At 38.3% G+C, this 137,104-nt stretch overlaps 20 protein-coding genes and 3 pseudogenes across 24 annotated transcripts; 13 read left to right on the top strand and 10 right to left on the bottom strand.

The window, feature by feature from the left end:
* Window positions 1-5,601: 5,601 nt before the first annotated feature.
* LOC126582583 (uncharacterized) lies at window positions 5,602-7,328 on the bottom strand (annotated as a pseudogene).
* A 9,424-nt stretch (window positions 7,329-16,752) lies between these two features.
* LOC126582581 (protein MICRORCHIDIA 4-like) lies at window positions 16,753-18,948 on the top strand. Its single transcript, XM_050246728.1, has one exon. It carries the CDS (start codon window positions 16,753-16,755, stop codon window positions 18,946-18,948), a length of 2,196 nt encoding a protein of 731 aa, XP_050102685.1.
* A 221-nt stretch (window positions 18,949-19,169) lies between these two features.
* On the bottom strand, window positions 19,170-20,553 carry LOC126582980 (uncharacterized). Its single transcript, XM_050247269.1, has one exon. It carries the CDS (start codon window positions 20,504-20,506, stop codon window positions 19,349-19,351), a length of 1,158 nt encoding a protein of 385 aa, XP_050103226.1. The 5' UTR covers window positions 20,507-20,553; the 3' UTR covers window positions 19,170-19,348.
* A 1,106-nt stretch (window positions 20,554-21,659) lies between these two features.
* Window positions 21,660-23,801, bottom strand: LOC126582982 (UMP-CMP kinase 3-like; annotated as a pseudogene).
* A 566-nt stretch (window positions 23,802-24,367) lies between these two features.
* On the top strand, window positions 24,368-27,172 carry LOC126582972 (pentatricopeptide repeat-containing protein At3g02330, mitochondrial-like; annotated as a pseudogene).
* Window positions 27,173-27,309: 137 nt separating this feature from the next.
* Window positions 27,310-40,550, top strand: LOC126582970 (uncharacterized). The gene is made up of 17 exons (XM_050247258.1): window positions 27,310-27,636; window positions 28,195-28,313; window positions 28,509-28,554; window positions 28,697-28,769; window positions 28,860-28,917; window positions 29,561-29,656; window positions 30,098-30,215; window positions 30,286-30,552; window positions 31,412-31,513; window positions 31,694-32,051; window positions 32,132-32,245; window positions 32,786-33,414; window positions 33,544-33,740; window positions 33,860-34,082; window positions 34,651-34,770; window positions 35,390-36,163; window positions 37,160-40,550. The coding sequence occupies exons 1-17, from the start codon at window positions 27,541-27,543 to the stop codon at window positions 40,226-40,228; spliced, it is 6,459 nt and encodes a 2,152-aa protein (XP_050103215.1). The 5' UTR covers window positions 27,310-27,540; the 3' UTR covers window positions 40,229-40,550.
* An 8,975-nt stretch (window positions 40,551-49,525) lies between these two features.
* Window positions 49,526-53,043, bottom strand: LOC126582976 (amino acid transporter AVT6A-like). The gene is made up of 5 exons (XM_050247264.1): window positions 51,837-53,043; window positions 51,519-51,671; window positions 50,862-51,065; window positions 50,122-50,587; window positions 49,526-49,930 (listed from the first exon to the last, which is right to left on the bottom strand). The coding sequence occupies exons 1-5, from the start codon at window positions 52,261-52,263 to the stop codon at window positions 49,795-49,797; spliced, it is 1,386 nt and encodes a 461-aa protein (XP_050103221.1). The 5' UTR covers window positions 52,264-53,043; the 3' UTR covers window positions 49,526-49,794.
* Window positions 53,044-56,817: 3,774 nt separating this feature from the next.
* LOC126582974 (WPP domain-interacting tail-anchored protein 1-like) lies at window positions 56,818-61,029 on the top strand. Its single transcript, XM_050247262.1, has 5 exons — window positions 56,818-56,920; window positions 57,843-58,441; window positions 58,663-59,801; window positions 60,020-60,196; window positions 60,451-61,029. Exons 2-5 carry the CDS (start codon window positions 57,877-57,879, stop codon window positions 60,649-60,651), a joined length of 2,082 nt encoding a protein of 693 aa, XP_050103219.1. The 5' UTR covers window positions 56,818-56,920; window positions 57,843-57,876; the 3' UTR covers window positions 60,652-61,029.
* A 1,474-nt stretch (window positions 61,030-62,503) lies between these two features.
* On the top strand, window positions 62,504-65,593 carry LOC126582977 (amino acid transporter AVT6A-like). Of its 3 annotated transcripts, none has more exons than XM_050247267.1 (6): window positions 62,504-62,661; window positions 63,002-63,496; window positions 63,781-63,933; window positions 64,031-64,234; window positions 64,628-65,093; window positions 65,371-65,593. In XM_050247267.1, the coding sequence occupies exons 2-6, from the start codon at window positions 63,091-63,093 to the stop codon at window positions 65,486-65,488; spliced, it is 1,347 nt and encodes a 448-aa protein (XP_050103224.1). In that variant the 5' UTR covers window positions 62,504-62,661; window positions 63,002-63,090; the 3' UTR covers window positions 65,489-65,593. The 3 variants fall into 3 exon arrangements, with proteins under 3 accessions (XP_050103224.1, XP_050103223.1, XP_050103222.1); XM_050247266.1 differs by lacking the exon at window positions 62,504-62,661 and adding an exon at window positions 62,691-62,845; XM_050247265.1 differs by lacking the exon at window positions 62,504-62,661 and adding an exon at window positions 62,699-62,897.
* A 154-nt stretch (window positions 65,594-65,747) lies between these two features.
* On the top strand, window positions 65,748-66,819 carry LOC126582984 (biogenesis of lysosome-related organelles complex 1 subunit 2-like). Its single transcript, XM_050247273.1, has one exon. The coding sequence runs from the start codon at window positions 66,266-66,268 to the stop codon at window positions 66,632-66,634; it is 369 nt and encodes a 122-aa protein (XP_050103230.1). The 5' UTR covers window positions 65,748-66,265; the 3' UTR covers window positions 66,635-66,819.
* Window positions 66,820-67,336: 517 nt separating this feature from the next.
* On the bottom strand, window positions 67,337-69,890 carry LOC126582975 (pentatricopeptide repeat-containing protein At3g29290). Its single transcript, XM_050247263.1, has 2 exons — window positions 67,995-69,890; window positions 67,337-67,711 (listed from the first exon to the last, which is right to left on the bottom strand). Exons 1-2 carry the CDS (start codon window positions 69,558-69,560, stop codon window positions 67,487-67,489), a joined length of 1,791 nt encoding a protein of 596 aa, XP_050103220.1. The 5' UTR covers window positions 69,561-69,890; the 3' UTR covers window positions 67,337-67,486.
* A 411-nt stretch (window positions 69,891-70,301) lies between these two features.
* On the top strand, window positions 70,302-75,889 carry LOC126582973 (uncharacterized). The gene is made up of 12 exons (XM_050247261.1): window positions 70,302-70,751; window positions 71,286-71,371; window positions 71,527-71,606; window positions 71,811-71,866; window positions 72,122-72,170; window positions 72,349-72,495; window positions 72,674-72,769; window positions 73,616-73,729; window positions 73,884-74,014; window positions 74,225-74,463; window positions 74,555-75,340; window positions 75,496-75,889. The coding sequence occupies exons 1-12, from the start codon at window positions 70,387-70,389 to the stop codon at window positions 75,543-75,545; spliced, it is 2,199 nt and encodes a 732-aa protein (XP_050103218.1). The 5' UTR covers window positions 70,302-70,386; the 3' UTR covers window positions 75,546-75,889.
* A 414-nt stretch (window positions 75,890-76,303) lies between these two features.
* LOC126582971 (DNA-directed RNA polymerase 2, chloroplastic/mitochondrial-like) lies at window positions 76,304-83,501 on the bottom strand. The gene is made up of 19 exons (XM_050247259.1): window positions 82,299-83,501; window positions 81,702-81,911; window positions 81,475-81,608; window positions 81,322-81,391; window positions 80,932-80,990; window positions 80,422-80,539; window positions 80,178-80,291; window positions 79,737-79,868; window positions 79,241-79,657; window positions 78,970-79,020; window positions 78,746-78,816; window positions 78,503-78,587; window positions 78,121-78,273; window positions 77,918-77,992; window positions 77,741-77,830; window positions 77,581-77,628; window positions 77,331-77,445; window positions 77,130-77,233; window positions 76,304-76,982 (listed from the first exon to the last, which is right to left on the bottom strand). Exons 1-19 carry the CDS (start codon window positions 83,217-83,219, stop codon window positions 76,872-76,874), a joined length of 3,078 nt encoding a protein of 1,025 aa, XP_050103216.1. The 5' UTR covers window positions 83,220-83,501; the 3' UTR covers window positions 76,304-76,871.
* Window positions 83,502-84,285: 784 nt separating this feature from the next.
* LOC126582981 (uncharacterized) lies at window positions 84,286-87,087 on the bottom strand. Its single transcript, XM_050247270.1, has 6 exons — window positions 86,517-87,087; window positions 86,329-86,365; window positions 85,754-85,990; window positions 85,602-85,649; window positions 84,762-85,207; window positions 84,286-84,636 (listed from the first exon to the last, which is right to left on the bottom strand). The coding sequence occupies exons 1-6, from the start codon at window positions 86,816-86,818 to the stop codon at window positions 84,564-84,566; spliced, it is 1,143 nt and encodes a 380-aa protein (XP_050103227.1). The 5' UTR covers window positions 86,819-87,087; the 3' UTR covers window positions 84,286-84,563.
* A 7,266-nt stretch (window positions 87,088-94,353) lies between these two features.
* On the top strand, window positions 94,354-96,625 carry LOC126582978 (F-box/kelch-repeat protein At5g15710-like). The gene has a single exon (XM_050247268.1). The coding sequence runs from the start codon at window positions 94,863-94,865 to the stop codon at window positions 96,177-96,179; it is 1,317 nt and encodes a 438-aa protein (XP_050103225.1). The 5' UTR covers window positions 94,354-94,862; the 3' UTR covers window positions 96,180-96,625.
* A 3,117-nt stretch (window positions 96,626-99,742) lies between these two features.
* LOC126582983 (uncharacterized) lies at window positions 99,743-101,996 on the top strand. Its single transcript, XM_050247272.1, has 5 exons — window positions 99,743-100,021; window positions 100,141-100,193; window positions 100,391-100,544; window positions 101,133-101,197; window positions 101,394-101,996. The coding sequence occupies exons 1-5, from the start codon at window positions 99,934-99,936 to the stop codon at window positions 101,679-101,681; spliced, it is 648 nt and encodes a 215-aa protein (XP_050103229.1). The 5' UTR covers window positions 99,743-99,933; the 3' UTR covers window positions 101,682-101,996.
* Window positions 101,997-103,004: 1,008 nt separating this feature from the next.
* On the top strand, window positions 103,005-104,613 carry LOC126582969 (uncharacterized). The gene is made up of 4 exons (XM_050247257.1): window positions 103,005-103,196; window positions 103,296-103,342; window positions 103,569-103,725; window positions 104,168-104,613. Exons 1-4 carry the CDS (start codon window positions 103,115-103,117, stop codon window positions 104,353-104,355), a joined length of 474 nt encoding a protein of 157 aa, XP_050103214.1. The 5' UTR covers window positions 103,005-103,114; the 3' UTR covers window positions 104,356-104,613.
* Window positions 104,614-104,681: 68 nt separating this feature from the next.
* Window positions 104,682-106,403, bottom strand: LOC126582968 (GDSL esterase/lipase 7-like). Its single transcript, XM_050247256.1, has 5 exons — window positions 106,131-106,403; window positions 105,899-106,023; window positions 105,429-105,677; window positions 105,075-105,327; window positions 104,682-104,988 (listed from the first exon to the last, which is right to left on the bottom strand). Exons 1-5 carry the CDS (start codon window positions 106,387-106,389, stop codon window positions 104,774-104,776), a joined length of 1,101 nt encoding a protein of 366 aa, XP_050103213.1. The 5' UTR covers window positions 106,390-106,403; the 3' UTR covers window positions 104,682-104,773.
* Window positions 106,404-110,388: 3,985 nt separating this feature from the next.
* On the top strand, window positions 110,389-113,879 carry LOC126582967 (calcium/calmodulin-regulated receptor-like kinase 2). The gene is made up of 8 exons (XM_050247255.1): window positions 110,389-110,730; window positions 111,453-111,843; window positions 112,035-112,188; window positions 112,460-112,586; window positions 112,807-112,892; window positions 112,974-113,045; window positions 113,159-113,362; window positions 113,453-113,879. The coding sequence occupies exons 2-8, from the start codon at window positions 111,518-111,520 to the stop codon at window positions 113,753-113,755; spliced, it is 1,272 nt and encodes a 423-aa protein (XP_050103212.1). The 5' UTR covers window positions 110,389-110,730; window positions 111,453-111,517; the 3' UTR covers window positions 113,756-113,879.
* Window positions 113,865-117,010, bottom strand: LOC126582966 (phosphatidylinositol 4-kinase gamma 7-like). Of its 2 annotated transcripts, none has more exons than XM_050247251.1 (2): window positions 116,801-117,010; window positions 113,865-116,285 (listed from the first exon to the last, which is right to left on the bottom strand). In XM_050247251.1, exon 2 carries the CDS (start codon window positions 116,039-116,041, stop codon window positions 114,125-114,127), a length of 1,917 nt encoding a protein of 638 aa, XP_050103208.1. In that variant the 5' UTR covers window positions 116,042-116,285; window positions 116,801-117,010; the 3' UTR covers window positions 113,865-114,124. The 2 variants fall into 2 exon arrangements, with proteins under 2 accessions (XP_050103208.1, XP_050103209.1); XM_050247252.1 differs by having other exon boundaries at window positions 113,865-116,005.
* Window positions 117,011-118,526: 1,516 nt separating this feature from the next.
* On the top strand, window positions 118,527-122,812 carry LOC126582965 (O-fucosyltransferase 27-like). Its single transcript, XM_050247250.1, has 10 exons — window positions 118,527-118,900; window positions 119,324-119,408; window positions 119,917-119,987; window positions 120,079-120,167; window positions 120,255-120,498; window positions 120,616-120,728; window positions 120,846-120,936; window positions 121,042-121,170; window positions 121,378-121,928; window positions 122,043-122,812. Exons 1-10 carry the CDS (start codon window positions 118,700-118,702, stop codon window positions 122,527-122,529), a joined length of 2,061 nt encoding a protein of 686 aa, XP_050103207.1. The 5' UTR covers window positions 118,527-118,699; the 3' UTR covers window positions 122,530-122,812.
* A 4,941-nt stretch (window positions 122,813-127,753) lies between these two features.
* Window positions 127,754-131,840, top strand: LOC126582964 (transcription factor BIM2-like). Its single transcript, XM_050247249.1, has 8 exons — window positions 127,754-127,951; window positions 128,034-128,107; window positions 128,254-128,350; window positions 128,917-128,986; window positions 129,090-129,185; window positions 130,320-130,690; window positions 131,275-131,404; window positions 131,520-131,840. Exons 2-8 carry the CDS (start codon window positions 128,044-128,046, stop codon window positions 131,628-131,630), a joined length of 939 nt encoding a protein of 312 aa, XP_050103206.1. The 5' UTR covers window positions 127,754-127,951; window positions 128,034-128,043; the 3' UTR covers window positions 131,631-131,840.
* A 1,149-nt stretch (window positions 131,841-132,989) lies between these two features.
* On the bottom strand, window positions 132,990-136,826 carry LOC126582963 (rhamnogalacturonan I rhamnosyltransferase 1-like). Of its 2 annotated transcripts, XM_050247248.1 has the most exons (9): window positions 136,481-136,826; window positions 135,755-136,382; window positions 135,402-135,469; window positions 135,020-135,105; window positions 134,756-134,909; window positions 134,375-134,664; window positions 134,080-134,284; window positions 133,832-133,989; window positions 132,990-133,680 (listed from the first exon to the last, which is right to left on the bottom strand). In XM_050247248.1, the coding sequence occupies exons 2-9, from the start codon at window positions 136,053-136,055 to the stop codon at window positions 133,428-133,430; spliced, it is 1,515 nt and encodes a 504-aa protein (XP_050103205.1). In that variant the 5' UTR covers window positions 136,056-136,382; window positions 136,481-136,826; the 3' UTR covers window positions 132,990-133,427. The 2 variants fall into 2 exon arrangements, with proteins under 2 accessions (XP_050103205.1, XP_050103204.1); XM_050247247.1 differs by having other exon boundaries at window positions 135,755-136,826.
* Window positions 136,827-137,104: the final 278 nt, after the last annotated feature.

Below are 137,104 nucleotides of genomic sequence, written 5' to 3'. Positions count from 1 at the left end.
ACTCCTTAGGAATGTCTGTGTGTGTGTAATAAAGGAGAAGTACTTCACTGACCCTGGGTTGTATGTCCCCCTTCTCCATGTAACGCTGATCACGGAACATAGTCAACGTCACGCGAGAATATGGAGCCGAACATACACCTGGGTATGCAAGTTTCTCTGGTGGTATAGGGTTGGTTCGGAATTTGCTGGTGAAAAGAACGAGTGTTCTCAATTCTACGCAGCTAGCTTTAGCTTTAGTAAACCTGTTTAAATGGTCAACTATTTTCCAACATGCCTATATGGGTTGTTGTTTATCTACTACGCTGGCCAATTGTTCAGTCAAGCAGGCCAGAAAATGCAGCAAACTTTTAACTATAAGCATGCTTGGTTTTGGTTGTAATTCAACAGATAGCTTACAACTATCCGTTTCACCAATTTTGGTAGTGCATGGCGCATGCATGTTTGAATTCTGCTTTCAAGTACTAAAACATGCATGAACAATTGTTCCTAACAAACTTCTTAAGTTTAGGAGTATAATAAGAGAGATTTCCTCGACCACGGTTCAGTTCTCTCATCTCCATATCTCTCTTCACGTACCCATGTTAAGTAAATTATTGACCCATACTTAGCAACGTGTATGTATGCACTCAAATTGAAGGAATACACCCCAAAAGAAACTTCAACCTCAATTTTGAACGCATACTTAGCAATGTATGTCAAATAAATTGAAGGAATACACCCCAAAAGAAACTTTCAACCTCAATTTTGAATGGCACTTTTCCTTCAAACCAAACGTGAGTGAAAGTGAGATTGAATCTGAAGATAGAACTCCTTTTTTCCCCTCACTCAACTTACATATCTTATCTACCTCTCAAAATCATTCTCCATATCTCTTCATTTGTTTCTATTTTATCCTCGAACTTTGTTGGACAATCACTACAATCCAAGGCTCCAATGGCATTTTGGGAAAATAAAATGTCTCAGTCTGGGACATTTGCCCTACAATGACGGTCTGGTTATGCACGGAAGGGCACTTGATTTAACACCTGCCCTTTTCGTACCAAACGACACTCCAAAAGATATCCGAAATTTATTTTAAAAAAGGAAACCCTAAAATTTTAACAACAAACAATGATAGATAGACATGAACAAAGGCAAAGACTAAAGTAGGCAGACGACAAAACGCGAGTGCACGTTAGATGTCACACGTGGGCCTGGCAAACGTTAATAAAGAGAGATTTTTCAGTGTGCTAGAAACACGATTTGCTATTCTAAATGTTATAATACAAGTAGTTGGATACTTGTAAAATAAATTTCAATTACTTATATTATGACACTTAGTATACCAAATCGTGTTTCTGATATATGAAAAAATTTCTCATTTACAAGCGCACATGGATGCTTAGTGCTCCACCTCCTAGCCCAATTGCTTGGCTTGTCAAACTCTCTCTCTAGCTAGGTGGTCTAGCTAGGGTTTCTGTAGTGCCTAGGATTCTCTAAATTTGGAGAAAAAATTTAGTGTGCAGGAACACAACCTAGTATACTAAGTGTCATAATACAATTGATTATCAAGTTTTCTTTTTAAACTTTCTTTTTAAGTTTCTAACTAATTATATTGTTATACTTAGTGTACCGGGTAATGTTCCCAGCACACTGAAAATCTCTCCTAAGTTTGCTGGCTTTTTCAGGCTCCTCCACCAATCAAGAGGGGTTTGCAAGTTTTTGGGCATTGTCCTTAGATGCCCAGATGACAATGTGCACCCCACTATCATTGCAGTTTTTGTTTTTGTTAAAAATGGTGATGGCATGGTGATGAAGTGGCTAGCTAGGGTAGGGCGTGTAGGCTTCATCCAACCAGGCCATTCATGACGGTGGTTGGCTGGTGGATTTGCTTTGTTTTTCAACCCTTCTCAAATCATTCGTACGGATGCATTATAATCCTTAATCAAGTTATAACTTCATATATATTTGTTGGTTTATTTCCTCCCAGTTTAACCTTCTAGAGTGTACGTAGTATCAAGAGTCTTGGTTTGCAAGAAGTTATACGTTTGAAACTTATAATTTGTTGGGTTGCAAGTATATATTAGGAAGAAGTGTATTTGAAGGCTACCTGAACTTATATGATTCTCTCACAGTTTCTTTCTAGGGATACACTTGTGAGTCTGGGAAAGAAGGTTTTAGGCACTCACAGTTATTCCAATTCAAAATTATGTTAATTTTCTTGTGATGTGTGTTCTTAAATTCAAGTTTTGTTGTTTTGAATGAAACTATGAAAATGCAAACATGAATTTAGTCAAGTTGGCTTGTATTCCCTTCTCTACACTTAAGTTCGAATATAGAATATCCCTTATATTAAAAAGACTATGAAATTAGTTTTATCTTACAATAACATTTTCCAATTCAAAATCATGTCTTTATCTTATATTTATATATGTTTGCTGAATTTCATTTGCTAAGTCTTTTGCATGATTAGTGAAAAAGGTTGAATTAATTTATCCTGTTAAATTGTTGTTAGCTATAATTCGTTGATGTAAGTCGAAAAAAAAATCCATACCAATAAAATGTGTTGGTGCTAAAACTCAGACAGAGTTTGGACATGATGTTTAACACGTATTTGCTCCGAGTTACTTTTGGTCTCAATGTCAAGAGATGGCTCAAGAGAAAGAGAGAATAGACATGACACTATTGGTAGTTGCCAACATACAATATTTGTATTCGAGTGTGTGAAGCTTGTGCGTTAATCTAACTTTTTAACCAAATGATTGTGCACCGAGTGAGACATTAATTCGGCTAAGTTCTTTTATGTGCCTCGAGTGAATGAGGACTTAAAATTCAGTGTAACTTCGTATATGCTTGCCTAAAAAGTAAATGAAACTAAAATAGAAACTAAAAAGATAATTAAAATGTAATCATTTCACGATGGAGTCAAGATTAAAAACATTCACAAAAATAAAATCTAGACTAGTCTTACTTTAATTTTCAAAACTTCACGGTGAGGCAAACGTAAAAATAAATAGATTGAACGATGATTTAAGTACGACTGGATGAGGATAAGTAGCGTGGTACCGATCTTTCCCTATTCCAATTTATTTATTTTATTTGGGTAACCACTATTAAATTCAAATATCTTTAAAATTAGGTTTTAAATCGTTGATTACAAATGTTTAAATATGAATCATAATAGATTTTGCACGGAAAAATATATTTTGAAGAACTTGAATATGCTGGTAAGAGAAATAAAAGAAAATTTAAAAAGTATAAAAATAAAATAACAAAAAAACTAAAATGAAAAAAAAATCGAAAAGGGGCAATCGGTATGATGATAGCGACTAATTTGTGGTTTACTCACTACCTTGACAACGATAGTTCTCTGGAAAAGCGGTAGTGAAGTACCGATCGTATCATTTTCTATTTTTTTTTTTCCATTGAATTTTTTTTTTCTTCCTACCTTACTTTATTTAGATTCAATTACCTTTAGATTTATATTTATATTTATATCCTTGTTTTTTATTGTTCTAACATGGATTATAAGAAAATACATTTTGTACAACATGAAGATGATAGTTTGGTGTTAAAGTCGTTGATGAATGAAAGAGCTTCGGTCTTTATGGCACCCTCTAGAAAGGGCGAGTCATAAGGGAAAAAAAAAATTTGACCAAAAAAAAAAACATAGCAGTTGATAAATGTCCCACTTTCGACAATAATGTTTCGTCCGGCCAACCATGGTTGACCCCTGAGATTAAAACTAAACTGTACCCATATTGACAGCGGCCTATAAATGCCCACCCCTAGCACGAATGCTTTGTGCAAGTAACAATGGTCCACTCGTGGGATTAAAACTAACCCTTACCCCTTATAATGCCCTTCCCTCAATACTAATGGTTCGTTTGAGCAACAATGGTTGATTCGTGCGATTAAAAATGAACCATACTCCATATTGATAGCGGCTTATATATGTTCCACCCCTAACACTAACGCTTCGTGCGGGCAACAATGGTTGACCCGTGTGTCGAGCCCACCTCGTTTTGCATGTCGTATTTTTGGTTCATCTAGCCGCCTCAGTTCCCGTGTAAATCATGCCTCGTTTTGCATGCCTCATTTTCCATGCGTCGAGCCCTCTCTACAATTAAACAAAACCTTGACTAACTCTTCAATCAACCCAACTGCTTTTTAGCACAAACCCAATTGTTCTTCAACAAAACTCTCTTGTTAGCTTTTCAACTACAATCTCAAAGCCTTCATTCGAAGCAAACGTACTGCTTACGATCCTTGAGATACTAAACTTTTTACAGCTGAACTACCCCGTGGTATGATTCGGTTGATGTCCATTTTCAACCACCATGATTTTCTTTTTGAGGTGCATGTTTTATACTAAATCCAATCTGACACTAGTGATCATAGGTGGACTTCTCTAGCATTATGTTGTCGTTTATGGGATGAATCTTGCTAGAGTTTTACTACTTTCTTTACATTTCCAGTCAATTTTCATTTCAAGTTATGTAGCTCGGCCTATCAGCTTGACGAATGTCATGAGTTTGAAGGTCTATGGTTGTATTATATAGGCAGTGGAGAATGAGCAACCTTGATCATATCGTTGAGCTGGAACAGAAGTAGATCGGTCATTTGGCGCTGATAGTAACTGTAATTCATGGTAGGTGACATTCAACTGTGTCTTGAGGCGGTTAGCACGATCGTCGGTAGTGACTTCATCATGTCGGATGACACATACATATGTATTTAAAAGGACGTGATATTTCTGATCTTTGGTCGTCTGCGTGGCAAACACACTTCGAAGGAATTTCTGTCTCAAGCCTCAGATAAATTAGAGCTAAGTGAGATGGTCGTCCAAATTTTGGTGTGGGCTTTGAAGTTTTGGGCCTGTGTTGTGCAACCTTTGTGTAAATAAAATGAATAAACTCTATAACAAGCCTTATTTTTATTCATGGCCCAAACAAAAATGAACTGTATAGAAATGAGAAGAAAGGGAACATTCTTCTCTACATAAATCTAATTAATAATCTTTTGTGAGAACAAAATGTGTAATTCGTACCACGTCACATTCTTTGACACACCCCGACCCTGATATTCCCCGAATACCAGGATAGACACGTGCTGGCCGACACCCGAGGGTGACGAAAACCATTAATTGATTACAAGAGTAATGATTAGGAGAAAATATTCATGAATAAACATTAGAATATAGAAGTAATAAACAAAGTTTAAGGAAGTGTCTAGAGTGCACAGAACACCATCTAAATCAAGATTCACAAAAAGGAAAGATCATTACAAGATATCACACAAGTGAGTGGTATATTTGCTACTGGTAAGGGAATGCCTCGTACGTCGTGTCGTAGTCCTCGTTTCTAAGACCTAAATGGGAGCGCAAAATAAAGGTGAGTGGACCAAGTTCATAAATATAATAATAATAAAACAGTTACCAATGTACTAACCCCCATAGTTTATATATAATGAAAACTACTAGTATAATAAGTGATGGATTTAATAAAATTCCTAGCATGCCCAAAAATATCTCAAAAGTCATATTGCGGAATAACATCGTAGAAATCAAAACAGTATACGTCTCATAGATCGTCTAGTAAACGTGGTGTGCTGCTAGAAAGATCACTGAATAAATATAACTCCCGACCCTATGCCAGCACCATGGTCTCTGCGCCTGTAGCCAGAGATTACCAACTCCCGGCCCAATGCATGCTCCGTGTCCCTCAGCCCGTAGCTAGGGATTATTTCTCCCGGCCTATCTGCCAACACCAAATCCTCGCCCCAGGCGGCATAGTATCCACTAGATACGCACAAATAGTTACGCCTCTCATAAATAACCACTTCATAGTATAAAGTCATACATCTTCTATACTATAAAGAGGGGTTTCTAAAACATGTTCTAGCATCCTATTGTCATCTATCAGATAGTCTACTAGTTCATGGTTTTGATAGAAAATAATATATTTTAAAATATAGCTCAATATAGGCTAACAAATAAATTCCTCACCAAAACGTGACGATAAACCACATATTTCATAAACATGCTTAACATAAAATCAAATCATAAACTCATAAGGCATGCATTTTCATTTATGCAATTAAACTGGGAAATTATGCAAATTTTAGAAAGGGGTCCACTCATAGATACTCCTTAGCAGTAGAGTTGTGCGGATAAGGATTAAGAATTTCCTCACTAGCAACTTCACCTAAGCACAAAAATGTAATAAATAAATAAAAAGAATTTTCTAAAGGATTTGGGCTTGAACTAAATAAAATAAGGGATTTGGGTTGAATGGGTTTTAGAATCCTAAGGTTTTTGGGTTAAAAGGGTTTTAGGGTGAAGAAGAGTGGTTTGGGCCCACACTCACACACACACGCCAGCCCACATACACACACCTACACAACACATACATACACACCCACACGTGCATAACACACGCATACACACCACACATGCACGGACACACACACACACACACACACACACACACACACACACAAAACACACACACGCACTACATATCACACACACCACACAACCCACACACGCACACACAGCCCAAAACACACACATGGGGCCCATGCAGGGCACGGCCCACATCACACACATGCACAATAGTCCACACACAAGCTGACCGGGCTTTAAGCCCTTTCATTTAAAACTAGCCCAAGGCCCTTTGAGTATTTGGGTTTTAAAAACTTAAAACTAGAAATAAAAATGATACGGGCCAGGGTATTGGGTTGGTCCAAAACGAGCTAAGGCCCGTGGTATTCTAAACGACCTGAAAGGCTTGGTGTTGCTGGAGAAGAACGTTGGAGCTACTACAACTCTGGTCGACGCAAACAGGGGTTTTAGACCCTGATCTAACTACCAAAATGAAGAGCAAGATGAGGGGAAGAGATTGCTACCCTCGAATAGTCGTGACACGGTCGGAGGTGACTGGAAATTCCCTCGAAACTCATGGGTTCGCCGGAAAAATAGGTGAGCTTCCCCCGCGCCGTTCCCGTCTTTAAAACCTTGGAAAAACAATGTAAATCTCATCACACAACGTCCAACATCATCAATGACGATTTAAAAAGGGATCCAACCTTACCTAACTGGAGAAATAGGAAAAATCCCGCCGGAGAGTTTCTCTGGGTTCCTCCGTGTCCCGCAGCAATGAAAGAGAGGAGACACGATAGGGTAATGATGGTGAAGGTGTTGTAGGTACCGGGTTGGTAATGGGTGTGGGCTCACGGGAGGATAAGAGAGAGATATTAGAGTGAGTACAGAGAGAGATGAAAAAGAGAGGTCTCGGGGTTGGGGGGACAGAAAGAGAGAAAGGAAGAGAGCTGGGGTGCTGCCACATGGCAGCTTGGGGATAGAAAATCCCACTTTAGATCCGAATTGAGTGAAAACAACGGGACTAAATTGATAAATTATCAAAGTTTTGGGGAACAACGAAATTATATATATAATCGGGGGTTGGGGTGTTACATTCTTATCCCAAGAGCATACGCATTATATGCCTCATCTCCCACAAAAAAATTTTAGTTGTGACGGGAACACGGATGGTACATCACGTGTTTTTATGTAAGTAGTGGAAAATTTTAATTTTTAAGTTATTAATCTTTTAACTGATAGGAGCATATTTATGCGACTTAGTTAGCTTGTTTTCTTGCATTTACTTAGCTAGTTTCTACTTATTATAGTATTTTAAGCTATTTTCGTGTGTTTGTAGGTTCTAATGGCAAAGTTGGCCAGAAAGTGCATTTTGATGCAGTTTTGGGCTGAAATAGATTGCATGCATATGGAGCAAGTTGGATGGACGTTTTTGGTGCTTAAATGAGGCTAGGAATGTGCTACAAATCTGGAGACATTATTTCAAGACTTGGAAGATAAGGAATCAGCAAGAAAGAAGGAACATTATCCAAACCTTATCCAAACTGTAACTAACTTAATCTTATCTTATCCTATCTTAATCTTTTCCTAACTTAATTCCTGTTGCAAGGGGGAGTTAATTTCTTATTTAAATCACCTAGAAACCTTTCTAGAAGGTCTTATCTGTTACTACATTGGTGCTGCATGTTTTTAGGCCTTGTTCTTCTAGAAATCAGCCACATAACATTGTTTCTAGAATTCCCTACAAAAGTGGCGCCCCAAACCCTTCTAGAAACCCTAAAATCTGCACAAACCCTAGTTCTTTTCCCCCTTGGATTGAGGCCCAAGCCTTTGCCGAAAATCCTAAGCCTTTTCCCATCAGAATTTGTCAAAACCCTAGGCTATAAATATGTGTTTTCAGCCATAATTTCGCACCACCACCCCCCATACAATTCTACACCCCTTTCAGCCGCAAAAACACCACCCACCACACCATAATTCGTTCTACACCACCACCCATTCAGAAATCCATATTTTGCCTCAGATGAGAGAGGACAAGACCTTGCCGTGGCTTCCATTGGAGAAGGAGGAGTGTGCCACAAGCCTACCTGCATCCTTTGGAGTTTCTAAAGTTCTTTCTTCCCTTGTTTTGTTTCCATGTTTATTTCAGGTTGCTTTTCAATTGTTTTGAATATGTGTAACTAATTTTCTTATTAGTTAGATGTGAATTCGAAGTCATGGACATATGTTTGATATGAATTGATTACCTTCAGTTTTTGTCTCGTAAAACATGAATGTGGTTTACTTATCTGATTGATTGAGAACTTATTTATGTATGTTGATTAGGGGTGCACACTTAATTTGCATGTATGAATCTGATGCTAAAATATAAGGAAGTTTCACCTAATCGTTATGAACTTATATTTACAAGTAGTGGAGGTTGCTAGTCACAATCACGTTAGGTAAATCCATTGCAGGAGTATCATGCAGTTCATAGTTACGAATGCCATGTCAATACTTATGATTTTCATAGAACTTAATGATCTTTGATTGTATCTCTATCATGTTGTTCATATAAGGAACTTGAGAAGAATAATTTGGTTGCCGATGCGTATTCCATCCAATTCAATGAACTTAGGAAAATCTGAAAGTTAATTTGTGCTTTTCACGATTAATTTGGGGCATTGTCGTTCATGGTTTGAAGAAACAATACTGGAAATCAATTTATGTTGCATATGTTTCATGTGTGAAGAAGAATCCTCTAGCTAGCTTTTCACCATTCAATTCACCTAATTTCGTGCCTTAGTTTGATTTAATTTTGCAATCTGTTCAATTTAATTAATTTCGTTCAATTCAATCCCCCCTTTACTTAGGTGTGTTAGATTAGTTTAAAAAGTGTTTCAATCTGTCCAATTGAGTGTTTTGAGTCTTATTAGTCTTAAATTCGTTCAAATGACTCCTTAAAGTCAGTTTTGAGTCTAATTGTTAGTATTGTGTTGTTTTGAGTCTTTTTAGTGTGTTTTGAGTTAGTTGAGTCATAATCTGTTTTAATTCAGTCTTTTGAGTCAAGTTAAGTTTTATTTTCGTCCAAATCACTTGTTAGGTCTAGAATTGAGTCTCTTTGATTGTTTGTTGCTGTTTTAAGTCATTTAAGTCAGTTTTGAATTTATAGTCTAGTTTAGTGTTTTTGAGTCTTATTTGCATTGATTAACAGCCCTAGTTAATCCTTGGTTTAGAACGATCCCTACTTACTTAATACTACAATTACATGTTTAATAGGGTTTAATTTGTGTGTCAAGTTAATTTTTACATCATTAACACACATATCTCACCATTTATATAAAGACACATGGTGTACCACCTTATATGACGGTTACACTAAAAAATCTCTCATCTTCCACAGCTAAATCCTACTATTTCTATATCATGAGGTCATTAGATCTCAAGAGATTGGTTAATACAGGATAAGCCCATCATGAGCTGATCACACCCTCTTAATAATTTCTTCTATTTCAGTTCCACTTTCTACTTATGCAATTAAACTAATCTCATTTCTCAGACAAGTTAATTAGTCCATCAAATAATATTTGTTTAATGCTTGACACAAGATTTGCCATCTCTGGTGCAATGTATGTATTCATTTACTTAATTCTGGGTGGTGCATTTTGAGTAAGACTGACTCACAGTTGACAGGTACATTTACTTGCGTACTTGTAATAATAAAGTATTATTTAAAGTTTTCAGGTTTAATTTTAGGAAAAATTAATAAAAATGACTTGAAAACTTTAAATTTTAACGATAAGGACAAAATAAATAGTAAAATGAATGGTACCAGAATTGACTTTTTGGTGTAACAATGTCGTTTTTCGTTAAAGTGAACAGTACCGGAAGCTTTTCATTAAAGTTTCCTTTATTTTAAGCAAAGTGATTAGTTTAAACTTGGGTGCTGAATTACCTGCTCGTCATCAATATTGTTTGTTTTCACTGATAATTGTTGGTTGATTCTGCTACTAATTCATTATATGGTAGTCTTGTAGTAAAAATGTCTTGGATTATCCAACCACTGCTTGTATTCATAAAAGGTACACGACTGCTGCTCTATTTTTTATATGGTATTTGGTGGCGATCTGATTATAAATTTAATTAATACAATGAGTAGTGCTTAAACACTGCGTTTTTTGGTTTAATTACTTTAATTATGCACTGCCTAAAGTATTTGGTGTTTTAAACTAATCAAGGTTCTGAGTTTGTTTATAATTTCTTGATGCATGTCCTTCTAGCTAGGCTTGGCTTATAACATATGAAAATAGGGTTTACAAGCAATATTGGCAGATAAGAGGATCTTGGATGTCAGGGTAAACGATCCGAATTACAAGACCTACGTGAAATTAGGGTTTCCAATATTAGTTAAGAATCATTGTGCTGCTAGCTAGCCTGCCCTCTGAATTGTCTGTTACTTCACATTGATAAAACACTATATATCGCCATTGTCGCCAAATTTTCATAATCCATTGATCCTTGACCAAAATTTCTTATCAAATTACAAATACAATATTATGGGAAAACAAAATGATGGCCATATCTAGCAGAAAAGAGAGGGCAAGATTGGTTTTGGTTGTATTCTTTGAAAAATCCAAAACTGCTTGCATATGCTTTCATAATTAAGCCATTTGGAAAGGGTTGTGGACTAATCAATTGGTCTTCGTTTATAGTTTTTAAGATTTAAGATGGTTAAACACGACATCCTTGCTGCTAGGTGCTGCCAATGGCAACAAGAGACATTGATTGGTGGGCTAATTGAGAGGGCTAGCAACAGAAAATGGTAACAAAAAATGACCAAGAAGGCAAATTATAACGAATAAGTAAAAAACCCCTGAAGAAAACAAAAGCAAGAGGCAGGCACAAATATTGCTACCTGCAATATTATCTCCTTGTTACATCAATTTCAAAGCAAAAATGATTGAAGTAATAATTCCAAAGTCCCCACTCATTAGAGAAAAAAATTCGGCTCGATCTAAATCAGAATGTGGCCTTTAACTAATTTGTGTAGAATTTTTGAACCAAGGCCACTCCCAAAGGCCGCATAATATGATAATATTGTAAAAGTTTTTTCTAGAGGGACTCAGTGCTCTTTCTGTCTCTATGGACACTACAAGAGCCATAAGGGTTTTAGCCCCCCCATTTGTGAAAATGACTGGTTTATTTGTTTCTTGCATTTCTCTTTTCGTTATGTGTTTTGACGATGACGCTTTAGGTTAATGCATAATTTTTTTATTTTTTTATTTTTGTCGAAAAGTTAATGCATAGTTCAAACAGGTACATTTGGAAGTGGGGTGAATTTTTTACCATTCTTTTATATGGACGTTTTGGAAGGGGAGATGATCAATACTATTAATTGATGTTGATGATAGTGATGGTGGCGACAGTGACGTTTTTGATATCCTCGGGGTGATGAATATGGTCATCAGAGGTCCTGCCGACTCAGATCTGCTTCTTTTGGTGGCGGCAACACCTCTCATGGTGCCAGAAATTTGGAAGACGCCAGAAGAGAGTAGATAATGTACAGATATGATCAGTCATGCGTATATAGGAAGAGCTTCATCTAGGGTTTCACTTAGAAGCAAAGTCTTTCGGTAAATAAAAATAGAAATTAACGGACGAGGAATAGCTACCTTCTGCCAGTACCTTTTCCTTCTTACATTCCCTATTCATCATTTGATATTTGTATTCGACTTGCACGACAAACTAAACACTTAGTAAATGGAGAAGGTAGCTAGCATTTCTCTTTACTAAAAACTTGGTCAATGGATAAGATCATCTTTTTAAACCAAAAATTACAGTTATATTGTACCACAAAAAACAAAAGACAAACAAACAGATCGTTATATTGATCAACATACGAAGTTATATATATTGCATAGATACAGTGACCCACCGCCTTGAGGGAGTTGTGGAGGAAGGATTTCAATCACTACATCGTCTCGTAGATCACTAGTTCTTGATGATGACGGTGATGCTGGTGATCTTTTTTATTCTTTTGAGTTTTGAATATGCTGGTGAACTTGTTGGATCAATCTACATAATTCTTTTATCCATGATGAACGACTTGCCGAAGAAACATTAGCAGCTTGTCAAACTTTGTTATACAGTGACCATGAAATTTCAATTAACGATTAAGAAATTTTCATAGGTAAATAAGTTGAATATCAGAGTACGCGATAACCAATACTACAAATTAATATGAATATTATTAAACAAACGAAAATATTGAAATGGCTACAAAAACCCTAAGGGTGCGTTTGTTGCACCGGACTATCTCGGACTGGATTAGCTTCAGGGACTAAGCTGGACTGGCTTAGACTAGACTAAGCTGGACTGATTTAGTGAAGCGTTTGGTGCAGTGTCGGACTAAAAAGAAGGATAATAACAAACTACAATATTTTATATTTTTTAATTCATATCTAATAATATTATATTAATTAATTCTATCTTTTTTTCTTCTAATAATACTCTCCCTCTCTCTGGAAGCCTCCATCATTTTCTTCCTCATTCTCTCCGTCCCACACTCTCCGTCCCTCTCCTCTTTTTTCTGATTAATTGCCAAAACTGATTAATTGCCAAAAAAATTCTGCAAAATGAAGAATCGAGCTTCGTTTTTCTGGTTTTTGTTCATGGGATCGTCGGGCTTGTCCACCAGAGGAGGAGAAAAACGAAGAGGAAGACTTGGTGGAGGACAAATCGAAGAGGAAGACCCGGTGGACAAACGAGAAAAAACGAAGCTCGATTCTTCATTTTGCAGAATTCGGAGGTTGTGGACTCCGAATCTGGGGTTGGATTCTGTCTTCTCTGCTGCTGTTTTTTTGTTTGGATTCTGTCTTCTTTGTTAAATTTGTCTCTGTTTGTGGGCTGTCGAAGGTTGTGGACTCCGAATCTGGGGTTGGATGTTTTGGATTTTTTAATGTGCGAGGCAGTGAGGAAGAAGGAAATGAGAGCGGCGATTTACGAGGACGCGGCGGTTGTCCTGGGATGGTCCGGTGAGGTTGTCGAGCAGGGTGAGCAGTCGAGTAAAGCGCTGAGGAGTCGAGCAGAGCAACGATCTTAGCAATCCGGTGGTATTTGGGGGGTCTCGCTAAGACTACCTAGCGAGCCCCGTAGTCCACACGAGTCCCCTTTAGTCCCACTTAACTTAGTCCCAACACCTATCAAACATGGGATTGTAGTCCAGTCCAGTCCAGTCCAGTCCCTCCTAAGGAGGTGAAACAAACGCCCCCTAAGAGGCTACATTATCACTAACTTATTTCTCAAACTAAATTACAAAACAATATTTATAAAGAACTAAACCTAAGAAACCCTATCTTGGATAGGCTATGCCCAATTCCTAAACTAACAAGGAAAACCCAAATACTAATATAAACATAAATACTACTATTTTCCAACACTCCCCGTCAAACTCATGGCGGTATACGACATGGGTTTGCAAATAAGCAGATGCGAATTAGCTCCGTTAGGCGGACTGGCAGGTATGCAAACTTGACTTGACTTGACTAGCGAACTGGTGAGTGTTGAGAATATGAAAAAAAACCCGTCACTAAATGAACGAGATTTCCATTTCTCAATTGTATGTTGGTAGCAACAAACAGCGAGAACCAAAAAGTTACTATCACTCGAGTAGTCACAAATCCAAGCACTCGAGTGACGGTCACAAAACAATTCCAAACAGGACAATCAACAATTCATGTGGGCCTAAAACAAACGTAAACCATTTTTTTTTCTTTTGCCCGTGTGGGCCTCAAAAACTCCAAACAATTTTTTTCTTTTTCGTCCTTTTTTTTTCTCTCCTTTTTTCTTTCTTTTTCTTTTTTCTTTCTTTTTCTTTTTTTCTTTCCTTTTTCTCTTTTCTGCTGGGCGAACAAGTGCAACATTGTACTTTTTAAACAACTAAATAGCAGTGACTTAAGCAAATGATTTTTTTTCCTTGACAAGCAATAAAACACGCGAGCTCCAGAGTGTAAAGGCGAGGCAGCAAGCGATGTGGGTTTACAACAGGTGGTGGTCAGACAACGGCGGGGTTGTAGGAGAGACTTGGTGGCGTGGTGACGATGCAGCAGAAGGTTCAGGCAGGCAGTGAGGTGTGGGTACGATGCGGGTTTGGTTTATGGTGCAGCGGCGTGCGAGTCAGAAACAACGGCAGTGATCCATGGCGAAGATGAACTCGATCCGAGTTTGTGGTTCTTGGGTCTGGGCTTCGTCAAAACTAGTGGCGAGTCGTGGTCGAGCCGCATCAGTGGTGGATGGTTCTGCAGATCGGCGCGCGTGGATGGTGATGCGGGTATGAGCGGAATCGATCTGGTGTGGCGGTGGTCTCGAACTGGGGTTCAGGTTCAGCACGGTGTGCCTCGACCCTCCCAAACAAACAAATTCAGCCTCTTTTTTTTAACAAACCCTAACTGAAACAAAACTGATACTGAACAGACAAACAAATCGATATCAACCCCGAAACAGATTAATTCCCAAAGGATTTAATCTGCTTTGATATCAAGTTGAATATCAGAATGCGCGATAACCAATACTACAAACTAATAGGAATATTATCCTTATTATTAAACATACAAAAATGCCGAAACGGCTACAATGTAACTAACTTATTTCTCAAACTAAATTACAAACAATAATTATAGAGAACTAAATTTAAGAAACCCTAATTCGGATAGGTTAGGCCCAATTCCTAAATTATCAAAGAAAATTCAAATACTAAAATAAACATAAATACTAATATTTTCTAACAAAATATATATTATCTGACGGACAAAGTGGATGGATAACTACTACAAAAGTGACCAATATTACTAATCAAGTGTGATAACGTTTAGCTTGTCGACGTGCGATACACATTAATTGATGAAATAACAAACAAAACTAGAAACTTCAGTATGAAAAATCAATGTCCTTCGAGATATATCAATTTATTATATCTTCAAGAAAGAATGAAGGAACCACGAGCTAGTGGCTCAGTGGTAAATGACGGATTACGAGGCTTTCTTAAATTAAAAACTAAAAACTGGAGGTTTCGAGTTCGAAACCAGCTACTGGTCTGGAAGCCAGACTTATGACCGGAGTGAGGCTGAAATGCCTCTGTGAGTCTTCCGAGCTCCCAGAAAAGGTAGCACCTATACATAGGAGAGTTTTATATAGGGTTTTACCCAAACCTAGATTCCTTATTTGTAATTGAAGTGACTCTTGATGGTCAAATGGACAAGGTCTTCATATGAAAGATTGCTTGCCAAAGCGTTCAAGTACTGGCTTAGATCTTCAAAAAGATTGCTCACCAAAGCGAATTACACTACATTCACAATGTTTAATTTCGTCGATGATGATCAATGGATCCAAGACGATGAGAATGTTCTGAAGATGATCACTAATGCCACCAGGGCCTCCATTCATCCAATTATCAATTGGCTTTTCTCTCAGAGTGGAAACTCATGAGCCTTTCGAAAAACGGAGTCAGTGGCGCTTGGAGGACGATGATATTCTAGTAAGGAATTCCTCTGATTTGTGGTTTACCAGGGTACGGATTATCGTCGTTTGCCTATCACTTTGGAGGGATAAAAAGCGCTTAATGAACTAAGAATCAGAGATGAGAGTACACCAACGATTGGAAACGCACTTGCACTGAAAAATAAATTTAGGGTTCGGACCAGTACAACGTCATGAAGATCATCAAAATTGATAATGTTATTCATCAATTTTGATAACCTTGTGTTTTTATGAGGATTTTTTTTTTTTTTTTAAATCTTTGTATGTTGATGGATTCCATTGTAGCCCTTTTTTGTTGCAGACTTGACCTACAAAACCGAAATCGAAGTAAATATTTACTTCCTCGCTTGTTACGTAACTTACGTGCCGTGCCCTTCATTGATTTTTTTTAGTTTTTTATTTTCTAATTGCCACCCAAAAATTAATTATTTCCATTAAATAAATCCCGATTAATTAGGAGTGATATCTTTGGTAACACAAATATTTCTCCTATAAATTACCACATGATTGATCTTTGCATTCCTATTTCCAGTAGGATTCGGGTGCTTTCAAATTTGTAGCAGGATTAAAATTGCTTAATTTCCTTTTCGTTTTAGGATTAATTGGTAATTTGCTTAATATCCTATTTCAGCTAGGATTAGGATTTCTTTCAAATTTCTATTAGGATTAGGCCTTTCCTGTTTGTTTCGGGATATGTCCTTGTGTATAAAATTATAAATACACAGATCTTGGACTTGGTGGATCATCACATTGGTGAGTGAACAAATTTTCTAGCATAATTCCACGATATAAGATTTTTGTGCGAAGCCCTTTTTTAGGTTTACTTTCCTCTACAATTTTCTAAATCCCTACCAGTTGATTAGCCTGTATCATCCAGCATGTCACAAGAGGGCGAAGTTTTGGGAGGTTCTTCGAAGAAGCGGAAGCTGGGCGGGGCGGGATCAGGCCCGGTTCTCAGTCCTCAGCCGCTGAGGCAGGTGAGAGCCCGGCAGAGCTGTAAGCAGTTTTGGAAGGCTGGGGATTATGAAGGAGCTCCTTGTAGCGATGATCATACTTCTGCTGCTGGTGGGATCGACCACGTTAGGGTTCATCCCAGATTTCTGCATTCCAATGCCACAAGTCACAAGTGGGCTCTCGGCGCTTTTGCCGAGCTTTTAGACAATGCACTGGATGAGGTTTGCAGTGGTGCTACTTACGTCAACGTCGACGTGCTTGAAAACAAGAAAGATGGAAGCAGAATGTTGCTGATCCAAGATGATGGCGGTGGTATGGATCCGAGCAAGATGCGACACTGCATGTCGTTGGGGTATTCGGTGAAAAGCAAAATTAGAGACACCATAGGACAGTATGGAAACGGTTTTAAGACGAGTACTATGAGGCTAGGAGCAGATGTGATCGTGTTTTCGCGCTGCGAAGGAATAGATGGAAAAAGTGATACGCGGAGCATCGGATTGCTGTCTTACACCTTCTTGAAGAGCACTGGAAAGGAAGACATTGTCGTTCCCATGCTTGATTATGAGAGAAGAGGAGGAGCTTGGAGCAAAATGTTTCGATCCTCCGAAAGAGACTGGAAGAAAAATGTCGAGACAATCGTTCAGTGGTCGCCATTTTCTAGCGAAGAAGAGCTGCATCGTCAGTTCTTAACGATCAAGAACCATGGCACCCAAATAATCATTTACAACCTTTGGGAGGACGACGAAGATCAGTTGGAGCTTGACTTTGACACCGACCCTAATGATATTCAACTCAGAGGTGTCAATCGGGACGAGAAGAATATACAAATGGCTCAAGATTATCCCAACTCGCGGGTTTTCTTGACGTACCAGCACTCGTTGAGGAGCTATGCATCGATTCTCTATTTGCGGCTTCCTTCTAACTTTCGGATCATCCTTCGTGGGAAGGAAGTTGAGCACCACAACATAGTGAATGATATGATGATGTCCCAGCAAGTCACGTATCGGCCAACCGGGGCTGACGGGAACCAAACAAGCGCAAATGTGATGGCTACTGTCACCATCGGGTTTGTAAAGGACGCAGAATCTCATATCGACGTTCAAGGGTTCAATGTTTATCACAAGAATCGACTGATTAAGCCGTTTTGGAGGCTGTGGAATGCTGCAGGAAGCGACGGCAGGGGTGTTATGGGTGTTTTAGAAGCTAATTTTGTTGAACCAGCTCATGATAAGCAGGGGTTTGAGCGTACAACGGTTCTTTCGAGACTCGAGAAACGATTGATACATATGCAAAAGGATTACTGGGGTTCTAACTGCCACAAAATCGGGTACGCTCGGCGACGTAATAAGAAGATCATTAACGACTCTGCAAATCTTAAAGAGACTAGTCCTGATCCTCCATCTACCACGCCATGCAGCAAGAAGAGACCATTTTCGGGTCCTGATTCACCCGCACTTCAGGGTGTTCGTTCAAGAGCTTCTGAAAGGATCACCAACGATAGAGTCCAAACCCCCAAGCAATCTGGGACACTAGGATCATCAAGGTCTTATGAACCATCAGCACCACCTTCGCCCGCCAATGTTCCATCATCATTACCGCCTTCGCCCGCCAATGTTACCGATGCAGATGCAGACATGCATGTTTCCATGTCTGATGTGGGTGGCCGCCGTCATGAGGGATTTGCAGCTAAAGAAGACTCTGGGAAAGATCGCCCGACTCAGTTATCTTCACGTACAAAAGATACTGAACAATCACAGCACAATTGTTCACCAAGTAGCCCAGGAGCCAGTTCACCACACGTTCATGATGTCAATGCTGAGCGTTCCCGCTTGGTGCGTGGTCAAGTTGTAGGGGTGCAGCAACTGAAAACAGCATATATCCAACTGAAGAAAATATTGGAGAAGAAAGATCAGAGGTGCAAGTCACTTGAAACTCAGCTCCTAGCGGCACAACAAAAAATTACAGAACTGAACAATGAAGAAGACACCATAATTGGCATATTCTCTGAGGAGAGGGAGCGTCGAGACAAGGAGGAGAAGAGTTTGAGAGAGAAGCTGAAGAATGCAACAGATACCATACAACAATTGCAAGAGCAACTCGAAGCAATCAAGTCCGCCTAAGTCTAGCCTTGTGTTCACTACTTCTTTAGTTAGGACTTGGCGGCGAAATGTATGTAGTTTAATCTGAAATCCAGTAATAGTACTTTATCGTAGATCTCATGTATTCGTTTTTCGCAATTTGACAAATTTCAATCTCTAATAAGAATACTTCTTCAAAGTTCAAACTAATTTTCATTAACCCTCTTGCAAGGTTGGTGCTTAAACACTACTAAAAACTCAAGTAACATGAAACGCAAAGCCATTTATTACACTGAGATACTCCACCAAATTAACAAAAGCCATACGATGTTCAAAACCATTACAAGCTTCATTTCATCATCGGATATAAGACTGCCCGAAAAACGCATATTTACAATTTTTACATTTAGCAAAGCAAGATTATATATATCTGTATAGCATCTTAGACAAACTGTTCAAACCCAAACTCAAACCTGACCTGTGAATCCCCTGGCTCGCCTTGAGCAGCGCTTTCACACTTGTTCCTTTCGTAATCTGGATCATCCGTGGGAAGCTCATACCGACAAACAGGGCATGTATTCCGAATGCCCAACCACGGCACGATGCAGTCCTGATGGTAGTAATGGCAACAGGGCAAGCTCCTGACTTTATCCTCCACCAAGATGTTGTCTTTACAAACAGCACAAACCGCTTCTTCCTTCTTCAATTGTTCCACTGTAAACTCAACAGATGGAAGATCCTCAACCACGCTTAAAGCCGCCGGAGGACTACCTTTCATGGCATTGGCATTCTCCACGAACTGCCCGAAAATCGTGTTGATGTACTCTGCAGTCTCCAAGTCAAGATCGTCATCATCGGCGAACCTCCGAAAATTGTTGACCGTCAAAAGAATTTCCCACTCCAGGCTTCGTGCCGCTCCTTCCGGAACCTCTTCTTCTTCAGTGGAAAACCCAGAGGTCACCGATAGTTCTTCCACTCCGCCGTTGACCGGATTAATCTCGATCGATTCGGAACCTTCAAGCATATTCCTCTGCTCCATCAAGAAAAGATTATCCCAAATTGACTGGATACCCGAATCGGTGATCCGATTACTTTCTATGTCATCGATAGTACCGGAATCCGAATCCGATTCAGATTCCAGCCCAACAATCCGAAGCCCACCAGCTCCCGATAGGCTTATAAACTCCCCCAATTCAGAACCCAATCGCTGAGAATTTGACCCAAACCCTAAATTCGACTCCGTCTCGTCGCCATCCTCAAGACCCCCAATTTCCAATTCGGCCGCAACCGGATCCGACCGCGAACCCGAATCGATGACGCCATCGGTCTTGGGCGGCTGCTCGGAGCTGCGGCGGTCGAAGAGATCGGTGACGAAGCAGCTGACGTCATGGTCCGAATCGGATGCGACGTCGGTGAACCAGTCGCAATCGGAGGAGCTCCGGGGATCGAGAGGATCGGCGGCGAAGGGGTTGCAGTTTTGGTTGGCGCACCAGTGGGTGAGGGGATCGAGGAGGGGGGTTGGGTGGGATTGCGGGTCGTCGGGTTCGTTTTGTGGTTGCGGCTCGCGGGGTAGGTGAGAGGTGGCGGAAAGCTCAGACATTGTTTACGAAAAATAATACTGCAAAAAATTAAGAGGAAAATTTTCGGTTGGTGGCGCCTTCGGTTTATATACTGCGGGGTTTTTTTCCCTCGTTATTTATTTATTTTTTATTTTAAGGGTCTTATCCAAAAAGAAAAGTAAGCACAAAAATTAATAAAGAAAAATTGAGGTCAAGACGGAAGTCATCCTATAAATGTTGTATTTATGCTGGTTCGGCGCGAATCATAGTATTCATTCTTATGCGAATTGGAATGAAAAATAAGAGATTTTTTTTTTTCAAAATAGTTTAGTCCATAATTCTCTATCTCCAGTAGGTATTAGTGCGGATGAGATGACGGTGTATTACTGAAGAATAGGCAAAAAAAGAAAGTATTTTATGTAAAAAGTACGTTTATCATGTATGAAACACATTTCTGTTTAGTTTACAACTTTATATAATAAAAGTTCTTAATTTCTCGTATCTACAGTTGAGAACTAAATATTTCTTTTTAATCAACACAAACATTTGAGCATAGAACCTTTTTCAACTTCAAGAAAAAAAAACACTAAACATCATAACTTACAAACTTACACATTAATTATTTCCAAGCATATAAATACACTTTCTACTACTTCGCAAACAGGGACGGATCTAGAATTCAAAACTACGAGAAATTTTTCTATGTGACTGGAATACACACCTCAGCAAAACAGGCGGTGTTCCCCACTAATAACCTGTTGACACTTGTATTCTTATAACATAAATACAATTAATTTAAAAAATAAAATTAAACCGACTCCCCGTGTTTCGAGTTTCCAAATCGCCTCCCACACCCTTCTCCTCCCATGCCTCCCCCATTGGCCAACTCTTTGCCGGAGACGTGCATCGTCCACCCCACCCCACCCCCACTCATCCCTCCCTTCCCCACACGTTTCTCTCTCCCTTTCTTTTTCATCTCAATATTTTGTCATCCTTCTTGTGCTCTTTTTGAGATGGACACAAGAGATGCTGAAAGACAAAACTTAAATAGAAGGTCGGAGACGGCAAATCAAGGTCGATGGATTCTGATAATGTGGGGAAGAACGAGAGAGAAGGGGAGAAAGAAAAAGAGGAAGAGAGAATATATGGAATGTCGTCGATGGAACCACAGAGTGGCGATGGAGGTGGGTGGTTTCTGAAGAGTGGATGGTCGGCGTGGAAGGGTAGTTGGAGAGTTTTCTGACTTATTTCTCTTTGAACTGTAGGGGTATGTTAGGAATTTTGTTTATTAATGCTTATCATAAATATCAAAACGTGGCAATCTTTTTATTTCAATAATAAAATAGGCACGTGTTAAAGTTGTATTAATTGGGAACTCCAAGTAAGCTAATGTGCCCGTCATCTGAAAAAATTTCTCCAAAACAACATCCTATATATGCATAAAGTGTCCTAATTCTCGAGATTTGAGAGCATCCAATTCAAATAGCTTAATTTCATACCTAAGAACAAAGGAATACGTTCTCCTTAAAAACTAGGGCATGCTTTCCTCGCGCTTCTCTTCGAGCTCATAGAATGCTTCCTTGACCACCTCAAATACTTCTTCAGGAGGCCTTTCAGCATCAATCTAGGCAGAATCAAAGAAGAAGAAAACAACTAACATACTAATTACAGATAAGCTCCAACACAAACAGTTCATTAAACTATACGGTAAGACTAGCTATATGTCGACGAGCAGAAGCCCTTGAGGAGATGGTTACCTTTCGAACCTTTCCCTTGGCGCTGTAATAATTGACTACAGGAACGGTGCATTCGAAATAAACTTGATGACGCTTCTGAATCGTACCAATGTTATCATCAACTCCTCCCTTCGAAGACCGCAAAGAATACGCATGAGAAAGAGTTCCACAAGTTTACAGACATCGACAATCTGTAAACTAAAGAAACAAGTTAAGAACTACACAATTTGCTCACCTGGTTTCTGTTTAAAAGACCTCGTCATTTCTCCTTCTGAACAGTAGAGAAACAATACAAAATCCGGCTTGAATTTCATCTGCATGAACATAAATTTGGTTCTTCATGAATATATTAAAATCTAAGAAACACTACTACGTTTAAAGAACATTGGTACTTTTAACGAAAACTACAACCCTACAATTCTTTCAGCTGCAGCTATATTTTCTTCATTCCGCGGGAAGCCATCAACAAGAAACTTCTTGTTTCGGCTCCTTTGCATTGCCTGTTGCAGAAGTTTGACAACCAAATCGGAAGGAACCAGTCGTCTTTCCTTCTTAAAGTCCTTGATCATCTTACTGTAGAGAGAAATTTGCAACAAATATAAGATGTGAGAATATGTGGCTTAATAGGTTTTGAAAAAAATGGTTGCTAGATTTCCATCATACAAGAATTGTGACATTTTACTTGTGAAAGAAAGACTTTTTTGAATGAATCAAATACCTGTATTCAGATCCAGCCTCAGCTTCTGCTTCAAGAAGATCACCAGCATTCAGATGGCAAAACCCAAAGTGTGAAACAATCTTAGCACATTGCGTACTCTTTCCGCTACCTGGACCACCTGTAAAACATGGTTTTAATTAAAACCATGAAATTGTGTAACAAGTAGCGACTGTTTGATAGTCATTTCACTTCACTTGAAAAAACAAAAACTGAAAACGAAATAGTTATCGGGCAGCTCCTCAAACATAGATGATAGTTAAGATGCTTCCTAATTAACCAGGTCTATTAGTTTGTAGGAAAAATGTCGTAAACTGCTAGTACTTCTCACCTGAAACACAGATGATAATTGTCTGCCCTTTAGGCTTACGTTCAATTGGGTCCTAACAAATCAAAGATAAACACACACAAATACATTCAATAATTTCACTAATAATAATTATCTAAAAATCACACAAAAAAACAAAAGTTGACACTTGACACCAACCTTGTTTGGAGTCACAGTTTCCCCTTGTGCTGCATAATCTTTTTCTATGGTCTCCATGAATCCTGTTCATCATGAGCTTGTTTAGAAGCAAATTTGTTCTATAAATTTGAATAGTACACCAAAGAAGTCTGCAGGACCGCCTATCAGAGCACCACGTTCAAAAAGAGAACAAGTTCATTGAGGCAAAATTACATAGAAGCTTGATATTATAGTTTCTACTGTATCAAACTCAAAACATTAAGAACCTAATCAACTGACAAAAGGTTATACAGGAAGTGATAGGATGTAGAGAGGGTCTAACAGGGAGAAGACTTGCTCAAGAGTGTATGATGGTAGCAGACTTTGTAGCAGAAAACGATGTCGATCTTGGTGTAAAACGGTGGCATGGGTTCTGGGACACCGAGTAGACCGTTTGGAGAGAATTGAGGCGGTGCGTTTAGTGGTTTATTCGTTTTATATGACAAATGAACTAGTCTCTCCCATGCAGACACCCCCGCCTACCGCAGGCTAGCTCCTCTAGGTGATAGGCGGCTCGCCACAGTCACTAAGTCCTACGTGTTTGACAAATTTAGAATGGCGGCTAGATCCATTTAGGAGACTGTCGAGCTAATCTAGTCGTCCGTTTAATCCATCTAGACTCGTCTAAGTATCTATTTAAGTTACAACTCTTACTTAGCCAGGAAATATGTAACTTTAATTTTCCATTTTGTTTATTAATAGATTATAAGAAACTTGTTGAATATAACCGTCGTTATATTATGGTTTCCTATATTTTTGATATGTTGTAATACTTGCCAATTTATTTGTCAGTCTATTTTTTAATTCATGTATCTCAATATAACTATGTATTTTTAAGCATAAACAAACACTAATTTACACGATATATAATAAATTTATTTAAATCCATGAAGATTCCGTCTAACCGTTTAAGTGCTAGGTCCCAATCTCTGGTCCCACTAGTGTTGCCGTCTTTTAGAACATTGGCGAAAAGGAAACAGTATAAGAAAAGTGTACTGCATATAAAATTTTACACGCCAAAGAATGAACAGCACGGTGGATGGCAGCTGCTCACCATCTCTCTCAGACATGGTTAACCAGAATCTTCTCCTTCTCTCCCAAATCTCTCTACCCACAAACGCAAACCTCTTTTTCTCTCTCTACTTTCACTCACAGTCGCGACCAACCAATACCCGTCAACAATTTCAAAACTTTCTCCCACATTTTCCAGCAATGCTCCCACGGCCGAGCTCTGAATCCGGGCAAACAGGCCCACGCTCGCATGATCGTTTCTGTGTTCGATCCCACCGTGTTCGTTACGAATTGTTTAATCCAGATGTACGTGAAATGTGGGGTTTTGGAGTACGCAGGTAAGGTGTTCTATGGAATGCCGGAGACGGATATGGTGTCGTGGAACACCATGGTTTTTGGGTATGCTGGGAGTCGGAAGATGGGGTTTGCGCAGTCTTGTTTTGATGATATGCCTGAGACTCTGAGAGAGATGTGGTTTCGTGGAATTCTTTGATTTCCGGGTACTTGCAGAATGGTGAGTATTGGAAGTCTGTTGAAGTTTATGTGAAAATGGTGAGTGTGGGTGTGGAATTTGATTGTACTACGACTGCGGTTGTTCTGAAAGTGTGTTCTGTTATGGAAGAGATTGGTTTGGGGATTCAAATTCATTGTTTCTTGGTCAAGATGGGTTTTGACATTGATGTGGTAACTGGAAGTGCTTTAGTAGATATGTTTGGGAAGTGTAAGCAATTAGATAGTGCACTCAAACCCTTCCGTGAGTTTCCCGAAAAGAATTGGGTTTCTTGGAGCGCGGTAATTGCAGGTTCTGTTCAGAATGATCAGTTCGTTAAGGGTATAGAACTGTTTAATGAGATGCAGAAAGCTGGAGTCGGAGTGAGCCAATCTACGTATGCTAGTGTTTTCAGGTCCTGTGCAGGATTATCGGCATATAGGTTAGGCACTCAGTTTCATGGACATGCTATAAAGACGGACTTCCATTTGATGTCATAGTTGGAACTGCCACGTTGGACATGTATGCAAAATGTGATAGGATGTCTGATGCTAGAAAGATATTCGACTTGATGTCAAACCGGAGTTCACAGTCATATAATGCAATTATTGTCGGCTATGCTCGAAACGAGCAAGGTTTTGGAAGCTCTGCGACTCTTTCAGCTTTTGCGGAAGTCTGGTCTTGGTTTTGATGAGATAACGTTATCCGGTGCACTTAGCACATGTGAGGGGATCAAGGGGCACTTAGAGGGGCTTCAACTACAAGTAGTAGTGGTTTAGTGTAGTTTGAGATCTAATATGCCATGCTGGACATGTATGGTAAATGCGGAGATCTGTTTGGAGCGTCTCGCGTGCTTGATGAGATGGTAGTTAGAGATGCTGTGTCTTGGAATGCGATTATTGCAGCTTACGGACAGAATGAAATTGAAAAGGAGACACTTTCATTCTTTGTGTCCATGCTCCGCTCAAGGATGGAACCGGATGAATTTACTTTTGGTAGTGTTCTAAAAGCTTGTGCAGGTCGGCTCTCTTTAAACTATGGGATGGAAATCCACAGCAGAATTATTAAATCTGGAATGGGCATGAACTTATTTGTTGGAGGTGCTCTTGTCGATGTGTATTGCAAGTGTGGAATGATGGAAGAGGCAGAAAAGATACATGACAGAACGGAAGAACAAATCATGGTTTCTTGGAATGCAATCATATCTGGCTTCTCGCTGCTTAAGCAAAATGAGGAAGCGCAGAGATTTTTACCTTTGATGTTGGAAATGGGTGCAGAACCTGATAACTTCACATACGCAACAGTTCTTGATACCTCTGCTAATTTGGCTACTGTTGGACTTGGGAGGCAGATCCATGCTCAGATTATCAAGCATGAATTGCAGTCAGATGTATACATAACCAGCACCACTATTGTCGATATGTACTCAAAGTGTGGTAACATGCAGGATTCTCATTTAATGTTCAAGAAAGCACCTAAGCGGGATGCTGTCACATGGAACGCCATGACACTCTTAGAATTTTTGAGTACATGCAGCTTGAGAACGTGGAGCCAAACCATGCAACTTTTGTTTCAGTCCTCCGAGCTTGTGGACATATTGGGCACGCTGAAAAAGGTTTACACTGCTTCCGTGCAATGCTTAGCACCTACGGTTTACATCCTCAGTTGGAGCATTACTCATGTATGGTGGTGGTGGATATTATAGGGAGGTCAGGCCAAGTTCATGAGGCCTTGAGGCTCATTGAAGACATGCCTTTCGAAGCCGATGATGTTATATGGAGAACTCTGCATAGTATTTGCAAGCTCCATGGGAATGTAAAAGTGGCTGAAAAAGCAGCCAGCGCCATTCTGCAACTGGATCCTCAAGATTCGTCCATCTATGTTCTGCTATCAAATATATACGCGGAAGCTGGAATGTGGGGTGAGGTCTCGAAGATGAGGAAGACAATGCGGCATGGTAGACCGAAGAAGGAGCCGGGTTGCAGCTGGATTGAGGTGAAAGACGAGGTACATGCGTTTTTGGTTGGGGACAAGGCTCATCCGAGATGTAAAGATGCGTATGAGAAGCTCGATTTGCTTGTCGCCGAGATGACGAGAGTTGGGTATAGTATAGGCCAGAAATCGATTTTGTGGTTGATGAGGAGATGGGAGAGCAGGAGTTTCTTGAAGATGAGCTCAAAATTAGCATGTAAAATGTGTGTTTAATTCAAACCTCCTCCATTTGAGAAGTGAGAAAATGGTTGGTTTTAATCTCTCTTTTAAGTTTGCTAAACTAGCATTAGGCCCAATTATTAGCCCATAAACCCAAAAGGGAGTACATAATTACAAAAACACCCCTCAGAAGATGGAGAAATTACTATTGGGAAACAAGAAAAAACAGTCTGTTATTTGGAAAAGTTTCTTTCTTTTGCTCTTGTTCTTGTTCGTACAGTTTCTCCGATTAAACGATCTCGTTTTCCTTCGCTTCAAAATCACGCTACCAAAAATCCCCAAATTCCGCTCCCAATTTCCCAACTTCTGCCGCTTTTAGGGTTTCGAATTGGGCTGCGGAGCGAATGCCAGCGGAGTGGGGTTAGAGCTGAGTTGGCAGCGGAGACAAAGGAGTCGTAGAGTGAAAAATGAAGGCGGGAAGCGCCGCGAAGCTTATCGTCGACGCCTTGCTCCAGCGGTTTCTTCCTCTCGCACGGCGTCGTATTGAGACTGCTCAAGCTCAGGTCCGTTTTCTGATTTGAATCCAGTTGAAATTCTGCACAAATTTTTCACATGTTTGATTGAATTTAGGTTTATTTAGCTCTCAGTATGCGTATCTATGTAGCTCTGTTTGGGAAATTAGCAATCTTTCGTCGTCGATAAAGATATTTGGTCTACTTGATTTTATACTTTCACTTCATATTTGATTCCATTGTTTCTAGCATGCTTTAGTTTTAGTGTAATTTCGTATTTGGCTCGAGGAACTTGGTAGAGTCACTTAGGGCGGTCATTTGTTTCTTTGTAATCTTCCTAAACATGATTTCTAAACGTTAGTTGAGGAAAGAGTAATTAACCATGATGAAGTAGTCAAAAGTAGTTGCAAGGTTTCGTCTTAGGCTCCTAATGCCTTCCAAGGTCCTCTATTTATGTAGAACCGGTACTGACATTGCCATTTGTTGCTGCACATTATCGATATCTTTCACCCGATGAGTTAATGCCTTTGTAGTTTAGTGAATGTTTGTATTGCTATGATCTTATGAGTGATTTTTTTTTTCTCTTTTCGTTATGTGAGGAACCTACAGGATGGGCAATATCTCCGACCATCTGACCCTGCTTATGAGCAAGTGCTGGATTCATTAGCTATGGTAGCGCGGCATACGCCAATACCTCTTTTAGAAGCTCTTCTAAAATGGAGAGAAGGGTGGGTTTCTTCCTTTTCCACAGATGTGTTATTCTTTGTTCTCCTCAGTTGTTCCGGGTTTGATGCCTTTATCCTAACCTCTTGTTTATAATGGCTTGGGTACAGCTACAATATGTCAAAGCATTTTTGTTGATCTGAGTTATTCATTGTTTTTGGCCTAGCCATTTCTTTTAACATGGAAATCCTCTGTTTCAGTGAATCACCAAAAGGTGCAAATGACGCATCTACATTCCAAAGAAAGGTTTGTATGGAGATCAGTTTGCGTAGTATAGAAACTACAATATCAAAGTTTATGACCTTTTCCATTATTTTCATTATGTATTTATGATTGGACAGTCTGCTTCATTAGTTATAACTTTCATGCTATGTTTACCGAAGCTCAGCTTGCGGTGGAGTGCATTTTTTGCTCAGCATGTATTCGCTTTGTTGAGTGTTGTCCACAAGAGGGACTTACAGGTAGTTCATTTTATTGGTATTTTATTTTACCTTGAGGCTTGCGAAGTTGTATTATTCAGTGAAATAACACAAGCTTTGTTTTTTATGCAGAGAATCTTTGGTCTGGGCTTGAAAATTTTGTGTTTGACTGGCTGATCAATGCTGACAGGTAAAGCTATAGTTGGTTGTTGGAACTTCTTGGATATATGTTGTGGCTTAATTTTTTTGTCTGTTATATGCTTCATTGTGCGGATGCTTTTCCCATTTATCTTGTATTTGTCATACCTTTACCATAAATTTTCTATATGCATGGAGTATTTGTTCTGGATTTTTTTTCTTCTAATCAAGAAAGAGAAAAGGATGCAGATCTTTTTGAAGTTTGCCTCAGGTCTTGATATTCATTTCTTTGTTGGTTCTGGCTTATGATACAAAATATCATAAAATTTGAGTACCAGGATGTTGTTTGGATCTAAGCGTTTAACCTTATACCCTGGGTGTGAAAATGAAAGGTGACTGATTAACTGGATCATACTGGTTGTTCTTTATTTTAGTTGAGGGAGTTTTAGCGTAGAATTTAATCAAGAATTATGCCTTTGGGATGATACGATTTTAGGACAGGACACTGCTATAGCTATTTACTAGTGATCTAAGTCAGAGAGCTGAAATTCCCTACAGCCGTATTCCCTGCTGTTCTACGTAGTGCAGAAAGCCAGAGACGAAAGGACTCAAACACATATCTGAAAAGTTTATACAAGTAAACCACATTAGAAGCTTTATTTTTTGGGTTGCAATTCACTATATTGTTATTGCAGGGTTGTTAGTCAGGTTGAATATCCTTCATTGGTTGATTTGCGAGGACTTCTTCTGGACTTAGTTGCTCAGCTCTTGGGTGCCTTGTCTCGCATCAGGTGACTGAATATCAACAAACTCCCTCACCCCCTTCCTCCCTCTCACTCGTAAAAGAAAAGAAAGAAGACAAAGAAGAGAATTGTAAAATGATTTAAAAATGTTCTTCATTATTAAATTGGATTTGAAATCTGTAATTTTGATGATTTTGTATCTTTTAATACTCTTGTTTTGCAGTATATTTGATTTAGGCTGCATAGGTAGATAGACAATACACTAGCATTTTCTATCAAATTTAATATAGTTCTCTTTAATTTTATCATCTGTCATTTGTGAGGTTGGGTGTATATTAACTCGTTCAGTATTATTTGATAATCTACGTTCTGACCAATTTTAGGCAATTCTGACCAATTTTAGGCAATCTGGCATCTTATTTACATATACCTATCCAATATGATTAACTACAAGTTTACTTAATGTTATATACTGATTATGGTGTTCAGGTTTAGCTCGGTCACTGAGCGCTTTTTCATGGAACTCAGTATTCGTCGAGTTGACACTAGTGTTGCACGAAGTGAAACACTTAGTATCATTAATGGAATGCGCTACTTGAAACTTGGGGTATGTGGATAGTAGCATTCATATAGGAAAAATGATATTTGGACTACTCTATAACTAAAGTAATTGTCAGGTAAAAACTGAGGGTGGACTGAATGCATCTGCTTCCTTTGTGGCAAAAGCAAACCCTCTCAATCGTGCACCACATAAACGCAAAAGTGAGCTCCATCATGCTCTATGCAATATGCTTTCAAATATCCTAGCACCTTTGGCAGATGGTGGAAAAAGCCAGTGGCCACCTTTAGGTGTAGATCCTGCACTTACACTCTGGCATGAAGCTGTTGGGCGGATAAGAGGACAACTCATGCATTGGATGGAAAAACAGAGCAAACATATTGCTGTAAGTTGACCTTGCTCTTTTACCTCTTTTTTATCTGTTTCTGATTTGGATTTTCCAATATCTAAAATGTGCAAAATAACATTCATAGTACTTTCACTTTTCATGGAGAAAGCTACCCCTTTGCACTTTACTGTAGCCTCCATTTGATTTTGGAAGAAACAGAAAAAGAATTTGATACCATATACAGCGAGCGATTAATAGTTTATATGCCTATACAGACTATCATGGTAGTCCTGGAATTGTATTATGAATATCTCATCTTGAAGCTGAATTACTTGTTGGCGCTAGTGGGGCAGTTTGTTCATGATAAGTTCATGTGCCACTTTTACAGAGGCATCATTTTTTTTTTTTTGAGAAGAAACAATTTTATTAAAGAATAGTGAAAAACACAGAAGTGGATAAGAAGTCCACCAACAAATTAGAAAGGAAAATCCCAATAGGATTTGGCTACAGTTGCCAATTCTAGACCTAGCTCACTTAACTGCTGCTAACTAATCCCACAGTATTTGAGATAGAGAACAATTATTAAACTCTTTAGTAACAGAGGCATCATTTGGTATTTGTTGTTTCACATGATTATATTCTAGAATTACAAGTACTCCTCTAAAAGGGTCCTCCTTTTTTTTTTTGTAGCTGTAGTTTTTCTGATGAAGTTTGGCTTAAATGATTGCTTTTAGATGGTGTGGTTGGTGTTTGATGTTTTTATTTCCAGTTATGGGGTCAGGTCAACCGTTACTCTTTTCCCCCTTTGCCATTATTGTTAAATACGCATGTTTTGTCAGGCTAGTGCTGTCTACTACATGCTCCCCTTGCATGTTTGTGGTTTTCATTTTAATTTTATGTAAACAACTTTTGTCAGGTTGGTTACCCTTTGGTAACTCTTCTTCTCTGTCTTGGCGATGATACATTTTTCATCCACAACTTAAGCCCTCACATGGATCAACTCTACAAGCTTCTCAGAGTAAGTTCAAGAAACAAATGGTGTAGGGGACAATAAAGCGTGTATTTGGTTAATTGGTCGTATTTTCCAGATCCAATCATGTTTTCGTATCATGTTCATTTTTGAGGGGTGGGGGCCATATCCTTGTAGCTTTCCATTTCATGTGTAAGTTATATGACATTATGTACTTTATTCATTCAGGACAAGACCCATCGTTTCATGGCTTTGGACTGTCTTCATCGAGTTTTGAGGTTTTACTTGAGCGTCCATGCATCAGGCCAGTCACATAATCGTACATGGGATTACTTAGACAGTGTAACCTCACAACTCTTAACGGTTCTGAAGAAAGGAATGCTTACTCAGGATGTCCAACATGATAAACTTGTGGAGTTCTGTGTGACTATAGCAGAACATAACCTTGATTTTGCCATGAACCATATGATACTGGAACTACTGAAACAAGATAGTCCTAGTGAAGGAAAGGTTATTGGTCTCCGTGCTTTGCTCGCCATTGTAATGTCACCTTCAAGTCCGCATGTCGGCTTGGACATATTCAAAGGTTCAGTCATATGCTTGTAATCATATTCTAGTAGCTGAAGTTTTCAACTGATCCTCATTTAAGTTTTCTACATACAACAGGTCATGATATTGGCCATTATATTCCAAAAGTGAAGGCTGCAATCGAGTCAATTTTGAGGTCTTGCCATAGAGCCTATAGTCAGGCTCTTTTGACATCTTCAAAGACCACCATAGGTATTTTCTTTACTAATACTAAGCACTGACAATAGTGAAGGAATCAAATTTTTATTTACATATAATATAATAGGTTTCTCTTTTCATTTTTGCATTGATATGCTAATTAAATTTCAATGTTGTCAGTTTTATATGTTGTTTATAATCCGTGTTGTGTTGGGCTCACTGTCTTAGTGAGCTTGTCAAATACACAATTGATTCCCTCTCTCTCTCTCTCTCTCTCTCTCTCTCTCTCTCTCTCTCTCTCTCTCTCTCTCTACACGTCACTGCACACAGCAAACCATTGAAGTTTTCTCTACCTTACTAGGCAAACCATTGAAGTTTTCTCTACCTTACTAGGCCAACCATTAGTTTTACTGTTGTGCGGGTTTTTTATCAACATTCGTGCCTGCCATTCTCATTTTGCTAAGATACTAAATGTTTTTATTGCAGTTATGGAATATTAGCTAAAGTATAATATAATCATTATCTGCGCATACTGGTTAACTTTGTGCTTATGTTGCTGCAATGACAACACCAAATAAATTTTATGCTTTCCAGATTCTGTAACCAAGGAAAAGTCTCAAGGATATCTATTCCGTTCTGTGCTGAAATGCATACCGTACCTCATAGAAGAGGTTGGACGAAGTGATAAAATCACTGAAATAATACCTCAACATGGGATAAGCATTGATCCTGGTGTTCGCGAGGAAGCAGTGCAGGTACTGAACCGGATCGTGAGATACCTTCCCCATCGTCGCTTTGCAGTGATGAGAGGGATGGCCAACTTCATCCTACGACTTCCTGATGAATTCCCACTTCTCATTCAAACGTCATTAGGCCGTTTGTTGGAACTCATGCGTTTTTGGAGAGCATGTTTAATTGATGATAGACTGGAATGTGATTCTCAAGATGCAAAACGTGTAGGGCGAAATGACGGATTTAAGAAACCTTCTTTCCATATAGCAGGAGAATTGATTGAGTTTCGTGCGTCAGAGATAGATGCAGTCGGTCTTATCTTCCTTAGTTCTGTTGACAGCCAGATTAGACACACTGCACTGGAGTTATTGCGGTGTGTACGTGCTTTAAGGAATGATATACGGTACCTTACAATATGTGCGCAGCCTGATCATAGTTTGAAATATGAACCTGAACCAATATTTATTATTGATGTGTTGGAAGAGCATGGGGTGAGTTATCTTCCTATCTTTAACCGTATCTTCATTTGTTCCCCCTGTCCCGTTTTCCATTTGAGTTGCAATGTTGCAAATGTGCATCTTATTGAGTTTCATTCATGAATCTTTTTTCTAATGTTTCAGGATGACATCGTCCAGAGCTGCTATTGGGATTCTGGGCGTCCATTTGATTTGAGACGAGAATCTGATGCTATCCCGCCTGACGTGACACTTCAGTCTATAATATTTGAAAGCCCTGATAAGAACAGGTGGGCTCGTTGTCTTAGTGAGCTTGTCAAATACGCTGCTGAACTTTGCCCAAGATCTGTCCATGAAGCAAAGTAAGTATATTCCTGTTTATGTTTAGTTATCTTATACGTTTTTGAAACACTTTATAATGATCAGGATTTCCTGGTCAACCCGAATTTCACGATTGTCATAACACATTCTTAATTTGCAGGGCAGAGGTTGTGCAACGTCTGGCCCATATCACACCTGTTGAGTTGGGTGGGAAGGCTCATCAGTCACAAGACGCAGACAGCAAACTGGATCAGTGGGTCATGTATGCTATGTTTGTATGTTCATGTCCACCGAATAATAGAGAAGCTGGTAGTATAGTTGCAACCAAAGATCTTTATCATCTAATTTTTCCGTCTCTTAAATCGGGATCTGAGGCACATATAGTAAGTACTTGCTAGATGTTTGTTTAATTTCAGTATTTTGTTATGTGTAAATTGATATATGGATACAAGAAGATTTTTTTCATGGTTACAAATTGTCATGTCTAGTGTACCTTGTCCTTGTTTTCTTTTTTTTTGTTTTCTTGTCATTACGACAAATTTGTGGTGGGGGGTCAGTTCTAATGCCCGTACAATTGGATCCTATTGTTTTGTTACTACTAGTTTGAGGTCTTTTGCATCTGTAAGGGTATGCTTTGAATAATTAATCAAGGAAAAGAAATATGCTTTAACTAGAAAGCATATTTCTTTTCCTTGATTAATTATTCCATGCTTGTTGATTCTCTTCAAAGAGGTCGCACTTGGTGCGATGGCAAGTGCCTTCGCCCATGAGCGGTAGGTCTCGGGTTCGAGACTTGGGAGCAGCCTCTCCATAAATGGGGGTAAGGCTAGCCGACATTCACCTCTCCCAGACCCTGCGTAAAGCAAGAGCCTTGTGCACTGGGTACGACCTTTTTTTTTTTTGTTGATTCTCTTCAACTGGGTAGACTAAATTCGTCCTTTCTAAATTTAGCATGCAGCAACAATGACTCTTGGCCGCTCGCATCTGGAAGCATGTGAAATCATGTTTACTGAACTTGCATCTTTCATTGATGAGGTTTCGTCAGAGACAGAGACAAAACCAAAGTGGAAGGTGCTGTATAAACTCCTTAAATTTCTTTTAATCAAGGCTAAAAAGACTGAGTATTTTGACATTTCCAATGTACTGTATTGTTTGGTACTGGAGAGTATCGATTTGCTGTACTTTAACATAAGGGGAAAATTCATGTTGCCAACATCAAAAGTGGTAACCAAAACTTATTATTTTGTTACTTGGTATTGATCTAGCATGCCAATCATTTGCATGGTCTATACCTGTTTTGGTTATATTACTCCGGTGTTTTTGGAACATATGATTATATCCTTCTTATAAAAATTAATATAATTCCCTTTATTTCATCAAAATGAAAATGTTTACTATCTCATGCTCCGTGTACGAATTGGAAATATTATAATTTTGTGCAGCACTGACAACTCAGATTTGTATTAATTACATTGACAGCAGTAGATCATTTTATCCATTTCCAATTGATTTCTCGTCTGTATAGCTTTCAGTTTTGAGTTGTTTCATATTAGCAAAACGTTTCGTTAAACTGATTATATGAAAAAGCTAAAAACTAATATCCTTTTTTTTTTTTTGCTTCAACAGTTAGTTAAGTGCTTCATTAGTTAGATATTGATTATCAGTGTATCTGACTAAACATAATCTACAGAGTCAAAAAGCTCGCCGGGAGGAGCTGCGTATCCATATTGCAAATATATTTCGTACTGTTGCTGAGAATGTTTGGCCCGGCATGTTGGCCCGTAAACCGGTTTTCCGTCTGCACTATCTGAAGTTCATTGATGAAACAACCAAACAGATCTTTACAGCACCTGCTGAAAACTTCCAAGATATGCAGCCTCTCCGCTTTGCACTTGCATCTGTTCTAAGGTCACTAGCCCCCGAATTTGTTGAGTCAAAATCAGAGAAATTTGATGTCAGAACTAGAAAGCGACTGTTTGATCTGCTTCTCTCCTGGTGTGACGACACGGGCAGTACATGGGGCCAAGAAGGTGTTAGTGATTATCGACGTGAGGTGGAACGTTATAAATCTTCTCAGAATGCCCGGTCAAAAGATTCTGTGGACAAAATATCATTTGATAAAGAACTTAGTGAACAGGTTGAAGCCATCCAGTGGGCCTCCATGAATGCTATGGCTTCACTCTTATACGGGCCTTGCTTTGATGATAATGCAAGGAAGATGAGTGGCAGGGTTATATCTTGGATAAACAGTTTGTTCATTGAGCCGGCACCTAGGGCTCCATTTGGCTACTCACCAGCTGACCCAAGAACTCCATCATACTCGAAGTACACAGGAGAAGGAGCTCGTGGGACTGGTGGTCGTGATAGGCATAGGGGTGGTCATCATCGTGTTTCTTTAGCAAAACTGGCTTTGAAGAATTTATTACAAACAAATTTGGACCTGTTTCCTGCTTGTATTGATCAGGTACTCATGTCTCCTTTGCTTATTTTGTTCCTATATCATTCAAGGTTCTAAAAGCCACTAGTCCGATGGCGGGCAGGGGCCTAGCACCTAAGCGTCTAGGCAGGGCATATGTTGTTTTTTTAATTTTAATTAAATTTATTATATAACATATGAATAAATGTCTACTTATACTTAAAAAATATAGAATTATATTGGATACATAAATTGCAAAATAGAATGACATATAAATTATAAAGTACTAAAACATATTGAAAACATTGGGAACAGTGTTTATCCAATAATGCAACAAGTCTCTTACAATTTATTGAAAAAGTAAAATGCAAAAATGGAAGTTATTTATTTTCTGTCTATGGGAAAGTCGTGACCTGGGCAGTGTAGGCGGGTGCCTAGGCGGGTCTAGGCAGACTAGACGGGTGCCTAGGTAGGTCTAGGCACCCTTTCTTAATTTTTCAAACGCCTTGGGATTTAATCGTGGCGGTGGACAACCACCTAAAAGGGCCTTTTAGAACACTGATATCATTATATTTTTTTCAAATAAAAAGAGCTAGAGGGACAGTGCCCCTACTATATGATATGTAGAATTTTCTGCACCCCTGAAGGCTGATTAACCTATGCTAGATTGAGTCTGTTGGGGTATAGCTCCTTCTATGAAAATCTTCGCCCTCCTTCTCACTTGAGGATTCTGTAATTTGAATCACTTAGCATGTACAATTGTATTACATATGATAATTGATGAACTGTTAATTCATTAGTAAATTCATCATATTTACAGATGATTCCTTGATAATCAGCAAGGTAATTCTGACTTCCTTGGAAGTAACTCGGTGATTCAAGTCCCCGAGAATCTACTGAGTGCTTTGCAAGTCGGTTTGAATAAAATGTCAAAGTCATTTCTCTTCCTTTTTTCCTGGAATATTGTGGACTTATGTTAACATCTCAAAATTAAGGATTTCATTTTTATTAAAAACTAAGAACAAATTTGATACTTCGTTGCAGTGCTATTACTCCGATGCTGCTATAGCTGATGGTTACTTCAGTGTGCTGGCTGAGGTCTACATGCGCCAAGAGATACCAAAATGTGAAATCCAGAGACTTCTGAGTCTAATTCTCTATAAGGTTGTAGATCCATCAAGACAAATCCGGGATGATGCCCTTCAGATGCTTGAGACACTTTCTCTTCGTGAGTGGGCTGAGGATGGCATTGAGAACTCAGGGAATTATCGGGCTGCTGTTGTGGGTAACCTTCCTGATTCCTACCAACAGTTTCAATACAAGCTCTCATGTAAACTTGCCAAAGATCATCCTGAGTTGAGTCAGCTTCTATGCGAGGAGATTATGCAGAGGCAACTTGATGCTGTTGATATAATTGCACAGCATCAGGTCTTAACATGTATGGCTCCTTGGATTGAGAATTTAAATTTCTGGAAACTTAAGGACTCGGGTTGGAGTGAAAGATTGCTAAAAAGTCTTTACTATGTGACATGGCGGCATGGTGACCACTTTCCTGATGAAATTGAGAAACTTTGGAGTACAATTGCTAGCAAACCCAGGAACATTAGTCCTGTTTTAGATTTCTTGATCACTAAAGGAATAGAGGACTGTGATTCAAATGCATCCGCAGAAATAAGTGGTGCTTTTGCTACATATTTCTCTGTTGCAAAGCGAGTAAGTTTATACTTAGCACGGGTATGTCCTCAGCGTACAATTGACCACCTGGTTTACCAGTTAGCTCAGCGCATGCTGGAGGATAGCATAGATCCAATTGGGCCGATTGCAAATAAGGTTGATGCCAATGGAAATTTTGTGCTAGAATTCTCTCAAGGGCCTGCAGTTCCCCAAATTGCATCACTTGTGGACGTCCAGCCACACATGTCACCGTTACTTGTCCGGGGTTCCTTTGATGGTCCATTAAGGAATGCAAGTGGGAGCCTGAGCTGGCGAACAGCAGGTGTGACAGGCCGAAGTGTCTCTGGCCCAATAGGTCCAATGCCTCCCGAGTTGAACGTTGTTCCTGCAAATGCAGGCCGATCAGGTCAGCTCCTTCCAGCACTGGTTAATATGTCGGGGCCTTTAATGGGGGTCAGAAGTTCAACAGGAAGCTTGCGGAGTCGCCATGTTTCTCGGGACAGTGGAGACTATCATATTGATACTCCAAACTCGGGTGAAGATGGGTTGCACTCTGGGGTTTCCATGCATGGGATTAGTGCTAAAGAACTTCAGTCGGCCTTGCAGGGCCATCAGCAGCATTCACTGACACATGCAGATATAGCACTGATCCTACTCGCAGAAATTGCATATGAAAACGATGAAGATTTTCGCGAGCACTTGCCTCTTCTCTTTCATGTGACATTTGTTTCGATGGATAGTTCGGAAGACATTGTGCTGGAACACTGCCAACATCTGCTCGTTAATCTACTATATTCTCTTGCAGGACGACACTTGGAACTGTATGAGGTTGAAAATAGTGATGGAGAGAACAAGCAGCAGGTTGTGAGCCTGATCAAGTATGTTCAATCAAAACGAGGAAGCATGATGTGGGAAAATGAGGACCCCACGGTCGTGAGATCTGAGCTTCCAAGTGCAGCATTGTTGTCTGCACTAGTTCAGAGCATGGTGGATGCTATCTTCTTCCAAGGAGATCTTCGTGAGACATGGGGAGTTGAGGCACTGAAATGGGCCATGGAGTGCACATCGAGACACCTAGCCTGCCGATCACATCAGATTTACCGTGCATTGCGGCCTAGTGTAACAAGCGATACATGTGTGTTGCTCCTCCGGTGTCTTCATAGGTGCCTAGGAAATCCAGTACCTCCAGTTTTGGGATTCATTATGGAAATCCTGTTGACATTGCAAGTGATGGTGGAGAACATGGAACCAGAGAAGGTGATACTATACCCCCAACTCTTTTGGGGGTGTGTAGCTATGATGCACACAGATTTTGTTCATGTCTATTGTCAAGTGCTTGAACTCTTCTCACGTGTGATTGACCGTTTATCATTCCGAGACAGAACAACAGAAAATGTTCTTCGTTCAAGCATGCCTCGGGATGAGTTGGATACCAATAATGAACTTGGGGACTTCCAGCGAATGGAAACCAGGAGTGGCTATGAGCAACCTCCTTCTGGTGGAAATCTGCCGACATTTGAAGGTGTGCAGCCTCTTGTTCTTAAAGGACTCATGTCAACTGTTAGTCACGGCGTTTCTATTGAAGTTCTCTCACGGATCACAGTGCACTCATGTGACTCTATTTTTGGAGATGCTGAGACAAGACTCTTGATGCACATCACAGGCTTACTTCCCTGGCTCTGCTTGCAGCTTAGCAAGGATCCGGTGTTGGGGCCTGCTTCGCCACTACAACAGCAGTTCCAGAAAGCTTGCTCTGTTGCGGCCAACATCTCTATTTGGTGTAGAGCAAAATCATTAGATGAATTGGCTACTGTATTTATGGTTTACTCACGTGGTGAGATCAAAAGCATGAACAATCTCCTTGCTTGTGTCTCGCCACTCTTATGCAATGAGTGGTTCCCAAAGCACTCAGCTTTGGCTTTTGGGCACTTACTACGACTACTGGAGAAGGGGCCGGTTGAGTATCAGCGTGTGATACTGCTCATGCTTAAGGCATTGCTCCAGCACACTCCCATGGATGCTGCCCAAAGTCCACACATGTATGCGATTGTGTCCCAGTTGGTAGAGAGCACACTCTGCTGGGAGGCATTGAGCGTCCTAGAAGCTCTTCTGCAAAGCTGTAGCTCAGTGCCAGGTTCTCATCCTCACGAACCTGGGTCGTTTGAAAACGGGATTGGCAGTGGTGATGACAAAATGCTAGCTCCTCAGACCTCATTTAAGGCTCGCAGCGGGCCCCTACAGTATGGTATGACATCTCCATTTGCAACAGGTTCAACACCAGCACACGGGAGCGCAACAGAATCTGGAGTCTCACCTAGAGAAGTGGCTTTGCAAAACACGAGGCTCATCCTCGGGCGGGTTCTTGACTGCTGTGCGCTGGGGAAGAGAAGAGATTACAAAAGGCTGGTACCTTTTGTGACCAGCATTGGGTACCCCTAACTTACATACAACCTGTATGTTTTCTCTCTCTGTTTTTTCAACGACTTCGTTACACAGTAGAGGGGGTCGTCCCTTCCCGCATTGTAGAGGTTCAACTGTCTATTCGATTCCCTTAGGAGTCGCACCAAGACTATGTGGGGAGATGTTACCGCGCTAAGAGTGGTCGGTTATATATTTGATGCATATTAATGTATGGGGAATTTTGTAAATAGGGTAGTGGTTTGTGAAGCTAATAGTGTAATACTTTGTACAGTTTGACGCCTTTAGAGGCCTTGAATTTAATCTTGGCTATCTATCTATATGTCGTTCGAATTTCACTTTATTTACGAGGCTGCCATTGACTCCCTATGCCGCTGATCTTCATGTCGCGTGTTGATAATCGTGGAAAGGTAGGGTAGTGTGTAGGGGTTTGAATGGATTGGGTGGGTTAGAGATTTTCATTTCCTTTCTTTCTGAGCTGCAGTGGGACTCGGTGAGACCATGTCGTCAGGAGAGAGAGATAGGGATTTGGTGAGAGGAAGGCATGTGGCTTGCAGGCAGACAGAGTCACAGGGGGTGTACGATTCGAGGGAGAGAGAGAGGGGATTGAGTGGTGATGCTCGATTTGGGAAGAGAGAGAGAGAGGGAGAGCGCCATTTTGAGGTTAGGCGACGACGGGAGAGAGGGCGAGGGTTGTTGCATCCTTGTCACTCAGAGTGAGAGAGTTGCGTTCTAGGGTTTGAGAGTTGGTTTCGAGAAAGTGAAGGAGCCGGAGTGGCGGTAAGTCTTGGGCTGGGTTTGTGGAATGGGGCTGGATTAGTTACAGACAAAGAAGGGGAGGAGGGTGTGGAATGTCAGGGAAAGGAAGGGAGAGGGAGGTCTGCCAAAAAACGTAGGTTGCAGAGCTACAACGAGGGAGATGGGCGTGGATTGGCAGGGAGGGGAGGGAAAGGGAGAGGGAGGAGTGAGGCTTGCGAAAAGGGGGGTTGGATTGACTTGTCCTCCTCAGATCAAGGGTTGGTGTCGGGATTGAGGGGTGGGTCGAAAATGGGTATGGTTGTGAGGGACAGAGGGATGGCAGGGACATAGGTCATGGAGTTGGGCATGGGAATTCCACAAATCAAGGCTGCTGTCAGTGGGTGTTAATATCAGCAATGAGCAATGGGCTGGAAAAAATTCTCAAAAATCCCGAACCAAACCAAAAAAATCCCGATTCCAAACCAAAATTCTTGAAAATTTCGGGTTGAAATCCCGAACTGATCTCGAAATTTTGGTACGGGATTCGGTATTATGTACTCAATCCTTTGGTAATCCCATACGAAATCGAAAATAAATAACATATATATTATTATACATTTGAATTGTTGCTAACTACTAGTAGCAATAGAATTGGTGTGGTCTAAGGTAGTAACTAGGGGTAGAATTTTTTGCTAAATTACCATATCAACCGTACTATACCAAAGTTGTGCCAAAAAATTTGTATCATTGGTAATGGTACGGTATTTGTACCATACCATACATTTTCAGTACAGTAATGGTATTCAAAACCATTAGCATTGGTATACCGTATCGTACCACTACTATTAATATTATATCATTTATTTATTTATATATATATAATTAGGTATTATTATCATTATATATGCATTTTATATTTTTTTTCCTAGTCATTTATTCAATCATCTCACCCTCTAACCTCTAATTTTCCAATAAAAAAAATCTAAGCCTTCTTGCGCTACGACTCTTCATATTTTTACTCATCTAGCTATCGACTTCATCTATGTTGCTCCCGTTCCGACAACTCTCTGTCTCTCTCTTCGCAGTCCATCTCATCTTCTTCTTCGTCAAATTGGGATGTATTTCTCCATGGTTTCGTCTATTAAGTTAATTTTTGTACAATTTTAAAGAATGTGGAGATGGAATTTAGGAATCTTTGTACTATTTTTTTTAGGGATGTTGGGTTCTTTCAGCAATTCTTCCATTTATTTACTTCTTTTTTCTTAAATGAATCTTTATAAAATTCTCATAATTAAATAAAAAAGTTTTAGAAACCCAAAGAGTGTGGCCAAAACACGTTTGGGACTTGAATTGGGTTGAAAAAAAAAATCAAATTTTGGACTAAAAGAATGGCCCAAAACAAAGTGGTAATTACTATTACTATACCATGTCAACCAAACTATTTGACATGTCGAAATTTGGTATACCGAAAGTTTGGCACGGTAATAATAATAGATTTTGTAATACCAAAAATTTGATATGGTAATTGGTACATAACTTTTGGTACGGTAATCGTATCAATACCACCCCTAGTAGTAACCATAACCCTTTATCGCCACATTAGGTTTGTAACTTATTTTTTTACTTTTGAGTTTGTTACTTATTTTATTTTGGTTGCATGTTAATTTAACTTGGTATGAATGATTGCTATTTTCAATTTGTATGAAATTTGGGAATACCAAACCATCTCGAAATACCGAATGTTTTAATAATCTCAAAAATTGGGAATACCAAAATTTTGGTTTGGGATTGGTCTTCAAATTCCCGTTCCGAAATTTTTTTATTTGGAATTCGGGATCTCATTTTCGTTTTGGGATCCCATACTAAACCACCCCCCGTTCATTACAAACACTTATTCTAATTGAACTATACTGAAATTCAAAACTTCCGAGCTTCAACTTCATTTCTGTGCTGCAGAATTGATCACTGCAAGAAAGCTTACTCATCAGCAGCCCTATCACATCTTCGGTGGCTGGGGCGCAAGTTTTTAGGTCAGGAGCGGGAATCGGAAGAGCGGTGGTGAATGGGTTGGTCCCAAGGCCAAGACCAGTCCCCCCGTACAGCCCTCCAGCTCCGAGACCAATCAGCATGATTTTCCTGCCCAGTTTTCCCTCGACTTGGTTAATACCCCGTTCATCATCGCTCTTTCTTGATTTGCATGGAGATCCATGCTTACCTTTTTCAACTAATGAACGATGTGTTTGGGACTTATTTGGGAACAAAGGTTTAGGGAAACAAGTCAGGGAAGTTGAGGTATTAGAACTAATGGAGGAAGAAGGGCTGTTAGTGAGCGCAGTGGTGGGTGCATGTGGAAGAGCCATGGCTTTATCAATTATGTTTTTCCAGCTGCATGCTTATGTGCAGTAAATGCAGATCAAGTGTCCTCTTTATCTAATGGCTGATCGAGTCACTGTATTTCCACATGACGTCGACCTGCTAACGTGCTTGTACTAAATTTAATACTAAATGAAAAAAGACTCCCAACAACTATACATAGAGAGCTATAAGTTTTAGCTTAGTTGATGGATGAACCACTAGATTTAATGAATGGTAAACGAAATATGGGTGCCAAGTATTGTATATTTTGTCTTTTAGGTAATGCTTGGGAGATTAAATTTGTAAATAAAATTTTATAAATTAAATGATATGAAAGTTGATGATTGGATTATTACTTAAATGTTGATAAACATGTTCATTCCTATTGGTGACACATCATTTGGTTTGCAAATTTTTTCTACAAATTTACTCTTCTTAGCATTGCCCACAAAAGGTAATGCTAGAGAGACTAAATTTGTAGACAAAATTTGCAAACCAAATGATGTGTCAGCAATAAAAATGAGCACGTTTATCAACGCTTAAGTAATAACCAATCATCAACTTTCATGTCATTTAGTTTACAAAGTTTTGTCACGGAGGAGTGGAGCAGCAGCGACACGAAGTTCCTTGCCTTAGATGGATCTCCTTGGTGCCACCTAAACGGTATGTAGGTGACAGATGTGTCTACTAATCCGTCTACAAATTTAGTCTCCCTAGTATTACCCTAAACAAAAAATGTGTACTTGAGTTGAAAATGGGGCCCACAATTTTGATTGAAGTTTTTAATGCTTTTAATTAATTAAAAAGGTTAACATAAACAAAAAAATGTGCTCATAATCAAATTATTACATAAAATCATAAAAACTTCAAATTTAGGGATTCTACCATAAGACTCTCCCATTGGAGGCAATATTCCTTTAAGAAGACAAAGATTCCCTTTAAATCTTTAAATGAGTACTCAAATGTGGTGGTAAGAATTCCTAAATAGAAACTTCCATTAGAGATGCTTAGATTTCAATTGGAGGAAAAAATATTTATCTATTCATTTGTTATGCTTTAATATCAGAGTTCAATTAATGGATTCTTAAAGTGTGAAACTTTGCATTATCCCCTTCATGTATTAAAAAATTAGTATTTTTTTGGGTAAATTCAATATAAATTTAAGTTTACGAGTTATTATTAGGAATAATCCACTTTTTTAAAATAGGTCCAATAACTATTATCTTTTTGTTTTTTTCTTGCCAAAGGGTAAAACTTTATTAAATTCTAACTTGAACATTTACATCCTCAGCGAAAATATTAACAAGAAACTCAGGACCAAAAGTATCCCACCAAAATATCCTAAATTATAAAAATTAATTATCTTCAACCATGTTGCATTCAGTCTTTTTACTTATTTAATATACCTATGTCATAGATATTTTTGCCGATAATCTACCTATATCACAAATAAATTATGTTTATCTACCTATATTTTAGATATTTTACTTGTAATCTACCTCTTGAGGATTAGTTGTATTCAATTCTATCTTAAGTATATTTTGCTTGGAAATTTTGTAGACTTCTTATAATATAGGTATGTTATAATTATACTCAACTTAAAAAACTGCTTAAATTTTTAAACATGAATCTAACTGCCCTATTTTTTTCATGTTTTGTGTAACATCCCACATCGTCCAGGGGATTGGATCCTGTAAGCCTTATATGTATATTCACATCTCTACCTAGCACGAAGCCTTTTGGGAACTCACTAGCTTCGGATTCCATCGGAACTCCGAAGTTAAGCGAGTTCATGCGAGAGCAATCCCATGATGGGTGACCCACTAGGAAGTTCTCGTGTGAGTTCCCAGAAACTAGGAAGTTCTCGTGTGAGTTCCCAGAAACAAAACCGTGAGGGCGTGATCGGGGCCCAAAGCGGACAATATCGTGCTACGGCAGAGTAGAGCTCGGGATGTGGTAGGGGCCCGAGTTGGGATGTGACATTTTGTGTTTGAAGTTTTTCTCTAATTTATAATGGTATTAGGGGATTGTACGAAATAAATCCTTATTTTTTAAAAAAATATTAGGGAAATCATAAAAAAAAACCAAAAGCAAGAACCAAAAACAAATTGGACCAACATAATGTTATTAGGGGATTGTACAAAAAGAAATCCTTATTTTAAAAAAAAATAAATAAAAACAAAAACAAGAACCAAAAACAAATTGGACCAACATAATGTTATTAGGGGATTGTACGAAAGAAATCCTTATTTAAAAAATATATTAGGGAAATCATAAAAACAAAAAAAAACAAAAACAAGAACCAAAAACAAATTGGACCAACATAATGTTATTAGGGGATTGTACGAAAGAAATCCTTATTTAAAAAATATATTAGGGAAATCATAAAAACAAAAAAAACAAAAACAAGAACCAAAAACAAATTGGACCAACATAATAAAAAAAAGAGACCAAAAAAATATAATAATAAAAATGTAATAGCAAACCAATCTAATAATAAAAATACCACGGTCAAGGACCAAAAACAAATTGGACCAACATAATAATAAAAAAAAAAACCAAAAATGATGGGGAGTTTTATATATAGAGACAAACTTTCACCATATTTCAAGAAACTCTACTAGTTTTTAAACATGTCAAGGAGACACAAAAATATAAAAACAACTAAAGTCCAGCTCAAAAACATAAAAATAATGTTTAAAACACCAATCATACCCCCTAAGAACACAACCCTTACAACTCTAACAAAATTAATAAGTGCCTTAAGATCAACCCATCGTCGAGTATTTATGCAGAATCAGTTTTGAAACTATATGTAGAATCAATTTGTATCCTTTATTAGTAGAATCAGTTCAACCTGTGCTTGACCATTTTTGTAGAATTAGTTCAACCCATCCTTGAATATTTTTGCAGAATCAGTTCAACAAGTCTTCGACTGTTTTTGTATAATCAGTTCGATCAGTTATCAACCATTTTTGCAGAATTAGTTTAATCCGTCTTCAACCATTTTTGTAGTATCAGTTCAATTAGTCCTCGACTATTTTTACAAAATAAGTTCAACCCCTCTTCGATCATTTTTGCAGAATCAATTCAATCTGTCATCGACTATTTTTGCAGAATCAATTCAACCCGTCATTGACCATTTTTTCAGAATCAGTTCAGCTTGTTCTCAGACATTTTTGTAGAATCGATTCAACATGTCCTTATATTTTTGCAAAATCAATTCAACCCATCCTCGAACATTTTTCATAATCAGTTCAACCCGTTATCGATATTTTTGCAGAATCAATTCAAACCGTCCTCAACCATTTTTGCAAAATCAGTTCAATCTGTCATCGATTATTTTTTTAGAATTAGTTTAACCCATAACTATAAACTCAAGTAAATTGTGTCAATTTACCCGTTATTAGAGCAAGTGGTTAAAGAGTTTTTTTTTTCGCCTACTAAGGCTTTTTAACCGCTTAAGGTGCTGAGTAAATTGTAGCAATGGTCCTTGAACTTTAATCAAATTGGAGCAATGGTCCCTCAACTAAAAATCCATTACCATTGGTCCCTCAACTTATCAAAATGTGTAGCTATAGTCATTTTCATCAATTTCTTCAAAATTTTGTCAAAATATGTTATGTTGGAATAACCATTTATATAATTAGGATCCCTCAACTCATCAAAGTGTGTAATTATGATCCTTTTCATCAACTACGTAAAAAAATTTGTCAAAACGAGTTATGTTGGAAGGACCATTGCTACAATTGGGTTAAAGTTAAGGGACCACTTCTCCAGTTGAATTAAAGTTGAGGGACCAAATGTAATGAATTTTTAGTTGAGGGACCATAGCTGCACGTTTTGATAAGTCGAAGGACCAATGGTAATGGATTTTTAGTTGGAGGACCATTGCTCCAATTTGATTAAAGTTCAGGGACCATAGCTACAATTTACTCTAAGGTGCTTTATAAAGAGAGAATTGACTTCAACTTGTGTATGCATGTATCATTCCTTCTGCATAAAAATAACAATTTCTCTATTACGGAATGAAGATGTGAATAACTTGTACATCAAATTTTAAATTCAATCAATTCAACCTCCAAAAAAAAATCTGGAAGTCCTTAGAGTTGATGGAGTGATTGCTTACATAATGTGGAGAGCATGGGCTCTTCTTATTCTCTTCGAATGAGGCTGTCCATGGCTTTTCTTTTACTCTCTGCTTGTTTGCGTCCTGTGCTCTAAAAAATGGAGCTATCTTTTGAGAAATTTGGAAAAATAACCAAATTTTAGACCCCATATAGAATTATAACCACTATTTTAATTTTATAATAATTATAATCAAAACTTAATGTAAAAGTATTAATATACCCTTAATACTAGGGGTTTCTCATGACAACACATTTAAACTACCTTAAAATGTTGAGGATTACTACAGGTTGAGGCCACTGAATTATAGAGGTGCAGACATATTGGTGTTAGCTTTCTCTTTAATTAGCAGGACAAGCTATGAGAATGTTCTTAAGAAGGTACTAATTCCATGGCTAATTGTTTTTTTTTTAATTAGATACTTGGATTTGGTGTTTCACTGACTAAATTGCACACATTCTGATATATTTTTGCAGTGGATGAAGAAAGAATACGAATTGCATATGCAAAGTGAATAGTGAAAACAAAAATGTGATGAAGATTAATTTCTCATTTTAAGATGGGAACAATTATTAGCATTCCAAAAATCTCAGTCTACACTCCTTACAAATGTATTTTTCTTTCTAATTATAGAAAGTTTGGAGTGCGAAATGAGATTTTTGAAGTACTAATAACAATTCCCTTTAAGACAGTTTAAAAGTTTGTTTTGGTTGTTGTGAGAAACCCTAATATTAAGGGTATATTAGTACTTTTACATCAAGTTTTGATTATAATTATCATAAAATTAAAATGGTGGCTATAATTCCATATCGGGTCTAAAATTTGATTATTTTTCCAAATTTCCCGTATCTTATATCATGCATATCCATACATAGCAAGCAAAGTATCACTTCATTAGTTCTTAGGTACTACGCCGTCTTTTTAGTTACTTTGTGTGGAAATTATTCATCCCTATCGTGGATAATACATTCAACGCCCGCAACAAAGCGCAACCACATTTTCTAATTTATATCTAAAAATAGGGTAATTCTCATTTTACTACCCTAATGTGAGTGGCTGCTGCCATGACCATGACGTCGAGCTCAGTCTCCGTTGACCTAAATTTTGTGGTTCTTCCTTGCTACTTGGCCGATGTTGAGCATGCGCCGTTGCGCGAATTTAGGTGATCATCACCTTCCTTTTAGCGGAGTGAGCAAAGCTGCACTCTTGCTTGTAGATTTTTAGAGTGTCAATAATCTACTTTATTTTCTAGTTAGGAACAGGATCGATTTTAATAGAGGGTTTCAGTGGGGCATCTACGTATTCAACACCTCAGTTGCTTCGCAATAGTAAGACTAAATATAAATCTTTGGTGATAATAGTTGCATCTCGCATGCGGTAAAGATACGTTAAGAAGTGAGTTATATGCATTTCTTCAGATGCCACAATGAACAATTCATACCATCCAAAAACATCGTTGCACATAAAAACAAAGAGCATCGAAAGGATCACATATGTTTTCTTCCCCTTTTTAACGAGAGATTTTTCAGTGGTTGAAACACGGGGCAGTACACCACATATTATTATACAAGTGGTGGAAAGGTTTTTATTCAAGTGTCCCACCAATTGTATAATTACATGTGGCGTAATACTCCGTGTTCCTAACACACTAAAAAATCTCTCATTTCTAACCACCAGTTTAAGGTGGGAACAAACGGAAAAAAACTGGCACTACCACTAGGAATTTCTCGTCATCCATGTCATGCTAGTTTGTTAACTTACTATAGTGGCCGGACTTTGTAAACCGTTGATCGTTGGATCCAAATGAAGATTAACCGATCAACGTCTTTAAAATATAAAGTTTTTCAGTACTTGTTTGTACCCGATTGTGCATCATCAGATCATACATTTTCAGCCGTTGAGACCAGTATTAGACCGTCTGAGACCAGAATACACAAAGGGTTCAGCTCTTTGTGATTGTTCCTCCCTGACATGAGCCAAATTTGGGCAATAACTTGCTGCACAAGGATCTAAACAACCAAACCACTTTTGGTTTCCAGGTTTGAACAAATCTTGGGTCGTAAGAAAGGCTTAGGGTTTAGGAACATTAGACCGAAATCGAAAAGACACGTTTGCTTTTCTCACACCTCACTTGGTTCTAGTACGAAAAAGAGTTCGAGTTCAACAACAATGTAATACAACACCACAAGTGTGGAGGGCAACGAATTCCATTGCCCGTTTCTTGCACCAAGCAAACTAACATATTTTACATGTGCAGAGTCTTCCTTTATTTTCCAACCGAACCCTCTCAGAAAACCCTGGTTTTCTGATACAGTTCGGATTCAGCCCGTTGATGTCTTCACTGAGGTCATGAGGGCCACTGAGAATCACTCGCGCTTTGATGCGTTCTTGAACAAGGCATAGGCATCGCTGTATATGGCCACCGCGTTTGAGAACACAGCAAGGAAAATCATGAAAACACTCAAGACCTTGTCCTTCTTTGTTGCTATGTTGTGTCGATCCCTGAAATACCAAAAGACAAAACTCAATGTTACATAGAGGAGAAAGAGACAAGTATCGATTCCAATTCAGACTACGTGTAAAACCCATGAGATGCAGAGACTCAAAGTTTTACGCTTCCGAATTGAAAAATGAAAAAAATGGTTATAAGAGTAAATAGAAAGATAGTTCTTGTGATCAAGTCAAAAACTCACTTGAGAGTAATTGCAGCCGGGAAAATGAACCCGAGGCAAACAGCAGCAGTTGCTCCAGTGAACTGGAAAGCATCCCAGATGCTGGGTATAAAGTTCGCACCCAAGAAGATAATACTTATGAGCCCAATGGTGACTAGTGCAAATCTCATATTATCCAGAACCATCGGCCTTGCAGAGGGAAAGAGGAGGCCATCCAAGTTGAGCCGCAATGGAAAGAAGACAATGGGAAACACAAGCATAAGGTGAGCAGCATAGCTGACACGCACCGCATCATTGAGCACAGAACTGTAAGGAATGCCAAGGTTCGTGTCGAAGTTGGCAAGCACATCGTCAAGAGTTCCATCCCCAAATAGGAGGAACCCAAAAAGGCTTGTCATTATGTAAACAGATGAACATAAAGCAAGCGAGGTTTGTACAACCCCTCTTATCTGCGTAGAATCTTCAAGCTCGTTGTGGATGCTGTGGACTGCAGAAAAGGTGAAAAGCATATCAAATATCAGATCTCCCATACTCAAATATTAGTGTTGCATGTTTTCAGTAAACTTGTAAATTGTCAAAAAAGTTAATTTCGAATCACTTTTATGTTTCTAAATGATAATTCAGTTTAACCGGAAAAAAAATTAAAGGAAAGGAACCGAGGAGCACAAATATACTATCCACCTGAAATTCCTTATTCTTATAGCAGGAACAGGGTCCGGGTCTGGGAAAATGAACTCTATGTAAGCAAACAGTTTTCATACCATTGTAGTGACAGATGTATGCAGTGACAAGAACGGGGACTACGGTGAAGAGACTGAAGAATGATGAGACGTCAATAACATCAGGTAGCAATCTGGGCATTGCAATGCTTCCATTGATCAACTTGACAACCGTAATTCCAACGGTAATAACAAGAAATACAACTGCTAGTGCAACTGATAGGGCAGATGAGAAGCTCAATGAATCTGCAACCATATCAGGGCTATTAACATCACCAAGAAATTCCATTCCAGTTAGAAAAATGAATAACTTTTTAACAAATAATAGGCTCAAATTCAACAAAAATTTGGAAAACTTATTAATTAAATCACCGCTCCACCAACAACTTGATATAAAAGCTACACAATCATTCTCGAACAGGTTTAAGATAAGGAATATCATAAATGTGTATGGGAAGCGAAGGCATGTTAAAAATATGCTAAACATCTTTCACTTTACCAAATCAGTGGAAAAACTCATGAACTATAATGTAATATTAATTAGCATATCAAAACTGTATGCTGATCCTCCTAACATTGTATAAAAGTAATCAAAGCAAATGAGGCCATCAGGCTAGAATTCAAATCACAAACACATGGAAATGAAACTAATAGCAGTGCACCAAATAATTTCTTCAAATACAAAGAATCCTGGCTCACCAATTCGCTTAAAGCATGCCAATGGAGCAAATATGCCAAGTGTAGTGACAAGAAGAACAATGAATCGCGCAGTCCACCAGTGTACTCCAAACCATCCTTCAAGTACACCAGCGTGGTGAACCCCACTCGAAGATGTTCCAGAAAGCACATCACCTTCACACAAGCAGCATAAAGATTGTTAGACAAATCAAGACCTTTTACATATCATTCCCTATGACAAACTAGATTAACAAAAAACTTCACTAGAGATACCGAAATGATAGCTTTGCAACAATTCGTAAAAACAATTCGATACTATAGATAGAGATATAGTCATACCAATGATAATCATGTAGACAATGAGCACGCCGAGGTTGTTGACTAAAACCGATACCTGCAACAAAATCTTTCCATATTTTCCAAAGGCATCTCCCATAAGACCTCCATAAGAAGCAGACTTCCCTGCCCTGCTGAACCTAAGTATCAGTTCGATCGACGCCTCGGTCAAGAACGCCATGAAGATGATCATGGAGATCCCAAGGACAAGGCCCAACACTTTCATGGTGGCAGGCAGAGCCATGATCCCAGCACCAACAATGGTGGTGGATAAATTAAACACTGCCCCAGTAAAGGAAGCTCCATTGAACTCATCAAACCCTGCATCTTCCACTTGCTTTTTTGGCAACAAAGGAGCATTCTCATCAATCACTTCTTTGTGCTTTCTTGACTTCTTCTCCTTCTTTGGAGCAAGACTTCCAATTGTCATATTTTTAATATCTCAAAAACAGATCTTCCAAAACAAAGGTTTGAAGCTTATGGGAAATCCAGAAAGCAGCTCAACCACCCAACCAGTACTCTTTTTTTTTTCTTTCAGAAAACTCAAGCTAAAGAGTAAAGATTTTCAGACAAAACAGCAAAAAATTCACCAATATCCAAATCTTTGTGAGAGTAAAAAGGCTAACCTTTTGCAAATGATACCAAATTCAAAGGAAAACCAAATCCCAGGAGTAAAAGTAGCCAAATTTACCCTAAAGTATCAGAATTTAATTGAAAATCCAAGTAGCTGAAGGTGGATTTTTACAATCTTTAGCTGGATTTTTGATATGAACAAGGGGAGAAAAACCAAAACCCAATTTCCCAATATGCAAACTTGAGAAAACCCAGCTCTCCCAAAAACCAAAACCAATGAAAACCCAGAATTCAAAGACCCAATAACCTTTCAAAGATAAGCTAACCCAAAAACCAATGAAAACCCAGAATTCAAAAGTCAATAACTGAACAGACCCAGTAATCACAAAGAAACTTGACTGAATTTTTCAGGGGAAGCTTCGATCTTTTATAGCCCAATTGAATGGAAATGGAAGGAAAGAGAAGGGCACACGCAAATTATAAAGTTTTTGATATTGAAATACAATAACGGAGGTGGAGACAAAACTGCAATTTAATAATTTATTTGGGGATTTTTAACTTTTTTGTGGAATTATTGTGGATTGGTGAAACGACGATGAAACCCTAATCCACAGAATTCCACAAAATTGTGAAATTGGGGGATTTTGGTGTGAAAGTTACGGACTTTATAGAGTAGAAGTAAAGGCGTCCGCTATTGTCTAACGTCAAATGAGGAGCTTTGTTTATTCACACAGATTTTTTATTTCTTATAGATTCTCGTTAATTCTTATTTTTTTATTTAAATTCGTTTGAATCGACGGTAAAAAAATAAAAAGGTATATAAAAAATAAAAATAAGTGTGTGAATAGTTTCATCTTATTTAAACCGGATTACGTATCACAGAGTTTAATTGAGATTAATCTAAATTACATTGAAGAAAATCCGAACTTATATGCATAGTAGAAGAAACTTAATCGTTTTAGTTAATTTGGTTTTAATTCAAGTCTGCGAAATTGAAATATCATTAAAATGTTCAGAAAAGATTTTATGGTTGTTGCAACTTGCAACACTTTGAAACTTTCCATGGTACCCAAACAAAATGAAGAAAAATGTTGCTTTTGTTGTGAATAATATGTGAATAGCTCACATGAATAGTCTGTTACTATTTATGTACAATATTTTCATTATTTATTTGTGAAAATTTTGTAAAATGAATAGTATTGATACAATAACTTTTTCTATAAAATGAAAGCATATGAAGGAAGAGTAGTGAGAGACTCACGGTAGAGAGAGAAAGGAAAGAAGAGGAAGAGAGAAAGGAAAGGAAGAGGAGAGGAAATAATTGAGAGAGTTATCTTTATATTCCTATTATTCTAAATTATAATGAAAGCACCAATGCTGCCCCGAGAACGTACTCCAGTCACAGATGAATCTCGTAAATTCTGTGTATTGTTTCATTTATTCCACTGCACACACCATCGATTTTACAACAGTTTTCTCAATTTTCTATGGTTTTCATGGTAACATACTGAACTAACTTTGGATTGTATTTAATATTATACAAATCAAAATTTTACCTTTATTATACTCTGAATCTCTTATTATGCTTACAATAATGACAACAACCAAATGTTATCTCATTAAGTGTGTCGGTTTAAATAATCCTAGAACGTTTCTCTCAGTTTTGCGCAAAGTTTTCCATTACCTTCAAATACTCTATATATGTTTTTTTAAAGTCTCTTTCAAGTCTTCCTAGATTTTTCTCTACTTTTTTTTGCCCTGACCCTCTGTCTCAAAGTTGCATCTTATAACCAAAGAAGAATATGTAGTCTTCAGTCCACATATTTAGACCACTTTAATCGATTTACTATCATTTTATTTTTAATTGCCGCTAATTCTACTTATTTTTAACACTTTTTGTATTAGTAAATATTGCAAGCAAATGTATGCCACAAATTATAAAAAGATTAGAGTTGATGTCATCCAAGGTGTAAAGGTCGAATTGATTGAACACTGCATTAGTTTAATATGTGGCTTTCTCTAACGTAATTATGAACGTCAATTCAATTTTGGAATTTCTCATTGAGTGGGCAAAAAATCGATACATAATCAAATTATAATATTCGTAAGACATTTCTCATAAAATGATTAGAAATTTTGTATTATAGTGTGAGAGCTGTTTCAATCAAACAGTTTTACCCAATATTTCTAAACTTCTGACACATCGAAAATCACCAACGTTCAAACTTTAAAAAGGACTTTTGGAATGCTAGAAATGGTGAGATAAACTCTGTTTTTACTAAATTTATTGAATGAAAGGTTGATGAATACAAGGTCTAAGAAAGTTTATATGGGCCTGCTCACCAAATGACAAAGGAAAACAAAGCGGCAAACTATGAAAATTATAAAACAACCCCAATTATTAGTAAATTGTAGTTTTGACCCTCTAAACGACTTCAAACACCCAAAATTCTTCGCATGTTATCGTGAAACGTTTTGTATAATTCGTCTTGCCGTATCGCCGCCAGAATGATTCCACAGGCCAAATTCTGACTCTAAGATCAAAAGTTGCACTAAACCAAATTTGTACCGTTACACACCTCTTCTACGACCGCCCTAAACTGGGTTTGTCCCTTTAAACCCCTTTTTTACCTAACATTACATAATCATCCTAGTAAGCGGATCCTTTCCACCAAGTCCACCAAGGCACACAATTCGAGCTTTTGAAATTTGATCAAACGGCTACAAACAAGAATCCACTTTAAAAGTTATAATAACTCTAACCGTTAAATTAAATTTCAAATGTCCGGATTGTATACCTTGGTAAACTTGGTAGAAATCTTCCGGAGGGGATCCTTTCCCATCCTAGTAAGATTACATTAAAAAAGAAGACCAATAAGGTGATTAAGATATATAATATAAACATGAGGTGGTGGTTGCACCACGTGTGAAATTGGTGGTGCTGTAACTACAACTACAAGGAATCTTTTAGCAGTTCCTCCTTAACTCTTCTTCTTACGTCAGCTAATCATGATTGGTGAGAGATTACTTGAAAGCTAAATCCGATTGGGGACAAAGCCACATTATAAATCTATTCGTTTGGTGCAAGATTACTAACCAATTACCATTTAAATAATGTTGAGTGGCCTCTTAAGACCAATCTGGATCACATGTTAATGTGTCTGATTACGTGTTATGTCCGATTAATCTCTTAAAAATATAATGTTCTTATTATATGAATTTTACTCAAATGTACGCTAGTTTCGTCTTGAGAAATGACAGATTTATGTGGCCGCCCTACACAAGAATCTCATATATTTTAGACGGTGGGACCCTTCACCCCAATATTTCACCAAATGCCATCAATTATGTAAAGGATCTGGATTGTTTGCTCTTCTCATCTCATATCCTTCACGTCCCTTTCTATTTTTGTGGTCACGGTTAAATCACGTCAACATTTTATATTCTTATTACTTTTTGTTTTATTACTTTGATAAAAAATCAATATAAAATGTTGACGTGATTTAAGCATGACTACATAAATAGAAAATGATGAGAAAGGGATGTGACGGGGAAAGGCAGACAATCTAGGTACATATGTAAAAGGACGGCCTACCGGATTCATGATGAAAGAGGTCCATTCCGTCGGACGCAGTGACTCAATGATTTAAGTTATTTACTTTATAAAGTAGTGGTGCACAAATTTAAACTGTTGCACCTTTAACTTATTTGTTGTTTGGTTCTCACTTTTAATTTATGATTTATCATATTTCTTTTTATTACAACCGATATTTTTATAAGTAGTACAAAAGTATTAAAGGATTTGTTTAAAATTACTTTTAAAATGGCTGAAACTGTTTTTAGTAAATATACTTTTATATCAATTTTCAGTAAAAATACAAATGAAATTTGGAAAACACTTTGATTCTTACAAGAAGTACATAACTAATACTTCTTACAGGAAGCACATAACTGATGTTTCTTACATGAAACACTTCAAGTGCTTTGAAACAAAAAAAATATTTCTTCTAAAGGCGATTTTAATTATTTTAAAAACATTTCCAAACGAGCTTTAAAGTATAAGCAATCACACACACACTATGCCTGTGAAACATAAAACATGAGAAATAAAATAATTGAGTGAAAAAATACTTATATGTATTTAATACAACTATTACCTCAAATGTTATATTTAATCTTCTAATTTAATTATATTCACATGAATTATACATCATCGTCAGATAATTATTGTATCTTTAGGGCCGATTTATGTTTTATTTTTAGAAAGTTGGTTTCTATCACCAAAAGGAAAAGAAAAAATGGCTTTGGGCCGTTTCAAGGTCATTTTGTTGTCGATTTTTGGGCTCAAATCACAAATTGAAGCCCATTTAAAAAATGTCTGCACCCGCCGACCCAAATGCAGCCCAAAAGAAGCAGTTTTCCTTCCTTCCCTTCTTTCTTCGTTCCATCGTTTTCTGTCTGTGTTGTGTGCCTCTGCGTGCTCCAACAGAATCTCACACCCAGTTTTTCCAAAGGTGCGAACTTGCTTTTGATCTTATAAACGCTTTTTTTTCACCGTCGGATTGAATCCGTCGACCAGGAGGATGAAACTGGTGTTTCTGAATCTGTTTGCTAAGCATTCCAGAATCTGAAGAAGTACAATAAAAAAAATTATGATTTTGTTTGTTTTTTTTTTTTTTCCTACCAAAACGGTGACTGAAATGTGATTACTGTAGTTGCTTCGTGTGTTTCGATTTGTTTTAAATTTCTTGATTTGGGATTTCAAATGGGTAATTAAATTCTTGATTTTGGATTTTAAAGACAATTCCTTTCCTGCGTAGTTCAAATTTAGACTTTTGTTTATGTAAAATACAATCAAGAGAAACGTTAAGGGACTATTTCAAAAGTAGAACTCTTCATGGACTCTATGTCGCCTCACACTCTAACATCAATTACCGATGTTGGCACGGAAATTGATGTTAAACTGTGAGGCGACGGAGTCTCATTTTGAGAAAGTCCCTTAGCATTTCTCTATAATCAATAACGAGGCTATAATTAAAGACAAGAGCTTCCTTATATAATGTGTTAATAACAATGTTTTTTTTTTTTTTTGAACAAATTGTTAGTAGCAATGTTAAGTGTGGAGGTTTACCTTATTCATTCCACCATGTGAACTTAATTAGAGTTTTTTTCCTCGCAAGATTTTATTATCTTTTTAGGTTCATATGTTATTAACTGTTTTTGCTACTGAGGGGATCGTGTTTGTTGACGTGATGCTCTCCATTCCGTTGTGTTGGTTGTCTTGTTATCGGAGATAAGTTAGTAATGTTTACCGCAACAGATTTATTTGCAAAGTTAAGCATTTTTATTTGAGCTTGAACTTCCCCCTGGGTGATAACTTGTACATATTTACGTACGGAGCTGCATTTATCTTTCTTTGTACCTGTTGATATTCAGGTTTCAGAATCACGTCAACAAGTGCGGTCTTAAAATGGATTACGGTGCTGGTCATGAAGCGAGTGTATCTGGCAATGATGTTAATGTTGATGACCTGGAAGTGGAATCGAGTATAGCTTGCAATCTCGGAAGTGTCTCTTCTGATGGTGTGGTTGTTGGAGAATTAAGACATCTTGGCGAGGTTCTGACCCGAGTGGAACTAGATCTAGCATGTGCATCTGAGAAGTTAGTTAATTTAAATGTTCTTATGATGCGTGTGGCAACCAAGGAGAGCGAGTTTGAAGCCTTTGCTTCCGAGGAAGAGCATACATCAGCTTATTATCTTGAGAAGGCTATGGAGCTCAGTCTCTTATTTGGAATTGTAGACGCGGAGTTGAGTGAATTGGAGAAACTCATGGCTGTACTTCAAACAGAGATCACCAGTGCCCAGGGGATACTATCTTCATACACGTACTTGGGAGAAACTGTCGCGGTAATTGAAGAAAAGCTGCGCGACTCTGAACAATCATTGAAGCAGTTGCAAGATCAGGCCTATGAAATTAGGATGGAATCCTTGAATCTCCAGAGGGCATTTCCATGTTTTGATGGAGAACGAAATTGTAAGCTACAACCCTTAATTCGGTTCTTGATTTTCTTGTCAGGACCACGTTTTTCTCATTCTTATTTTGTTTATGAGTGATGGAGTTGCCCGAAATTTGTGGCATACGCCAGGCAGGTTTTATAACCACTTTGGTGCGCACACAAGTCCTTGAAGTCGTGAAATATTCTAGAGTATAACTGTTTATTTTCTTGTGCATTCTAATGCATAGTGTATTGACAGGGAATGATAACGAAGAAGTGGTTGGTTTAGAGGATGACAAAGTTTCGAGCACGAATGTAAAGATAAAAATGCAATCTGTTGAACAGCAAAGACATATTCTGAGGATGCTAGAGAAGGCTTTGGCAAGAGAGATGGATCTTGAAAAGAAACTGACCAAATCAAAACAAATTGAAGAAGATCTGAAACTGAGGGTGGACTCTTCAGAGCAAGAAGCATATTGCATGGAGGAGGAAGCAGCAGATGCTTTGGGTAGGTGGTTGCAGGCAGATAATGCATCCGAGGTCCTGATGGGTATTTCAAAAGAGCTATTGGGTAGACTCCAGGTTCTCCAGTTTAATTTAAATGGTTCAGCTCAGCGAGAAGCTGAGCTGAGATCAAAACTCGACTGTCAGGCTGAAGCCAAAGAAAACACATTGCGGAAGCTTGAAAGCAGCAACGCAAAACTAAATAGCTTCCTTCTAGAACAGACAGCTGGCTTAAAATACAGCTTGAAGGAAGCTGAAGATAAATTAATTATTGCCAATTCCGAGGCCTTTACTATGAGGGAAAAGGTGGGTGCACTTGAGGAGCAGCATAATGTTGAAGTCAGTGAATTGGAAAATGCTATTGCTGATCTGAAAGAAAATGTATCAAAAGCTGAAGCTAGGGCCGAGAATGCAGAAGCCAAAAGCAAATTACTAACAGAGACTAATACAGAACTTAATGAAGAGCTCGGACTTCTTAAAAGCGCTGGCAGTCCCTTGGAGATGGTGGATTCACTTGAGAGAAAGTTACGGGAATCTAATACCCGGTTACAGCATGCAGTGGCAACTGCTGAAGCTAGCCAGGAGAAACAGAATATGTTGTATTCTACAATCACTGACATGGACAGTGTGATTGAGGATCTAAAGCAGAAGGTTTTAAAAGCTGAAAATCGGGCTGACATAACGGAAGACAAGCGTATAATTTTATCAGAGTCCAATGCAGATCTAAATGAGGAAATAAGCTTTCTGAGGGGTAGATTGGAATGCTTGGAGGCATCTTTACATCAAGCCGAGGAAGTAAGAATAGCTACTGCGGCTGATATTGGTCTTCGGTCTAAAGTTCTTACAAATTTATTGATGGAACTTGCTTTTGAGAGAGAGCGCCTTCATAAGCAGGTATTCACCTATCCTATATTTGATCAATTTTTCAAGTTCAGGGTTGGTTTTTGACTATGAAGTGGGAAATTCTCTTTTAGTTGTTTCTTTCACATGACTTGGAACCCGACTTCTTTTTTCGTTTTGGTCACTTAATAGTATTTGGGTCAAAAATGTGGGTAGTGTGTTTTTCCAACTCTAGAAATGTTCACCTTAGCTGCTGGTGATTGAATGTGCAGATCTCTTCATTAGCAATGGAGAATAAAACTTTAAAACTGAAGTTGCAAACAAACAATTCTCGTTCTGTGGTCATCGGAAATGATGACAGAGAAAATTGTAAAGACTCGAAGCATGAAATGGCTACTGGTGCAAGAGAAACTAAGGAAGAAGATGAGTTGGCTGCTAGCAATTCTAAGGTCAGTACTATGATGAACCCTGTTTGACACTTTTGCTTGCTTTCTTTGTTAATAGTTCAGTGTTATTTTTTTTTCAATGTTAATTTCTCATGCTTCAGGAATGCTTTTATTTTTTCGCCAAGCAATTTAACTTCATATTTAGTGTTCTCATTTTTTTATTGACCAAAAATATATTTCTCTTCGTATCTTCTGCATGTTGTGTTTTCTACTGAGATTTACGTTTGTAAAATGGCTTCCGTATTTGTACATTTCAGCTGGATAGGACTCAAAAAAAGGCATCTGTTGGTGAGAGTCGTGAGACTAAAGTGGAACATACTGATTCTACATCCAAGTTCGAGACTGTGAGGAGAATAGATGCAGGAGTGCTAAGCTTTAAGCATTTACTCATGGGAACAATCATTCTACTGGTTTCGGCTGGAGCTTATTTCCTTCTCCAACAAGACAGCCCATTTTGATGTTTTGCTGCAGTAGAAAGAAAAAGGAAAAAGTAGGCTTGCATTCTGAATTTGTTCGGGGAGATGTGATGCAAGGCATTGTACCTAAGGTACAATTCAGAGGAGATGCGATGCGATGCGTTGTACCTGAGGTATGATTTTGAACCGAAGTTATATGCTGACTGCCCTTCAGCAACCGAGGCATAGCACGATACTTTTTGATATCCGCTTTTGTATTGTAAAATCTCCGGTAGCGTTAATAGTCCTGCTCGTCGAAGGGGGAAATTTTTGCTGTACTGAATTTTCGTTGAAACTTGTTTGGTAATTAGGTGGTAATTACTTGTATCATGAATGTAAACACAGGAAACTTCTTCAATGGTAGTTAACTTTTTACCACTATTCTCAAGGCGGAGTAATGCGTTAGGATTATGATACGTCGAAGGGCTGCCTCCTCTCTTTCCCTCAGCAAGGCAGGGCCTTAAGAACAGATTTGTGTTGGAATTTTTAGGGTTGTTTTCATTGTAGGTGCTATATACATACCAAATATTTGGGTAGCTTTTGGGTTCAGGGGTGCAACCATGGGAGGCTGGTTTGCATTTGTTTTTCCCTGCTTCCATCACTCTCAAGTGAGTCAATTTTTTTGCTTTCTTCAACTAGAGTTAACTCACTTCATTTTTTTAGACCTAATTTACAAACTTTTAATCGAAAACAGAACTGGAAGAACACTAAACCGACCATAAGTCATAGATAGGGAAATGATTTCCATACTCTCTTTTAGCTTCTTCATTTCACCTGCCAATTACGTCCCTCGAATTTTCATTTTATGCAATCCGATTCCAATCCAATGACTAAAATTTTCATTTTAGCTCCTTTATTCTAAACTTAGCATCTCTCAAGTTCTATTCTCGTTTAAAAGTTTGTAACCAGTTTCTTTTGTGTATAAATTCCGAATTATTGTGAGGTATTGACTTTTCTGATATCATATTCCCTATTGATTTTGGTGTGTTTCAGGGATCCTCATTGTATAGCAACTACAACGGACAAGATTGATTACAGCATTAGAACTAGAATTTGGTTCTTCAAGTATAAATTCACACATCTTTATTCCGTTTCAACAACTTGGTACCTTTTGCTCTTTACATTCGAAAGAACCGTGTCATACAAGTAAAACTCGTCTATCAGTCAATTGATAAGAGAGAAAAATAATGGTATGAAATAGGATTCGTTTTTTTTCCTCATTCGCTCATAAGGCGGTAGGGAGATCTTTTTAAACCAAATGACGTGGGTGTAGATGATTAGATTATTAACTAAATGTCGATTAACGTGTTTGTTTCTTATTGGTAACATGTCATTTAGGTTAAAATTTCAGTTTAAAAATTTAGTACCCTAACTTATTCTCTTATTAAAGATCATTTTAGCCAAAAGCCATAAATGACTTAATTTCAGCCTCTATTTGCTGAAATGATCATTTTTTACCTTTTAGTATGTCGTTCATATATCATCATTGTGTCACCAAAATTTCAACAATGCGTCGATATATAATCAATATATCATGAATTTTAAGGAGTTCAACAATTGAAATTTAATTTTATATCACTTTAGCCATAAACCCCTAAATCAGGAGAGAATTTTCAGTGCGACTGTTACACGAGATAGTATACCACGCGTCGCTGTATAAATGATGGGATATGTATGTTAAAAATTTAATAACTTAAAAAATAAAATTTCCCGTCACTTACATAAAACACGATGTGTACCATTCGTATTCCCGTCATAACTAAAAATTTATCCTAAACCAGACGAGGATAAATTGACACAGAATGTAAGGCAGAGAGATGGAGACGTGTGGGAAAATCATTTTGTTTTCTTAAGAAGGCATATGGAGCAAACCGGTAGGCGTGGCCTATTAATCATCCTCCGCCGACGGTGACCACCGGACCACGCGTCGCGATCTCAACATCTCTTGTAACTTGGAAACAGGAGTTTCTACTTCCTCGTATGGAACTCCACCTACAGTCAACAGCACGTGCAGTAAGCTTCTTCCATTTGTTTGACCTTCAACTTTAAATCTAATAAAAAAAACAAGATTTGGATGACGATGACGTTGCTGTCGTCGATCGTACTTTTGGAACTCGCACACAGATCATCAGCCTCACCTAACTACATTTCGTATTCCGGTCGAATGCGAACTCTCACTGACGAATGAACGATTCATGTACGCAAGCACGTATTTGTTTGACTGCTAGCTCAACTTCTTGAGTTCCACGGTTTGAATTTTTGGTCTTAAATTTTATGAACTCGCAGTTTTTTCATTTTTTTAAGTTCGATTTCTCCCAAGATTTGATAACCCAGTTGCCATTTTCGATTACAGTTCACAGTTCTGAACCAAAAACTTGGATCAAATTTGATGAACTGATAAAGTTTCAAGCTTTTGATGAGATTTGAGTTCGGCGTTGGAATATGATTACTAGAGAAGATGATGAAAGCCAAAGCACCCCATTGCTGTCCACGAGTGAGAACGCAGAAGTTGAAGCTGGGTTTGCCGAACCCAGCAAACCCAGCGGAGGAGCTTCGTTCTATGGATCTGTGTTTAACTTGTCATGCACGGTTATCGGTTCCGGGATCATGAGCCTACCTGCAACTCTAACCATACTGGGACTGATCCCCGGAGTTGCGCTGATCGTCGTTGCTGCATTCCTGACAGAAGCATCCATTGAGATGCTGCTGAGGTTCAGCAAGCCGGGTTCGGTGTTTTCGTATGGTGATCTCATGGGGGAAGCATTTGGAAAGGTTGGGAAGGTTTTGGTTCAGATTTGTGTTATTGTCAACAACATTGGTGCTCTCACTGTGTATATGATTATAATAGGTGAAAATCTCAATGCCTTTTCTTCTTATGTTATGATTTGTCTCTCTCGTCTTTCAGTTTGATTCTGAGTCCGCCTAATCTTTTAAAACGCGTCAATTTGAGTACTAAGGGAAAATTAGCGCGTTTTAAAATATTAGGAGGTTAAAGCCAAACTGAAAGACGAGAGGGCAAAAGGGAAAGAGCCAATAAGTGCAGAGGTATGGCTAAATTTTTCCGTGTTCTAAGGCTCGAAAATTGTATGAATTTGCTAAGCTACTAGGTTAATTCTGTTTTTTGGTGGGCAGAGGATGTTCTTTCTGGTTCGACTTCAAGCGGAGTTCATCATGCCGGCATTTTGGAAGAGAGGTTAGGGGTGCATTGGTGGACCGGGCGTGCTTTCGTTCTGGTTGTCCTAACCGTTGTTGTATTTATTCCGTTGGTATGTTTTAAGCGCATCGGTTAGTATCTCTTTCGTTGTTGTAAGAATCTACAGATGTTAAGTACTTGTTTCCGTTTACCAACAAAAAGACCAATTTTTTAAGTTCTTTTCTGCAGATTCACTGCGATTCACGTCAGCTGTATCGGTTGCGCTGGCAGTTGTTTTTCTCGTCGCTGTCATTGTGATCACAGTGTACAAATTCGTACTGGGAAGCATAGAGAGACCTGCATTGTTTCCCAGTGTCACTGATTTGCCTTCCTTTCTTAATCTTTTCACTGCATTCCCTGTTGTGGTTTTTGCTTATGTCTGCCACTACAATGGTAAGCAAATTGGTCCTCTCCTTGTAGAGCAGTCTTCTTTCATAAACATAATTTGTAGGAAATTGAAGTTCCGTAACAAGATTATCATCGAAACATAATTATACGTTTGCAATCTGCTTCCAGCTTATATAATCCGATACATTGTGTGATGTCAAAAGATAAATTTACGTATCCCTTGTCTTTAGTTTGTTTAAGTCAGTCATTCTCCAGTGCAGTTAACTACTCATTTCCTTATTGTTAAAACTTTCAAGCCCTTTTCATTAGTTTTCCTTTCTAAAAGTGCTTACCGCATGTTGAAAAAGGGCAGTTAATCGCACCTATGTCAAACTCATAAGGCTATAAGACTGATTTGAGGCATGCTTTGGTTCTCATGATCCGGCGATTTTGATGCAGTTCACACCATACAAAATGAGCTCAAAGATACTCCAACAATGCCAGCAATCGTGCGTGCTACAGTTGCTCTCTGCGCCGTTGTGTATGTGATGACAGGCCTGTTCGGGTTCCTCCTCTTCGGTGACTCAACTCTTTCCGACCTGCTGTCCAATTTTGACACAGACCTTGGCATTCCATACAGCTCTGTCTTCAATGACATCGTGCGAATCAGTTATGCCGCCCATATTTTACTTGTGTATCCCATTGGTTTTTTCCCTCTCCGGCTGAACTTGGACGGCCTTCTCTTCCCCTCAGCCAGACCGCTGGCTTCAGACAACGTAAGGTTTTCGTTGATCAGCGCCGGAATCATTGCCATCACCCTCTTGGGTGCCATATTCATACCGAGCATATGGGTGGCTTTTGAGTTCACAGGTGCAACTGTTGGAGCTCTGCTTGCATTCATCTTCCCTGCTTGCATTGTTCTCAAGTGAGTCCATCTTCCTTTCCTTTACGCTGAAATTTCTTGCACATAGCCACCTTACCTGCACATAAACTGGGATGCCTCTATGGCGGTATTTCCACACCAATCAGACAATCCCCCGCCAAGCGTTTTAACCAATGCACATGTCTATGCGTGATTGATTTAGAAAACTGCTACAACGGCTCCTCCTAAGTGTTTAAATTGTAACGTAACGACAATCTCACATTTTGTTTCATCTCAAATCGTCGGAAAAAAAATTAAGAAATTGAACATTCTGTTTCAGGGACCCTCACGGAATTGCATGGAGAAAGGACAAGATTTTGTCAGTGTTCATGATCATTCTCGCTGTAATCTCAAGTGTGGTAGCCATTTATAGTGATGCATATTCATTGTTGACATAGCAGGGGCTCTCAACTTATCAATTGAAACATGTCATATATATATTATATATATACACACACGTGTGTGTATAGATACAAAATAGATAAATACATAATTCAGCAATATGCAACTCCAGCCACCCCATCTCTTCAAACCCCTCCAAACCCCAATCATCCCAATTTCTACCCGTCCCCAACCCCCCCACCACCACCTCCCCTACCACCCACAACAACTTGGAAATTAGGAGAACCTTATCCCGTGACAACCCACCATCAAAAAGACCCAAAAGAAATCATGACAATATTTCTTTTTAGAAAAAATTCATGATAATACTAAAATTGTGATTCTGCACATATATCGTACACTCAATAGTCCAACACAGTTAAATTTAATTGGTCGACAATTTTGACAAAACTCAAACGTGTTAAAAAGGCTGTTTGGAAGAGGGAGTTGTTGTGCGGCCTAAAAAAAGTCAAGAGAGTGGTAATGATGTCTAAAGACCTTTGGGTTTTCATTGTGGGTGGTAGAATTAGGGGTGGTTGAGGTCTTGAAAGAAAGGATGGCCGGAATTTTCTAGTGCTAGAATTTTACTTTTTTTAGTTTTTTAAATTTGCATATAACAAGAGAATTATTAAGCGCATTTGAAATTTTAAAATAAAGAATAATAAGTTAAATGTAAAAATAAGATAAATGATTCCGAATAAAAATTTTCAAAATAAAAAGAAATAAACTGCTTCACACACAAAAGCGAACCCAAATCAGTCAGGTCCGTACCGAGCCCAAAGTTCCAAATTCCAATGGCTGCTGCTGCGAAGGAAGAGCAAAAAGGCGAGCTCGCCGAGTCTATCAACGATCTCTTCGGTAGCGTCTCCGCCATGGTCAAATCGGAGCTCCAGGGATCGACCAACCACCTCGATCTCCTCGAAAAGATGAACCTGCGAGTCGCCGAAGAGTACAAGGGATTCGGCGACGTGGCGGCGGGGCTGAGCGTGTTCGTGGAGCAGCTCAAGGCCAAAAGCGGCAGCTTCGAGGAGTACGTGAAGCAGATCGACGTCATCGAGCAGCAGGTGACGGAGTTCGAGGCCGTGATTTCGGTGCTCGACAGATACGTGTCCATGTTGGAGTCCAAAGTCCAATCTGTTCATCAGAATCCTCCGGCTTCATGAATTCGAAATTGTCTCTGAAAATTGTTCTTTTGTTTTGTTTGAATTTTGTGGCAATGTGTACATTTTGAAACGAGGTTTCCACAACAGACTTCGGAATATTTGAGATTGCTTTAGGTTGGTTGAAAGTACTTCTGCTAAAAATGCTTTTACCAGAAGCACAATAAAGTTTTTATCTTAAATCTGAATGCTTGTCACAAAAGCGCTTGGAAATGCTCCATGGTCGTGAACTGTCAAGCGTTGAAGCCACTGTTCTAAAAATTCCTGATTAGGCGCTTGACGGAAGGTCTCTGTCTCGATTAATGCCTAAGAGTTTGAAAATTAAAAAAGAACGCTTAGACCGCCTAGCCCGTCCAGACCCACATAGGCACCCGTTTAGGATGCGACTCATTTAGACAGAAAATAGATAACTTTCATTTTATATTTTATTTTTTCAATAAATTGTAAGAGACTTGTTGAATACTTAAATGAATACACATTATATGCATGTTCCCAATGTTTTCATTATGTACCAATATCTTCTAATATATATGTCATTTTATTTTGTAATTTATAATGAAATGATATATATTTTAAGTATAAACAAACACTTATTTACACGAAATATAATAAATTTACTTAAATCCGCCTAGCCGCCAGGCCCTAGCTCACCGCCCTACTAGCGTCTAACGTCTTTTTTAGAACCTTGGTTGAAGCACAAATCAATTAAGCACGTGAGCGGACACGCTAGCATTCGCCATCCATAGATGGTCATAGAAGTAATATGGTAAAATTTACAAGTATACAGCCAACTGGTTCATGTCATGAACAAGAACAATACGTGATTCTGTTACCTTTTTCCTGTTCCGACATCAGTTAACTGCGATAATAAGAAAACTTGTTACTTGTTTTGTAACGAGAAGGCTGCGGCTTCTTCTTCCGTCTCTGCAAATTTTGCAACATCATAGCCCGGGTTTTCCCATCGGGTTGCAGACCGCTCTCGCGCATCTTCGTGTAAAGCTTCTTTGCTAGTTCTGTTTTGCCTCGTAAGCACATTCCTTGAATGACAGCGTTATAGAGCGACGCATCTGGTGCAGCACACTGCAGAACAAAGTACACATTGTAGAGGTCAAATAACCTCGAAACAACAATGTCGATAAATTTCTTCCCAATATAAGCGGGGATATCGACAAAACAAAACACAGGTGAAGCGAAGTAGGTTTCATCAATAAAGTTAAGCATTACTGGCAGTTGGAAAACGGTAGGAAAAACAAATGATCCAGTTTTCGGGTTCACTAAAAAGAGTTTGTTTTATACATGATTTCACGAGAAATTAAAGAAAACTAACACAACCCTGAAAAATTAAAGAAACACAAAAACTTACGTTAAGGATTTCCTCGACTTCATCCCAGAGAGAACCCCAAATGCAACCTCGTATTAGTGACAGATAAGTAAATGTGTCTGCGGTGCATTTCTGGTGAACCATGTGCTCGTAAACTTGCAGCGCAACTTCAGGTTTCCTTGCTCTCTCACAAGCACCGATTACAAGATTATATGACGCAGTAGAAACTGACTGCCCCGAAGCTTCTAGTTGCCATAAAAGCTTTAAAGCTTTATCCCATAGACCAAGCTTCGAACAAGACATTAAAGCCGTATTGTACAAATGCGAGTTTAACTGAGAGCCCTGACTTGTCTTGATACTCTCATAAAGCTTAAGAGCTTCACTGTGTCGATTTGCTCTATACAGTGCGCCAAGTAATGCATTCCATGTGTAAGTGTCGGGTGAATGACCCAAAGATTTCATGATGTTATATACCTTGAATGCTAGTTCAACCTCCCCAGCTTTCCCAAGTGAATTTATCAATGCATTGAATGCAACTGGATTTGGCTTGAGTCCACTGTTCAACATATTATCGAAGATGTTTAGCGCAATATCCCACTTTCCGTCCTTTGAGCATGCACCGATGATAGCGTGCATTGTATCATCCCCTGGTTCAAAATTATTTTGAATCATTTCATCGTAAGCATCAAGAGCTAGTTCATGCTGACCACAACGAACAAAAATGCTAACTAAGAGACAATAAGTAACTCGTGTTCCAGCATGGTCATTGTCCTTAATACTTCTCCACAATCTCTCGGTTTCACGCCAATTCTTCACTTTACCACAAATCGATATCATAGTGTTATAGACGATGGTATCAAAAGCATCTCTTGCTTCACTTTCCTCTTCCATTGCCAAAAACATTTCGATAGCAGAGTCACAGCCCTCAACAACAGAAACTGCCTTAAGTACCAAGCTATAACTATGCCCCGTGGTCAACTTCTTTCTCTTCATAAACTCAAAAACCCTCAAACCGTCATCAAGTAACCCGTTTCTCAAGAGGCAAGACAACAGCGAATTACAAGCATGTAAATTAGGAAGAAGGCCTGATAGTTCCATGGAAGTAAACAGTTCCAACGCACTTCGAGTGTTATTTGTTCTACTAAGCACCAAAATCCGCTTCGATAATGTTTCTTCATCCATCTCCTCCAGATAACCAACCCTGTCCACATTCAATGTAGCCTTCCTATTCAAATTCGACTCGGGCTGGATCACAACCTCAGGTTCTACATCCAAGTCCTTGTCAAATTCCAACTCTCCCCAAGGAGGCAATTTTTGCCTAACAAAAGCAGCAGCATCACCATATCCCCGGTTTTGAATCAATTTATCTTCTTCCTCTTCCTCACAAACCAACCCAGACTGCACACCAGCCACCATGTTCTGCAATGTCAGAGATTTCGCCTTCCTTGGCAACAACAAATTGGGCAACCACATGGAAACTAAGCACTTTTGAGAAAGCCGAAAGCCGATTTTACGGTTAGAACTCGTTGGACTACATGGTTTGTGTTGGAGATTAAACCCATTTGCATTAATCACTATGGAAACTGAAACCCTCATCACCTCCCCCATAAACCCAGAATTAAAAACTAACACACGAACACATAAAGCTTACAAATTTGGTATTTCTTCGATCATACGAACTGGGTTTTGTGATACAACTCACCTGAACAGCATGACCCAATTGAAGAATTCTAAGATTCCAGCAACACAACAGCTTTCTGAAGCTCCAAGCAAGTATTTTGCGATACGAAAATTCTAAATTGCAGGGACTGCTTGGTAACCCAGAAAAATACCGAGAAAATCCGGAAACTGGAAAATTGTACCTTAAATTCAATACTTTAAGAGCCGCCCAGTTCAAACTTGGTAGATTATGCTCTTCTTCTTCTTGTATACAGGAGAGCAAATTATCTGCATTTTTCTGAGAGGTACCCTGTTAAATCTCCATACGACGGCGTTTTACAGAATATTTTAAATTTGCAGAAGTAGGATCTGAATTTTTTCAATTTTGTGGAATCACCCCATCTGAATTTAACTTTTTTCATAACTAACCACCTAAATTTCACCTCAATTTGGTACCCAAACTTTTTAGGGGTTGTTTTCACAAAGGCAAACCTTGTCATTTATCACGATCTTGTACGATAGTGAATAGTTATATCCAAGCTAATCTTCTTTATCAAACGAGGCCGAAGGAGATTAAAGTCGATAAAAGTGCTAAATTGTACTAAATAATTTGTTCAGTTGGTAATTACGCAAATTAAAAAAGTGAAGTGTCATTTGTGACGTTACAAATAAGCGCCAAAATACCAACCCGGCCCAAAGGCCCAACCCATTAAAATTTGGCGGTCGGCGCCTCTCCAACTTCCCTACGACTTCGCCGCTCTTTCTCTGAACTCCAATGACGAACGCCATGGGTCCTCCGCCAGTCCTCGACTCCGAAACCCTAAACACCGAACCGGCCGGAACGTCGTCGTCTTCGACCACAATGAAGCCCCCAATGGGTCCCCCGCCTTCCAAAAACCCTAGCCCTCCTCCTCCACCACAGTCCGAATCCCCAATCCCCGAAGACCAGCTTCAATCCAGTCCCGCCGTTAACGATTCAACCGAAGCAGCCGAAGAAAATGCCAAGCAGTCCTCAAACTCGAAGCCGCAATCTCACAGCGTCCCGATTCCGTACACGATTCCGCCCTGGAATGCAGCTCCGTGCCACCAGTTCCAGCTCGAGGTTCTCAAGGACGGTGCTATCATCAACCAATTCGATGTGTAAGCTTCTTCCTCTTCTTCAAGTTTCAAATTTCAAGATTTTAGGGGGGTGTATTCAATTGGGATTTTAAAGGATTTTAATTCTTTTAATGAATCTAGGGGTATTCAATTGGGATTTTAAATGATTCTCTGAAATTCTAGGTGTATTCAATTAGAATTTTAAGATAGTTTATTAAAATCCTTAGAAATCTAGGTGTATTCAATTAAGATTTTAAAGAAGTTTATAACATTCCAGGTGTATTCAATTAGAAATTGATTTTAAAGAATTTGAGAAAGTTGAGGAATTAGAGGGAATTGGAGAGATTTCGTAGTGTATTTTAAGCATCCACAAATCTCACATCTTCCCATGAGATTTGGAGGGAATTGAATCAAAATTTTATATGGAATCTCTACAAATCAATTAAACTCCATAAAAATCCATGGATTTATAAATCCATTAAAATCTCTCACATTCTCAATTGAATACACCCCCCTTAGTTGTTTGTGATCGAAAATTTCGAATTTCTGTTGTGATTGAAAATTTTGAAATTTCAGATACGAGAAAGGAGCGTACATGTTTGGCCGAATCGACCTCTGCGACTTTGTGCTGGAGCATCCGACTGTTTCTCGCTTCCATGCCGGTAATTAACGGCCTCTTTCGCTTTGCATTTTAGCTTCTTTGTTGTGGTTTTGTTAAATAGATTCAATAAAATTCGTGGGCTTGTTGCATTGTAATAGATTTTGGTGCCAAATCTTTTATAACATGTTAATTTTATGTTTTCGCTCTTTTGTTCAGTTCTTCAGTTCAAGAGAAGTGGGGAGGCGTATATTTACGATCTTGGGAGTACTCACGGCACTTTCGTTAACAAGAATCAGGTACTTATATGCAGATGATTGCTTTCCCCGCTTTTAATCCATGCCGTTTGGTCCAAAAATGCAAACACGCATTGACCTGGGAAATCTTAGAGTTGTTTTCAAATTAGTAATTAACTTTGCAGTGTGGATGGCGGGGGTTTTGTTACACTCTATATGCAAAGGCTCTGGATTGTTCCTAATGGTTTTCTCATGCCTAATAATCAGGTGAACAAAAAGGTTTACGTGGATTTACGCGTTGGTGATGTCATCCGCTTTGGGCTGTGAGTATCTTCTTATCTTAACTCTCACTTCCTTTGTGTATCTTCTTAGGTGTGTAACTGTATTAGATTATGAGACATAGGCATTTGATTTGACAATTTATAATTACTTGAGATTATTTTGAGGAACCCAACGTGATTAATTCATAGTCAACTGCTAGATACTTAGATTTGGACCTAAAATGCCTTGTCATTGTAGAATAATACGTGTCTTTCTGAAACACTTCTGATAATTGTCTTCTTCTTTCTTTTTTTTAGTTCAACTCGTCTGTACATTTTCCAAGGACCATCCGATCTGATGCCACGGGTAAGACTTTCTTATTTAAATTCTGTAATGCTTTAATTGGTAATACATGTGTATTATTCACTGGCAATAATCTACATGAATTTGCGTCCAGCGGTAAGGATCTACATGAGTTTTCAAACTTTCAAAACAGAGCATATAGTCATGAATAGTTCATGGATTAATGTTTGGTTGTATGTAGGAAAAAGACTTGAAGCTTTTAAAAATAGCCAAAATGCGTGAAGACATCCTAGATCAGGAAGCATCACTTCAACGGGCAAGACATGAAGCTTCTCTTGCTGATGGCATCTCATGGGGCATGGATGAGGATGCTATTGAGGAAGCTGAGGTGTGTGGGGTTTTATGATCACATCATTTTCGTATGCGTTTTGGATATAAGTTTACGTGAAATGCATTACATATCCTGCTATTTTCTTCAAGTCTGATATTTTTTTTTTCCAATGATGAATTGGAAGAAGATAATTCTATTGTACATTTTACTTACTTATGTGGTTTTGGAATTTTAGGATGACGGTGAGGAAGTAACTTGGCAAACATACAAAGGACAGCTAACAGAAAAACAAGAAAAAACCCGCGAAAAAGTACTTAAAAGATTGGAAAAGGCAAGTGGTTTTTATTCTTCTTCTTTTCTTTTTTTTATCTTTTTATTAATGAAATGCTATCTTCCCTCGTATGTTAGACCATTTTCTTTCCCATTATATATATCCTCAAGATACTTGTGCTTTTTAGCAATGAAATACTGTCTTCCTTTTATGTTAGGTCCCTCTGTTGTAAATTGTTTTTATCCTCAAGATATCTTGTTAGCATCTTATTGTTACAAGTTGTGTATGTTACTTGGTATTGGACGAAAACAGTTCTTGAATTGGTATTCAGAAAGGTCACAACCAGTGTACCTGTTATGAGCATATTAAAAAAATTGTATATATTGCTTGGTTTCTGAGGAGAGCAACAATTCAAGTAAATTTATTATAATGGTAGAAATAGAGCACCTCTTAAAATGGTTGAAAGTGCTGCTTGTAGCTCTAATCTATGGGTTTCTGCATTCCTTTAATAGGTTGGTCATACCCGCATTAGTCATCTCGATTATGTGAATTCCTCCACCTTATTTACCTGATGTAGTTCTCGTGTTACTGTGTTTAAAGATGCACAGCGTGACTTTGACAAACCTGACCCTTTCTTCTCATTGATTTCCTTTTTTTTTTAATGGGGAGATGGAAAGATGAAAGATTGGGAAACTTCTAAGGGTTGATGATAGAAAATTTGTTTTTACATAGTACAGAGGTATTCTCCCTTTATCTAATGTTGAAATGTATACCGATCAAATTATTCTATCAGAAACATAACAAACGATTTTTTATAAAGGTCTTTAAGCTTTATGGTCAATCTTTGTGTATGTTGTTATGAAAACTTCTTGTCCTATCCTTACCATTTCATGTTTCTTCTTGTAGATTGCTCATATGAAGAAAGAGATAGATGCTATTCGTGCTAAAGACATCCCTCAAGGTGGGTTGACTCAAGGACAACAAACTCAGATTGCTCGAAATGAACAGAGAATGGAACAGGTAAAATTCTTCACAAATAGGCATACACCGGTCCATTTCTTCTTTAAATTGGTAGTTGATAAACCGAAGCACAAATGTTGTGTCCATCAATTCCAAAGGGAAAAGAGAGGGGGGCCTTTCTGGTTAACATGTTATCTGTTTAAATGTTTAACAGATTATGGAAGAACTTGAAAATCTGGAAGAGACGTTGAATGAGAGTATTCGAGAAAGTTTAGGTGCGCGTGTTGGGAAACCATCTCGTGGTAAGAAGAAAGGAGCAGTTGAAGAAGAAGAAGAACTTTTGAGGTATTTTATTAATAACAAAAACCTAGGCAAAAGTGTTGGAGGGTTTTTTGAGTTGATCAGGGTATCCCTATAACAGCAATCATGAAGTTGTGATTTTCATAATCATCTGTGAATTTTGATTACTATAGAAATGGCATCCTTTAACTGTCAATTCGATATGGTTTCTCAGTTTATTTTTGTCAATGGTTGAAAGTCTTTGTTACTTTGCAGTGATGATGATGAATTCTATGACCGAACAAAGAAGCCTTCAAGTAAAAAGGCAGGTGAAAACCAAAGTGTTGAAACCGCGGACTCTCTTCTCGACAAGAGAGATGTGATCGTGAAAGAAATGGAAGAGAAGAAAGAATTGCTTTTAGTTGAGAAAGCCAAAATGGAATCAGAAACTGTAGAAAAAACTGATGCTGCAGATGCACTGGATGCATTCATGTCGGGGCTTTCAACTAAGCTAGGTGAGTTTTTTGTGCTACCACGGATTTGTTAATATTTGGTTATAGGTGAGTTTTTTGTGCTTTCACTTATTGTTGCTTCTTTCCTTGTTAGTGCTTGATAAAACCGAGGAACTTCAAAAGGAACTATCAGCTCTCCAGTCTGAGTTGGACAGGGTAATGTTCCTTTTGAAGATTGCTGACCCAACTGGTGAAGCTGCCAAGAAAAGGGATTCAAAAGTGCAAGAGGTGCAAGAGTCTAAACCTAACAAATCTGAAACTCCTGCCGCTGCCATAGAAAAGCAACCTCCAATCAAACCAAAGGAAAGTAGGAAACCCGAAAAACCAGCAAATGACTCTATACTGAAAGAGGGAACTACAGATGTTACCACGAATCCAGCTGCTGCCGAGATTGTAACTGATGCAACAGAAGGAAAAAAAGTTGTGTATGCTGTTGCAAAGCCACAGTGGCTTGGGGCTGTTGAGGACAGTAAAACTGAGGAGAATCGTCAAGAGGCAGCACCTGCAGCACCTTCAGATGAGCACGAGGCTGATGGATTTATCGACTATAAAGACAGGAAAAAGGTTTTGGAGACGGAATCTGGGATTGAAAATGCTGCCCCTGGTTTGATTATACGGAAGCGGAAACAAGTTCAAGAATCTGAAGGTAATGACAATGATTCTCGTTTGGCATCCTCAACCGGACCTGAGTTCATGGCAGAGGATGCTGTGGCACTGTTGTTAAAACATAAAAGAGGCTATTATGCACCAGATAATGAGAGCCAAGACGTTTCAGAAGGGAAAAAGTCGAGCAAGGATAAGAAGCCTAAAAGAGTTCTTGGTCCCGAGAAACCTTCATTTCTCGATACTAATACTGAGGAAACGTGGGTGCCTCCTGAAGGTAAAGCTATTTTGCTTCTATGTTCTTGGTTATTACCTTCTGTCTTTTTCGTGTTGGGGTGGCGAAGAGTAACGACTACTGAATCACTGATTGCTGCTATGTTCTCTTTTTGTTCGAAAAAAATCTGATGGTGCTTATCTATATGTTTCATTCAGGACAATCTGGCGATGGACGAACATCCTTGAACAGTCGCTATGGTTACTAGATCCGAATTCCTGCGGTCAAATTGACAGATTATTGTTTGAATGATCGTTTCTACGCCTCTAATGTCATCGATCGAGCTAAAACAGGGGGACGCAACGAGGGAGTAGTTTAGTAGCCATAACAATTTAGGGACGGATGTCGAACCTTTGTAAAGAGAGATGAAAGGCACAGCCAGATATATCTGAACTACTGTTGTACTTTCTAGTTTCAAAGAAAAGGTTAGAGCGAAACTGGTGCGATCAAATCCTTGGCTATTTGGGGAAGTGCTTTTAATAGTGCTTTCAAATAATTAAAAGCACTTTTAAATCACCAAATGACAAAAAAGGTAAGTGTTTTCTGGAAAAAGCACATGTTATGTCTCTTTTTGGAACATTTCCCGTTCTATTTAGACCTGCTCGGACTGGAATCCTTGACCATTCACTCTTTAGTCATTAAATTTTTGGCGAAAGATCCAACGGCCATGAATCTCGGTTTGCACCATTAGCGGTCCAATCTGTAAATTTTTCCAAATTCTAATGATCTTGCACATAGGTTACTTTTCAGAGAGATTCTCATAGAACAACTTCGCTGTCACTGTAGCATTCCGAGCCCACTAATACAAGGTCATGTAAGGAGTCTTGCACGTAACTTTGTATTAGCAAAGTGATGACAGCACTATAGCGGTAAACTCGTTCCACCTAAATTCTCGGTGTTAAGAGGAAACGGTTCCTTCCCTTAGTTGAGTCTGTATGTGATTACAAACACAACACACAGCTGATATAAACTTGTATTTTCTATGATATAAATTTAAATTTTGATTATCTGTAAAGGAGTTGTCTCCCAAATATTTACACAACCAAATTTACCGCTCAAATTTACAAGAAGCGAACTAAAAACATATCAACACAAAACCATCTTCACCAGCAACCTGCAATATGACATGGTCCACTGGCATTCTTTAGACTAGATACCGCCCGAATCGGCCACAAAGCTCTACATACTTCACATGAGTGACGTGACGGATAACTAAGGTGTCAATTCTCGACCAACTCTACCAACATATTTGTTTCTCAGCTTCGTCTACAGAAGCTCGTTCGATGATGTATCAGCCGCGGATTAGCTTCTGCAGCACAATGGCGTTGTGAACTTGGAGTTCATGGTGAATATTGTACACAGGCATCTGGACTTCCTCAAACTATACAGGCATAATGCCAGCTCAGTCTCTACCAGGGTTCTCATTCAGGCTGCTTCCTTTTTCTTGGCGCTGTAGTTAGAAGCAGACTGAACACCAGAGGCAGATCGATAATTGAGGCGAAGGTAGCTGAAAATGAAGATCGCTCTCCATCTCTCAGTTGAAGAAATAAGGTGACTCTAACACGTCTCTTAAGTCAAAGTCACCTCGTTCGGGCAAGGCAGGAAAAGCTAATGTGGGAAAGGACTGCTGAAAGCTCTCTAATAACTGCAAACAAAACGGATGATGGTTAGATCAATGACAGTAGGTGATCAAATAAAACTGTTTACATTTTTAAAGCATGCAGTTGTGATCCCTCGCGATTCTTTTCATATTAACATGAAAGGAGAATTTCAGAATAGAAGAGTACTGTACATTCTCTAGTATTGGAATCTCGTAGAGTTCGACAAACTTTTCCCGAAGTATCCTGTTCATTTCATCCACATCACAAGCATGTGTCCAGTACGAATCATGAACTCCTGTAATCATATGTTATTACACGGCCATTATTAGAAGTGTGTACGTGGGCGTTTGAGAGAGAGGCTAATTAAAATGGATTCCGCAAGAACTTTTTACCTGCAAAGTTTAAGCCTGCTTTTTTACAGGCAACCGCAGTCATCATCATATGAGAACTATCGAGGGAATGAACAAAATTTGGTGGGAACGCTGTCCTCTGCCTCTTGACCATGACCTATATTAGACAAAAAATCAATTTGAGATTTGAGGCTTGGAAACTTCAAATATTTAAAACGATTCCAAGGATGACGTGAAAACTACTGATCTACATTTTCCTATGGAATCCTCTGAGAGAAGATAACTACAGTACCTTATCTGTTTCTTGCTGTAACGATAAAATTTGAAGCGAAGTTTTAATCTGCAACAAATTGGACCAGAAGCTATTAGACTTGATTTAACCCTTTAATAACTGTGAATACAATAACAATATTGATGACCCTTGTTGACTCGGTGAAAATTGTAATACTCACAAGATGCCTGCCGAATTTACGGTAAGGTTGCACAACTGGAAGTCCGAGCGGAGTTGTCCATCGTACTGGCTCATTTTCAGATGCAATTATCTGAAAATAAGATTAAAATATCAAAACCACATGAAAAAAAATTGTGAGTGAGAAAGAAACAAAAGAAAGGAGGAATCTGCTACAAACTTTTGCACATTCGCCAAGCCAGCTCATGATACTTCGTGCAGCTTCAAACATCTCACCTAGAGCGGTTAAGGTGATCTGCAAGTGATGTATGGAATCTTGTCATTTAAATTCTAATGGACACTGCATGCTCACAAGCATATGAAAAAATTGTTACAAATACGAAAAGACAAATTGGCACCCTCGCAATATGATTTTTCTGGTACCTTTGCAGCATAACAAGCACAACCAAAAAGCTCTTCATCATCTGAAATGGAACCGCGTTCCTTCAACCTCCTCTTGATTTGATCCCGAGCACCGATGTAAGTGACACCATATACTGATGTCATCACTGTCTGCTTCACCAATTTCCTATCCACCTACATATGTACAGCCATCAGGGTTAACTCTCAGTTGCACATGATAAGCAGGTAGCCAAAAAATGCCACTTTACAAGCAGTAATCAGATAACAACCACATTTTCTGATTTACTATCAAACGACACATGTTTTGTTGGAAATTGAACGGGTTTAACTGTAATGTTGCGCTATACACTTTGTTTTAGTAATGTATCCATCAGACAGACTACTGAAGAGTTGTAAAATCAACCTGATCAACCAACACTTTTGCACGCAATGCCTCTGGAAAAACTGCAGGATCCTTCTGTGCATCCCTTCGCATGATATCCAGTACCCTGCAACGAGAGTGTGACACTTTTTCATTAAATTACTTATTCATGACATGTTGACAGCTTACACGTAAATTGAGAAAGTAGCACTCATGTGTAAAATAAAAAGGTTCTACTTCAATACGGATCATGTGATACCTCTGCCTTAGTCATAAATCGCTTACCTAGCAGCTATTCCTGAGTATACATCTGCAGGCTTCTCTCCTGCAACAAGATTGACAGAAGCTGCCCCCAACTGAATGGAAAATTTCCAATGAGAAAACAGATATCAAACTAACGCATAAATTTTCCCACTATACCATAGGTAGACAGGGGAGTGACGGAGTGAAGTTGGGAGGGGGCGTTCACGTTTGACCTACTCTAGAATAAATTGAGAGAAATAAATTACCTTGTCTCTTCCAAGGGCAGCGTAGTGTTGTAAACCGTTGCAAGAGCCATCCTAAAAAAATCAGTCAAAAACAAGGAATGTAAATATACTATTCCAGAAAATACATAATCTCCTTCAAAAATGTCTGAAACCACATAATTAAACATCCAGAACTAATTGATTACTTGTGATACACCTTGTCAACTTAATTCCCCTAGCCTGAAGGTAAATACAGGAATCTCACACAATTTTCATGAATCCAAGATCTGGTGCCCTGACAATGAAAATGTACCTGATGTACGGGAATATGTGAAATAAAAGTCTCTGGAGAAGAGCTTCTCAAAGCTTCAGCTAGGTTTATGCACACTGCCAAGCACTGAAATGGATCTTCTGCCTTCAACCACCAGCGTCTTCCTTCTAGCGGTCTGTCCACAGAATCAAATATATCATCCAAATGATTCTCTATAAATGCTATTCGACCCTCGCGAGATAATTTGTCCACACCACTCGCATAAAGATTTGCCAAGTGTATCTTCAGCCAACGTAAGCCTGACTTTCCAAGGGGGCGTCCCTCTGCGAACTCCAAAATACCCCGGGATAGATCTGAACCAAGATGATTTAAGTATGGGTGCATAGGATATGCACGGCCCCGAAAATCAAGATTGTGTGGATAGTAAAAACCTTCTTCATCCTTCATCTCCCGTGCTACCTGCTCCCTGGTAAAAATGAGTTTCATATATTCCAAGTACATTATTGTCACTGACTCACGGGAGAGAAATGAATCTTACAGTTAATTTAAGCTCCAAGTCACAACGCTGTGAATGCCTCTCCATGTTCTCTTTCTTCACAGATTTCACCTTCCATTTCCATTTCTTAAGCAGTTTTTCATCTTCAGTATCTGGTTCCTCTGGTAAAGGAACCTGAAATGCCAAAAAGATAAAGAAACACAGCTCCAGATCAATTTCAATATATCAAATTGGCTGACATAGCACAAGATTGATAACAATATTTTTGAAATAAAATGGAGTGAAAAAAAATTTAAAAACTGATTAAACCAATCATTTGGTTCGGTTGTTAAGTTCAGTTTGAATTTCCCCAAACTAATTAAGGTTGATAGTCTTTGGCTTTTGTCAAAGCATGTCAAAAGAACGAACCAACCTCCTAATATGTACCAAGAATCTTGAATAATTTTTTTTCCTTTTTTGTGTGTTTGTGACTAACAAACTCACATTATCACGGTCCACCAAGTCAGCAAGACGGCCTCCACTAGCCCATATTCTATCTACAACATTAAGTACCCTCTTATTAACCCTCCATCTGGTATTTCCAAGAGTATCCAGGGCCTGGCCATGAAACACAAAATTAACGCATATAAGAATCAACACATAAGGCACCAAACTCTTCATGTTCGGTTGAGTTCCATAAAAAAATTTCATGATGAAAAACTCATACAACCCTTGTACGTATACAAACCTTAAAAACTGGTTCCAGTTGCTCCCTTGGGGTCCTCTTTATTGCTTCACGCTGCTGTTTAGCTCCATGAGTGCGCATGACATAGGATGGTAGGAAAAAGTACCCTCCTCTATCATAACTGAAGACAAATTTAAAAAACCGCAAAACGGAGATAAAAACAGGTTAACCTAAAAGTAATCAGAAATTTTATCACATAAGGACTCTGAGGAAGTTGAATTGTACATTCTATGTCATGCAGTATGAAAGCATCAGGCCACCTTTGAAGTTAGAATTAAGTAGAGAAGTTGTCCAATTCTATTCCTATATCAAACCCTATTTTCCATATCCAGCTCAGACCCGCAAGAATACAGTATATTCGAATAGCTTCTACACATTCCATTCCATCCAATACTGATTCTATGAATCACACAACCTATAATCCGATCTTGTGTGAACTTCAAATAGAACATTAACAAAAGAACAACTTTAAAATTAGGCAAAAATGGTAACACATAACTGAAATTATCATACCCTGTCCAGTTGACTGGTGGCACCAACATCGGCATATAAGGAATCACCATGTGGCTTCCCTGCATAAACAGTAACAACTATTGATACATCGTGGATTAAAGAAAATATACAATTCCTGTAAGCTTCTTAAGATGTGTCCTTTGACAGGAAAAAGAGAAATATTATACACTATTAGCTTACAAACACTGCATCGCCTGCCAGGGACAAATGACCAATAGTATACAGACTATATTATTCACTCAATTTCAATACTATCAAACTATTTAATTCACAACACTCCTAGATCCTAAAGAATAAATACATAAAAATAGTTACCATGTTCCAGGAGCCAACAGACATCTACAATTGTTTCAAGAATAACAGAAAGAAGAAAGGATCGGAGTTACTTACTGTTTTCTCAAAGCCTTTAAGAACAAGAGGGTCACATTGAATAACACCAAATCTTCTGCTGAACGTATTCCTGTTAGGGAAAGTCCACATTAACATACAAAAATATTCAGGAGGGGAGTTGTACAGTTATCAATAGTACAGACTAGTAAATACTTTGGATCTTTCATGACAGTCCTAAATGTGTGTATAAATGCAGGTCGTATATCTGGTGGATCATCTGCTAACTGATCGGCCGGAGGTTGTATAAAAGCCGTTTGAATCAACAATTCAATCAGACGACTGCCGACCTGAAAATGACATAAAGAAAAAGCGGCATTTTAGAATGCATGTAAATAAAATGCTGATAAGGTTCTACCAGTAAAAGCATAAACCATGCAAACCTTAGCCCTGGCATCCTGGCTCCAGGGTTTTGAAGCATCATGTTTCCGCACTATATGTCTCACCACTTGCAGTTTTTGCTTTTTCATCAAATTAGTGACCTTTTTATTCAGCTTCTCTTGTTCCTTCAATACATGATCAGACTCTTGGTTTTCCTCATCTTTGTTGACCTTTTTCTTTCTCGTCCGTTCCAGGAAATTGTGTATTCTAACCTGATGCATTGAAGCAGTGATACATCAGTGCTCATCTAGGAGAGATGGGCGGGATGACACTGTGTACAGTAAGAAAACCAAGCCTTAGGAACTGTTTTACTTAGTCCAGCTAGAGAACAACAAGACACAAAGAGCAACGCACTAAGGTTTTCGATTTTAGATCATTCTCTAAATCCCTACCCACACAAACTTAAAATGCTTCGAGAAAAGGGGAATATATGAATTTCACTATGGCACCACCATTAACTCGATTCCAGCAAAGAAAAAGGAAACTAAACAGAAATATAAAATGACTGCAATTCTATCCATGAATGGAAGCACATTGAGTAGAGCAAACTGAAACCAAATCAAAACGTCTACGAATAATGAGTAAAACAAATTTCACACCTCGTGCTCAATGGCTTCACCTATGGTGCAAGCAGCTGCAACCACCCTGCAAGTTCCATGTTCGCCTCCGGTCATCAACAATCCCATCAGCTTATGCATTGTAATAACCGACATCATATCAGCTGGTAACTGATCAATATAAGGTGCGTAGGCTGCCTTATTCTTCCCTTTCCGGCACAGGTCTTGCTCTTTTTCAATGGCATTGCGCATAGGCTCAAACCAACCAAGAAACAAAGACTTCATGTATGGCAAATTGGGAGCTAACTTGTGCTCACACATGTCCATCATAAGCTCCCTGTACTCCTTCGCTGCCCGTTCCCACGCTTCAGTCTCAATCTTTATCTGTCTTCTCTTCAGTGCAAGGTACTTCGCCTGCCCCATTCCTCTCACTCTCCTCAGCCGCATCCGCCGCCAATGGTCAGTCTGCCTCTTACCCTCTTTACTCATTTGCTGCAACAGTTCTTGAACTTCATCTACAAGAGACACATCCTCCTCCGCATCAGTGGAAGAAACAACCTCAGCGACGCTCGCATACCCTTTGGCGCAAAATCCATTAAACCCAATTGGAGTCCTCACAGACCAATAACTTGGGTTGCCCAAATAACTCTCACTTGTAGAAATTTCACCTTTCCCGGGAAAACCCACCTCAGGAAAACCCATGTTTGAGTAAGAACCCAGCTGAAAAGGCTTGAACAATTGCGGGGAAACAGATTCCAAGGAAAAACACAGAAGGCTATAAGCTCGAGAAATGGACTGTGAATTGAGACGACCCCTCTGGTTCCTGAGAATGGCTTGCTTAGCCAAGTTTCTCCACAAACTTGTGGATATCATTGATGGGTTCTTGTGGAAATCTATGGGGATTCGAAATGTGAAATTCTTCGTGAAATTTGCAGGGGAAAAGGGGGTTTGGGCGCAGGACATCAAATTAAAAAAATCAAATATTTTTGGGGGGGATGAATTGGTGAGAGTGGGATCAGAGGAAATGGGTCGAAGAAAGGACTCAGAGAAGCAATCGAATTCATCAGAGATAGAGAGGGGAGGAAGAAGCAAAACCAGTAAGCAAGCAGCCGCCTAAAGCCCTTAACCCTTTTCTTAAACCCTGGCTTTGGCAGTAGCAGTAGTGAACGCTTCTGATTCTTGCTTGCCTTGGTTGGTGCCTGACAGGGAGTTTGGGGCGTTTCTAAAATTTTGCCATCTTTGGGGAGCTATTTGTGTGATTTGATCATAAAAATGATGCATCCGTACGTTTGGTAATGATGTGGCCTAATCAACATCTAGTTTTCCTTATTCTTTTATTTATTTTTCAGATTTCAAAGTAAAAAAGAAAATTTGGATTAGATTGTCTCACTTGGTAACGAATTTTACATCTAACTTTTTTTCAATTGTAAGTGAAAGGTCTTAAGCCTGATTCTCGTTAAAGGTGAAGTTGAACAACATTATTATGGTAAGCTCATTGCAAGGTTTAATTCACTTCCTCACCCATTTAGTGAAGATACTATCTTTTGTTATAAAGAAATAACATAACTTGAATGGGCACAAATATAACAACTGAGGCAACTCTAATCTCGCGTGGCTAGCTCTCATGGTTGCTAAACAATTAAGTAACATTGGCTAGGGCTACTATGGATGACATGTTGATAACCTATAAGTACAGATGTGGTAATAACAGCAATTTTATTTTCACACTATTTTTAGCTTCTCGCGCATCTCTCTTTATTAATGGCCATAGGATTGAACAAAAATGGAATCAACGGTTGGGATTCCACGTCATTGATCTCAATGATGTATAATTTTGACTCCAAATAACAATCAACAACCTAACACATTACTCTGTTAAACAACATTCTTGTTCTGGGATCCCTGTAAAATGACCACATACAGTAACAAACCACAGAGTACATGAGCCAATATTCCTGTGGGAACTTTTGCTTCATCCTACATTAAATCTGACAAAGTTTAGAGAGAGAGAGAGAGAGAGAAACAGAAGTTGCCTGGTCTAACAAATTTCCTATTCTTCCTCTAAGAATGAGAAACAATGACATCCTATCACCCACACCCCGCCCTTGCGTAATCGACCATTAGACCGTACATCTTTCTTGGTTTCGCACTAGTGAGTCAGTGACGTATACAATATTTGAATTCTCCAAGTAGCTGGTTCTCATCCTACAAAGACATTTTTCGTATCACCCAAACGACCCAATTAACCAATCAAATATATATATAGGGTAGAAGACAGATTTCCATTTGTGAACTGATCTCGTTTCTTTACGCACTGGTAGCCGTGGGCTTAAAACAATCAATGTTGCACAATCCAACTGATCTGAACATCTCTCCGAAGCTGCCACCAACGTTAAATTTCAACAGTCAGAGAAACTAGAGTTGTATATGTGTCTACTCTGTGATGTGAGCAGTTGAATTTCGCAAGATAAAGCATGTATGGGCGAAAAGTGAAAAATATCTTACCGGTCAATGCTATTCCGAGCTCTCTCTGGCTGTTCCACGCTATTACTTGCTTTTTCAGGTTGATCCATACTTTTTCTTGTTCTCTCTCTCCTATCCGTGCTGGCCCTTGACTTCTCTCTATGATCTGTACTTAACCTGGGGTTTTCTCTATGGTCAGTACTGGGTCTAGAATTCTCTTTGTGATCTGTGCTGGAACAAGATTTCTCCCTGGTGTCAGTGCTTTTCCGCGGATTTTCTGTTTGAACTGTAACTGGCCCTGATTTATTCCTCAGATGCGGATATTTCTCGATAGTTGATACAAACTTTTTGACATGCTTTATGTACTGTGGGTAGAGCTCCAAGTCACAATGATTCCCTCCTTTTATCCATAACGGCTCATACTTCTCCTTACAATTATCCCAAAGCTGCTTGCCATGAGACCAATCCACAACATCATCAGCGGTCCCCTGCAGGCAATAGGAAAACACAGAACAAAACAACCTGGCAAATAAGTACGCTTTTTGAAACTAAACCGCACATATTTAACGATACCATAGGGCAAGGATTGCACTGTATAAGTTATTGGTATACAATACGAAGTAAATGTTATTGGTATACAATGAAGATTCTGAAAAGACATTATTTAGAATGCACAAGCAAAAACATTCACCACCAGTATGGTGAAGACTTGTGAATTTGGAACAAGAGGACTTGGACTGTTAGTGCATCAGTGCACACATCGAACACTACTGAAGTAACCAATTAGTTAGGTCATAAGTACACATTTATACCTTGCCATATTTAGATTCACAAAGTTCAAGGAAAATAAAGCAAACAATTCAAAGGAAAAAAGGTACTCACATGAATCACCAGAACAGGACAACTGACCAAGGGTATTTTGTCGATGTTCTGCACCATGAATGGTAAAACTCTCGTTAGCATGATGTACTCCCAAATGTTGTGAAAAATTTGAACCGAAGAGTCTAACGCTGCAATTAATAAAGATTAAGTACCTTATAAATGTCAAACCAATATGTTCGCTTCACTGGATACATGACCCGAAGACCAGACATGATCGGACTGTGAAGAACCACTGCCCTCAATTTCTGTAACCGGGTTGCTAGATCGAGAGTAGGCCCACTACCAACTGATTGCCCATATAAGATAACATCCTCCTCCATCGCACCGTACCTCTCCACAAGGCATCTATATGCAGCTTCTATGTCTGCATAAGTGTTTTGCTCGCTCGGCTGTCCACAAGGCAAAAAATATACATCTCATTTCGAACATTCTCCTAACCAATTATCGCTAAGACTTGTTTTCATTCATCCAATCCTCAACGCGGTCTCTAGGAAAACAGAAATCTTTCTATAACATAAACTAGGATGAAAAACTCGACATTAGAGTGCATCTGCGGTGTAATAAAACCAAATTCAAGTTTTATTTTCTTCTGATGGGAATTGCAAGAAACGAAATCCTACTGAAATTAATTATACAGAACACTTAGCAATCCGATCAACATTTTCCGGTTTCTCTTCCCTTAAAACAAAATCGATACAAAATTGAAAGCAAAATCGAAATCTCATACCTTCCCAGTAGACTGTCCGTACCCCGAATAATCATACCTACAAAACACACATAAATCCCCATGAAGTTCAAAACTTTACAACATCCAAACACGCACATAAGTAATATACTGTGCAAAAACAGAAACGCAGATACTTAGTCACAAATCAAACAGTGAAATTTACAGATTTGCTATAGTTAATTACTTACCCCAACAAGTTGACTCGGAGGTGAAGACTCAGCTCACTGAACAACTCGTACATCTGACCCAGATCAGCTGCGTTCCCATGCGAGTGCAGAACAGTGAGCTTCGCCGACGGATTCCTTATGTACACCGCCACGACGTCGTTCCCTCTCTTGGTCCGCAGCTTCAAGACGTCGACGTTTTCCCTCGTCCCCACCCCGGTCATCTTCAGCTTCCCAGTATCCTCCTCCTTCTCCACCCCGTACGACGGCGGGCTCGGCGGGAAAAACGCGAACTTGGCCGCCATTGATGACGTCACTGCCCCCATCTCAAACCCAAAAATATACAAAAAAAAAAAAAAAATTAATTTAATTGAATCTGGAGAGTGTAAAGAGCTCGATTCAAGCTCATTTGAATTCGCGGGACGGAAAACTGGTGTTTGGTTGCCGAGAAAGTGAGAGAATACTGAGATTTTAGAGTTTGGAATCCGGGAAGGGAAGGTTTTTTAAGCTTAGAGAGAGAAAGAGAGGAGCGAGAGAGAGAGAGAGGGAGAGAGGGCGGAGGATTTTCCGGCTGGGAGAGGGAGGCAGCACGTGTGAAACGATTAAAGTCTTCAGAAGGGGCGGAGGGAAAAGTAACGGCAAGCGGCTAGTGTGTTGCCACGTGTCCACTCGGGGCATCCGTGGTCCACTGATCCGATATTCCCCTGATTCTCTTTATGTGGAATTCGGAGATTCATGAATCTTAACCGTTCATCATATATCGTGCGGTCAGAATAATTTTAAATATTTTTATTTAAACTTAAACATAAATAATATTTAACAAAAACTGACTGTATAATGTACAATGAACATAATTCAAAAATTGGAGAGATCCTGTTGGCACCGATCCCACTAGCTAGCTGTGTCTTCGTTAATGCCCAGATGGCTTTGCCAGATTGGCAGTTTTTTATTTATTTATGTTTTTTAATTTTTTTTTTATGTTTTATAAATTAATAATAGGTTTTGTTTTGTTCTTGTTGTAATTGCCAGAGAGCTGTTTTTTGGTATTTTGTGTGTGTTTTTTTCTCACACATGTTGTGTGAATGTGGTTGTAAAGATTATAAACCAAATTTTAAAACAGTAATTTATGTGCGAGAGTTGTGTTTTTTTAACTAACAAACGTTAAATTCATATCTATTAATAATTTATAGTCGTTTACGTATGACTCAAGCGTGTATGAATAGGTAATCTTAGCTTCTATCAAGCTTGTTATTAGAGCCCAAATTGTCTAGATTAATATGTAGTTTTGAAATAGATCATTATTCTCTTTACTTATATAACTTATACTCATCTTGTTACAAAAATTCATCAGGTTTGAGAAACAACACTAACATTCTTTGAGATTTTGATTTACTTTCACATCATCTCTGAGGTTTTAAATACAAGGGTAAATTCGAGGCTTTAAAGTCGTCTATAAAGAGGTGACGTCAAAGTAAATTAAAACCTCAGATGGTGATAGTGTTCTTTCAAGAGTTCTGTGAAAACACAATACACCTAAGAGAGTTTTTTGAACAAACGATATAATCTACATCAAGGAAATGAGAGGTTAACCTTACAATAGGCCAGCAATAATATGACTTAAATTCGCCTTTGACCAACATCAAATGTGAGTCAATACATTATCATCATCAGCGAGGGTGTTGAAAAGCCATATTGGTTTCCAATCAACCCACTAATAAATTCTCTTTAAAAACACAAGCAGAAACCTCGGGTGTATGCTGGAGGGGAAAATTATATTTATACCAAAATTATGGAGGCTGATGCATTTCTTTGAGTCATTGACTGTTATTTGGGCTTTAAATTAACTTTATCCTTGTGAAGTGTCACTATATCAATCAGTCACTTAATTTTTTTTAATTTAACCATTGTTAAGAGATGGAAGATCAAATATAAAATGTGCAAGGATAAGTATTGACCTACAATACAAGCTCTTAACATATTTGAAAGAAAAACTTATATCAGTGTGATTGAACAGTACTTATCATAGTCATGCTAATTTTGACAATCAAAAGCAATATGCTAACTTTTATGTAACGACTGCTGGTATTGAAAGATATTCTAAATTCAAATTTATTAAAATTATTGGTAAAAGTGATGCAGAAAGTTTGAGCCATGAATCAAACAAGTTGGCTTGCTAACGGTTCATCAAGGTGAGTCAAAACCAAATAACTCACGGACAGCCTTCAATTTGGGGATCATGATCCGTGAGTCACAAGTTTGAACTTAGAAATTTGTTATTATTGCAGCCCTAATTTACGGAGAGAGAGAGGTTTGACTTCGAGTGCAAAAATCTAACATTATTCATATATGCAATAATTTTGTTTCTTTTTGAAAAACGGAAACAAACCCTACTCAATAATAAATTTAGACTAGAACATCTTAAGTCGATCTTCATGAATAAAACTAACTGAATAAAAAAGAGGATTATCAAAATTTAAATCAAAACCATAAGTTGCTAAACTGTATGCTACAAAATATCATTTCATCTCTCCTTATAATTTAGATTGTTATAGCTTTCATGGGCCAGCCTTCATACCTAACATGTACACCATTTGTCAATAACAATGGAAGAGATGCAAAGTATGGAGCTTACATATACCTAATTTAAGATCGACCATACACATTGAGTATTTATTTGGGTACTGAGTTTTCTGTCCATTTATCATAAAATACAATAAGAAAGCTGTGGAATTCTCAACCACAAGTTGCTTGATTTTGAAAAACTTCATTCTCCGATTAAATAATCTATTTGCAATATAAAATGAAAGGGCAATTATTTTAGTTGGCTAATTTTTTAAAGTTGGGCATGTTTGAAAATACTTTTAAAATAACTGAAAGTGCTCTTGGAGAGAGTGTTTTTGGATTTCAAACATACTTATAGTGCATTTTGGAGAAGCACCATTTATGTGCTTATTGCATAAAGAACTTCAAGTGTTTTTTAAGGATTCACATGCTTTTTACTAAGAATTAGTTCCTAAAGCATCTTCATCAAAAATGTTTTCAATCATTTTAAAAAACACTTGCAAACACACTCAAAGTATAAAAGGTGTCTCTAGTATTTAATCTTCAACGGTGGTATTAGGTGTTGAAGACTTGGACTGCACAACAATTCATTAAAGACCATAATTCATGGAACTCCAAATAGAAAACTAGAATCATGGAACTCCAAATAGAAAACTAGAATCGTATCATTGCATATCTTAGGATTGTGAGATGAATATAATTGCCTAGTTTTAGGAAAGAGAAATTTTATTTGAACTCATATAACTTCTTTCTACACTCAACTTACTCTCTACAGACTACAGCCATATTACTTTTAATTAAATTCTCAATATCTCTTTAAACCCAACTTACTACCTAATCTACTCTCACAAACCAAATTCAATATATAAATTTATCTTAACACCCATTTAAAAAATAAAGACCCAAAATCAGCATTCTACAACTCATTCTATGCGGTAGATGTCACTCAATCTTTTATGAAAAATAGCATCCGTTCAATGCAAGCCATGGCATGCACTTGAAGTGTTCATTTTTTACCTCACCACAACCGAAAGAGACAAAGGTTATCTTGAACTCTTTGCCTTCCACTCTAAGCATTTCATGAAGTCACGTTCTTGCAATGCTGAGGGGTAATTGCAAGGCATACACCAATTTGCAGAGAAGTAGAGGCACAATTTCTTCCCATTAAATGATGATAAGGGTACATAATAATCTCGTAATCAAACATAATCAAGATAAAAAAATTCAACTCTAAAATTGAAGGCATATTTTTTCATGCTATGAACCTACTTGAACCTCATGTTCCTATATTTTAATGAAATCAAAACATTTTCGACATCCAAACAACCGAATTAAATTATGAAAAACAATATTGATTGAAACAAGAGAAAGAAGGGGAACCTTTTGGAGACTACATACATTTGTTTCACCGGATAGAAGGATCTCAACACCTTTAAATTCAAGAACAGTAGCTATAGTGCTGCTATGCACTGCCATCAAAACTACAAGCAAAGTATAGCCTCCACCCTTCACGAATGAAAGGATAAGAAAGCGTGACATTCGCATAGGTTGCTAGACTTTAAAATTTTAAATCCCATATATATGTTTCTACTAGTGATTATGCTTTAGAAAATGTACTGATTTTGTTCCTAAATCCTAATAAAAATTGAAATCAAACGAAAAAAAACTTGCAAAAATCGATTCATACTTTAGTTAGAGGATTCAAAACTTCTAAATCACCATTCATCGTTCAAAAAGAGCTTGTTTTGTTCTATGAAAGCGTCTTAGGTTTTAGTTAGAATGAACGTAGGATAGAGATTCCATGATGGCAAGTTTTGATTATTAGATGTGGGTTTATTGATAAATTTTAGTTTATTGTTAATTTCATCTTGTAGTTAGTGGTAATTATACAATAGGGTAAAAAGGACAATTCACATTCAAAGTTAAGGGTTCAAATAAAATTTTCCCTTAGGAAATCAACTTAATATATTTGATCCACACATTATTTTTCGTAGTCCTTCAAAATCCGTAACACTAATTCGATTTTCTTTTTAACGCGCTTGTGACCATAGACCAAACATCCTTCCACCGCAGCTATGCCTTTATGAATAAAGTAAGAGTCAGAACATCGATCAGGCAGTGGGATCACCTGCCACTGTTGGAACGATCTACTACTACCCGGAGAACCTTATACTCGTTGGTAAAAGGACTGAATCCATAGAGAAATTTGTGGTCGATTTCTGCATCAGGAAGCATTGCAAACTCTCTTTGTGCTAGACTGCTAGGGTTAAATACAAGAACATGTTCATCAATTGATAGTTGATGCACAGACCAAACCGTTGATACTCTGTACCACAAATTCGGAGTAAGATATGTACGGAGAGTACGTAAGTTGTGTTGGATGTCCTTGCTGATCTATCCCTGAGGCTGAGAAGAAGAAGAAGAAGAGCCAGTGCTTACTTTTTTGTAAAGTGAAGAGGAGTTTTGTAGTATTTTTCTTGTAGTTGTGGCAATGGAAGTTCGTGTGAGCTGTGACAAAGGAAGGGCTGCGGATAAGGAGGACCAAAACTTGCATACGCACCTAAATCGCATTAGCGACTTTGCCGGCAGCCTTGGGAGTATTTGATGGAATATCATGTCCTTCGGGAGCTCTGGCTGATCAACTTGTATGTACATATTGACGATTTTTTCCAAGAAATCCTCAATGAAAAATACACTCTATATGCTCTTTTATATCGAATCGATAATAATAAGTTAATTTGTACCGAATTAATTAAATAATTATGAATAAATGAGTCAGAAAAAGTCTGAAGCAATAGGCTTGGAAACAAATAGAAGAAGATTAACAAAGTGAGAGATGGTCAGTTAAAAAAGAAATTAACTTGGCTCGTTAAGATTAAGGAGAAGTTCCTCCTCAAGACATTTAATGACTGATCATCAAATTTTGTATTCATGATCGAAGCCGTTCATATCATTAATAACTTCGTATAGATCATCTATGCAAAAATTAATAAAATATTAGATATGTTGGTCATCAAACCATATAAAAACATATGAATGGATTCGGTAAAATAATTATGAACTGCTACTGTTGATTAACTAAACGATCTTATTTTTAATTGATTTTTGTAGTAATGATAATCACAAAGTTCTGTAAATCTGTCACCAAGTATCTCTAGAAGAAACTCCTTAAAAATCTAAGCCTTTTTCTTCTGGAAAAAAATAGAGAAAAAAAATTAAAAAAAAGCATAGAAAACGGGATTTATAATCTAAGACACAAATTCGACCAAAAATAATATCAACACACACACACACACATACAAAAATATCAGGTTATATGTCAAGTTTATCAATTCCTTCTATGATGTTTTATGGCGATTCGGAAAAACGTTCAACCTCCATGCCAAAATTTTTCTCGACCGCTAGGGCAAGTGAACAAAAGTAGACAGACGATGAGAAGCAAAATTTAAGCCAATTTGGGTTTCTATCATTTTTCTAGGGTTTGCGGCCCTGGTATCTTGATATTTATATAGAGTGGGGAAGCTTGGATCACAAGTAACAAAATCCTTGCTGCCAAGTAAATAAATATTTGGCCGTCGATCACAGATCTATGCAAAAGGTATAAATTGAGATATTTTGAAATTATCGCAGGATACTAGAGAATGTAAATAGTGGGTCATCTAATGTATCTATTATGCTAGTTGACGAACTGCTCACAATCTACGACTATCATGCAAGATTTACCTTGAGTTGGAGAAAACGCCTTGAGACCTTATAATATCCCCAATATTAGATCAAGGATGGTGATATCCACATACTCTTTTTTACATTCCACACACACCATAAATGGGGGTAAGGCTAGCCGACATTCACCTCTCTCAGACCCTGCGTAAAGCGGGAGCCTTGTGCACTGGGTACGACCTTTTTTGATATTTTTTAATTCATTGGATCAGCGGGAACCTTGTGCACTGGGTACGACATTTTTTTATTGGATCTAACGATCGGAAATTGAGAGAAGTGTATAGAAAGTAAAACGAAGTGTATGGATAATACCACCCTTGGATCAAATAGTCTCTCCTCCCAGCTACACTTGCACCACACCCCAATTAAAATCAAGGATCCTACATTAGTATCCAAAAAGCACTCGTTTATCCGTTACAACAAATCCATTTGAGGGAACTTGATGAATAATAGCTGAAGGTGAAGTTGGATTGCTTCATATTCTTTCTTAGGGTTTTACCCTCATAAACCATTGGTAACAAGAAAGAGTTAGACTAAATAAAAAGGAAAACTAATGAAAAAAGTTTGAAAAGTTTGAGTTTTAACAATAAGGACAAAATAAATGGTAAAGTGAATAGTATCAGGTTTGATTTTTTAGTGTAAAATGTGGTTTTTCGTTAAAGTAAACAGTATTGCGGGTTTTTCATTAAAACTCCCATAGTAAAATGCAGCATTTGGATTTTTCATAAGATTATATGGAAGACTTGCAGCTAAGTTTTCCTCTTTACATTTGAATCTTTATAAAATCAGGGATACTATTTAGCATCCAAAAAGGCTTTGCACGATATGAGCGACTGGTCGACCGGTTTGCTATTGACAAATAGCTCACACTCTGCAACTTTCCACAAGATTTATCTCAAGTTGGAGGAATCCTCGAGATCTAATCTCCCCAATGTTAAATTATATACAAAAACTTTAGTTTTACACATTTTTGAGATATGAAAGGTTGAACCAGACCAAACACCTTCTCTCAGCTACTTCATATTAGAAGACGCACAGAGAATGATTCTCTAATTTCCTCATCTCTTCTCCTTGCCTCCTCTCCTCTTACACTTTCTTTTTATATAACTTAGGAAAGATAATATTTCTCCAATATACACTGCTTACAGTTGACATGTGGTAAACAACAATGCATCCGTTTGGTGCATTTCTGTAGATTAAAGCCAAAACAACAACCACTAGAAACATTAGTGGAGCCCATCGTGACAAAAGTACCAGCAATTTAGTGGACCCCAATAATCTAATTGCAAAGACTAAAGAGGTAAAGTCACCTTTTAGAGCAAAAATTTACTACTTATCTGCTATTTACACGACCACACCTAACCACCAATCACTGCCGTCCAGTTTGCTTGATAGGTCCCCAGTCAAACAACATTATCAACTAGCAGAAAAAGAATCAACTTCTTTCACTAACGTGGCACCCTATCATTGGATTGACATAACATCATGCAGATAACTTAGCAGCAGATTAGAACCTGCAGAAACATTTTTGTGGATTCTTCTTTGTCCATTTTGTCAAATAGTGACAAAGTAAATCAAACTCATCAAATGTAAAAAAGAAATAGTCTTGAAATTAGGACACCCCCAAAGGTCTTTCCCCTAATTTCCATGCCTGAATTTACTCATCTGTGCTCCTCCAACAAGCTGTTTCCTTCGCCAAGCAGAAGCCATGGAAGATTGCTGAATTTTGAGGAAACCCATCTCAAATCACAAGGTGAAAGGCTTGAGTTTGTGCTGGTAATTGATCTTTGCTTAGAAAGGTTCTATCTTTAACTTAACCCATCTTACAATCTTCAAAGATTATGAGTTTTGGATCTGAGTGAAGATTAGGGCTTTTTTGTATAATCTCAATTGTAATGCTGGTTTAATGCTGTGATTGTTCGAGATTTTAGTTTTTGAATTCTGGGTTTTGTTGTTTGGTGCTGGAAGTTCATAGTTGGCATTGAAATTTTTTATCTTTTCGGGTAGGAAGCATGGTTAGGATTTAGGAACTGGGGACTAGGGTTGAAGCGTAGGAGTGAAATTTGGGTTGGTTGGGGTTTTACCACCATGGATGGTTCTGGGGAATCTTCTGAATCTGTGTCTGCTGTAACGAATTCGAAATCTATGGGAAATGGGGTTTCGAGGGTAGATGATAGGTGCCCGAAGCAGGTGTCGCCGCTTAGAGGTGGCGGGTCGAGGAACACGAGTCCGGTGGGTTGTGTAAGATCAAGGAATACAAGCCCTTCTAGGCAAAAGGTGGTTAAGACAAAGCCTCGAGGACTAGATGAAGAAACGGCTTCTACATTTGGGAAACCAGTTCATCCTGATGTTCAGATGGAAGATAATATATGGGCAATGTTGCCCGAGGATTTGTTGAATGAGATATTAGCTAGAATTCCACCGTTCATGATTTTTAGGCTCCGCTGTGTATGTAAACGGTGGAATACAATTCTACAAGATAGAAGCTTTCTTAAGTTTCACTCACAAGTGCCGTCTCATGGGCCTTGTCTTCTCACATTCTGGAAGAACTCTCAGACCCCACAATGCTCAGTCTTCAGCTTGCCATTAAAAACATGGTACAGGATTCCATTCACATTTTTGCCACAGTGGGCGTTTTGGTTAGTTGGTTCTTCTGCTGGCTTAGTTTGCTTTTCCGGGCTTGATGGCTTAAATTTTAGAGCCTTGGTTTGTAACCCTCTTACACAAACTTGGAGGACATTACCAAGTATGCATTATAATCAGCAAAGGCAGCTAATAATGGTTGTTGATAGGAAGGACCGGTCGTTTAAAGTTATAGCTACTAGTGATATTTATGGTGACAAATCACTGCCCACTGAAGTATATGATTCGAAGCTCAATTCGTGGTCAATTCACCAGATAATGCCTGCAGTTAATCTTTGCTCCTCAAAGATGGCATATTGTGACTCCAGATTATATTTGGAAACCCTTTCTCCACTTGGCCTGATGATGTATCGACTGGACACAGGGTACTGGGAACACATTCCAGCTAAGTTCCCGCGGTCTCTATTGGATGGTTATTTGGTTGCTGGCACCCAGAAGCGTCTGTTTCTAGTTGGAAGGATTGGTCTTTATAGTACTCTTCAGAGTATGAGAATCTGGGAACTGGATCATGCTAAATTTGTATGGGTGGAGATTAGCAGGATGCCTCCAAAGTATTTCCGATCTCTGTTAAGGTTATCAGCTGAGAGGTTCGAGTGCTTTGGACAGGATAACTTGATTTGCTTCACATCTTGGAACCAAGGGAAGGGTCTTCTTTACGACGTTGACAAGAAGGTGTGGTCATGGATAGCAGGCTGTGCTCTGCAGTCATACAACAGCCAGGTTTGTTTCTATGAGCCGAGATTTGATGCTTCCATATACTAAGCAGAAAATTTTGCTCTCCAGTTTTTGCAATTACAAGTCAGAGAATTTTTAGCGGATATCATCTCCAGTTGGCGTCGTTCTCTTGATCCATTCTTTGCTTCATCAAAAAATTGATGCTCAATGGATTCAAGGTATTCAACTCTGGACTTGTTGGCTAATCTTTTGAGTTGTTGAGTTGAATGGCATCGTGGATTGCAATGTGAGTACATCCCAGAAAACCAGTTTTGTAAATGAGATATTATCGACTGCACTTGGCGATATTACCAAATACAAGGGCCCTGTGATGGCTATTGTCCAGTGATTGAACAAGGCTTTAGTTTTGAGACAAAGGCTGGTCTTGGTAGAGAAAGAACATGGTCGATCGGGTTAAAAACTGTAAGAAGGCAACTTTTCGAATTCTTGTAAACGTTTTGAAACAATTAACAAACCAACCTGTATATTTTGAACTGTTGCCGTGCCTTGATCATTTCAGTTAAATTCCTCATCTCTCTTTTGGTTGGTGTTATAGGTCGTTTTTCTCAAATCCGTTCCATTTCCCAGGCAAAAATGAATTTTGGAGTTGTGACCTGGTAAAATGGACCTCTGGCTTTCAAATGGTTAAAGCCCATTGGGGTTTGGTCCCTCCCCCATCAACATGGGCATCTGCATTTCCGCCTTTGCTTTCAAAAACAAGTAACAAATGGAAAAAGTTCTTGTGTACATGGTATACCAAAGAAAAAAAATCGAGAGTGCAATCTAAAGGGATCTTTGATCTTGTATTAAAATGGAAAAGAAAAGGAATATTTTGTTATTGGGTTCTCAAATGGATCCCTTTACAAGTTCTCATATTGTAAATTGCTCATGTTCCTTGTTGAGAGTATCCTACACCGAATATGGTCTTGCATAAACTTCTACATGCATTGTCAAGTGTTTTTCACTTGAATATTTACATTCTAGCATAGTATTAGAGCACGTTGTATTTACATGTCAGGTCACATGTACTCTCTTGTCACACAATAATTTTTGAATACTTCTTTAAAGTGCTTATGATATTTTGATAGTATCTTATACTAGAGATGAAGGTCTTGCATAAAGTGCTTAAAAGTTTATGTGCCTCTAATTGATTTCAGATTGATGAATTAAAATATAGACAATTCGAATCATATTTAAAAAAATTATAAAATGAACCCTACAAAATGTGTGAACGTAAAAAAATGGGTCCTCCAATATCCTAACCGACACATAGATATGTGCACACAAACATGCATGTGCTGTGTCCTTTTCGAGACCAATGAATCAGATTCTGGTTTTAGTGTTGATCAATCCCATGCTTTGAAGATAACTGTGGTACGACATGCATATACAACTTCCTAAATCTCAAAAGCTTCACCTGGGCTAGTACAGAAATTAAGACTATTGCATGAGACGAGATGCATGTCTCTCATCCAATTTTGGTATTGTGTCTATAACCATACGTGGCAGCTTGGAACCAGCACAAAGGTTCATTCTGGTTTGTGATCCTCAGCTCATCAATTTTCTGTGGGTAGATTGTTCACTATTCGGATAACTATGTCAAATATCTCCCTAAACAACTCTGGAGACAAAGACAAAATTGGTAACAGGAGCCGACTTTTCCCATGCCAATGTTTCCATTTCCATTAGCTAGCAGTAGAACTTTTTCCCTGTAAATTTCTGTGGTGAGCAAGATCGATGTTCGTTTTCGTTAAAAGTATGTGATACGATGGATTTTGTAGACAATATTGATGTGTCGATAACATATTAAAATATTTTGTTATTGAAACGTTATCTGCCAATATTATCAATATTTTATCAATACGATTGTTTAATTAAAAAATAAAAAGGTTCCTATTTGAGATTTTGATTTTCAAGTAAGCCAATATTTTCCATGAGAAGTATAGTTTGAGAAGGTGTTTGTTAATAAAGCAATATTTGTTGTGTGCTACAGTGATATGCCGGCCAATATGTCTGGAACCAACTTAGAAAGCACACCATATGCACCGTTCTCAAGATGAAAGCACTATCACATAGTTGGAGGTCACGCCCTCGTGTTCTAAAATTCCAACACGCCATAGGAAGTAGGAACCCTAATTTGTTTAAGGGGATGTGTTTTGAGCAATTCTATGCGAAATCACTTATCAATGTTTCTGCAGGCTCTTAATTTGATGCATTACTTTGATGCTCCTCATGCCCTCTTCGGGAACTATGCAGGCTTGCCTACCCACCACCTCCTTTCCTCTTAACTCTTAAGCATATATGCAATTCACAAATTTCCAATTAATTAGTTTTTTTCCAACATACCTAATTTTGCTACATCCAAATACAACAATTGTTGCTTTTTCTTTAAATTTTTACGACTATTATTTTTATTACTACGGTTGTATATGCAGAAATTTTGTTTTTTGCATTCTTATTTATTTTTGTTGTGTGATTCTCTTTCGATTTCTTATTGAATATATAATTTCAAGCAAAGGATTAGGAAGAAATGAGTCAGTTGAGCTAATCATGTTGAATCATTTGATGTGTTGTGAACACAATGAATATTCTCCGCTGTACAAAGACAAAGAAATTTACTTCTGGCAGAAGTCTTAAAAGGTATCCAAAGAGAAGGTAAATCAGCTTTGTTTAAAAATCTCTTGCTTCTAATTGTTGTAATTTATATCGAAAGGTGTATGAGGACCGAATCTCTCTGACTGACATGATCCTTGCAGATACGATATACTGAGCCGATTATAATTATCTAATCATATTTTCACATAGTGTTAGTTGGTTTAGTAATTAAATGAAAAGTAACAGCTCATATCTGATGACCATTCAACTTGGTGATATATAATTAAGCTTGCAAAAGTAAGATTTCCATGAATATTAAACACTAATACCAACATGCTTGCCTTGCAAAATGCCAAATAAAACTAGTACAATTGTAATTAGTTTATACTTAATTTTACACTTACTAGTGCTAATGTCTGATATTTTGACCTTCCTCGAATTATGGTGGTTCTGCACTTAACTTTTTGGATTTACAATTTAGTTTGGATAAGTACTGTCTAGGATTTTCTCGAGCTACCCTGATCATATCAGCATACACTAGAAGGGGTTGTTAGTGACTCATTCTTTAAGCCTACCTTATATTAATTACTTCGTTGCATGCATGGCAATAAAGACATGAACCAAAAAAATTAAAAATCCTATATTACATATTAAATTTCATTTCATATGAATCATCGTACGTTTTATGGCCTGTTAACCACTAAAGATTATGTATAATTAACTTGTGAAACCACATTTAAAGTTTTGAAAACAGGAAAAGTTGTTTAACTTTCACTGTTTTCTCGAATATTTTTCTTGGTTGCACATGAGAGTTTCGAATACTTTATATATTAAACGAAAATTAATAAAAATGACTTGAAAACTTTGAGTTTTAACGATAAAGACAAAATAAAGAATAAAGTGAATAGTACCAGAATTGACTTTTTAGTATAAAAATATAGTTTTTCGTTAAAGTGAAGACCACTAGGAACTTTTCGTCAAAGTTCCCTTAAATGAATTAGTTTCGGGTTCTTCCAAGTTCTGCCGGTACTCTAGAGAATTATATTTTATGCAGGTGAAGTACATGTATGAACCCTAGCTTGTACTTGGGTTTGAACTCTCTCTATAAAACCCACATTAGTCTCTCCAAGTTTCCTCTCTTTTTGTTGTCAATCTAAGATCACTACCGTTTTGCTAGAAGGTTAAGGCTAAGAAGAAACTAAACACAATGATGCTACAGCTTACAAGCTTGGTAGTAGGGCTTCTTTTTGTTATGCATGCCCTAGGCCAGTTTAGCACTGCACATGCTCATCAAGGTAGATATATGCTAGATATCTATAGCTTTTTCTCTTCTATATATATTCGGGCTGGGGATTGCTCATGCATAGAACTTTATGGAGTATTTTCTCTTATAGCTCTCCTGTTTAATGTGTAGGTAAAGGAGATATTTCAGTGACTGGGAAACATGCAGTATCGCCTGATCAACAGGTTAAGCATACTTTAAACTTGAACGCTCCTCAGAGAGTTTCTTTCACTCCTCAAATAGCACCACTATACTGAATGGTGTTATTTGAACTGTGTTTCAGAAGTGCAAGAAGCTTTCTGGGGAGTATGTGAATAGTGAGCGCTTCTCTTGTTCTATATGATTTAAATTGATATATAAGCTAACCCATATAAGTATGCAGGAACCAAATGTTGATGGAATTTCAATAGCTGGGTCAAGGATGATAGGGCTTGGAGGAAGGAAAATGGTGGCACACAAAGTGTTAAGGAAATTAGAGCCAGCAAGACCAGCTGGGCAGCTGATTGAAGAGGCTAGTACCACTTCCAAGAATTCAGGTGCAAACCGTAGTAGTTCTGATGGAAATTGTGCCTTTGAAGGAAAGGGGGATCTAAATGTAAAATGTAAACTTGGAGATCGTGATAAAAGTAATACCAGTACTACTAGTTCTAAGAAGTACTCCAAAGTTTCTCATCATGATTTTGTAGCTTTTGGTGCGGATTATCACGGGCCTGCACGCCATCCTCCCAAACACAATTGAGAAAACTTTGATCGATCTTAGATTATCTGCCTTCCCCGGCTTGTGGTGTCAGATGCTCTTGTGAAAACATATGTGGGATAGTTATATCATGTAGTAGCTATATATAGCTAGCTAGTGTGGTTGTATGTATTAGTATTCAAAGAAGATATATATATTTATTTATATATACATATACATACATATACATACATATATATATATATATATATATGTTGGAGGGGATCTTCTTTGCTTAATTTGATGCTTCCTTGCAATATATTTGAGTAATGGATGGAAAACTATGAGATTACCGTATTGTTTTATAATGGTTGTGGAACCAATTTTGAGATGTTGGTTTTGAGAAAGGTGGTGTGATTCATGTTATATACTTGTTCTCTAATTGCAGGCAAGGATAATTCTAAAGCTTCAAGCAATTCCCATGGAAAACCTCAAAACAAATTAAACCAACAGGTCTCTCTCTCTCTCTCTCTCTCTCTCACACACACACACACACACACACGCAAAAACTTTCAGAATTACTTCAAATTTTGGCTTTATTATTTTTTTAACTTTGGAGGTTTCGAACCCTATAACTAGCCTATTCCAACAGCTTAACTTTTGACTTTAATTTGATTCTAACTTGGTTATATGTTTACACATGAACCAGGATGATATGAAGACACTGGAGCAAACAACATTGAAAAGTACTTCTGCCGGCAGTTTGGAAATTCCCAGAGATCTTAAACCAAATCACTCCCAAGATTTCAAGACAAAGCAGCCAACAACCAAAGCTCCAAAGACTATAAGTTATGACGAAAAAGATGATCATAAGTTGACAGATGAAGCAAGAAGGCTTCTTAAGGCGACAAGAGAGATAGTAAACCTGATGCATAAAGATTATCAACGAATGGGAAGCCGCAAGCCGCCGATACACAATTTTGAGCCACGGGCTTGAGATTGAGTAGCCCTCAATCTTTTTCAAACGTACGGGTTTAGCTAGCTAGGCTCACAATTTTGCCCACCTAGGAATATCTACAGATCAGTCCACTATAGCTAGCCTATATAGAATACGGTGTATTACTGTGTGTTTCTTTAATTTATTTTCTTTGTTTTTATCAAGCATAGGAAACTATAACAAATAGTGCTCTGAAATAAAAGTGTGCATGTCTTCATATCATACAGCTCGCCTCAGCTTCTAATCAGTAGTTAGACTAGTTCTGTGAAGTATGATGTATATCATAATGCTGATAATTAAGTAACTTATTTTTGATCTTTTCTCCCTTTATATAGTTCAATTCATGGGATTCTCTTCATGAAAAACTTGGTAAAAGGTAAGCTTGCCCTATGGGTAATTGTGTGTCTGGATACTCAAGTTGCCCCTCCTGAAATGGGTACTTTTTGGTTGGCTTAATTAGTAAATTAAATGCAAAGAGCTTATAATTCAGTTACTCAAGGACATTCAGATCTTGGTACCCATCAAGATCCTGAGTTCACAAAACTCAATATCACTTTGTACGTATAAAAAATACCAACTAATATCAGACTATTCGACTTGATCTCTTATTGCCATAAAGTTTTATAAAGTATGATCTCCATGAGAATTTGACACTACACTTAGTTACCTTGCACAGTGCCAATGATAATTGTTACAATTAATTAACACAAACTATACTATTGCTGAAGCTGAATAATGATCTGATCTTTTTACCTCTTCCCTACTTAATTGAGAAATATCTCTGATTCTCTCAGAGTGGTCCTGAACTTAATTAATCAGTATACTAAATTACACCTGTAGCCTGTAGGGGTTAATGTTAGTGACTCATCTAGCTTCGAGCATGCATGGCAGGAGAGACATGCTCAAAAGTTAGAAACCCCAGTTACTTTCATTAATTTAATATGTATCATCATACATTTAATAACCTGCCTGCTAAACTCTGCAGGTTCCGTCTAAAATTTACTCGTGAGACTGAGACTGACGGTGAAAGTGAAACCACATTCAAAGTTTTGAAAAACCGAAAACGCTGTTTTCTTTTGAATATTTAATTCATTAGATTATTTAGCTTTGCGTTCTTCCCAAGTTCCTGTCTGTAGAGAAAATTTTCATTGTCCCGAGAATACGGTCAAGTACACCAAATCTTGTAATAAAAGTGGCTAGAATTTTTTTTTTCATGTTTCCAATCACTTTTGTTATACACTTGGCGTACTAGGCAGTGTTTTCGGCACAATAAAAAATCTTTCATGTCTGTGTGCACATTTTATGCAGCCGAGGTACGTACTGAAACCATATCTTTGACTCGCGGGTCTCTATAAAACCCCCATTATTCTCTCCAAATTAATTTCCCCTTTTTTGTTAATCCAACGACTGGTTAAGGAAGAAATCACAAAGATATGCAACAGCTTACAAGCTTCGTAGTCGGGCTTCTTTTTTTAATGCACGCCCTAGGCGAGTTTACCATACATGCTCATCAAGGTAGATAGCTCAATCTTCTCCTATTAGTCCATTAATTTGATTTTGGGATTTCTCATAGATTTGTATCTGAGGGTTCTTATGTATACTCACCTTTTGCAGGTAAAAATGAGCTTTCAGTTACCGGAAATGGACCATCTGATCAACAGGTACTAGTCATTCACGATCCTTGTAGGGCAATACTATATATTTGCACTCTTTAGACAGCTTCTTGCACTTTCATGGTGAAGTGCACATAATGACACTCTTGTAATATTTGCGCAATCCAGACGAGTGCAAGAAGCTCATTGAGGAGTGCAAATAGAGCTTTTTCTTGTTTCATGTTCCCTTACCAATTATTCATTTGTAAGCTAAGCCATGTAAGTGTATGTGCAGGAAATAATCGAGCATGGAATTTCAATAGCTGGGTCAAGGATGATAGGGCTTGGAGGAAGAAAAATGGCGGCACACAAAGTGTTTAGGAAGTTAGAGCCTGCAAGAGCAGTTGGGCCGAATAGAGATACCCGTAGTTCTACTACATCAACGAATTCAGGTACAGCCCGTTGTTCTGATGGAAACTATGACTTCGTAGGATAGGGAGATCTATATGTAAAATTTTAAGCTTGGATCGACTATTATAAAAGTAATACTTGTACTACTACTGCTTATAAGAATTGAGAAAATCACTGAAAACCAAAAGTAATTCAATCTTCGATCAGTTTATGTACCTCTGCCATCTTGTTGTTATCAGATGTGCGCTGTACTGAAAATATGTATATGATAGATATATCATGTGGTAGCAAGTTAGTTTGGTTGTATGTATTAATTAGCACTCAAAATTGAAGATATATGCATATTGGAGGGAAATTCTTGCTTTGAACCTTAAGAAGGTTGCGATACATGTGTGTGTTTGGATGCAAAAATGAAACTTATACCATACTGCTTCAATGGTTGATTGAGAAAGATGTTAATCCTTTTTTGTTTTCTGATTACAGGTAAGGAAAGTGCTTATGCTTGGGAAGAGACTACAAAGTATGATGAAACTGATGATCCTAAGTTGACAGAGGAAACAAGAAGGCTTCTTAAGGCAACAAGAGAGGCATTAAACCTGATGACTAAAGATTATCAGGGAAGAGATCGGCGCCGCAAACCGCCCATAAACAATCATGAGCCACAGCATTGAGACTGACTCAATCTCGAAACCGGCCGGTTTAATTATATAGTGATCAAGCCCCTATAGCTAGCTAGTCTATATATAGAATACTGGTGTGTGCTTCTTTAATTGATTTGTTTTCTTTTCATATAATCACGCTTAGGAGCTATAACAAGTAGTGTTGTGTACATTAAGTGTGCCTTCATACAGCTGCCCCTCTGCTAATAATTTGTAGTTAAGACTTGTTCTGTGAAGTGATGATATCATAATGCTGCTAATTAAGTTAAATTTGTGTCCTTTTCCTCCTTCATACAATTTAATTTACTGTATTCTTTATGTGCGAACATTTAGTTACAGTAGTAAATCCATGATTCCATAAACCAAGAGCCTTGAGCTAGCTAGATTGATAAACAATCTTAATCACTAATGAGTACAAATATTAACTTTATTACATTTTCACAAGTTGCTTAATGTTTAAAGGGGTGCAAACAGTTGAGCCATTGAAGCAGCCTGTTGCAATGACTGAACCTGCATATTCCGTTAGATGATAAGCATCCCAAAAGAAGTGGTTATTTGGTTCGAAGCACGGTGTTAGCAATGGAATGCACCCTGAAGTCCCATTTTCCCAAGTAGTACAGCATGGATTGCTTCCATCCATTAGCCCTACTCGATCGATACATATAAATCAATAAAAGTATATGTTGAATTGTAATTAAATGGGGGAGAACAACTTATGTTTTGAAATTTACCATATTTAACAGGACTTGTAATTGCATCATAGCCAATCCAGTTTGCTCGACCGAGAACAAAGAAAGAACCTTGGAAAGTGGTGGTTAAATTCGCAAGTGTTGCACGAAGCTTGTCATTGAAAATCGAGGCTAGCTCATTTGTACTTTCCACACAGTTTCCACTGTGTTTGTGTGTTTTTGCTATGGATGGAATGCATCCAAGCGGACCAATTTCAAACATGACTACTTTCCTGGCTCCTAAGTTGTATAACCTCTGCGACATTTGCAACAAGAACCAGCTAATTATTATTTGATGATACATGGTTTTATTATACTTTTCAATTAAGCAGAGAAAAAGAGATCGGATATTGGTACCTCCATATGATGAGCAATTGTATCCATTAAGCGCTGTGCAAATTGTTGAGGAGAGTAGCGTTTGCTTGCATCGAAAACTTCATGTTCGAGGTAGTTGTTGATGAAATCATTGCTGCCAACAGAAAACAGAAATATAGATTTGGACAAGTACTGCAGAAGATCAGTTTGATTTTTTATTTGTCCTGGCAAGTCTGACTTCACGGTTCGTTGAAACAAATCCATCTGATCTTTTAGATTCAAACATTTTCCCTGTAAAACAAGAAAAAGAAGATAAAGAAAAAGCTCACATGGCTTGCTTGCGTGCCAAGCATGTTGCCTAGCTGTGATTAACTGGATTTTAATGGTTCAAAAATTAATGATCTTGTTAGCAAACGTGATGAAAAAATAGATGTTAATTAAAGAGCATCCAATTAACTAAACCAACTTCATCTAATAATTAATTAACTTCACTAACTCATGCCTAAACTTACATATTGGCTTCCAGTTTCTGGCAGAATGCCACAAGATCCAGATGCATAATTCAGGCCTGTAAGCGCTGTCGCCGATCTACGTATGCTCAAGTATGGGGGAGGATATGGTAGGCCAAGAAACTCAGCTAAAAGAAAGAGAGAAAGAAAAAGATATTAAAACAGAAAGTTAGAAACCACAGTACAAAATTAGAGCCAATAAATGACACGAACTGAAAATAAACCCAAAAATTACCTATAAAATCTGCTACTGTTCTTCCGTTGGTAAATCTTCCAGTGACTCCCTTAACAAAATTCACCCCATAAGGCAAGTAGTCTGCCTTGCAAATGGTTGGTAAAAAGTTATTGTTACCACTGTCAAAAAATGAATCCCCAAACACATACAGCGCTGGTGCAATTGGCAAACTATGCATCTGCAATGAGTGAAAATGCAAGAAAATAATTATAAACAAGAAAATAAGCGACACTGATTTCATTCTCGTATTCTGGAACATTTGCAATGCTTATTTTTCTGCTATAACTCATATATGTGTGTGTGTGTGTGTATACATATCTATATATATTTGTGTGTGTGTGTGTGTGTGTGTGTGATATACGTGTGTGTGTGTTGACGTATTGGTCGGTTCACATGGAAGATCAATTGGTGTAATCTTTTAGTGAGGTGGGAACTGCAGTTTTGGTACATGTAATGGTAACTGATATGTGATGGTTTGTTTAACTCTCATGGAAAGTGAAGTGAATTGAAGCAAACTTGTGATCGTTGTTTTGAGAAGTGGCCTATAAACATAACCTTCTTTCATTTTTTTTCTGGGGGTGAAAAGTTACTTTATGAATTTTGGGGCTCTAATCTCACATCTCATGTGACCATAGCAGCTCCCAAAACTAACTGATGCTGCAAGTTAGGGTTTTGGGTCATCGATTGTGCTTGGTGAGCGTTTTATTGTTGATTCAAGTTTGAGTATCTTTCCCTGCTATTTAGATTGGCAGTAGAATATAAAAAAATAGATTTTAAATGAATCATTGAAACATTACGATGATCAATCCAATCTTTAGATTCTTTACTAAAAAAAAAGATGTGATGAATGGGAACAAGTATGATGATCAGATTTTGAAATTCATATCGAATTTGGGAATAGAGTAATGTTAAGAAGACTAAATTTGTAAACTAAATGATGCGTCACCAGTAAGAAATGAGCACATTTGTCAACGCTTAAATAATAATCTAATCATCAGCTTTCATGTCATTTAATTTACAAAATTTTATCTACAAATTTAGTTTCTTTAATATTACTCTTGGGAATAAGGACCAAGAGTCTGATAAGACGACTGGATGGGCTTCAATGAAAGACCCATTAAGCGTAAATTAAGTGCCTTGCTAAGAAACCAAACAAGGACATTGAAGCTATCATAATCCACTTATGTAATATATACCTTGACCGTACGAAATGATACGAAAATAACATATTTTGGGTCAATTCATTATTGGATCAATCATTAAGAATCTGTTAACAGTTCAGATCGTTATCAGATCACACGTTAATACCCCTTTAAGAAAATGAGTACATGTAAACGATACGAACACAACTCGTTTGTTAGGTTTAGACATTAGAAGTGAAATTTTTTGACAAGACACAACCCATTCAGATAACAGATTTGACACAACACGATCTATTAAAATAACGAATATGACACAAAAATGATACGAATACGATAAATAAGATCCGTTTTCCAGGTCTAATTGGCCCCTAAGAAACTTTCTCACCTTTTTCCATTTCAAAAAAGGCAGATAAGTATGGCAATTGGCTAATGGTTAGTGCCTTAGTATAGTGAATTAGGATTAAGATGTGTGCTTTTTTCATAAATTGACAAGCACCCATTGGAAGCAACACAACCACCCAAGACCCAAACCTACAAACAAGGCTCGAGTGGGGTAGGTCATGTCTTTTATATACCCAATCCTCTACCTTACCATGCGAAGAATGTTACATTGTTTAAAAATCTACGTACCTCTTTAATAATTGAATGGTTGGGACATAATGGCAATAAATCATGACTACGAGAGAATTTCAATGTGATTAGGAAATGAGCCGTTACATCAGATGTTATTATATAATTAAAGGATACTTAAGGAAAAAACTTTCATTTAATTGTATAATGACATATGTTGTATAACTTAGTATCCCGAAAACATTGAAAAATATGTCGATGACTACATGGGTATCCTAGCTTTGGTGTCAAGTCAACTAATATTCTTAAAATCATAATAGTAAGCTTCGCATGAAGAATTCTCATACAATAAGATGTTATCATAATAGCATCTCAAACCAATCACGATTAACACGTCTATACAAAGAGCTCTTAGAGACATACTCCTTCCCTCTTGAATCGTAAGTCTTGAACTGAAAATCCCACTTGAATAATTTTTTTTGGGGGGGGGGGAGGGGGGGGGGATTATCTCCAAATTATAGCATCGTGTTAATAATATGCATTAGTAATGGTGGAATTGTTAGTAATTAATAAATGTTCTAACTTTTCTTATTCAAATTAAGGGGGGGGGGGATTATCTCCAAATTATGGCATCGTGTTAATAATATGCATTAGTAATGGTGGAATTGTTAGTAATTAATAAATGTTCTAACTTTTCTTATTCAAATTAAATAATATTTGTGACACGATGAACCCCTACTTAGACCATGTCAAGACACCCAAATAAATATGCTTTTGATTAAGCATATTAGTTGACCCAACAATAATAATAATATGCATATATTTGTAGCTAAATTAATAATTTTGTAATAATTAAGTACCAGTCTACCATATAAGATAACCCACTTGCTATTCTAAGTTGGAGAAGCCAAGGGTTGGGGTTACACATGAGAGCATGTAAGACAGTTTTCTTTCTAATCATTGACCTTATGTAGTAACAATATGGGGCAAATTCTTACCACTTGGGTTTCAAAGTGCTTCTGAAAAAACTAAAAACGTAATGGTTTGTTTGGAAGTGCTTTTAAATGACTGAAAGCACTTTTGGTTAAATTGTTTTTAGGACCAATCCTTAGTAAGTGTTGATGCACAAAATCCGGAGGATCTTGGACCAACGTAAATCCGGCCGTGAATCACACAAACGCTCAAGAACACAAAGATGTATCGTGGTTCACCCCAATGTTTGGGCTACGTCCACACTAATGTTGATTATGTATGTATGGATTACAATAGATCGGCAAGGAAGCTCTCTGTGGATGCAACCTTTGCCATTTTGCTCTTTGTTTGGCTGAGAGGGTATTGCCCTCTATATTGTGAGGGATGGATCTGAGACTCTTTCATCTGAAGGTGAGACTGAATGTGAGTCTTCCAATGAGGGTGAGGGAGAGTCCCTTTTATAGAATAAGGGCTCCCTCCCTTTTTACATAAATCATGGGCTTAGGGATGAGGTCCAAAGACGAGGCCCAAATATTGATGCACAAAATCCGGATGATCTTGGACCAACGTAAATGCGGCCGTGAATCACACAAACGCACAAGAACACAAAGATGTATCGTGGTTCACCCCAATGTTTGGGCTACGTCTACACTGATGTTGATTATATATGAATGTATGGATTATAATAGATCGGCAAGGGAGCTCTTTGTGGATGCAGTCCTTGCCATTTTGCTCTCTGTTTGACTGAGAGGGTACTACCCTCTATTGTTGTGAGGGTTGAGTGAGACTCTTTGTTTCTCTCTGGATGTGAGGGTGAGACCTTTTGTTTCTCTCTGGCCGTGAGGCCTTTGTGGATCTCTAGTGAAGATGAGACCTTCTTATGAGGGTAAGGGAGAGTCTCTTTTATAGAATAAGGGCTCATTCCCATTTTACATAAATCATGGGCTTAGAGATGAGGCCCAAAGACGAGACCCAATATATGATACCAACCGTAAGCATGCAAGTGAATCATATAAAAACACTTAAATTGCTTTCTACAAAAAACACATAACTGATGCTTCTTACAAAAATATCATAACTGGTGTTTCTTACAGAAATATCATAACTGGTGCTTCTTACATGAAGCACATGAAGTGCTTTTGAAACCCAAAAACATATTTTTTCTAAAAGTATTTTCAGTCATTTTAAAAACATTTCTAAACGAGCTCTTATCTGACACTAAATATGTTTTCGATTATATTTGGTAAAGAAAAAACTTAACATGTACATCCTATATCTTAAAGCACTTTCATTAAAAGTTTATGGTAGGTGCTCTTTCAAGAAGCACTTCCACAAATCCACACAACTAATAGACAAACCTCGAATTTGTTTTTGAATGTATGTGCTTTCTGAAAAGTAGTTTTAGACGACCCTATATTTTAGATTAGCCGAAGCTTGCGCTCAAAGCGACAAAACGATCAAACCAAAGAAAAAGAAAACATAAGAAAGAATTAAAGGCGGGTTACATCTAAATTAACGAGGCATTGGCAATTGGTGGTACCGGCCGAAAACGACCCCAAAGTCTACAACTTTACCGGCTTTGCTTTCCGCACACCATGTTGGGTTTAGTTCAATTTTTCCCCACCCATTTAATCATAATTTCCTTTTAATCGCCTCACCAAGCCAGTCTCACGCCCGTCAAAAACCGCGTCCTCCTTTTATTCCATCAACTCCGAGTCCTACTCGGACACCTGCTTTTTGCTTTTGCTTTCAGTTTTCTTCCCTTTTAATTTTATGCAGTTTTTCTAATATTCTTCAACTGGGTCACTGTCCTTTGAGTCATCAACCTTGACCCAGTATCTGCAATAACGGTTCAGAGAATCAGAGTCAAAGAAACAAATGGATCAGAATTCGTTTCTGGGTTTTCAGCCGGTGAGGTATGTGATTGTTCTTCGTCAACTTTGATGGGTCTGCCTCTGTCAGTCTTGACTTTGTGAATTTCTGCGTATTTGGGCATTTGGGTTGGTTCTGATTTCTGGGTCTGTTCTGGTTTTTGATGATAGAGCATGTAATATAATTGGGGTTGTGGGAATTGGGGAGATTGGTTTTTGGTAGTTAATTTTGGTATATATACGCGCGCGCGCACACACACACATATATATGTGTGTATCTAGCCATCTAGGGGTGTGCGTGCGTGTGTGTGTTGCTGAATTATCATTTTTCTTATGCAAATAAGTTTCTGCCATTGATCTTCAGCATACATATGAACAAATCTTCAGCATACATATGAACAAATAAAGCAGTTAATGGAAAAATAAAAAAGGGATTATCTTGCAGTGCTTTTTATATCTTTAGTGAAACAAGCAAGATACAATTTTTATGCATAATATTCATGGACATGTTATTTCTCCTGAAAAAGTTGCACAGTTCAAATTTTGGAAATGTGCCAATTCCGTTTTGAATCGGGCAAGGTAAGAAAGTAAAGATTTTCGATCACGTTGCTTGTGCTCGACTGATTGTACTTTCAGTCATCATCTCAATTTAGAGATGTATGTGGCATTCAAATTACTGTGTTCTGAACTCAACTTGTCATGTTAGTACAATATTTGTGGACAAGGAATTTGAGTGGTCATTAATGTGTTTGCCGATCCTATGGCAGATAATCCGTGGCATTTATGCCCTGCAAGATGTTCTCATTGCCTGAATCTCAGAAGAGACCAAAGAATGGTTCATCAAACTGATCTTGTTATCATTGGCGTCTCTGTTGGTCTAGCCCTCGGAATTTTGATTGCTGTACTCATATTTTTTGGCATAAGGTGGTATAAAAAGCGTGCTAATCTACGACAATGTGCTAATGAGCGTAGTCTTACCACTCTACCTATACGCACAAATGGCTTAAGTACAACCACTGACTATAGTGCGTCTCTTTCAACTTCCAAAGCTATTCAAGGAACCGAGAACCTTCAAAAAAGTTCTCCACTCTCTTGGTGGAGTCATCACAGCAAAGATCGATTTGCTTCTGCATCAGGCGTACTTAGATACTCTTACAAGTATGAATTTCTAAATTCTGCAAGAGCTCAAACCTTTTGAGCTACACAAAAGTTACATACTGCTGTGCTGTAATGGTTCTTATTTTCCATTTTCTGGAAGCGGTTTCTTTATTAGGTTTATAGTCCCTGTAAGGTATTTGGAATGAGATCCTATGATATGTGGCGTATCTAATGCTTGATACCTTTTTCAGAGCTGTACAGAAAGCCACTCAGAATTTCACAACCCTTTTGGGACAAGGTTCATTTGGTCCGGTATATAAAGCAAAAATGCCTGCTGGAGAGGTAGTAGCTGTTAAGGTCCTTGCTTCGAATTCTAAGCAGGGAGAGAAAGAGTTCCAAAGAGAGGTAAAGACTCACGAAGTATATTTCGAGTAGGATTTGTGATGGACAATTTTCCTTCATGCCTACAGAGCTGATATAAAAATACTCTTGACATATATTGTAGAATTTGCAACCATAACGTAACTTTTTGCCCTTTGGTCGAAAATAATACAAGTAGAATTTAAAATTTCAACAATCTGCTAACCTAATTATCGTACTATCTGTGATACTTAACTTGAGGTTTATATCCCTTGAAGCAGATTGAGTTTTTAATTTTTAGGTGGTCTTATTGCAGGTATCTCTGCTAGGAAGACTGCATCATCGGAATCTAGTGAATCTAGTAGGATATTGTGTAGATAAAGGGCAGCGTATGCTAATCTACGAGTTCTTGAGTAATGGAAGCTTATCGAACCTTCTGTACAGTAAGCTCAGAATCTTCTGTATATACATTGAAATAGTATATTAAGTTTGATTGAGGGCTAAATCATAAGGAAACTCAAGAGTCTCTGTTCATTGATTTGACCTAGACCTAGAGATGTCTTACGGTCTTTTCTTGTTTCAGTTCCTCAAACCTTAGACTAAAACTTATATAGGGAAGGATTTCGGCTGATTTGAGAATCATCTTGCTCTACGTTCATGTAGGTGAAGAACAACAGGTTTTGAGCTGGGATGAAAGGCTACAAATTGCTCTTGACATTTCACATGGAATTGAATACCTTCATGAAGGGGTATGATATTGAGTGTATCCTCGTTTTGTTACTGAACAAGTTCATTCATTCATCTCATTCACTCTAAGTTTTTTTTAACAGGCTGTCCCACCAGTTATACATCGTGACTTAAAATCTGCTAATATACTGTTAGACGAGTCGTTGAGAGCTAAGGTAATCTGGTTTAAATTTCTATTGGATCGACATGCATAGTAGTCAATGGTGAATGTTATGTTCTTTATGTGCTCATGTCATTCTATCCTCACCTTCTCCGGTGCATTTAACAGGTTGCTGATTTCGGATTGTCTAAGGAAGAGGTCTATGATGGCCGGAATTCTGGTCTGAAAGGTACCTACGGCTACATAGATCCGGTATACATATCTACAAACCAGTTTACAATGAAGAGTGACATCTACAGTTTCGGAATTATCATATTTGAGCTAATTACAGCCATCCACCCTCACCAAAACTTGATGGAATACGTTAGTCTCGTGAGTTCCTTGCACTCTGCAAAACAAATTTATTCTTACGGTTACTTCTGTTGCGCAACTGTTTTAACTTACTTCCACTTTTCCCCTAAGGCTGCTATGGCTCCAGATGGCGTTGATGAAATACTTGATAAGCAACTGGTTGGAGAATGCAACATCGAAGAAGTGAGGATGCTAGCTAGAGTTGCTCACAAATGCTTACATCAATTACCGAGAAAGCGGCCTTCCATAGCAGAAGTGTCCCAGGCTATATTGAAGATAAAACAGCGGCGTCTCGCTAAAGAAGATACCATGTCTTTTGCAGGTGAGGAGTTTTCAAGGGCTGTAAGCCGAATAGAAGTTCAGCAGGTGGAGCTGAGTAGAATAGCGAGCGTGAACGAAAGAGTAACTGAATGAACAAGAAGAATTTTGTTTCCAGTTTTGAGCTTGCGTCTGTTCATTTTAGATGTTGAATATCATACACCAGAACATCGTAGAATTTTCCCGTCTTAGTAATACATATATATATGCTTGAAACAAATTTATTCACTCTCTACACAAAGTCAAGAAGCCAACAGAGTCTGAAAGTTAAAAACATTAAGCAAACGAAAAGACAGTTCTCGCCTCCATTGGCCGACTCTCAAAGGGCAGTTCAGGCTCTGGAAGCAGTTCTTCCCGCAAAAAGACTTCTGAAACAAATAAAATAACACCACCAAGCATAACACCACCAAACATCGAACCTTACAAGAACTCTAATTTGATTTATTTATCTAACAAACTAAGGCCTCAAAACTGGCATGAAGTCCCTAGCCTTTGTCTCTGCCTCTGACCCGCATTCCCCGTTTTGCGATTAGCGAAAGCAGGACGCAGCAACCTCTGGAAATTCTCAAGAAACCGCATCCATTCCTCTTCATTCATATCCGCTAGCTTCACAAAACTGCTGCTCACAGGCAGCTGCTCATTCACGCTCCTGTTTCCAGATGATATGCCAGCCAAGTAGCCATTCTTCTGCGTTGAACCTAGGTGTCGCCAACTCTTCTCCCCAATGCTGATGTTTCTCAATGATGTTGACAGCTTCGAAACATTTGGAATCTGATCCTGCACCACGGTTGCACATTCATTCGTCCTCAAAGGTAATTCATTACCTTCAAGCCCTTCAATGTCTTCCTCCGCACTCTCCTCTAGTTTAGTAAGTGTATATCTTCTGTTTCCACCTTTTGGTCCAAAAGGGCAATTCCCTTCACTTTCCATTCTCATTTCCTTACTTGGACTCAAATCCAACTCCTCCCCACAGTCTAGGTCAAATTGAACCTCCCCCTTGATTGCTTTCTGTTCAGAATAAGATATTTCCTCCTCTAACAGTTTCTTTGCTTCGATGCATATTACCTCAAGTTCGCTCGGCTCCTCCTCATGACCAAGAAACTCCCTACTCATCATCTCGCCAATCTCAGAAAGACAGAGGCCAAAAGCTGCAGCTCCCTTGAGGAAAATTGTGCAAAGAACCAAGACGCGTAGGCATGCATCTCGAATCATGGGTAGCTCCATTCTAAGCATATCAGAATCCTTCAAAGGATCAAGTTTATCGATATATGCAAGCTCATCATCTGAGAAAGGAATTGATGCCTGTGGCCAGTGTATCCACTCAAAGTATGGATCCTCCAAGCTTTCAGGCAGACAAAGGCCATGATCGATGGGTACAAGCTCCACCTGACCAAACTTCCCAGCACCATCAAGCTTTCTAACCAGAAGGTTCCCAGCATGCCTGTCCGTGTTTAGAATCCGGATATCTAGGATCCCTATTCTGTGCACAGCATCAACAGGGAAGCTAGAAAACCCGTGATCACTGGCGTCAAAATCATGAGGAATGAATTGCTGCAATGATGCAATCTTGCTTGCTTGCTTTCCATTTTGATGCATATTACCCTTCACTCCATCATTAACATTAAAAACGGAATGCGTGATTTTCACAAGTGCAGTGGCAGGGACCTTAGCAAAATTGTTGTAGTCAAGAAGGAATGCTGCAACTTCTCTAAATCCTGTCTCCCCAACCCGCACTGAACGTTTGAGACCTGGTTGTCCAAGAGCTTTCCCAACAAAACCTTTTGGGTTGTTTGGAGCAAAAGGTTCCTCATCCGTCGGTTTCACAATGGCAATATTTTCACCATCGCAATTTCTAAAATAATATGCACCTCCAAGACCACTGTGAACTGGAACGGGATCAATCTCATTTCTTATTGCCTTCACAATATCCCAAACCAGCTTTTTTGTTCTGGCAAACTGATCCGAGTATCCCAGTACCTCAATTGGACCGCTCTGATCCCTCTGCTGAAGATCCTTCCCGGTAGGTGAAAGACAAGGGGTAGAGGAGCTTCTGTGCAAGAAGTTCTTGGTGAGAAGAAGAGGAGAATCATTTCTAACAATGCTGAGATCATTCTTCAACACCATGTCACCACATACCAATGAACTCTCATCAGTTGGGACATCAAGTGCAAGCCGCAATTTCCTCTTCACCGTGTGTGCATTATCACTCCTATCTAGCTCTATACCCAAAACAGAACCGGCTTCAGTCTGCACAAAAACACGTCTCTTGCCAGAATTTCTTCTCTCAAATTTCTTATCCCCATGGTACTCACCATTAAGAGGTCCTTTGAAGGTTGCAACTGCCATCTGGTTATGTACAGGTTTATGCAATTCAGGAGACATGCAAGGAATCAAAGAAGTGGCAATGGCAAGTTCCAATGCCGGCAGTAGAGGCAGCGGCAGCAGAAGAGAGCTTCTCTCTCAAGCAGACGCCAATCTCAAACGCCGGCACCAATTGACGGAGAATGTTTGCACCGTAAACAATCATAATCAAACCAAGTAGAAGGCAACTGCGATTTTCACATTGGAAAAAGCTACATCGAAGAAGCCACCTACTTTTGCAAATTTTTCTACATTGGAGATAATGCTGGCCATTCCAAAAGATCATAGTCGTTAAATTAATTTATTAAACAGAAATTTCACAACAGAAACGAAATTCTAAGATAATCCTCCTTTAAATACATAAAATTATCTCAAAAGATTCAATCACCAAAAGCAACTGAACTCTACTTTTCGAAAATTCGAATCACCAAAAGCAATCTGCATCATGAACTTTCAATCCAAACATGCAACCCCAAGAATCGAATTTCAATTTCTTGTCCATTCAATTCCCCTATCCAGAAGCTTCTCACTTTTTATTTTATTTTTTTCAATACTTCTCCTCCAAAATCGGTAACTTAGAAATTTCCAGTAATCGTTTAATTTGTACAAGAAAAACTACTTGCAAGTGTGAAATTCATAGAAATTGATCATAAAATTTACAGTACCAACACAAACACAAGATTCAAATGCTAATCGCGGTTCGAAATTGCAAAATTCGCTAAATATTTGTGTCTCCTAATGCTGAGCTCAGAAAAAAAAAAGCGAACGAGTGAGACTTACCGGAGACCGCGAGATTGAGAACCGGACGGCGGAGCCTTACCGGAGATCCACCGCCGCTGAGACGAGAGGGAATCAGAGACCGACGGACGGCGGAGATCGGATACGATCAAACATCGATGGCGGCGATCGATCGAACCTCAAAATCCGTGGCAGTTTCGTCCTCTCTCTCACTGTCTCCGGAGTTCGTCTCTACCTCCCTCTCGCGAGAAGCGGAAAGGGTTTAACGAATAATTGAAGTCGCTTTTTAAAGTACGGGCAGGGACACTATGCTCCCGCTGATTGCGCCACGTGGGGCTGCCAGGTTCGTTTGATGTTGACGTTGATCTGATGTGATTCTCGTGCGTGTGATTACTACGCGCCCTGACGGCCAATCGCAGTGAAGGGTAACTGGATGAGAGTTTGCGATTGCCGCCGCGTGGCGGTTGCGTTTACCGCGGTGGTGGGTCCCGAAAAAGATCTAGAGCCTCAAAGTAAAGAGAGATTTTTTAGTGTGACATCACACTGGATAGTACATCACTTGTCGCTATATAAATGGTATGATATGTGTGTTAAAAAATTAATAACTTAAAAAATAAAATTTCTCATTACTTACATAAAAACACTTGGTGTACCATCCATGTTTTCGTCATAATTAAAAATTTCTCCGAAGTAAAACCATTTATTACTTCTTTTGTTGTGGGTAATTATACATTTCTACATGCATTTTTTTGTTTTAAGATTCTTCTCGTTCCTTTTTCTCTCTCCTCCTGTCATTGCTTGTTTTCTCTCTCTATTTTTTTTTCTTTTTACAAAATGAATTTGAGCCGTCTAATAGAAAGGAAGGGAAAAAGGAAGAATAAAATCTTGTCCCAAGTTCCCGAATTCTCAAGCATTATTATCAAAATCGAGATTCCTGTGTAATGGCATTATCTACACACTCTCATGCTAATCCTACTCAGAGATTTTGATGTGTAATCGATTATAGATATTATTATAACGTGACGAATAATATAAATACAAGAAAATTGTATTTTCGATTGCATTTAAGAATCTCTTCATTTGCCGACATCACTGCATTTTCATCAGTTTCTTCTTCCCCTATTGAAATTTCATAGTCAAGGAAGAATTTCTAACCGCATTTACTTTCCATTGATTCTGCCCCACCCCAAAACAGTTCCTACTCTTCAAACCGCACCTCATCCTTCCACCCAAAAAGCTCCTTTCTTTCCTTTTCACAAACACCCTTTGATTTATAATCCACACATATACTCGCACAAATACCAACTATTACAAGAAATGATTTACATACGACACGAGTACTATGTCACGGTTAATATTTTATGATAAAAATTCATGTTATGTTATTTATTTTACATATCCTTAGTTTTACAGTTTACTAACACGAGACGTTACAGAAAGACGGGGTCATCTCCTATTACAAACCCTCCCACAAGCCTCATGACAAAAAGATACAACCTTAACCGCACGTGACTAAACTCCAACTCCATCCCACATTGCTTCCCAGTCGTACAACAGGACCGGATGTATCCAACACTTCTCCAGCGCTTATCCTACACCCTCATGCCCTCATTTACCATTGGGTCTGGAGGTGTTACACACGCGCTGTAGTCGAGAGTGGGGTATTACTAGACAGAGATTTATGAAGAACATGAAATATTTAATGTAATCAAATGCCGCGTCTGGTCTCTCTCAGTCAACTCAAACACTCAAGCAACAATTATGTTCATCTTATTCGCACGTGCCTCCCCTCCCCCTCTCTCTGTGACTTTTCCTTCTGCTCAAATAAACAAAACCCCTTCTCTCTCTCTCTCTCTCTCTCTCTCTCTCTCTCTCTCTCTCTTCTCTGGTTCTGCAAAATCTGGTTGGAGTTGGAGGTTCTGATCCTGAAGTGGGGTTTCAATGAAAGGGGAGGGGAAGATGGTTCTGAAGTCGAAGATGAAATGGGTTGGACTGGTTGGACTGTTTCTCTCAGCTATCTCTCTCTTTGTGCACTTTCTGCTGGCCAGATTCACAGAAGGGGCTGCTGCTTCAGAGTTCCACTCCTCCATCACAATCTTCCCCAGAAGAGCCATTGGTGAAAGCTTGAATTTTTCCAAGACTGTAAATTTCACTTACCCCCCCATCAAAGATCTCATCTTTCTCAAGTTTCATCTGCTCTGCTTAAATGCTCTCTCTCTCTCTCATGTTTTTGTGGAGCTTGACTCCTGAGTGTGTTTCTGTTTCTGGGTTTTGACAGTTTCGTTGTTTTCTTCTGGGAAAGTCTTGTTCTTGCTCTAAAAGTGGCAATCAGTGTTGCTTTTGTGACATTGATTTTTTGGGGAATTTTTCTTGGGTATTTTTGAAAATTCAGGCAGGATATATAGGAATCATTTTGTTGGTTTTCTGATATCGCTTTCGTTTGAGTTCGTGAATTTAGTGTGGATCCGTTTTTTTTTATTTTTTATATATCAATTATGTGTTTCCATATCAATTTTGTTGGTTTTCTGAAATCAGCTTCACTTATCCTTCTACTTTGGAGTGCAGAGCCCAATGTATAGAAGGCTATGGGGTCCGGTTCGGCATCTCGAATCTTTGCAACCGAATGCAAATCCCAGAGGACATTATGCCGGTTAGCCTACTTTTCATCTTGCTATAGTGATTTCTGTATTGGTGTAATGCTTTCTGGAGGTTAATGTTAGACAGGTATTTCGGTTTAAGAATTTTCTCTGCAGAATCAATGTTACCAAAAGGTTGATGATAACACTTTCTTTCTCTTAAGAAAAAGAAAGTTTACAATCTTACTTTATGTCGGATTGTAGGTTTAACACAACCAGTGGGGTCCCGGATTAGCTTGATCATTGTTATTATAATTGTGAGATCCCACATGGGGTACATGCTGACCTCCCTATAGTAAGACGCATTTTGGGTGGAAACCCAAGAACAAATCTGTGAGGGTGTGGCCCAAAACGGACAATATCTTACTATGTGGATGGGATGTGACAATAATCGTGATTACTACGGCCCAGGAGGATATGCTTTATGTCTAAAATTTGAATGTTGAAACCTTGAAAGGATGTATAATTATCTATGTGAACAAACATGGAATCATTCTAAAGTGAAATGTGTTTGTGTCACAGATCCTGGTTCAGATACCAACGGGTTTATCTTTGTCAGGATACAAGGCGGATTTCATGAGATCAGGAATTCGGTAAGGGTGTAATCAGTCATGTATGAATAGCCTTTCATTGTATTCAATTGTCTTATAAGTTTACAGCTGCAGCATTTTATTGATTTTTCAGATATGTGATGTGGTTGTGGTTTCTCGGTTTCTTAATGCAACGTTAGTGATTCCTGAGATCCAATCAACCACGAGCAGCAAGGGCATCAGGTTTGCCTTTTTGGATCGGTTTGGTTTGTTCGTGACCTAAAGTTGATGTATTCGTACTTATTGTTTGCGTCTTATGTTTTTATGTAGCTCTCAGTTTAAGAGTTTTGCCTATCTCTACAATGAGGACCAATTCATGGCAGCCTTGTCAAAAGACGTCAAAGTTGTGAAGACGCTTCCCAAAAATCTCAAGGGGCAAAGGAGAAAAAAGAACATTCCGGTGTTTAAAGTGCCTTACTCTGCTTCTCCGTATTACTATAAGAACCATGTTCTTCCAGTTTTGAAGAAGCATTTAGTAGTTGAACTAGTTGTGTCTGACGGTGGATGCTTGCAGGTAACAGTGTCTGCTCTCTCTGTTGCAGTGTACTCATAACTTGGGTTTGCGGAACTGAAAATTGTATTTCTTGGTTTGATGATACAATAATTACTACCTCGTTTGGATGGAATACAGGCTATCCTGCCACCCGATCTTGAAGAATATCAGAGGCTGAGATGTAGGGTTGCTTTTCATGCTCTTAGGTTCCGGCAGGAGGTCCAGGAACTTGCCACCAAAATTTTACAAAGGTCATTTACCAGCCTCCATTTACACACACACATACGCTCTCTCTCTCTCTCTAAGTATTTGGTATCTAATTTTTTCTCATCAGCAAAGCTTTTAACGTATATTTACTATCTCTTTAGATTAAAGGCTCCTGGACAGCCATTCATTGCATTTGACCCTGGAATGACCCGGGAGGCTTTGGCATTTCATGGTTGTGCTGAACTCTTCCAGGTATTTGCTTCAAACCTTTCATGGCATTTGACCCTCGATTGCATGATAAATTAATTTTTGGAACTCTTTCATAGCGTTTAATTTGCATGTGTTTGTCTACCCAAGGATGTACACACTGAACTCATTCAGCACAAAAGACAATGGATGCTAAAACGTGGAATTGTCAAGGGAAAGCTTTCCGTGAATTCTGCAGAACAGCGCCTTAAAGGTTCTTGCCCACTGATGCCGGAAGAGGTAAGATACGATGTGGCTACAAAACAAAATTAATGATCATAATCAGAACAGCACCCTAACGATGGAGTGAATATTACAAAGTTAGTTCTAATATACACTGCAATTCTATTTAGCACAGAATTATCTCGAGAAAAATATTGTCTACATCCTTTAATAAGAAATGACTTCTTACTGAACCTTTTGTCTATATTACTTGGATTGCTACAGATTGGTATTATTCTTCGTGCGTATGGGTACTTGTGGGACACAATAATATATGTCTCAGGGGGAGAAATCTTTGGTGGCCAAAGGACATTGATACCTCTTCGTGCAATGTTTGAAAATGTCGTTGATAGGACTTCCCTCAGCATGCCTTGGGAGCTTGGTAGGATGTATGGTCGCGAAGCTAACCTTGTTGATCGCAATCCCAGGAGTCCACCGATGATTAAGGAAGAGATGAAAATGGAAGCATGGAAAAATGCAGGCCCACGCCCTCGCCCACTTCCACCACCCCCGGCCAGGCCCAAATTCTATAACATTGAAGGTTGGTGGGGTTGGGTAGCTGAGAGTGATAACGAGCCTGATAGTACAGTTATCGAATTAAGGACCAATGCTCATAAACTTCTGTGGGAAGCAATTGATTATGTGATATGCGTTGAAGCTGATGTCTTTATCCCTGGATTCGATATTGATGGTAAGGGACACCCAAATTTTGCAAGCTTGGTAATGGGACACCGACTCTATCAATCAGCTGAATCAAAGACATACAGACCAGACAGGTACGTACTTCTGGACATAGGTGTCTGAGGAATTGCTACATTCAGTTGCTCCCTTGATGATGACGATTGTCTTTGTTTTCTTAAAAATTCTTTCTTGTGTTTTTCTGAATGCAGAAAAGAAGTCGGCAAGCTTTTACATGAAATTCATGACCACCTATACCATGCAAACCATACTTGGCTGATGTCAGTACGCAAGCATTTGAGGAAAAGATTAGTTGATGGATTAATAGAAGCTTCAGCAAGATCAAAACCACTGTCTTTTATTTCTCATCCAATTCCGGAATGTTCTTGCTTAAGGCACAATCCTGCTGGAAAATCAATTAATGCCACGTCGTCACCTCATGCTTCAACTCCTAGTCATTCTCAAGTTCTTTCCGCTCTTGGAGTTGTGCACTATTGCCCTGCTTGGATGGAGAATGATTTGACATTGCAGTCAAAAGACAAGGAAAATGAAGAAAATCTAGATGAAGACGACTCCACCTCATCAGGATTGTTCTTCCGGAAAAATAATGGAGATCATGACGGTGGTAATGGAGACATAAGCAACAAAGAAGAAACTCAGTTGGAGGATCAAGAAGAGCTCGAGGGTGGAGAACAGTAGTGAGGCTGATTGAGTGGCATCAATTGCCGGCAGTTCTGTAAATAAAAAGATGTCTTCATTAGTATGATCCAAGCAAGTTTGGAATCATCTTCGACGCCAGTTTCAAAACGGAATGCAAGCTTCTTAACCGTCGTTCAAGAACAGGAATGACTACATTGTAATTTGTCCGTCTTTGAACCCCTTTAGGTAAAATAAAGTCATTATTTAACCCCCACAGCCAATTTTGATGTAAGCTGATATGTTCTCCATGAAATTATAGCTTTAGATGATCTCTTTCAGGAAACCTCTAATTTTTCCAGAAGATTTTTTACTTTGCTTCAAACTGATACAAGTATTGAAGTATGTCGAGCAGAAGGGTAAATGTCTTGGTCAGTCTTGGGCGATTGAATTAATTCTTTGCATATCTTCGTCACAAAGTGTGCACCACTACCTACTGTACTCATTCAAGAGAAAAAACTTGTGTAGAGATGCTTGACCAGGACGACTTTCACATAAGGTGGAATCATCCTGGCGTCGAGGGAGACTAGAATACATAAGATCATGTTTTTGCGAGAAATTCTCTACTGCTGACGTCATTGACGTGCTCTGAATGCACCCACACGAGTTTTTCTCCTTATTCAAGTATTGGTCAAAGTTGATGTGGGGCCATAGAAAGATGCATAAATGGGTTTTGAAGTTCAAGTTAGTTACTCTTTGTTTGCCTCTCAAGAAAATCTTTGGGTTCCTGGAACTTGCCGAGAAATTACGGGAGACATCGGTCAAAACTTGAGCTCCAAGAAAAAGAAGCAATATATAAGCGAAGATAGAAGTCCAAGTAGCAGCAACAAAACCAGGAGAAACACAACCTCATCAGTTCCTTGCCTACCCTGTTTGAAAGCCTCCTTTCAAGCCAAGTTAAGATCAAAACCATGACTAAGAACAAGGCGAGTTGGTTCATGTCCTTGTTGAGGTCGTTGTCCCGTTGCTTCCATGGAGAGACGAAGCTTTCGAGGAGCGGAAGGCCGAAGGATGGACCGGAGGCGTGGAATGTAGCCGCTGCTGCTAAGCACTTGTCAAATAAAGTAACAATTGGCTAGTTTGGACTTGAACTTACGGCATAGCAACGGCTCATATCATATGAGTCTCAACTTGTTCCAGACATAGCCAAGGAAGAAGGGTACTGTGGCTCTCTTTGACTTGAAGCCTATTAGATCTTCTAGAAGTTAATTGTAGTGGGAAATGACAACCACATGCTCTTTTTCTCCTCTTACACACCTATCTTCAAGTTTGGTCATTGAAGCGAAGAAATTTAATGAAAACTCCTCGCTAGAAACCAAAGTGTTGATTTTGTGCATCAACGAGTGTGGAAGAAGAGGAAAAGGGTGTGCGATTATTATTTTCCATTGCTATAATCCGATGGTGGAGGAATTATGTAAGATATGTAATAATTGATGTAAAATATTATATCAAATGATCAACCTTGTATTTATATTAAAACAAACAACATATTGTAAATAACTTGTAACACAGTTGATTAAGAGAATTTACTCTGGCTCATATACTCGAAGAGTCATTTTTCCGCTCCCCCTCCCATGCATCACTTGCATCATTAGAAAAAAAAAAATCACATGCTTAAGTATGATGACCATCAGAAATCTTGGACAATGTCAGGTTTTTATCTTTTATTTGGAAATTTATTGAGATAGAAAAAAGAAGTTACACCTAGTCTGGAATGACATAAACTTTATCTCTCATAAGGCAAGAAAAATAAAAATACAAGAAAAGGGGAGGGACGTACACCTAACATCTTACCCCTTTGGAAAAACAAATATAAGAAAATTAGGGGGGGGGACGTATACCTAACACTTAACCACCCTTGAAAAAGTTTGGAGGGACATAAACTTTACCTCTCATAAGGCAAGAAAAACAAAAATACAATAAAAGGGGAGGGATGTACACCTAACACCTTACCCCTCTGGAAAAACAAATATAAGAAATTTTTTTTTTGGGGGGGGGACGTATACCTAACACTTAACCACCCTTGAAAAAGAGGGGTGTATATAGGACTGAACCCCTCTAATATAAAACCTAAAAGGTAAAAACTTGCAAGACAAACTGCAAAACAAAAAATGAAAATCCAAAAGATTAATTAAAAATGAAAATCACACATAAAAAATGGGAGACAAACCTATAGGCCGGCATGTCCAAGAAATCTGAATGCAGAAAATGAAGAATCTCTATTGGAGGAGCGGCATGCCAAACAAGTGAAGACAAGATAAGCCACAAATTGGCTAATTTGCTGCAATTGCATTGTACTAATGTGTGTCAATTTCAAGACCATTTATGATAAAAACTCTAATATTAATTAATAAATTAATAATTGATAATGAGAATAATCAAGATTAAATATTTAATTTACTTAATAATTAATTATTTTAAAAAATAATGATTTATGAATCGACAAGAACAGTAAGAATCTCACTTAGTACTACAGCCTAATACATCTTAGATTCAATTAAAATATTAAGAGTCGTGAGGCTCCAAAAGTCTAATCGTTGTCGCAAAATCAAAATTCCAAAACGAAGACACATCAGCACAAAAAGCTCCCAACACCAAACCCTTTTTCCACTATTTCTAGCCTCGACGGACCTATTTCGGGCACCCATCTTGGTCCCACACCTCCGCATTTCCACGGCCGCCTCTCACTCTCACATCAGGACCCGGTTTCTCTGCCCCCACTTTTCATACCCTTTCATCCTTTCTTATTTTATGCAGTCACGGTTAAACATTTTATATTAATTTCTTTATAGAGATAATAAGATAAAAAACACTAATAATATAAAATATTGATGTGACTTAATTGTGACCGTACAAATAGAAGGGAATAAAAGTGTATGGAAAGTAGGAGGGCAGAGAAGCCAGGTCCCTCACACTGCCTCCCCTCTGAGCTCCTCAGTAGTCGGTACTCTCTTTGTAAAGTTGTCTTCATTTTTTTTATATTTAATTTGGGAGAAATTTATGTAATTTAGGTAATAGGAGATGGCTAAAGCTTCGTAGGGTCATTATGGTGAAGTCAAATGAGATTAAAATACATAAAATCTTATATTTTTGTGCGAGTTTCCTAACGATTGACGTCATTGACGCGCTCTGAATGCCCTACACGAGTTTTTCCTCGTTCAAGTATTGGTCGGGTCTTTTTTCTTGGTCAAAGTTATATGGGGCCTTAGAAAGATACATAATTAGGTTTTGAAGTTCATGTTGGTTACATCTATGTTTGCCACTCAAGAAAACCTTTGGCTTCCAATACACTTGCTGAGAAATTATGGGAGGCTTTGGTCAACAAAGTGTCAACACTAAAAGTAAAAAATCCCATGCCATGGGCGAAAGTATTTGACTTTTCAACAAGTAAAAACTTGAGCTCCAAGAAAAAGAAGCTGCATATAAAGCAAAGACAGAAGTCCAAGTAGCAGCAACAAAACCAGGAGAAACACAACCTCATCAGTTCCTTGCCTTCCAAGTTAAGATCAAAACCATGAGTAAGAACATGGCGAGTTGGTTCATGTCCTTGTTGAGATCGTTGTCCGGTTTCTTCCACGGAGAGACGAAGGGTTCGAGGAGCGGAAGGCCGGAGGATGGACCGGAGGCGTGGAATTTAGCCGCTGCTAAGCACTTCTCAAATAAAGTAACAATTGGCTAGTTTGGACTTGAACTTACGGCATGCCAACGGCTCATACCATGAGTCTCAACTTGTTCCAAGCATAGCAAAGGAAGAAGGGTACCATGGCTCTCTTTGACTTGAAGCCTTTGAGATCTTCAAGAAGTTAATTGTCGTGGAAAATGATAACAGCACGCTCTTTTTCTCTTCTTACACACATCTCTTCATTTTTTGCTATCGAATCGAATAAATTAAACAAAAACATATGGCTAGAAATCAAAGTGTTTTGTGCATCAACAAGTGTGGAAGGTGCGATTATTATTTTCCATTGTTACAGTCCAATGATGGAGACATAATGTAAGATATGTAATAAGTCACATGATTTACATCAACTGCCACACTATTGATGTAGCAAGAATATAATTAATGTAAAATATTATATCAAATAAACAACCTTGTATTTATATAAAATAAAAGCGAACCATGCATTGCAAAGAGCTTGTAACTCAGTTAGTTAAGAGCATTTACTCTGACTCATATGCTTGAAGAGTCATTTCCCCCCACTCGTTCCCCTACATCACTATTGTTAAAAAAAAAAAAAAACAAATCACGTGCTTAACTATGATGACCATTAGAAGTCTTGGACAGTGTCAGGTTAAAGTTACAGGATACGCAAGTCGATCAGAATAATGCGTGTATTTTATTGCATTCTTGCACATGAATTCAAATCTCTTTATCGTAAATTGAAAGAGAAATATTAAGTAGACTTGCTCAAAAAATGTGACTCTTGATGTACTTTCTATCATCTCTTTTTTTTTTTTTACATAATATTTTATAATATTCACATAATAATAAAGTGGGCAAAATAAAACAAATTAGGCGTCCAACAAAGAAAAAATGCACCAATTAGGCGCGGTGGCGGGTCACGTTAGAAATAGTGGCGGGCACTACAGAATAATATTAAGTAATAAATTAAGATTAATTGAAGAAAAAAAAGATTAATTGAGAGAATAATCAAGATTTAATGTTTTTTTTTTTGATAAAATTAATATTTTTACACTAAGGAGAGGAGGAATTCGACTAAACCACATAATGTATAACTTAATTTGACATCGAATTCATCATTTACGAAATTTAAACCCAAAACCTATCAGGTGGGCAAAATAAAACAAAACAAAAAAAAAATGCACCAATTAGGCGCGGTGGCAGGTCACGTTAGAAATAGTGGCGGGCACTACAGAATAATATTAAATAATAAATTAAGATTAATTGAAGAAAAAAAATTTAAAAAAAAGATTAATTGAGAGAATAATCAAGATTTAATGTTTTTTTTTTTTGAGTACATTGATATTGGGAGTTCGATTAAGCCACACAATGGATAGCCTAATTTGGTATCGAATTCGTCATCTACAAAATTTGAACTAAGACTTATCACTCCCCGTGAAGAGGAATACCACCAGACCGTAGTACTGAGGGGTAATTAAGATTTAATGTTTAATTATTTAATAATAATTTATTAAATTTAGGAAAACGACAGAAACAGTAGGAGTAGCACCTAGGGCTCCAAATAAAATTTCTATGGTTGTCTCACCGTAACCGTTGGCGCAAAAACAAAACTCCAAAACGACAACGCATCAGTACAAAAGGCTCCACCAAAACCAGACTCTTTTTCCACTATTTCCAGCTCCGTCGGACCCAACTCGGGCCCCCATCTTGGTCCCGGACCTCCGCATTTCCACCATCGCCGCCTCTCACTCTCACACCGCTCCTTCCTCCCCGTGCTCCTCAGTACTCTCTCTCTCTGTAGTATTGTCATCATTTTTTTTTTGTGTATTTATATTTAATTTCGGGAGAAATTTATGTAATTTAGGCAGTCGGAGATGGCGAAAGCTTCAACGGGCCACCACGATGAATTTGAAGACGACGATGAAGTGTCTCATGGAGGTCTCTCTCTCTCTCTCTCTCCTATGTGAGCTAAAAGTTGTGGCTCTGTTGGTTTTTATTTTATATTATTTTGAAGAAATAAAGAATTTTAATTTTTTGAAAAATAATAAATTGGTATGCGAGTGAAGCTAATGAGGAAATGATAGGGGAATTGGCAGTGAAGGTAGAAGGGCAAGGCAGGGAGAAGAACCGGTCCAAACATTCCGAAACCGAGCAGCGTCGGAGGAGCAAGATTAATGAGAGGCAAGCTCTTCAAGCTCAAAGCTTTACCCTTTCTATTTCAAGCACTCCCTTAATTGTTCTTTGTCGATCTTGGTTTTATATTGTTCGATTTTCCGTGTTGCTTGAACTCGAAAAATTTCTGATTCGAATGCCAATCGTCACAATGTATCTACCTGGAAAAGTTGACAGTATATATTTTGTTGAATGTTATGCTCAAATTATGAGTTGTTGAATTAAAGTGATTTTTTCTTCTTAAAAATCGAAACTTTACGATTACCAAATTCTTTAAATTGTTTGACCTTGTAGGCGAACAATTTCCAAGCCTATTTGGCTATTCGAAACTCAATTTGTGAATTGGTCATGCAAGTTAGCAAACTTGAGAAGCGATTACCGAGTGGTTATTTGTTTGTTTATTTCTAATGAAAGCATTTTGTGTTGAATTTCAATTGTAGTCTTCCCTCCCTTCTCGTTGTCGTATAAAGTTTTTATCTTTTTTTGCTGCTGCTTTGTGCCATGCGGGTCTTTTTGTTCTAGTAGCATGGGTGTAAACTCTTCACTCACCTGGGCAATATATATTTCTGAGGCAGATTTCAGATGTTGAGAGATATCATACCCCAGAATGATCAGAAAAGAGATAAGGCTTCGTTGTTGTTGGAGGTATGCATTCCAATCGTGTTTTTAACGTTTTATCCTCGTTATCTTATTATTTTGGTGGAATGTGTTCAGCATCATATTGAAATATTACTGTATCTATATGCAGGTTATAGAGTATATAAATTTTTTACAGGAGAAGGTAAATTTATACGAGGGGTCATACCAAGGGTGGAGTCCGGAGCCAACCAAACTGGTGCCATGGGTAAAATTCTAATGCTCAATATCTGTTTCTGTGTGTGTGGTATTGTTTGCTTGCATGTGATATGGTATTGGAGTCATACGTCTTTATCACTTTTGTATTGCATTGTCAATCTCTATACATGTTACTTTGAGCCTGAAAAAGGTGAAAGGACCTGTTTTGACCAGACGACGACATTTGCTAGACATACTTTGGATTGGCATGTGCTAACAAGCATGTCCAACTAGTGACAATAGAAGCTTGCCTTTATACCACGGGATTCACTGTCGGACTGTATCTTTTGCAATAGTTCATTTGTGTAATTTTCAAATTAATAGACGGAAGCTGCAGTTTATGTTCTTATTACGGGTGGAAGAACAAAATTGGAAAACTATAAAATTCTGTTGTGCTTTACATCATAACATGTATATGGTACATGAGACAAACACCACATAGACACCTGCACAAAACAGTTGCAACATGCACCCAAATCCAGGCAGAGAAGCTCTTTTACTGTTATTGGGAGAACAAGATCTTACCGGAGATGACTCAAACCCTATATATTTTTGGGCTTATTTAGGATTTTGAAGTTTACTTCTGACTTTAAGAAATAGTATGGCTAGCAACTGTCACGGTGTTACCAAATACATATAGATTGCCTAGTGTATTGAATATAGTAGTCTGCCCTGTGGAAACTTACACTATGTTTGGATGAGGGAAATAAACTTGAAATTTGGATTAAAGACAGAATTTATAAATTGACATGCATCAATTCTCTTGTTTGAATTCATAAACATAGAAATTTAGAATTTCTGCATGGAAAAAAGACTTGGAATTTGGGACCTCTAATTCCCAAGTTTAAATTCCATGTAAATAGGTGTCATTTTCCAATTTCTATGATTGAGAGTTTAAAAACAACAAATTCCGTATTCAATTCCATTGTTCTTTTAGGTTATCCACAACAACAACAACAACAAAGCCTTTTCCCACTAAGTGGGGTCGGCTATTCTTTTAGGTTATCCAAATAAGAAAATTCACAAATTCTATAGAATAAAATTCCATCATTTAAATTTCTGTCATTTTAAAATTCCTTAGTAATCTTAAATTTCTTCACCCAAATATAGTGTTAGTGACCTCCCATTTATTTGTTTGCCACAGAAAAACCATAACAGGTCTGGAGAAAATTTAGCAGATCAGTCTCAAGTTATGAACAATGGTTCGGGTCATGAGAATAATGTGGTTGTCTCACCAGCAATGCTCCCCAACACTCAAAACTCACTGGATCACATTGCTGGGCTAGCTACTCAATTGGTTCCTAATGTGCAGCAACAAAGCATCTTAGACTCTATTGGGAGTGGAGTACCCACACAACCGTTGCAGGAATCTATTATTGATGTTCGGAACATGACTTCTCGGCCACAATTCCCATCGTTGGCGGGTATAACATCTTCAACCGTTTCAGATGGTAAACTGAATAAACAGGATGAACATAGTGGATCTGGTAGCATCTCAAGTGCCTACTCTCAAGGGTGAGCTCCCAGAAATATCTCTCAATAACTTTATTGCACCAGCTACCAAATATTTTTATTTTAATTAACATGTTTAACTTCTTGGAGTACCAGCCATGTCTATGAGCGGAGACTTGAAAATAGTTGATTGGCATATTACAAGAAGTTATCATGATAAAGTTTTGGCTTTTTAGCCAAAATGGTCCCTGAGATTTGCATAACTCTTCACTTTGATCTTTGAGATTTGAAATAGATAGAATTGGTCCCTGAGTTTGTCCACAATCAATCATTTTCTGTGAAAAATCTTCATAAAATAAGAATAAAATTACAAAATACCCTCAAATTGGTCAAATTATTTTGGCATATTGTTTATTCAATTGAGGGCAATTTTGTTATTTTGACCCTTATTTAACATAATATTTCACCCAAGGAACAAAATGATTGATGGTGGACAATCTCAGGGACCACTTCTATTGATTTCAAATCTTAGGGACCAAAGTAAGGAGTTATGCAAATCTCAGTGACCATTTTGGCTAAAAAGCCTAAATTTTTTTTATGGAAAAGTAACATTGCGCTGTTTCTGAGTTGGTTTTTGTGTTGAGCAGGGTTTTGAACAATCTGACGCAAGCACTGCAATCTGCTGGTCTGGACTTGTCCCTGGCCAGCATCTCTGTTCAAATGGATGTTGCAAATCGAGCAAGCAGTGGGCTGACATCTGTAGCATCTAGTTCTAAGGTTCGTTCATAATCTCTAACCATCATGCTAAACCCCATTGTTACTGTGACTGCTACATCTGCTACCAATAGAAATTTACAATCTTTCCCTTTTGCTTTAATATTTGTTCGTTCAGGCACGTGTAAACCGATCCATGAACAATCAAATGATGACACAGGCTCAAGTAAGTACCTGTGATGGGGGATTTGAACCGGCTCATAAGCGGTTCAGAACAAGAGACGGCTAGACTAGTAGATAGTTTCTAGCTTTTCTTAGTGTGTTATATTTGGTTTTCGTGGTTTTATTGGGGTTGACGGGGTTCTCGGGTAGGTCACATTTTGTTTGGAAATTATATTGGCAACAGAACAACTAGGCTAAAGGTCAATTGTATATGGTTTGTGCTCCTTTGTGCATGAATTTTCCGTAGATAGAAGTGTGAGATATTCATTTGTTGGTACTTTTGAAGTTTCAGATGGATGGTTCCATGCATCAAAAGTGAAGCGGCTTTCGGCCCTATTTATGTTCTCTTGGATCACTCATTTCAACTAACATAGTTTCTCTCACTCTCTAAATCACACTGAAGAAAAATTCTAGAATGAACTGGCTCATAACATGTACCGAGTTTCATAACTGTTAAACTCTTAGCTAAGAATTCAACGACTAAAACTTCCAAAACAATTTGTTCAAAGAAAACATACATTGAGAAGTCTTGTGACAATATTTCGAGCTAATTACGCACCCTCATATCCTTGAGGACCGTAATTCAATCATACAGTATACGATTTTAAATAATAATAATAATAATAATCTGAAATAGTGTTACAGTAACATTTCCATTCTCCGCATTATATTAGGCATGATTTCTTCTTTAATATTATGCTTGAAGCATGGGGTTGGTGTACCCTAACTTCTAAAATAATACATATATTTTATTTTGATGGGAACTAAGCAACCTAGGTATAACCGAAAAACTAAACAACGAAGAAGAAACATCGGATTCTCTTTGTGAGGATTCCAGGGATCCTCAAATCGTGTTCGTTTATCGTATATTGTGCGGTCAATTTTCTTCAGATACTATTTATATTTAATTTTAAATAAAAATATTTAAAATAATTTTTAACTGTACAATGTACGATAAACTTATATGATTTGAGAATTCTAAAAAACCAGGAACCGAAGAAGATCCTCATTCGAGAAACAAGGTTTGGTGCAGACTCCTAAACTAATAAATTAAGGATATGAAATGATGGGGATCATAGCTTAGAAATATCAGCTTTCCAGATGCCATGTTGCTGTCAGCGTTGGAGGCTTTTGGCCCCACCAATCTCATTCGCTTACGCATGCCTAGTTCACCGCGTTCACTTTTTGTATTTTATCCACAAAAGTAATTGAAGTTTTTGTTAATTATTTTCTTATGGAATCAACATAGTCTGAGATTTTTTTCCGGATTTTTAGTATTCAGTGTCCAAAGGTTCAGAGATTTGGATCATTGAAGAAAGAGAAAGATAGATCCAGACTCTTCATTTGTGTAAGATGAATCAGTGGAATAAACTAATGAGGACCGCATGATTTAAAATAAGTAGTTTGAATCTTCAAATCTGTCGGCTTCGAATACAGAGATTCACAGAAGATCTCAATTCCATTAAGATGATATGACCATGGATTAGTTCACCAATATCTTGTTGCAAAAAATGATGCTTACACAAGTACATGAGAGATTTTGAGGAAAGTGAACTACATTGCCCCTTATTTAATTACAATGATCTTATCTGGTATTCTCTCCATAAAACCTGATTTATTAATGAAAACTCTTATAAATTTTTCCAAATGCTTTTTGATCAAGAGCATCCGAAGCCGAGAGAGAGACTTACATGCACCTCTAGAACGCAGCGTGACGTCCTAAATCTTTCCCCCGAAGCAGTGGCTCCAAGATCAAACCCCCCCAACCCAATTCTATGTACATTAAACTACTGCCTGTGAAAAATTCTCAATGGTACAAAATGCAGATAATTTTGAAGGGGAAAAAACCAATCTCTTTGTCATGCTAAGATCCTGTGGTTCTCAAGGGTTCATCTAACAGCTGCAAACATTCATGTGGATTTGAGTAGAAGTAATCTTCCTCCTTTGGTTTATCTGGGATCGAAACTCGCTTCTTCGGGCTCCCCATCTGATTGGCGTGAGCTTCCTTCACAATGTAAGAGAACTCATCCCAGCTCAATGAGCCAGTGCTGAATTGTTCTATTAATCCAATCAGTAGCCTTCTGTCTAATAAAACTGTCTTTTTGAAACCCAAGAATCTGAAGCATGAAAAAAAGCCAAGGAGAAACTTATATCTCGGATCAAAACATCATTTGAAATTAACAGATATTATCTTGCTAAAAAGTTAAAAAGGTTAGACGATGTTCTGAACTAGTAATCTATGGAGATGGGGATTGAACATGTATTTACCTGCGTTGGCCTTCAACAACTTTAGCCATGTTTCCATCGTACGTAGGAATAAATATATCACTCTCTAAGGAGACTAGATAGTCCAACGCTGCCATTTGGGAAGAGTGGTTCAGGAAAAACCTCAAATCCGAAGGCTCTAGCAGCGTCTCTTTTCTGACCTGTTGCACAAAAGTTCAAGATAACTGTTATGGCAGTCGTATAATGTATAATTGTTGAACAGGTTGCTTCTTCTTCTTCCTTCTACTTACCAAATTCGGAAAAGCAGCTTTTAAACCTTGCATCCTTCTGTTTCCGCCATACATTTCTCCAGAGGCGATATAAATCTGGACGTTGTGATCAATTCCAAGTGCAACCAACACCAGAGCAGTTTCCTCTGGTGTTAGGGGGCACAAGCCTTCTAGCCTTTTCGTTTCTGAATTTATGTCTTTGATCTTCCACAAGGGGTTAGCATATCTAACAATTTCCATAATTAAAAGAGGTTAATAATCGAAAAACTAGTAATGATTGATGCACAAAAAGATTAAAAATGGAAAGAGGATTTACCGCATTTTGGTAAGTTCTTCTTCCTCATCATTGCTGCAACCATGACTGCAGCCAGAGAATGCCAACATATCCATTTCGTATCGGAGATGAAGAGCCAGAAAAGGGCCCTTTTCTCTCAAAATCCTGAGAAGCTTTCTACCGATTTCCTCTATCTGGGAAGTGAATCTCAGAGCATGGAAATTAACTCGGCAGCGCAGCTTCTGGAACTCAAGAGGTAGCCCATTGTTAGCTACCCGAGCATCAGTTTTATTCAAATGTACTACTTTATACTTCTGCACCAGAGGCAGGATCTGTTGGAAAACACCTCTAGAAGTTAGTTCAACTGCTTAGAATGATCATAAACCAAAAAGGAAACAGAATGATGCTCGGATTCTAACCAACCTGATGAAGGTAGTAGGACATGTTAGACCAACTAACCGGTGGCATTGAGTATACAGCTCTTTTCCTGAGCTTCGGTGGCAATTTCCTTAATATCCGAACCTCATCTCTCAAAGATGTAATGAAATGATCAACATCAAAAATGTCCTGAAACTCACTGCCAAGTGCCAACACAAGGGGACATTCAGATTTTCCTTATTCATAAAAAGGGGTTTACAATGAGATTATGGATTCCTCGTAATTTTACTCGAAAACAAATTGACCTACCTTGCAGCCCAAAAGGAGTTTTTATCTAGCTCGGGAACTATAAGTGTGACATTCAAGTATCTGGCAACTGCAACCATATCACAGATCTGCAGGAAATCGAACAATGAGCAAAATACCATGGAGGTGGGAGACAGAACCGCGATAAAAAAGGTCGTACCCAGTGCACAAGGCTCCCGCTTTATGCAGGGTCTGGGAGAGGTGAATGTCGGCTAGCCTTATCTCCATTTATAGAGAGGCTGCTCCCAAGTCTCGAACCCGAGACCTACCGCTCATGAGCGAAGGCACTTGCCATCGCACCAAGGGAGACAGAACCGCGATAAAATATCAAAACCGAAGGAAAGAATGTTCAGAATTGTGATGAAGTAGGTAGCTAGCAACTCACTGCCGCTCGCATTTGATTCAATCCTCCATTGCAAGAAACCATGAGATAGCCATTGCTTTTGTAGACCCCTGAAACAAACAGCACCAGTAAATCACAACTTTTATTCATCCAAACAATTTAGCATGCACAGCAACTGATTAGAATGAAGAATGAAAATTCAATGTACTCCCTCAAACATCAGTTCTCTAAGGAGAAACGATTTCCGTGCACAATTTTTCTCGCCCTGCCCCTGCACACCCTGCTTATTTCTGTTCTTTCGATTGAATAAACCAAAGGAGAAATAAACAAGGGTGTGCGGAAATATTAAACACGAAATCAATCCAGATTTTACATCAAACAAGAACAAAACATACTCTTTGGTGGGAGAACAATTGGCATTGGAAGCTTGTTAGCCAATTCAACGGCATGAACAGGCAACTCCAACTGAGTGCAAGGACGCCAAACATTGAACAAATTAGGCCCCCTAATCAGCCAAATCCCAACCAGCTGCACCGCCGACGCCCACACCAACGCTGTAACGATCGCCCGGATGATCAGCAGCCATGAGTTCTTCAACACTGAGCTCTTCAACCTTTCAACTCTCCTCATCAACTTAAATCCCACCTTCATTGCTTCTCCGTAATTAAACTTCTCAAAGGCCTCAGCTTTGCACATTTTAAGGATCTAAAAAACTCATTCAATTTTTCCACCGATCATTTAACCATTCAACCATTCAACTAGTCAACCATTCAACCGTTCAAGCACCAAACTTGTTGCAATTCAACATAAAATATTTCACAGATGAAAGTCAATGGATGCTCGAGTAGTTATTGACATATCCGAAACCACCTCGAAAGAATTAAAAAAGATTAAATCTTTCTTGGTTCTGGTGAAGTCCGGCACTAAAATAATCAAAACACAACACCCAGATTTTCCCTGGAACCACCCCAAAAAACCCTTTCCCCCTCGTACGGCTATGAAGCTTCCGCCATTGTTGAAAAGCTTCACCAATCAAAACCCAGAAAGGAAAAACAGTAAATCTCCAAAAAGAGTTCAAAGAATGCAACTTTATGACCAATCTCGACAAACCCAACACTCACTTTGCGTTGCTCTTTGATTTTCCGGTGAGATTCCGGCCAAGAATCCGGCGAGCGCCGGGAAACTTGAAGAATGTGGTGGCTGGAAATAGAGTCGTAGAAGTTTCAATGAGAAACAGAAACAGAAAAAAGGGCTGAATCAAGGCTGGAGAGAACGCATTTATAGCAGGCCGAGCCAAAGAAGAACACCAAAGACTGAGATTACAATCTTTCTGAAAAAAAAAAAAAAACCCCAGAAATACTTGGTAAGAAAGGACAAAGATGAAATCAAATACAAGTCACCCTTGTTTTTTGATTATTTTTTTAGATTGTTGTTGGTAGGGAAGTGGATTTTGTAACCAGAATCTAATTACAAATAACTAGAATTAATGGATGCTATACTCACGTGTCAGTTGTTTTGCCGTATGACCAAAGTAATTCGTTTTTTATATGTTTTATTTTGTCAAATACGTTGACTCCTATGAACAAAATTAAAACCATGTTTATGTGACTTAATGATGTTTATTTTCATTTGTAAGTGAGAGTTTTTATGTTTGATTTTTTATTTCTGATGGTAAATACTTCAGTACTAAATTATTATGACTTGTTTATTGTGTAGTTTACTCAAGCCCCCGCTTCTTAGCGTAA

This window comes from Malus sylvestris, chromosome 9 (assembly GCF_916048215.2).
Source record: "Malus sylvestris chromosome 9, drMalSylv7.2, whole genome shotgun sequence".
Lineage (NCBI taxonomy): Eukaryota > Viridiplantae > Streptophyta > Magnoliopsida > Rosales > Rosaceae > Malus > Malus sylvestris.
This window is presented reverse-complemented; position numbering and strand designations above follow the sequence as displayed.

Bases quoted from the DNA above. Each gene is read 5' to 3' on its own strand.
- LOC126582581 (XM_050246728.1), top strand. From the start codon at position 16,753: ATGTCACAAGAGGGCGAAGTTTTGGGAGGTTCTTCGAAGAAGCGGAAG.
- LOC126582980 (XM_050247269.1), bottom strand. From the start codon at position 20,506: ATGTCTGAGCTTTCCGCCACCTCTCACCTACCCCGCGAGCCGCAACCA.
- LOC126582970 (XM_050247258.1), top strand. From the start codon at position 27,541: ATGAAGGCGGGAAGCGCCGCGAAGCTTATCGTCGACGCCTTGCTCCAG. The intron at 30,216-30,285 runs GTATGTGGATAG...AGTAATTGTCAG, and splicing joins TGCGCTACTTGAAACTTGGG to GTAAAAACTGAGGGTGGACT. The intron at 34,083-34,650 runs GTAAGTACTTGC...TTCTAAATTTAG, and splicing joins CGGGATCTGAGGCACATATA to CATGCAGCAACAATGACTCT.
- LOC126582976 (XM_050247264.1), bottom strand. From the start codon at position 52,263: ATGACAATTGGAAGTCTTGCTCCAAAGAAGGAGAAGAAGTCAAGAAAG. The intron at 51,066-51,518 runs GTGAGCCAGGAT...ATATGGTTGCAG, and splicing joins GGCATGCTTTAAGCGAATTG to ATTCATTGAGCTTCTCATCT. The intron at 50,588-50,861 runs GTATGAAAACTG...CCTTTTCTGCAG, and splicing joins ATACATCTGTCACTACAATG to TCCACAGCATCCACAACGAG.
- LOC126582974 (XM_050247262.1), top strand. From the start codon at position 57,877: ATGGATTACGGTGCTGGTCATGAAGCGAGTGTATCTGGCAATGATGTT. The intron at 58,442-58,662 runs GTAAGCTACAAC...GTGTATTGACAG, and splicing joins TTTTGATGGAGAACGAAATT to GGAATGATAACGAAGAAGTG. The intron at 60,197-60,450 runs GTCAGTACTATG...TGTACATTTCAG, and splicing joins TGGCTGCTAGCAATTCTAAG to CTGGATAGGACTCAAAAAAA.
- LOC126582977 (XM_050247267.1), top strand. From the start codon at position 63,091: ATGATTACTAGAGAAGATGATGAAAGCCAAAGCACCCCATTGCTGTCC. The intron at 63,934-64,030 runs GTTAGTATCTCT...TCTTTTCTGCAG, and splicing joins GGTATGTTTTAAGCGCATCG to ATTCACTGCGATTCACGTCA. The intron at 65,094-65,370 runs GTGAGTCCATCT...ATTCTGTTTCAG, and splicing joins CCTGCTTGCATTGTTCTCAA to GGACCCTCACGGAATTGCAT.
- LOC126582984 (XM_050247273.1), top strand. From the start codon at position 66,266: ATGGCTGCTGCTGCGAAGGAAGAGCAAAAAGGCGAGCTCGCCGAGTCT.
- LOC126582975 (XM_050247263.1), bottom strand. From the start codon at position 69,560: ATGGGGGAGGTGATGAGGGTTTCAGTTTCCATAGTGATTAATGCAAAT. The intron at 67,712-67,994 runs GTAAGTTTTTGT...TTTGTTCTGCAG, and splicing joins AAGTCGAGGAAATCCTTAAC to TGTGCTGCACCAGATGCGTC.
- LOC126582973 (XM_050247261.1), top strand. From the start codon at position 70,387: ATGACGAACGCCATGGGTCCTCCGCCAGTCCTCGACTCCGAAACCCTA. The intron at 70,752-71,285 runs GTAAGCTTCTTC...TTGAAATTTCAG, and splicing joins ATCATCAACCAATTCGATGT to ATACGAGAAAGGAGCGTACA. The intron at 72,171-72,348 runs GTAAGACTTTCT...GGTTGTATGTAG, and splicing joins CATCCGATCTGATGCCACGG to GAAAAAGACTTGAAGCTTTT.
- LOC126582971 (XM_050247259.1), bottom strand. From the start codon at position 83,219: ATGTCCTGCGCCCAAACCCCCTTTTCCCCTGCAAATTTCACGAAGAAT. The intron at 81,912-82,298 runs GTGTGAAATTTG...TCAATGCATCAG, and splicing joins GTGAAGCCATTGAGCACGAG to GTTAGAATACACAATTTCCT. The intron at 80,991-81,321 runs GTAAGTAACTCC...CTGTTTATGCAG, and splicing joins TTAAAGGCTTTGAGAAAACA to GGAAGCCACATGGTGATTCC.
- LOC126582981 (XM_050247270.1), bottom strand. From the start codon at position 86,818: ATGGGGGCAGTGACGTCATCAATGGCGGCCAAGTTCGCGTTTTTCCCG. The intron at 86,366-86,516 runs GTAAGTAATTAA...TGTGTTTTGTAG, and splicing joins CTCCGAGTCAACTTGTTGGG to GTATGATTATTCGGGGTACG. The intron at 85,650-85,753 runs GTACTTAATCTT...TTCATGGTGCAG, and splicing joins ATTGGTTTGACATTTATAAG to AACATCGACAAAATACCCTT.
- LOC126582978 (XM_050247268.1), top strand. From the start codon at position 94,863: ATGGATGGTTCTGGGGAATCTTCTGAATCTGTGTCTGCTGTAACGAAT.
- LOC126582983 (XM_050247272.1), top strand. From the start codon at position 99,934: ATGATGCTACAGCTTACAAGCTTGGTAGTAGGGCTTCTTTTTGTTATG. The intron at 100,194-100,390 runs GTTAAGCATACT...ATAAGTATGCAG, and splicing joins CAGTATCGCCTGATCAACAG to GAACCAAATGTTGATGGAAT. The intron at 101,198-101,393 runs GTCTCTCTCTCT...CACATGAACCAG, and splicing joins AAAACAAATTAAACCAACAG to GATGATATGAAGACACTGGA.
- LOC126582969 (XM_050247257.1), top strand. From the start codon at position 103,115: ATGCAACAGCTTACAAGCTTCGTAGTCGGGCTTCTTTTTTTAATGCAC. The intron at 103,343-103,568 runs GTACTAGTCATT...GTGTATGTGCAG, and splicing joins ATGGACCATCTGATCAACAG to GAAATAATCGAGCATGGAAT. The intron at 103,726-104,167 runs GTACAGCCCGTT...TTCTGATTACAG, and splicing joins TACTACATCAACGAATTCAG to GTAAGGAAAGTGCTTATGCT.
- LOC126582968 (XM_050247256.1), bottom strand. From the start codon at position 106,389: ATGTTCCAGAATACGAGAATGAAATCAGTGTCGCTTATTTTCTTGTTT. The intron at 105,328-105,428 runs GTACCAATATCC...CAAATGTCGCAG, and splicing joins CAATTGCTCATCATATGGAG to AGGTTATACAACTTAGGAGC. The intron at 104,989-105,074 runs GTAAATTTCAAA...TCGATCGAGTAG, and splicing joins TACAAGTCCTGTTAAATATG to GGCTAATGGATGGAAGCAAT.
- LOC126582967 (XM_050247255.1), top strand. From the start codon at position 111,518: ATGGTTCATCAAACTGATCTTGTTATCATTGGCGTCTCTGTTGGTCTA. The intron at 113,046-113,158 runs GTAATCTGGTTT...TGCATTTAACAG, and splicing joins ACGAGTCGTTGAGAGCTAAG to GTTGCTGATTTCGGATTGTC. The intron at 113,363-113,452 runs GTGAGTTCCTTG...TTTTCCCCTAAG, and splicing joins TGATGGAATACGTTAGTCTC to GCTGCTATGGCTCCAGATGG.
- LOC126582966 (XM_050247251.1), bottom strand. From the start codon at position 116,041: ATGTCTCCTGAATTGCATAAACCTGTACATAACCAGATGGCAGTTGCA.
- LOC126582965 (XM_050247250.1), top strand. From the start codon at position 118,700: ATGAAAGGGGAGGGGAAGATGGTTCTGAAGTCGAAGATGAAATGGGTT. The intron at 119,409-119,916 runs GTTAGCCTACTT...TTTGTGTCACAG, and splicing joins TCCCAGAGGACATTATGCCG to ATCCTGGTTCAGATACCAAC. The intron at 119,988-120,078 runs GTAAGGGTGTAA...TTGATTTTTCAG, and splicing joins TTCATGAGATCAGGAATTCG to ATATGTGATGTGGTTGTGGT.
- LOC126582964 (XM_050247249.1), top strand. From the start codon at position 128,044: ATGGCGAAAGCTTCAACGGGCCACCACGATGAATTTGAAGACGACGAT. The intron at 128,351-128,916 runs GCAAGCTCTTCA...TTTCTGAGGCAG, and splicing joins AGGAGCAAGATTAATGAGAG to ATTTCAGATGTTGAGAGATA. The intron at 129,186-130,319 runs GTAAAATTCTAA...TGTTTGCCACAG, and splicing joins CAACCAAACTGGTGCCATGG to AAAAACCATAACAGGTCTGG.
- LOC126582963 (XM_050247247.1), bottom strand. From the start codon at position 136,055: ATGTGCAAAGCTGAGGCCTTTGAGAAGTTTAATTACGGAGAAGCAATG. The intron at 134,910-135,019 runs GTAGGTCAATTT...GGCACTTGGCAG, and splicing joins AACTCCTTTTGGGCTGCAAG to TGAGTTTCAGGACATTTTTG. The intron at 133,990-134,079 runs GTAAGTAGAAGG...TTTGTGCAACAG, and splicing joins AAGCTGCTTTTCCGAATTTG to GTCAGAAAAGAGACGCTGCT.